This window comes from Benincasa hispida, chromosome 9, assembly GCF_027475165.1.
Source record: "Benincasa hispida cultivar pf3 chromosome 9, pf3_genome.v1.1, whole genome shotgun sequence".
Classification (NCBI taxonomy): Eukaryota; Viridiplantae; Streptophyta; class Magnoliopsida; order Cucurbitales; family Cucurbitaceae; genus Benincasa; species Benincasa hispida.
Window position 1 is genome coordinate 31,554,798 of NC_143486.1, and position 144,179 is coordinate 31,698,976.

Below are 144,179 nucleotides of genomic sequence, written 5' to 3' on the forward strand. Positions count from 1 at the left end.
ATTTTGCCTCTATAATTACATCTTCCTCCTTAAGTACCACTGATCCCTCTAATGAACAATACAACATAGTCCTACTATGTGTGAACACCTCTCGGGCCATGAGAAAGTGTGTGACGCCACATCATTCAAGCCCGAAATCAGCCTTTAAGCGTGCTTCCACGCGCCTCTTTCTTCTTCTCTCACTGTAAAGCCACTAAAAGGAAAACCACCTTCCCATTCCCCTTCTTGTCTGTCGTTTTTCTTATATCTAAAAAGAAAACGAAAGGAGGAAAATGAAATTAAGGAAAAGCAAAGAAAAACCTATACAACCAATAACAATACACCTTCACTCTCTAATCTCACCTCATTTCTCTCTCTAGGATGCTTCTTTTCTGATTCTTGGTTGCCTTGAGGAAGGAGTGAATTCCATCTTGTGAAGCTGAGTTCCCGCTCCCAAATCAGACGAATCCTCAAAATGGTAGGTTTGAGTCAGCATTCTAGCCACTTGAACCCATGCAAATCAAAGGATCGCCCTCAATGGCAAGAGTTCCCAACTCACTCAGGATTGAGGTCATGTTACCTATGGTCATCCTAGTGAAGTGAAGTCTCAGTTATGAACGGTGTTATATAACGAGACGTTAACATTTCGTGGAAAGGTCTTATACAAACTCTTTGTATAGGACACCCCCGCTCGCATGTCCTCTACACGAATGATCAGGATCAGACCATCTGGTGACAAGCCACAACACTTGTGACCATTCCACAAAGTGGGCCGCATGAGTATCGTTACCAGGATAAGGTTTCCCTTATATATGCATATACTGCAGACCATTTTGGTTATCACTCAAGACATGATCCACTTGTATGTCACCATATACATGCTTAAGTTACATACAGATAACCAGGGATATTAAATTTATTAGTTTGTGGTAAAATCTAAATGTGCAAAGTCAAGTAGTGAAGTAAATATCATTTATATTATACATCACAAGTGTTCGTACAAAGTTGTTTACAAACTACTGATGCATAATTTTTTGAAGTGAAAGTATGAATGATATGCGATGGTGAAATTGCATTGAGTACTCAAGTTTCCTCAGTGGAATCCAAGTGTAAACTCCACTGAGTTTCCTGGTATGTTCAGGGTCGAACTCATGAATTTGGGAAAACAGATTGTGATGGTAATTTTTATGAAAACTTTGCGGTAGCTGGTAACTTAATTAATTATGGGTTTGTTGTTGATTGCGTTAATGAAAAATAAACAAGTGCGGCGGATTTGAGAAAAATCAGTTGTGTGATAGATACACTGAGTATGCGGATGAACGAGTTGAGAAGGTCTTTAGCTAGCGTTATGTGGAAATGCGTCAGACTATGCGATCATGCTACAACCATGCACAGCAAGCCATTTTCCAATGCAAATGCGGTGCTCATAAATCTAGGACACATGTGTTGAATGCAAAAATGTCTATAGAACTTATTCCTAAGTCTCTACTCTTTTCCTATGCGATGATGCAAAATGCATAAAAGCAAGGTGACCGCATACAATCATATCCTATCTCTAGGATGCATGCGATGCGCTAATAGCAAACAATGCTTATTCCTAAGCTCTTATCTCTTGATTATGCGCTCTAATCTGACTCTCTCGAGCCTAGATTCTAATCTGACATTCCTAAGCCTAGATCGTGTCTTTAGACTATCCTCCCGAGTACCTCTAATGGACGAATGAAGCATACATAATACAAGATAATCGCATAGAATGAAGATTCCCTAGTTGTGCTAGCTAAATGCTTCTCAACCCATTCAACTGATTTAGCTACTCATGCGTAAATAACAGAGAGTGAACAGATATAGAGAAGTAGATTCCATTTCGATAAAAGAGTGGAGTACAAAATAACAATGGAAGTTAAAGGTAGAGAGCCTGGTAGTAATTCCTTGCTGACCGAGGCTTTTACATTGTAAATCTCTATTTGGTTCTAAAGATGTTCCTGCTTCTGCAGATGTCGGCCCTCTCTCTGTCCTTGAAGCTTTCGGTGCTCTCCCAAGCTTATTGGAACGATCTGTCGACACAACCTCCTCTCTTGCGTCCGCTTTAAAATGAAAGGAAACTATGAACAAGGACATGCAAACCGAACGTATGAAATTTCGAACTGCTGAACCTCTTTTCTGAAGGATGCCTTTGGTATTTATAGAACATCCAGGATGAACGGTGACTTCTCTCTCATGATTGCACAGATGGGATGGCTTTAATTCCCTTGACTGATGCACCGAATATTTGTCACTAAAAAGCTGAATGTACTTGTATCGTTAGTGGCTGTCAACTTAATTCGGATTTGACTGTCATCAGCTTTCTGTCCCATCACGATTAATTAGCCTTTCACCCAGATGCGCCCACCATGTTGCACCGACCAAGTTGCGACAATCCTTCTCGATCAAATGTTTGCGAACACGATCACCGCAAATCCTTGCGGTGATGCTGCGCTCAACCAATGGTTTCCTATGATCACAATTTCCACCTTGCGTCATCGCATATTCTGCATAAAAATACGAAAATCAACTATTCTAATACGATGAACGCATGCGACCGCAATATTATGAATCTGATTCTTTTTGGACGCAATTTAACATGTTTTATCAATGCAAGCCAGCATTGTTTAAGAACTTAACACTATGATAACGTGCATTTCTGTCCATTGTCACACCCTCAAATTTAAACAATGCTTGTCCTCAAGCATAAGCTAAAGACTTCCTTTAACAAGTCAACCGCAATGTTCTTTTCTTAAATTTCTCAAGGATACTTCGTTCAAATCCTATATACTAAAATTTCCTTAAGTCCTATTCAATTCTCTTCTTAAAATATTTCTAAGACCTAGGGATTGCAAGCTTAACCTTCAAAAGGACTTTACTAATTTCCGGAACATCGCATGATTTATTTCAAAAAGAAATTTTTTTTCACCGGGGTATCAAATGATTTTATCGTTGCATATTTCTTGTCATTGTTATTTTTTTTCTAACCTTGCGCTGATCCAAGTGCCTTGCCTTTGTTTTGGCTTGCTCCTACGTGTGTCATGCGGACATCCAACTACGGGCAATGCGCTCTTCCTCAGACTAAACTCATACCTACTTGGCAGCGGAGTTGCGGTCATATATTTATGCGTTGACCTTAGTGACTTACTTTCGTTTTGGCTTGCCCCCACGTGTGTCATGCGGACATCCAACTACGGGTAAGTGCCTTTCACAACTGAACTCTTATCAACATAGGTTTCTCATTGCGTTGACAATGGAGTTGTTATTCTAAAAAAAAAAAAATCTTTTTTTTTTCAAAATAGCAAGGTCGAAAATAAATACCTCACCCCAAATTTAAAATACGCCAATGTCCTCATTGCCAGAAGATTGAAAGAAGTCATGCGATGTTCTTAGAAAGCTTCGTAAAGAGAGTTTGAAAGAAAGCTAGCAAACCCCTAATTTCTAGAAATATTTCATGAGGTGACTATCTTAAAGTTAAGTTGACGCTAGTATATATGAAAGACATAGAAGCATATTTTTCATCATTGAAATCATACTTGGAAAAGAAATAGCATGCGGCGTCTTACTAAATTTATCTATGTCAAATGATTGCGGTAATCAAAGAGGATGCGGTGATAAAACTTTTTAAACTAACATGTGATGCGATAACGCAAAATTTGAAATAAAGATAAGGAAGAATACACCCCCAAATTTGCGTTGTCGCCCGCATTGTGTATTGATGCATCCATCTTTGCGGCGATCTATCTTCTTTGGATTACGGTGACGGAGTGAGATAATTTACTGCATCTTGTAACATTTCCGTAATCCCGTGCCTTAATCGTTGCAAGAAAAACAGAGAGAGGGTCAAATTATTTTAAACAAAACAAAATTCATTATCGCAATCTCCCATTTTTTTATTATTATTTTTTTTATTTTTAGAAGTAATAATAAGTAAAATGTAGATAGATAAATGATGATTAAAGTGACGAAGGAATGAGAGTTCAAGAACCAAACAAAGGGTATTTCGGGTTTTTCAGCTTCATGGAGGTCCTTTCTGGCTGGAAATCACCTCCGCAATATGCCTTAACTCGCTGTCCATTAATCTTAAATGTACGGCTTCCATCTTCAGTGATCAGCTCCACCGCACCATGTTGGAATATTTCTTTAATGATGAAGGGTCTGGACTAGCGTGATTTTAATTTTCCCGGGAAGAGCCGTAGACGTGAGTTGAAGAGTAAGACCTTTTGCCCGACTTGGAGGTTCTTACCGCATATGTGTTTATTGTGTCAGCGCTTAGTGTGCTCCTTGTAGATCTTTGCGTTCTCATATGCTTAATCCTCCATTCTTCTAACTCGACCAGTTGCATTTTTCGCGCTTCTCTTGCTTTCTTCAAATCAAAGTTTAGCTTCTTTACCGCCCACAATGCCTTATATTCTAGATCCAAAGGCAAATGACACGCATTACCAAATACCAACGCATATAGGGACATATCTATTGGTGTTTTAAATGCAGTCCGGTATGCCCACAATGCATCGTCGAGCTTCGTTGACCAATCTTTTCGTGAAGGCCTTACTACCTTCTCGAGTATCAGCTTAATTTCTCAATTGGACACCTCGGCCTGACCATTCGTTTGTGGATGGTATATGGTGGCCACTTTGTGAAGAATGTTGTATTTGCGCAGCAACTCCTTAACAGTATGATTGACAAAGTGTGACTCCTCATCACTTATGATGGCACGGGGAGTGCCAAAACGAGTGAAAATGTTCTTCTTTAGGAATTGAGATACTACCGCCGCATCGCTTGCGGCGCATGCCACTGCCTCTACCCACTCTGATACATAATTGACGACTAATAAAATATAATGCTTACCATTCGAGGGATGGAATGGTCCCATGAAACTAATCCCCCATACGTCGAACAATTCAAGCTCCAAGATGGTGTAATGACATTGCATGTTTCCATGAAATGTTACCTGTGCGCTGGCACCGATCACACTTCATTACATAGTCAGCTGCATCCTTAAACAATGTAGGCCAAAAGAATCACTCTGTAAAACCTTGGCTGCGGTGCACTGTCCTCCGAAGTGCCCACCATATGGTGAGGCGTGACATTGCGATAATATGCGTTGTTGAGCAGAATTTGGTACGCATAATCGCAAAATCTGGTTTGCCTCTTTTTTATACAGATTCGGCTCATCCCAATAATAATGTCTGCATTCATATTTGAGCTTCCTCTATTGGTGGTAGGTGTAGTCTTCAGACCAGATAATTGGCTATGTTTGCATACCAGGAAAATTCTTCAATATGGAATAGCTACTCATCCGGGAACACCGCACTCACCTCAGACTCATTGCGGTCAACCTCAGGATTTTTCAATCTAGACAAGTGATCCGCAACTTAGTTCTCCATCCTCTTTCGATCAATTATTTTTATATCAAATTCTTGAAGGAGGAAAACCTATCTGATCAACCTTGGCTTTGCGTCCTTCTTTGTCATTAAGTACTTTATTACCGAATGATCAGTATGGATGAGTACCTTTGTCCTCAGCAGATATGCTCGAATTTTTTCCAACGTAAAAATTACCGCCAGAAGCTCTTTCTTTGTGGTGGTATAATTTGTTTGAGTAGGATTTAATGTTTTACTCGCATATGCGATGGGGTGCAAGATTGTTTTTCTCTTTTGTGCCAAAGCTACTCTCATCGCATACCCGCTTGCATCGCACATTATTTCAAAGGGTAGTGTCCAATCAGGTGCAATTAGTACGAGTGCGGTAATCAACGCATTCTTTAAAACTCGAAATGCGTTGAGGCAGTTGTTATCAAAATGAAATTTTCTATCAGCCTCTAATAACGCACTCAATGGTCGTGCTATTTTCGAAAAATCTTTGACAAAGCGTCTGTAGAATCCGGCGTGCCCCAAGAAGCTTCGTACAGTCTTCACACTTGTTGGAGGTGGAAGTTTTTCAATTGCTTCGATTTTTTCCTTGTTCACCTCCAACCCATTTCGGGAAACCTTGTGCCCCAACACTATGCCCTCCTTCACCATGAAATGACATTTTTCCCAGTTAAGCACCAGATTCGTCTCTTCGCATCTCTTCGGTATCTTCTCCAATTTGGTTAGACAGACTTCATAGGTGTTCCCATAAATAGAGAACTAGTCCATAAAGATTTCAACAGAGTCCTCGAGATAGTTTGAAAAAATGGTCATCATGCACCTTTGGAACGTGCTTGGCGCATTGCAGAGGTCGAATGGCTTGCGACGAAAAGCAAAGGTCCCATACGGGCAGGTGAATGTGATCTTGTCTTGGTCTTCTGGAGTTATCATAATCTGGTTGTACCCGGCATAACCATCCAAAAAGCAATAAAAGTCATTTCCAGCTAGACGATCTAGCATTTCATTAATGAACGCCAGAGGGAAATGATCTTTCTTTGTGGCCGCGTTCAGCTTGTGGTAATCCATGCAAATGCGCCACCCAGTGACGGTTCTTTGTGGTACTAATTCATTGTTTTCATTTGGGACTATCGTCATGCCACCCTTTTTTGGCACACACTGCACGGGGCTAACCCACGTGCTATCTACTATAGAATAGATAATGCCCGCATCTAGCCATTTAATGATCTTCTTCTTGACGACCTCTTTCATCACAAGGTTAAATTTGCGTTGATGTTTGATTGTTGCTTTGTGGTCCTCTTCAAGACGAATGCGGTGCATATAGTACGCTGGGCTAATTCCTCTTATGTCGGTGAGCATCCAGCCAATTACTCGCACATGTTTCCTTAGAATGCTCATCAATGCATTCTCCTGGTCTTCGTTCAGCTTAGAGGAAATAATAACAGGCAACTTCTCATTCTGCCCCAAAAATGCATACTTTAAATGATTTGGTAGGGTCTTTAATTCCAGTGTTGGTGGTTCTACTAGCGATGGTTGCATTGTTTTTCTTTCTTCTATTTCTGTTGGCTTTTCTTCTTGATTTGCGATCATATTCTCTTCCTTGCTTGTTTTTGTCATGATCACATTACAGGCAGCAACGGATGTGCTGACATCCTCTTCTTCATTCTCTTCATCAAACTTTTCTTCTTCAATCAAATTTTGGTTGTCATCTGAGTCATGCAGGTCTTCTTCATCCGGAAACTTCATGGCACGAATTATGTTAAACCTGAGCTTTTGTCCGTTGATGCTCAAGGTGATTTCCCCTTTATGCACACTAATCTGAGCACGACCTGTTGATAAAAATGGTCGCCCTAGAATGATGGGCACATCTTTGTTGGCCTTGTAATCCAAAATGATGAAGTCGGCTGGTAGGATAAATTTGTCAATGGTTATCAGCACATCCTTCACCTTTCCCTCTAGATGCATCAGAGATCTATCGGCCAGTTGGAGAGTCACCATTGTGGACACCAATTGCCTCACATTCAGCTGCCTAAAGACTGATAGAGGCATCAAATTTATGTTGGTTCCTAGGTCACACAAGGCTTGCCCGATGTACAGTTCTCCTATGGAGCAAGGAATAGTAAAGCTCCCAGGATCGCTCATCTTTGGTGGAATGATTGATTTTAAACTTTGAGTTAGTACCACCGTGACAAACTTACCAGCTCCCATCTTCTTAGTTACCATATTCTTCAGAAACTTTGCGTAGGCAGGCATCTCCTCAATCGCTTCACTGAAAGAAATATTAATATGTAATTACTTTAACATAGACAGAAAGCGTTGGTACTGTACCTCTTCGTTCTTTTTCTTCCTTAGTCTCTGTGGGAAATGGGGTAACTGCACTTTCACGGTTCCCGTCTCAGTTGGCTTTGAGGTCGACGCAACCTCAGGTTTTACTACTTCTTTTTCTCCTTCATTTTCTTGTGTCACTGCAATTTCAAGTTCAGCCGCAATGAGAGCTGTCCGACTAAGCTCCTTCTTTTTTCCCTTCACAGTCTTCCCACTTTGCAATGTCATAACCTGACATTGCTCTTTACCTGATCCCCCCGGGTTGCGTGGAAGTTCTGTTGAACTCGGTAGAGCCCCTTGTGGTTTATTTTTCAGCTCACTCGCAATCTGGCCCATCTGTAATTCTAGATTGCGGATGGGCATAGCCTGACTTTGAAGCACAATTTCGTTTTTCTCTATGTATTGCTTCAATAGGCTTTCCAAGGAAGAGGATTGCGGTAGTTGTGAGCTACTTGCTTGATTGTTTGTCTGACTGTTGTTGCGTGGGAAGAATCCTAGTGGTCCTTCTTTCTGCGCCAAGGGTTGAAAATTCTGTTGTTGATTCTTCCAAGCAAAATTGGGGTGATTTCTCCACCCGGGATTGTAGGTATTCAAAAAGGGATTATTTTTTACAAAGTAAACGGATTGTGGATTTTGCGAGCAATCTTCCATCACGTGTCCATCGCCACAAGTCGCACACCTTGCGGTGTTTTGACTGATTGCGTTGATTTGTCCATTCTGCGGTGTTAGACTACTGATCGCAATTCCCTGGATTAAGTTCATCATTGCAGTCATCTGATTTTGTAGTGAAGCAATAGCGCCATTACTTGCGTCATTGTCTTTCATTCTCAATCTCTGGTCACTCTCTCTCCAATCTTCGTGGTTCTTAGAGATGCGATCCAAGATATTCTTCGCCTCGTTATATGTTTTATCAAGCAGACCACCAGCAGCTACCACATTGGTAGCAGTCTGCAAAGCGGGATTCAAACCATGATAAAAAATTTCCATTTGAAGGCAGTCTAGTACACGTGGACAGTCCCTAACCAACCTTTTAAACCTCGCCCAAGTATCGCTGAGCGATTCGTCCATGTCTTGTTCAAAATTTGTAATGAGTTTCCTTCATCTGGCATTCTTAGTAGGTGGAAAGTATTTCTTCATAAACTTCTTCATGACCTGTTCCCAAGAATTGATCTCTCCTAGCTCGAGAGAATATGCCCATTTCCTAGCCTGATCACAGAGAAAAAATGGGAACAAAGTTCGTCGAACTTCTTTGGCAGAGATGTTCGGGAACACAAAAGTATTGGAGATTTTAATAAAGCTTTGGAGGTGGGCATGCGGGTCCTCGCCACGCCTTCCTCCGAATTGTTCTGCAGTCTGGATCATCTGCAGCATCATCGGTTTCATTTCGAATCGGCTTCTGTCGAAGGCAGGTCTCATGATTCCTGGAGAGAAATCATAGAGGTTTGGCGATGCATAGTCCCTAATGGGTCTATTGCGATCGTTTACCAGCAAGATTGGATTCACCATGACATTGTTATCATTTGGTACTCCGTTTCCAGGCTGCTCCACCATCTCTTCTTTATCTGATTATGGTTGCTGTTGGCAGTCTCTCAGTCTCTGTCTAAATGTTCTCTCAATCTCCGGGTCGTAATTCACCAAAGATTGAGAGTCTGCAAAGAAATTAAAAAATTACCGTTAGCACACTATTTTTCTGAAGTCCCCGGCAACGGCGCCAAAAACTTGATGCTTAATTTTATAAAGTGAAAGTATGGATGATATGCGATGGTGAAATTGTGTTGAGCACTTAAGTTTCCTCAGCGGAATCCAAGTGTAAACTCCACTGAGTTTCCTGGTAAGTCCAGGGTCGAACTCAGAGACTTAGGAAAACAGACTGCGATGGTAATTTTTATGAAAACTTTGTGGTAACCGGTAACTCAATTAATTGTGGGTTTGTTGTTGATTGCGTTAATGAAAAATAAACAAATGCGGCAGATTTGAGAAAAGTCAGTTGTGTGATAGATGCACTGAGTATGCCGATGAATGGGTTGAGAAGATCTTTAGCTAGCGTTACGTGGGAATGTGTCAGACTATGCAATCATGCTACAACCATGCACAACAAGTCATTTTCCAATGCAAATGCGGTGCTCCTAAATCTAGGACGCATGTGTTGAATGCAAAAGTGTCCATAGAGCTTATTTCTAAGTCTCTACTTTATTCCTATGCGATGATGCAAAATGCATAAAGGCAAGGTGACCGCATACAATCATATCCTATCTCTAGGATTTATGCGATGTGTTAATAGCAAACAATGCTTATTCCTAAGCTCCTATCTCTTGATTATGCACTCTAATCTGACTCTCCCAAGCCTAGATTCTAACTTGACCTTCTCAAGCCTAGATCCTGTTCTTAGACTACCCTCTCGAGTACTTCTAATGGACGAATGAAGCATACATAATACAAGATAATCGCATAGAATGAAGATTCCCAAGCCTAGTTGTGCTGGATACGAGACTTTAGGGCACAAACCCACAGAAACGGGACCTCCGCCATAACTTGGCATCCTTTGCTAGGTGCATCATCGCTATAGTGATCTTCGACTCTTCCGTCGACGTGTTCATAGCCTTGAAGTACTGTTCCATGTCAAAGATAAAATTTTCCAGCGTCATTGCATCGCGAGCCACACAGAAGGGCTTAGGCTGGGTACTTTTACCCTATTGAATTGGGTTGCACCCCCGACTGGGGCTTAATTTCCCACCGCTTTCATGGTGAGGTTAATTCTTGCACTAATTTTCGCAATCTATGCCCGTATGACATTGATGGCTCGAAAGTCCTTGGACATTTCAGTCACCATCTGAATGATCGCTCTCTGCGAGCTGTCTAGTTTTTTGACACGCTCTTCTATCGGGGCAACAGAGCCCGACGAACCATCTCCATGCTCAAGAGGCCCACCCATCATAGTTTTTGCCTCTAAAGTCTCAACCCTTGTCAACAATTCCCTGATGGGCATCCCGTCTAAATGGCCAGCCACCGCGTCAATTTCATCGGCCTTATCGACGACTTCATGTAACCGATTCTCTAGGAACCGAACCTGATCAGGGACTTCTATTAAATAGAACATTTTCTCTTCAAACTCAACCAATCGGTCAACATGGGACTTGCCCAACTACTTCGTAGCAGACATGATCACAGCTTCTTAGCTCTACGAGTTGACTTGGCTCTGATACCAACTGTCATAATCGCACTTTCCAAAGCTTCACTTAGCGAAAACGATTTTAGAAAATGGATTTGGAGAAAAGGTTTTGCAAACAGTTTGATTGTAAGAATAGAGAAGAGAACGATTATAGTAGGCTAGAAAACAATAAGCAACAACAACAACTTTATAACATACTACTCTGGGTATGGGGAAGTGATGGTTAATCTTATCCCCATATAGTGCATTCTAAACAAAAACACATACGCTACCCTTGCATATGGAAATGGGCAAGCGGTTACTCACTAAGAAAAGTACATATAAGCCTAAATAACTAGCAAAAGGAAATACATAGGATGAAAACATAGTAAAAAGAGATGGAGGTGGTCATGCGGCCATGGGCAACACGCCCTGGACAAGCATGACTGTGACACTGAACACCCAATTTTTAGCCTTTCCTCGGAAGGAGTGAAGGAAATATTCTTATGTGAGGAAGTGACTTTCACGCTCTCAAACCCACGTGTCGTTGAGGATATCACTCCATGCTTATCAGCCATGTATTTAATGTGGAGAAGAACTTCAAAAAGAGTTCTTTGCTGACTAAGATTGCTTCTATGGATGAAGAAGGAAGACTAATACGAGCCGACAAGAATCCAAAATGTTTTTTCTTCACTTTAATACAAGCTTCCAACATATCCATTCTGGATAAAGTCTTATTGGCCACTTCCAAGAAACTCCCACATTGATCACCAATGTGTTTAAAGGATTCATAGGACCATCTATCAATGGGTAAATTTCTAATCTTGATCCATCCCCCATAAAAGGATACCTATTGGTCTCTATAAAATGACTCATGGCTTCATGGTTGAAATTTCACTAAGAAAGAACCAACCTTGTACCAATCTTTGATATTGCATAATATCTCACCTTGCTCCTTGTTTTCGACAGCTAAAATGGCTTGTTTGGTTGAAGAGGGCTAGCCAAAATTGGAAACTTCCTGATGTAGAGCCCAAAGAATCTCATGCCAATTATTATAGAAATGTTGTCTCGTGATAATGAGCACTTTTGCAGGGTAGAAATCAACCAACTTGCATGAGGGAGGGGGAGGGGAAGGGAGGATGTAAGTGGAGCAACTTCTGAAGAGTAAGGATGGACTTTTTGCTGGTCAAAAGGGTATTTGATTTTGTAGAAAGTATCTTTATATGATTTGTTGTTGAACTAGAGATGGGTTGGTGATCATTAGTGGGTAAGGTTTATGGTGTGTTGAGCAATTGAAAGAACCCTTTCCAACCAATTTTGTTGGCTTCGCTTTGTAAAATAATCTTGCTAAGCCATCTGTTGATTTTGAGTTTTGTGATTTCAGCAAAATGACCTTTTTGATTAAAGATTTTTTATACCTATAAATCATATTCATCCAAACGAGACTTGATGAAAAACTTTTGGTTCAAGAAGCTTCAATCAACGAAGAAAAAGTTGAGTGTAACCATGAGAGAGATTCTTTCTTAAGAGAGAGAGTGAAAGATTTGTCCCTCGATGATTCGGTGATCCTAACTCTGTGAGAGATTTCTAGAGAAAGATTTTTTTGATCAATGGCGAAGGAGGAAAGTGAAGGGAGAGGATGTCGCTCCATCTTCTTGACAAGCCTAATTGGTCGAAGAAGGAAAAGTGGAGGTGGAGAAGGGGGTTGGCAAGGGGGAAAGAGGGATGAGGAGAGATGAGAGAGAGGAGAGCATTTTCCCTTTTGGACCATTTTTCTCCACTCTTTAATTTATGCAATTTAGAATTAACAACAAAACTAAGTAAATTGCATCAATTAATCTCTACTCTTTAATTTATGTAATTTAGTTAGTTTTGTTGTTAATTCTTTTCATTGGTTTCAATTTCTTAGTATTAAATTTCTTAAAAAATGTTTTAATTTTTTTGAAGCAACTATTCACCCCTTTTTGAAATACGATTCCACATTTTATATTGATTGTTTTTATAGCTTCAATTAGCTTTGGTAGATATTGCAAAAAATCATGTAGAGATCACTAGTCTTTTTATTTTAGTTGCAAATGTGGTAAATTTTATTAGAGCATCAACAAAATGTCGAGTCATGTTAAGAAAGAAGTATAGTGCTTGCACTTTTTAAACTGAATAATGATGAATTATCAAATGAAAGAGAACTAAATCAGGAAACAATGATTAAGCATCCCAGAGATACACAATAGAGATCACATTACAACATTTTAGTGAGGTGTATTTCAATGTTCTCATCAATTTGTGATGTAATTAAGACAATCATATATGGTGGATCAAATTCTGAATAAAAAACATGAAACAAAGGTTCTAATAAATTCAATTAAGTCATTTGACTTCATTTTCCATATGTATCTTGTGAAAATTTTCTTGGAAATCACAAATGATTTGTCTCAAGCACTACAGAGAAAATTGTAAATGCAATAAATTTAGTCAAGATTTATAAAGTAAGATTACAATCAACGAGAGAAACAGGTCGGAATTTATTGTTGGGTGAAGTTTTAGGTTTTTGTAATAAGCATAATATTCTAATGCTTAAAGTGAATGATGTATTTTTTGTTTGAGGAAGGCAAAGGCGAAAATCTCAAGAACTTATAAATATGCATCATTCTTGTGTTAGGTTTTTATTTTTTATTTTTACATTGCAACTTCAAGAGTTGAATAATCATTTCAAGTATTGAATTGCATCTTTGTGTGGTATATCTCAAACTGAGCAACTTGTTTGCCACTTTTGACGAACAAAGACTCATTTACCTTGCACAACTTTATCCTAGAGATTTTTCAACTACTGAATTCATAATTCTTGAAGAGCAGCTTCAAAATTACATCGTTAATGTGTGTTCAAATAATATGTTTGTTGAATTAATAAGTATTCGTGGTCTTTCCTAGAAAATGGTGATGACAACTAAAGATAAAATCTACCCATTAGTTTATCGATTGCTCACCTTAGCATTGATCTTACTTGTTGTAACAACTATCGTAGGGAAGACATTTTTTTGCTATGAGTACTATAAAGACTCAATTGCATAATTGAATGGAAGATCGATGGATGAATGATCGTCTTGTAATATATATCGAGAAAGATTTATTTGTTAACATAGATAATAAAATTAGTGTGCATCGATTTCAAAATATAAAATTTTGTAGAAGATAATTATAATATACGAAAGTCAATTAATTTATGAACTACTCATTTATAAATTATTTTTACTAAACTCTAAAGCCAAGCCAGCAAAAATTCCTGCATCTGCAAGAGCCCTTTGAACATCTAATTTTGGCCTATTGGGCTTATTTGGCTATAATCAAAACCTCACGGTAAAGGTTGACCCCCACGAAATTTCATGTGAATTAGAACACAAAACCCCAATATAAAAATTTGACCTCTTTCTCTCTGGAATGGCACTGTGTTAAGAAATAAATAAAGCTCGGATTGCGATTAATATCCATTTTGATATTCCATTCCAACTATTATTGAAGTATTGGAAAGCAACAAAACTCTTCTATTTTTGATCCAATTCAACATCATCATCATCATCCTTCGCACATCTTTGTCTCTCCCTCTCGTACATAACTAAGAGGAAGTCTACCTTGTCTTTGAAAATTTCCCCCTTTCCTCTTCCACCTCCACCCCTCTTGAGAAATTCGTCTTAATTCATCTGGGTTTTGCTCAGAATCGTTCTTTGGGACGCCATGAATATCTTCTCGAAGAAACCCACCGCCAAAGGTCGTCCCCAATTGCTGTCATTTGTTTTTGCTTCATCGATTTCCTTCATTCTGTGTTTTATTCTTGAAATTGAACTGGGTTTTGTTTGTTTCGTTTGTTTTGTGTTGTTCATTATGTCATTGGCTTCTTTTGATTTCAGAAGCTCTTCGGGAGAGTAAAAGGGAAATGACACGCTCTACGAGAGGTATCTTATTGATGTTTCTTAATGGTTCTTAATTAGGAAGGAAGGAAGTCATTTGGTTTCAAAGTCATGATTGCCTTTTTGTCTCTAGTAATTAAACATGTTAATGTTTCTTATTATATTTGTATATCTTACAATTCGTTCATATGCTCATGATGATGTTTCTTTTGAACTGAATGGAGCAAAGAAGCATGGAATTTATGATTGTATATTGCACTAGCGTGGAACTAATTACCCCCAACCACTTCCCTCAAAGAGAGAATGGGAAGAATATTTGGGCTTGAACTTGGTGTCTACTCTACATGCTACAACAATGCTGTGGCTTTTGAATTGGGATAAGATGGTACCAATGTTTTGGGATTACTTTTTGCAATGGTCTTTAGAATAGAATGATATGCGTGGTTATGTTTCTTTTCTTGACATCTTTTGAAATTAAGAATGCCATCTTCTTAAATAATTCATTACTTTTGAACTTAGAGCTGAATTATATAGTTGTACAACCTATAGAACAAATCTTGTTTAACTAATGTCGTCAGAACTTACCTATTCTGATTGTATCCATAAGTTATTAAGCCAGGAAGGGTGGTTGTTTCAGGTTGCAATTAGGATATTCGATATTTGCAAGAATCACATTCAAATTATAAAATGAGATAATTAAAAAAGGACAGTGTCCTTGAGTTAGAGCCACTCTCTTGTTATTAAGCCGAGAACATTGATTAATTTGGATTGGAATCCTTTTCTGTGGTTAGTGATTGGAGTCCATTTTTTGTAAGCTTGTTTTTTTGTATACCTTGGTACATTCTTTCAGTTCTTTTTAGAGAAAGCGCAATTTATTATCCAAAAAATAGGTAATAATAATAAGAAGAAGAATTCTTTGTTCCAAACTTTGTTGTCCCCAGTTTGTGAGCCCTTAAAGCACAAGGTTTACAGGAGCTACACATTTGTGGCTAGTTATCCTTCCTAATTGCTTTGGACGCCTGAACATCAATAATAGATTGCCCTAGAAAGATCAAAGAGTTTGATGAAGAGATATCTTGAAGTGTATCTACTTGAAGAATTATAATTGCAAACTCTAGTATCCTCATGTGGAATTAATGAGTAAGAACAAATTTGGTATAGACTTTTGGGCATTTGACTAGTTCCTTCTGATTTGGTTGTCTTCTAAAGAGCAAGTTCCAGCTTTTATTCTCCTTCCATGAACTGATTTTCCTTTGCTATTAACAATGTTGTTGAACCTTGCAAAAGAGATAAAATGTATCCCAAAAAAACAGAGAGACCAAAAGAGTGTAATTCTTCATCCAAACATCTTTCCAAAATTAATGCCCTTACCATTTTGATCCATAAACATCCAGAAACAGAGAGATCTTGCAAGAGGAAGAAATGTTAACTCTTTCTGTGCTACCTTTTCTGTTTAATTCCTTTTACTATTTTTTTAAAGTGTCGATTTTTAGGTCTTTTTGTTTTCTATTCATTCTATAATAATTGATTTTTCTTTTATTTGTGATATCACTAAGTGGTCTCATCTTTTTGCCTCTTTTTCTTACCTCTCTTTTCTCAGGTATAGAGAAGGAAATTGGGGCATTGCAATTAGAAGTACGTGAAGAGCTTCTAAAGATGGTTTCTATCTAAATATTCTGTGTGTTAACTCTGATTTGATTTATTATCTCATCAGGAAAAGAAGCTTGTTGCAGAGATAAAGAGAACTGCCAAAACAGGAAATGAGGTACAGCAGTTCATATTTTGGACCAGATCTTGTCAGTTCGAGCCCTAGGGACACTTGATTCCTTTTGAAAAAATCTACTTCTGGGATCCAGAGCATTAATTATTTTTATCATCATCTATTCAATTCTTCAGGCAGCAACAAAGATTCTTGCTCGGCAGTTAGTTAGGCTCCGACAACAAATAGCAAACTTACAAGGAAGTCGAGCTCAAATGAGAGGCATAGCAACTCATACACAGGTGAAGCCAAGTGCCTAATTCCTTTCTTCTTACTTGGTTGAGTATTTTTGCAATCAGATGTATGGTTTTCTCTCTAGGTTTCATAAATAATATATTATTAATAGCACCTACCCACATTTTACAGGCGATGCATGCTCAGACTTCCGTTGCTGCTGGCATGAAGAGTGCCAGTAAAGCAATGTCTGCTATGAATAAGGTAAGTAAATATGGATATTGATCAACTCTTAGATACGCTCGAATTGCTGTGATTAACAGGCAGAATAGCAACCATGTTTTCATAGCATATCACCTTTAGGCTAGTGGCAGTAAAAAGGTGTTGCTTGGGTGGAGCAAGTCTAACATAAATAAGTACATGAAAATAAATTATATATAGTAGTAATTTGGAAAATAAAATATGGGCATATGATGTCTAAATCAGATGGTTTAACAAATTGTTTCTGGATTAATAATACTCCAAAAATTTAGCAGGGCCATATTTGATGTCCAATCTAAAGCTTGCTGGGATGCCAAATGTTCATTAAAAAAAAAAAAAAAAACATTAGTTTAAGTGCCTTCTCTATGACATCATCATGTACCAAGAAGAGGATATCTGATGGTGAGGCTACCTTAGAGAAACTTTACCCGTGAAGAGTGTCTCTTCTGTTGGTTTCAATTATTTTATACTCTTAATCACGTGTCCGGTATACTTTTCGAAAAAAAAGAAACTGTTATATTATATATCCACCCATTGAGCTTAAAGTTTTATTTTATTTTATTATTATTTTTTAAAGTTTTATATATAATTTTTACCATGATCATCTGTAGCAAATGAATCCCGTGAAGCAAGCCAAGGTCATTAGAGAATTTCAGAAGCAGTCTGCACAGATGGATATGACTGTAAGATCCTGCTATTATTACCTACATTTTTCCATATATATGTACAGAAAGAAAAGCTCTTGAATTTGCCATCTTTGTTTATTTGTGCTTTCCACATAGTACAATAACCTGTAACATCTTATCCTCGCTGTTATACTTTTACTTTTATTTTTCTTTCTCCTTTCACTGTTAGCTGAAATGAGCATAGCTGACGATATTTTTGTCACATCCGAAGTCCAAGGATAGTAATGAATGAAATGATAAAATAATAGCACGACAATCTCACCTGTGTGAAGGGGATAAATTTTTACTCAATAGTCATAGTTCACAAGAAACAATGTCATACTTCTAATGCAATTAGAACCCATGTTATCAATATTTTGAATTCTGTGACTAGTCTGCTCTTCTTTCCTAGTATTATCCTTGAATTTATCATTACCATGGCATACTGCAATTTAGAAAGCTATATGTTGATGACTTGATGCTAATGGAAATGCCAAGCTCTGAAGTTTGTAGAAATGTTGATAAAAATATTGATCAAATGTAGAAATAGACTTGATAGTATAGGAAAAACAACAAAAACCACAAAATACTTATATTAATGTTGTAAATGATCACTCTTGGTATTTATATTATATTCACTTGGTCGACAATTTTGTTGATGTTGCAAATAAAGAAAGATATTGTCCATTCAGTATCAATATCAAAACATATAAATTTATATAGATATGAATTAAAATGCAATAGACATCTTACTTCGTAACCATAATCTTTTATATATATATATAAAAAGAAAAAAAAAATTCTTTCTGTCATTGCCGTTTGATGTTTCAATATTTCTGGATGCTTATGGTCTCACGTTGGTGGCAGACGGAGATGATTTCAGATGCTATAGATGATGCCCTGGATGATGACGAGGCAGAAGAAGAAACTGAAGATCTAACAAATCAGGTAAGCTCCTCTAGTTGCCACCATTTATTTCCTCCAACTGGGGTAGAGCTGGAGATGTAGTAGAAAGTTTGCTTAAAATTGTTTCTTCTAATAGCCACTAATACAAAGTACATAATTCAAAACTCTGGCCTTTACCTATTGCTTTGTGTTTGTTTGAATTTAGTTTAAAGTCATAAGCCTGAGTTTAAGGGGTCCAAATGTGTACTACTGTTAACATTTCTCCATGAAATTAATGTGAATCATGTGATCCTTGCTGTGCTATTAGGACTCTAATCTCCATATGGATTTCAGATTTGATATGACTAATGATTTGCTCAGTTAAGAACCAAATGCATAATCACTTCTTCTCATATGACCTTACTGGAACAAATTCTGTTTTATAGATTGTAAACTCTGTCCTTGAGTTCTAAAAATGACCATTCCTTCCCCTTTCTGCACAGGTACTCGATGAAATCGGCGTTGATGTTGCCTCACAGGTATGTTAATATTGGTTTTTACATCTTTTTGAAGTCTTCTTGTCAAATGGATTGCATATATTAAAACTGATTGGATCATATGTGTATTTGGTTCAGCTTTCAACAGCTCCAAAAGGAAGAATTGCATCAAAGAATACTGAGGGTGTCAGTAGGTATGTAGTACTTCCCAATACATAAATAAAATAAAAAAATTATTGGTTATACTTTGAAATAGTACAATGTTTTGATCCTCATATAAATTACTTGTGAAATTTTCACATTATTTAAATATAATGTCACATCCTAGACCTCCTTTACTGCATCTACAAGTAACTTGCTATGTTGGACTTCTTTTTTTGTTAACATTTATAATATATCTAGCAGGCTTCCATGCAAAGACCATTTAAAAGACTGGATCCAATTGAATTAATTTTAAAAGACAAGGGTTTTGAATGTAACTTAGCATAATTATTTCTATGGAAAAGATGGTATTATTTCTTTAATGGCTGGTATAATTATGTATGTTCACATTTATTGGTGGAATAAGTATCTGATTTTAGATGCTCATAAGTTGACCATCTTTTATTTTTCTTCTTTCAAATAATGAACTATTTTGCTGCTAACATTTTGCAGTTCGGGTATCGACGAGCTAGAAAAGCGATTGGCTGCTCTTCGGAATCCTTGAGTATATGATAAATTCCCTTGATTTCAATTGAGATATACATGATTTCGACTCGGATCATCTATGTACATGGAAGCTCTCTCTCTCTCTCTTCTTCACAATTGAGCATGCATGTTTATTGCCCTATTGAGATAATGCGATCTTATTACCCATTTATGCTTCGTAATTCAAATTGAAGGAAAAGGGAAATTGCAATTTGGGTAATATGCCAAATACCACTTGTATATGAAATCTCACTCTCTCTCTCTCTCATCTTCACAATGATGAAGAATGTTTATCATCTGCCTGAGATAATGAGGTCTTATTATAACCATTTGCTTGAAGACTTCAACTTATTGAAATCATTATTCAAATTGAAGGAAAGGGAAGAACTATGCCCTTTTGTGGAATGCTGAGTATCAGTTAAGCTATAAATTTAGTTTTTGAGCTTTGGGTATTGTGCGGTCCTACCTTTTTTTTAGCTAAAAAGCATTGAGTGGTTCGAACATATAATTTTTGGTTGAGAGTATGCCTTAACTAGTTGAGCAATGTTTATATTGACATGCATTTGATGTAAATTTTGGCTTAATCGACACAATATGATTGGGCAAATTTGCACTAATAGCATTTTGTTGATTTATTTTGACAAAAACTAAATAGAAACACAATCCTAAGATAATCCAAAGCTAAAACTGAGATATATAATGGCTTAAGTTTAGGGATTAAATTTCTAATTTAGTGCAACTGCCCCATTGGAACAAGTCCATGAAGAAGCAGTATAGAGACTTGTATCTTTCCATCTAAGTTTTAGTGTCCCGCCTTCCCCTTGCACAAGACTAAACCCTTGGTTATTAGAATTTATGTTCAACATCAACCAAGCTTGAGCCATGGAGTTTGCACTCATTGGAACTTCAATTAAACATTTTCTTAGTTCACTTCTCCATTCCCTAAACTTCTCCTCTCCACTTCTTGAAGACCCTCCAATTGCCAATATGTTATTGATCTCCCTATACAAAATGCTGTGCTCCACTTGATTTCTATTACTGTCATCACTTCTTAGACAAGCTCCAAGAGAGTCAAAAATGGCAGAGTAGTAATGTAGAGAGCTAACAAAACGATCTAGAAATGCTCCTCCATAGCACATATCTTGCTCCACAAATGTGAAAACTTTAGGCCCCGCTTGCTGAATTAGTCCAATGGTTTTCCAATCAGCTCCGATAGTGTCATAAAGACAGTGTCGAACCCAATTCACAACTACTGTCTCACCGCGTCGGAGTTTCAACATTGATACATCGATCTTTCCTACCTTTGCCGCAATGGGGTTGTACTCGAAAGATAGTCCAAGCTGTTGAGCAACATCGGAGAGTTGCTTCCCTGTGTCGAATAGGAGCTCCATGGTAGTGCCCACAGCAGTGATCCTCACATGGCGACAGCGACTGTTATCCATCCTCATGGAAAGAGCTTGTAGAAGTTGAGGCCATTGCAAGCCTTGCATGATGTCAAGGTCAATGATGTGAATTAGGTCACATTGTGGGAGTGCTTCAAGTATGGTTTGGTTTGAGGCCAAATGAGCAAACTTGATGAATGGTGAAACATTGTAGAAAAGTTGGAAGGAGTTGTTTATGCTTTTGTAGTTGAGTAAAGGAGAGCAAATCCCCAATATGGAGTTTACGACTCTACTAGCCATGGCGGCTGCGAAGTATGTGACCACACGCTCTGCACTCGACTGACCGTAAGGTGACGCCATTTGAGTGAGCTCGAGAAGCATCCGGTGTGCCTCCACGAGATTGTTGACAGAGATCACAACACCGCATTCAAAGAGGAGGCTGATCAAAGTTAATCCATGATCATCAACATCTTTACGTCTTCCACTTCCTACATAAACTTCATCGCCATTCACTGTGTCATCAGTGCTGGATTCTTGTAAGTCATTGACATGGTCGACCAAGTACGCAAACTCGTTGCATTGCAAGCTGAAGGCTTGGTTATGGAGGATAGGAGTGATGGAGGTTGAAGAAGAAGGGAGATCATAGTCCCAAGGTTCATGGGGATGAGGTGGTTGAAGAAGACATCCATTAACGACCTCCGGTCGGCCGAGCTTCATCGGAGAAGGGAAAGACTGAGGGGGAGGAGAGAAGAAGAAAATATATGGTGGGAGGTTGGTGAGGAAAGAGCATGGGAGCTGTTTTAATGGCGGACAGAAGAGCTTGGTTTTCTGTTTTTTTTAGTTTTTTTTAATCTTGTAATCTGAAGTATCAAGAAAATGGCCGGCAGAAACCGAGCCATAGAGAAAAAGTCAAGTGCTAAAAGCCAAAATCTATGACATATACGTATACTTGTTGGGGGAGATAAGAGTGCAATTGAAATACCACTATTATTTCATTTTGGCTCCTAATTTATTAGAAGTTACAATATTATTCTTATCCTTTCATAAAGGTTTCAAATTTATCCTTAAAATAGAAATCATGAAAATGTTGGATGAAAATTGGCACTTGGAACAGTGTGACATTGATGTAAAAGAAAATAACACCACACTTATAATGTCTCAAGCTTTGGATTTAGATAAGGATTTGGAATCTAGATTAAGCATCTAATGGCCTCGGCATTTCCCTGCGTTGGAATAGAAATGGAGTTCCTATGATTGAGTCACCGAAAAGGAGGGTGCACCTTATTGCTTTATGTAGTAGTTTTCAATTTTTTAAGCCTTTTTTAATCATACTTTCACATCCGCGGGATCTCTCTCATTTAGATGTCATCTCATTGCATTCATGTCTACCTCCTAAACTCAAGGTGAATTCCACAGTGGAAGTAGGATCATCCCAATTTTTAGATTTATACAAAATCAATTTTATAGAACAACCAATTATGCCTTTTAATAAAATTATAGCATGCTTTGAAAAGGAAAAAAGAATTAGGGTTAGAAATTACATTACCCTTGAAGAACTAAAACCTTCTTCATGAAATCCCTTTCCAAAACGATTACGATCAATCATGATCACGAACACTCAATGAAGACATCACCAAGCGGAGCCTTCTGTATTCTCTTTTGGGTAGAGAACCTTCAGGAGAGTGTGAGATTTGAGTTTTGGGAGAGGGTGGGAAAAAAATGAGAGAAGAAGAAGATTTCAGTGAAAATTATAGAGAGTGATTTCCTTCTGTAAAACTTCTCGTAGAAGATGAAGGTCTCATGAACCAACCCTCCACTCACCACGTTAGATCAAAAAAGAATTAAGGGGAAGGAAGTTATTTCCCTCCCTTTAATTTTAAAATTAAAATTAAATTAAAAAATAATTTTAATTTAAATATATATATATAATAACTAATTTGTTATATATATAACTATATGTTTTATCATATATAATACATAACATATAGTTTTTATATTATATCAAATACAATATAACTTATAGTTTTTAATTCTCTCATTAATGCATGATATTTAATATAAATCATTTTTATACTAAATATAATCATATGAATTTCATCCATATAATTAGTATTTGAATCATGTTTAAATATTTATTTCCTCTCGAATAAACTTTATATTATAATGTATCAAATACATTATATTAATTTAATTATATCACATATAATTAATTCCCTCGTTGAACAATTCAAATTAATCCAAAATTGATTCTCATTAATCTTTCTCATTTAGATGTGATCTCATTTCATTCATGTCTCCCTCCTAAACTCAAAGTGTAAAAAAATTCATTCATGAAGGAACGGTGAATTTCATAGCGGAAGCGGGGTCGTCCCTATTTTTAGATTTACACATAATCAAAATTTTACAAAACAACCAATTATGCATAATAAAATTATAGCATGCTTTGAAGAGGAAAAGAATTAGGGTTAAAAATTACATTACCCTAGAAGAACTAAAACCTTCTTCACGAAATACCTCTCCAAAACGATCACGATCAATCACGATCACGAACACCCAATGAGGACACCACCAAGTGGAGCCTTCTGTATTCTTTTTTGGGTGGAGAATCCTTAAGAGTGTGTGGGTTCTAAGTTTTGGGAGAGGGTGGAAAAAAAAATTAGAGAGGAAAAAGATCTCACTGCAAATTACATAGAGTGATTTCCTCCTATAAAACTTCTCATAGAAGATGAAGGTCTCATGAACCAACCCCCACTCACCAAACTTATAGTTTTTATATTGTATCAAATACAATATAACTTATAATTTTTAATTCTCTCATTAATGCATGGTATTTAATATAAATCATATTTATATTAAATATAATTATATGAATCCTATTCATACAATTAGTATTTGAATCATATTTAAATATTTATTTCATTTCAAATAAATTTTATATTATAATGTATCAAATACATTATGTTAATTATATCACATAGACAATAAATTTAATTATATCACATATAATTAATTCGCTCAATTAATTTGAACAATTCAAATTAATCCAAAATTAATTCTCATAATCTTTGTTAGCTACAGAATGAACCTTATGAACCTGTAGATTGAAGCTTCAATGGTACTTGAATAATTAATTAAACTCCTTATGAATAATTTAATTAAAGAAGTTTAATTAATTATTCAGCATCTATTAACTGTCAGTCACTCCACTAAAGACCAATAGCTGCATTCTTCACACTACAGATATATTTATGTGTCCATTGGATATAACCAGTCAATAGTGCGATGACCCTTCACAAATTGCTCGTACGTACAACTGGACCAAAATTACCGTTTTGCCCCTGTAGTTATATCTAGCTTCTTAAGTACCATTGATCTCTCTAATGAACAATAAGTCATAGTTGAACTATGACAAAACCCCTCTCGGTCCAAGAGAGGGTGTGACGTCGTTGGATTTTATGTCCTAAAACTCGTGGTATGTAAACAATGGAACTTATTCTGAAAATTCAATAAAGGTGTTATTGAATAGATTTATTGCTTGAATAGAAATCCAATAAACCTGAAAGTTCCTTGACTATTGGATGAGTACTTGAACTTTATGTGGAGACATAAAGGTGGATCAAGTTCGAGTAAATAGTTAAAATGATCTATAGTATATGAATAAGGTTGGGTACCTTATTCTGGTAACACTATTGGATGTGACCTGCTCTGTAGTTGTTACAAGGAGTTGTAAAGTGCTACAAACGAAGTGATCCTAATTCGTTCATGTTGGACATGAGGAATGGAGTTTTCCTTGTTCAAAAGGGTTTGTATAAGATCGGACCACGAAATGAGTCACTCTTACTTTATAACGTTGTTTACTATTTAAGATTGGCTATTTCAAAGCGATGACCTAGGTAACTTGACCTTAATCCTGAGCTAACTATGAACTCCTGTTTATTTAGATTACCTTTAGATTTTCAAAGGTGAGGGTTGGCTCAACAACACCATCTCAATAAGACTCTCATTTCAGGGGTAAGACCGGATAGATAGCTAGGGATATAGGGTGCAAGAGGGAATTCACTCTTACCCACTTTTAGGGATAGTAGAGAGGTTGTTCCCTTAAGTCCTGATTCTGGATCTTGAACAAAGGATTCTGCCCTCTCATTGGCCTGAGAGGAACTCGGTTTTGTTGATTGGATCACAAAACAATTGTTCATTAGGGGATCAGTGGGGACTTAAGGAACAAGAGGTAATTTGAGTACTTATCGATCCTGTTTAATCATGTTTCTGTTTATGCCAAAATTAATGAATTAGAGTGCTTATTGATCTTGTTCGCTTCCGCTACGTACTTCTTCCAGTCCAACAATTAGTAAAAGAGCATCATATAAGCATTCAATTCGGTTTAATTTTGGTTTGGTGGGTGTTTTATATGAAAACATGAAATTGTTGTACTGATATGGTTTTCTGAGTTTTGACTTTTAATTTCTCTTTAATTTCTCGTTTAAATTTGTAATTGGCTCTTGTTTGATGAGCTTATATGTCTTCCCAAGAGTTTGTAATTTATTTGGAGTCATTAGAGTTGAAATTAGGCAGTAATTCAAAGAAACAAGCGAAGAGGTCGAGTTGCAGATTCCAGAAAATCAACCTCTGTTCATATCGTCGTTGAGCTTCAGTAGCTAAGCGATCGTTTAGTTTCATGCGTTAGACGATGTGAAGAAAAGATAAACGATCGTGTAGCTTCGGGCGTTGATTGTTTAGGTGTTGTCACTAGACGATCTTTTACCTCGAGAGCTAATCGATGCGTTGTATTGCTATACGATGGCACTACACGATCGTGTAGCTTCGAGTGGGAGCTAAGTGATGCGGTGAAGAGCTATATGATGACACTGAGTAATCGCTTACCACAATCATTTACCTTTGATCGGGAGCTAAGCGATGCGTTGAGTCGCTATGCGATAGCACTAAGCGATCGTTTACCTCTATGCGGCAACTAAGCGATGCGTTGAAATGCTAAGCGATAGCATTAAGCGATCATTTACCTATGCGTGGTAGCTGGGCGACGTGTCGAGAGCTAAGCGATAGCACTAAGCAATCGCTTACCTTGCACGTGTGCTAAACCGATCAAGATGCGGCGCTAAACGATGGAGTTGAGCGATCGTGTAGTAAATTGTTCGTGCTAACCAATGGAGCTACGCGATAGTGTTGGACACTAAGTGATCGTGTAACGTCCTTCGGCACTAGACGATGACACTATACGATAGAAGGAAAATATTACACGATCATGTAGTTTTGTTTAGCGATATGCATTGGTTGCTAAACGATCATACAAACACTAAACGATCAGGCAAAACACATGACGATGGTTGTCAATGTTAAACGATCAGCCTTAGCGAGACATTGAGCGAGAGCAAGAGTAGCTGGTTCGACCGGTTCTCTTGAGGTCTGGTCCAATTCAGCCTCAAATGGTTTGTTGCTGGTCCAGTTCAGATGGTTCGGGTCCGGTTCAAGCAGTTTTGGAGTGGTTCGAGCGGTGTTGAAGCTGTTTTTGTAATAGCTAGGCTTTTGTTTGCTTGTTTTTGCTAAAACTAAAACCATATCAGTCTGTGTTTAATTATTTATGCATTGGAAGTATGTTATAATTAAATAAATCTTGTATGTGCATACAGTATGTCATTTAGATTTAAAATCCCACCGTACGAAGCATGCAACATGCATTGAAAGTATGTTATAATTTGTTATAATATATAGTATGCATGTTAGGGTTTCTTGTATTTAATGTATGTGTTATATTAGATATTGAATGCATGTATGTTGTGGATGTTTAGCATGTCTAAAGTTTTATAAACTGTTATAAAATTGGGTTAGACATTTAAAATCCATAACGAAGAATAGTTGCATGCTCACGTAGGTTACCACTTATTTTAATTAGTTAAAATAGGTCGTTAAACTTGTAAAACTAGGGTTAGAAACTCAACCGGTATATAATCCTGTCAAAGGCTGGGGATATTTAAGTTGACGGTCTACGAAACACCTCCTGCTTGGGGATTATAGCCGAATAATTGAGCGTTAGTAATCAGTTTTATGAGTATTCGTGAGTGATGTGAGGTAATAAAAGGGTTTATCACCTAGACATCGTAGGTTTAAGTCCATTTATAAGTGTTATACTTGGATAAATCACATAGACTTAGAGTTTTTTTTATTAGCCAGAAAAGAACCTAAGTATTAATTTACCTAAAAATTAAAACACTTCAGTGGTAGTCAATAACTTCTATATGATAGAGTTATTAGAAAAATTCAGCGGGAGATTAATAACATACATGATATGTTATTTTTAGCTCTCGCGTCCTTAAGAGTTCACAGTCTGGATGTAAGCAGTACTTCGTGTCACCCTAGAAGTGACCTCCCTTCGGAAAGTATTTTTTAGCTTAAATTTAGACTCTGGTGATTAAAGGGATGTTGTTCGAACAGAAATCCAATGTAGGATTTCAACTGCCACGTCTCCACATAGTTCACACCGTGAGATTCATATGATGCTTCGTGTCACCCTGAAAGTGACCTCCATTCGGAAAGTGGATGTATGCGTTAATATCAAGCTGAACGGGAGAAGTAGTTCATAGTAAGTGGGTGAAGGAAATGTGTCAACATATCTTACGGTCTCCTCCATTAGTCTGAACCGTGAGATTCCTATGTTGTGCTTGCTGTTGTTTTTAGGCGGCGCTAGCTAGTTGTTAACCGCGGCGATCCTTTCGGAGGGTTGTAACATAGGATTCGGAACAACCCAGACTTCAGTAAAATGAATAGGGTCTTATAGTTCTATCTTGGGCATTGTCTTCTAGTTCGGAGGCATACTCATACCATTCCGTAAGATCTGAAAATAGCAGGTCTACACTTGCAGAATTATTAAGTGTTAATAAATTCTTACCAAAAGCGGTACCTAAATGACAATCAGAATATGAGTTATTTTGGAGGTAGTATTTAGTCAAGAATTTCTTGATGTAGTATCGTTGCAAAAGAATAATCCTGGGTACATTATTAAAATTGCTAAAACTTGATTGGATTTAAAATTTCAAAATGACGAGTTCAATAATACAAGTGTTGGCGTCGGATAAACTCATCGGGGATAATTATTTGAATTGAAAATCAAATTTGAACACGATACTTGTGATAGACAATTTACGGTTTGTCTTAACTGAGGATTGTCCTCCCATTCCTAGCTCTAACACAAACCGAAATGTTCGAGATATCTATGACAGATGGGCCAGGGCTAATGATAAAGCCCGTGCTTATATCCTCGCTAGCTTATCTGATGTGTTGGTAAAGAAGATATGAGTACTGGCAAAGAGATTATGAAATCTCTGTGAGGGATGTTTGGACAACCGTTATTCACCTTCAGGCATGATGCCATCAAGTACATTTACAACAGTCATATGAAAGAGGGGACTAATGTTCGTGAACTTATCTTAGACATGATGGTCCACTTTAATGTGGCAGAAGTAAACGGTGCTGTCATGGATGAGAAAAGTCAAGTTGGTTTTATTCTAGAATCTCTTTCGAAGAGTTTTTGCAATTTTGTGCGAAAGCATTGATGAATAAAATTGAGTACAACTTAACTACTCTGTTGAATGAGCTACAGGCTTATCAGAAAATGTTGAGTACAAAAGGTCTGGAGTCAGAAGTAAATATTACTACTACCGAGAAGAGAGGAATGTCCTCCAAGCCTGATGTTGTCTCCTCTTCGAAGAGTAAGAGTATTCTTGTGAAGACGAGCACAGGGAAAGGGAAGAAGAAACCTGCCGGAAAGAAATGCTAAGATAACGTTGTAGATAAAGGGAAATGTTTCCACTGCAACGAAGAAGGGCACTGGAGGAGACACTACCATTAGTATCTTGCTGAGAAAATAGAGTAGAGAAAAGGTAACCAGGCTAACTTGTCCCTGGGATCGTTTGCTCAGCTCATCCAGTGGGAGAAGTTGTTGCTTGATGTTACATGATTTTGTAAATCTTGTAAAGAACAAATTATATATTTTTGTGATAAATGAATGTTCATTTTCAAAAATTATGTTTGTTCTAGCAACCTCTGTTAAAAATCAAACTATTAAAAGCCATTTGCAAATATTTAGATATTTGAACGGCTAAATCAAAGTATAGAAAGTTTAAAGATTTATAGATCTGACTGTTAACAAAGAGTTATTAAGACAGGTCAGATGCATCTTGCTCAAAGAGTTGAGAGTACCTCAATGTAGTGGGAGGAAAGTGTGCTTCCTGGCCATTATTGAAATTAAGATGCCCCATATAATTTATTCAAAAGCCTATTACATACTAAATAAAGTTTACAATGATTCTCTCAGATAAAGTGTTTGAGAATTACCTAATAGGATTAGGAATACCAGATAACCTAGGGCAAGTGGGAGAAATATCGGGTATGGGATACCGAATGATAAAAGATGGGTATGGGATACCCTAGTTTATTGTATTTCTCTATAAAACTCAGAAACTCAGTCTTATATATCGGATATATAAGTTACCACTGGAGTTTTAGTCCAAGTGAAAGTTTGTTAGGTTTTATGTCCTAAAACTCGTGGTATGTAAACAATGAAACTTATTCTGAAAATTCAATAAAGGTGTTAATGAATAGATGTATTGCTTGAATAAAAATCCAATAAACCTAAAAGTCCCTTAACTATTGGATGAGTACTTGAACTTTATGTGGAGACATAAAGGTGGATCAGGTTCAAGTAAATAGTAAAAAATGATCTATAGTATATGAATAAGGTTGGATACCTTATTCTAGTAACATTATTGGATGCGGCCTGCTCTGTAGTTATTACAAGGAGTTGTAAAGTGCTACAAACGAAGTGATCCTAATTCGTTCATGTTGAACATGAGGAATGGGGGTGTCCTTGTTCAAAAGGGTTTGTACAAGATCGGACCACGAAATGAGTCACTCTTACTTTATAACATTGTTTACTATTTAAGACTGACTATTTCAAAGCAGTGACCTAGGTAACTTGACCTTAATCCTGAGCTAACTATGAACTCCTGTTTATTTGGATTACTCTTAGATTTTCATAGGTGAGGGTTGACTCAACAGCGCTAGCTCAATTAGACTCCCATTTCAGGGGTAAGACCGGATAAATAACTAGAAACATAGGGTGCAAGAGGGAATTCACTTCTACCTGCTTTTAGGGATATTAGAGATGTTGTTCCCTTAAATGCTAATTCTGGGTCTTGAACAAGGGATCCCACACTCTCATTGGCCTAAGAGGGACTCGGTTTTATTGATTGGATCACAAAACAATTGTTCATTAGGGGATCAGTGGGGACTTAAAGAACAAGAGGTAATTTCGGGGGTAAAACAGAGATTTGACCCAGCCGTTATTATAAACAACCTGTGAAAGGTTGACTTACTACTCATGGTTATATCGAGTGGACATAATATATCTACAATGGGGGAGTTCAACTATGGGCTTTAGTGGAGTGGCCCATTAGTTAACGAATGGGGGTTAGATCGGTCTAATGAGTTTAGCCGACTAATCTTGGATCGTTGGAGCCCATGATCTGTAGATTCACGAGGTCCCTCTACTAGCTCGAAAATGGATTAATTTTAGAGTAACGTGATAAGTTCATTTGAAATGTTCAAAATAGAATCAAACAAAATTGAAGAATATATATTTAAATATGATTTAAATATATGAAGATGAATTTGTATAAAATTAATTTAATATTGGATATTAAATTAATTAGAATTATTTAAATTTTTTAAATAATTATTTATTAATTTTATTAGAAAATTAATTTATGAAATTAATTTGTAAAATTAATAAATTTTGATTTTAGAAAAAAAAATATGATTTTAAAATCAATTTTGGATTTTGGAAATAGAAAAACACAAAAAGAAAAAATGGGTTTTTCCATCTTCATCTTCAACTTGCTCACAATGAAACCTACTTCTTCAATCTTCATTTACTCCAAACATGAGCTGCATCCCATGTAGCAAATCTTTTTACATGATAGTCTACAATATATTGAAGAGATTGGAGTGAAGATAGGATGATGCAACCGAATGAATTTTAGCTGAAAAATTCGATTGAAGAAGGTGTTCTTCAATTGGTTGATGCAGTGAGCTTTCTCTAAATTCCCTTTGATTCCGGCTTATTTTGAGTTCCACAACTCAATCTAGAACACCAAGAGAATAGTAGGGAAGATCTTGTGGTGGTCTGCACAAAGATTTGGAGGATTTAGCAGCTGGAAATAAAGATTTCAATGGTTCGGCAAATTTATGTTCTTGAAACCCATTATACTCTGTTTAAGCATGTTTTTGTTTATGCCAAAATTAATGAATTAGAGTGCTTATCGATCCTGTTCGCTTCCGCTGCATGCTGCTGCTAGTCCAACAGACGTCACATTGATCAAGCCCGAGAATCAATTTTTAATGGAGCAATTTATCTACTTACCCTAACATTAAGGAATTAGTGAATTCCATCTTGTGTTCCCAACTCTCCAATCAGACGAATCCCCGAAATGGTAGGCTTATTAAGTCGGCAATCTGGTCATTTTCACCCATACAAATCAAATGACCGCCTTCATAGATAGAAGTTCACAACTCACTCAAGATTTAGGTTATGTCACCTATGGTCATCTTGGTGAAATGTACATCTCTATTATTAATGGTATTATATAATGTGACTAGTCATTTTGTGGTCCGGTCTTATACAAACTCCTTTGTATATAATACCCCCGCTAACATGTCGCTACATGAATGATTAGGATAAGATCATTTGTAGCATTTTACAACAATTGTAACATCTACAAAACAGGTCATATTCGTAGTCTCACCAGGATAAGGTATCTAACCTTATCCATCTACTACAGACTATTTAGGTTATCACTTCAACATGATCTACCTGTATGTCTCTACCTACATGTTTAAACTACAGATGATAACCTTGGATGTTAGTTTATTGGTTTTGTGTGAGTTAATACGACTAAATGATAAATAAAATATATCATATTTTATTAAATAAATAAATTGTTTGTCATTACAATTACAAACTACTTGACCCATGAGATTTAGGGCATCAACCCCTACAATTCCATGTTACAATTTCCACTCATAGTTCTAATGGATTTATACTTCAAAAAGATAGTTTCGAAACGTTCATGAAAGGCGAAAGATTTTTTCTTTTTCTTTTTCTTTTTTTAAAAAAATAAAAGTTAACATGAAAAGCCAAAGTTAATTGTAACTTTTGAAAGAATATGAACATTTTAAAATAAAGTCAAAGGCTTTATCATCAATTACCCTAATACTGGGTTATTTTCAAATATAGGAAAATGAGTTAACTTATTTACAAATATAGCAAAATGTCATTGTTTATCACTGTTTATCACTAATAGACAGTAACATTTTGTTATGTTTAAAAAAAAATTTCAACAGTTTTGTCATTTAAAATAATTATTTTGCTGGACATATCTTTCACTCTTAATCACTGGGTAATCGTTTTAAATGACAAAACTATCGAAAATATTTTCAAATGTAACAATATGTTACTGTCCATCAACAATAGACAGATACACATCTATCAATCTATCACTGATAGATAATGATATTTTGTTATATTTATAAATAAGTTAGTTCATTTTCTTATATTTGAAAACAACCCTTTTCTTTTAGCAATTGTGATCACAATTAATTTTCTTAAAACCTTCCTTTCGATCTTCTTTTGTATATTTATTTCATCATATTAATGAAATAGTTTATGTTTCTTTAAAAGAAAAAAAAAAATTGAACGATGGAAATATCATCAAATCAATAATCAAAATGTCAATGTTTTAACAAAAAGAAGAAATAACAAAATAAGAGAGTGGATTCCAGCGAACGAACAAACAACTTTGAACTGAAGTAAAACAAAAGTGGTAATTCAAACCTTACATGGAAAGTTCACTCTCATATAAAACTGAGCGGATGAAATGTGGTTAGAGGTAAAATGTCATTCGAACCCAAAGCCAATTGGTTCTCCCTGAAATGCATTGAGACGCAACAGTTGACTAGATATCTAGGGATAAAGCACTATTTCGGTGCGGATTGCGAGAGTGTTACCAGATCGATGCACACTCTAAATACAAGATATGATCTCAAAGTAACAAGGATCATGGTCGGTCACGTTATTATAATTCAAAATTCAAAATCTCAATGAAAAAAGATAAAAACTTTAGATTTAACTCTAAAAAAGAAACTCTTTTCAACCAAAAAAAAAAAAATCTAAAAAAAGAAACTTGATTAAAACTGAACATTAAATATAATTAAAAGAAAATTTTCATAACTCAACTTCTATAATTTTTTGTTTGTTATAAATAGTGGTTGGAGAGATTAGTCAATCCAACCATAGTTTAATTTATCAGGACAAACCATTAAGATTTTAATTCTCATTCTCACACGTTAAACTTAAAATGATGATGATAATAATAATAATCACAATAATGATTTTATTTATTTATTTTTAGTTTAACAATTGCGGGAATGAAAAATTGAATCATTAATCTTTAAGAAATAATTATATTTTATCTGGCGGATTATGCTCTAATTGGTATAATAACAGTGATGTGATGTTAGAGATGAGAGATAATAAGAATAATATTAGAGTTTTTTTATACAAAGAAAAAAAGAGAATTTGATTAATAGTTTCAACATACCTTTAGTTCCCAACTTTTGTAACATTTTGCTTCTTCATTTTGTAAGGATTTAGTCCTATTATTAAGATGCGTTAAACTAATAATTAAATCTCTTGAGTTAAAAAAAAAAAAAGAAAAAAAGAAAAAAAAGAAAAAAGAAATAGGACATATAATTTATAAAGAGAAATTTTCACAGATAGAAAAAATGTCAAACTATTTACAGAAATAACAAAAAAAAAAATACGGACAGCAACTGATAGACTTCTATCAACCTAGGGGTAAAATAAGTAACCAATTTTTTTTGGAAGTATTAAACAAGGAACGAACATATATACGAATAGAATAATCGTCTTATAACAAATGTGTGATCACTAAAATCGATCAAATTGAAAAATATTGTCGTACCGAACAAAAAATTTAGTTTTCACTAAATTTCAGTTCAATTTGGTTTAAAATAATAAGAAAACCAAACGATTTGGTTCGGTCTTAGATTTAAAAATTGAATTTAAAACCGAACCAAATCGTGTGTATGTATATATATATATATATGAACCTAAATTTTAGGGTTTTGTTCGGCTGACATTTGCAAATTATGTTGCAATTTCTTCTCTAGTTATCATGCTCTCCTTCTTGATCTCCCTTCGAACTCCTTCATTCTCCCACCAATCGATCTTTCTTTGGCCTCCCTCGATTTCCCTTTTCTTTGCTTACCTCCTTCGATCTCCCTCATGCCTTTATCTCTCTCTTGTCAACCTCCCTCTGTGATCAAGAAAACTGACTCAAATACATTTAAAAACGCCTCTTATTCAAGATTAACCTCCACAACTATAATAGGTTCGGGTTGGGAAGATGATCAAAGATCAAGAAGAGAGGATAATTTGTTCCTATCTTCAAGATTTCAAACTCTGCACAATCTAATTGATTAAATTAGATTGAAAGTTCTAAACATGTATTCTAAACACAAAAATACAAAAAAAACATAAAAGCTTGAGACAGATTTAACTCTATGAGAAATTCATTCAAATTCAACTTATATTTCAAATGTAAAAAATACAATAGTATTTATACTAAATAAAAGATAACAATTTCACCTGTATAGTCTATATGGGAAAATTGCACTATTGACTTATTTTGGAGGCCCAAAATAACAAATGCTCCACTTTTTAAAACTCATTCCTAATTGACCTTTTGCTGACATCATGCATGTATGAAATATTAATTTTCCCTTTTTTCAAATTCTTTTCTTTTCTTCTTCTCCCTCTTCTTCCCCGACGAGTGACTTCTTTTTCTTCTTTTTTTCTTCCTCTTCTTCCTCTTCTTCCCCGACGACCAACTTCTTTTTTTCCTCTCTCTTTTCTTCTTTTCTTCCTCTTCCTCTCCTTCGGCGAGCAACTTTGTGAAACTTTTTTTTCTTTTTTTTTGTTCACCTTCCTTCTTCGTCTTCTCCGGCGCGACCACTTCGGAAAAAAATCACACATCAACTCCAACTGTGAGAGGAGAGTGATCTATGAGTTAGGAAAGGTACAAAGAGAGCGAGAGAGGAGAGTGATTTGTAGGTGAGGAAAGGAAGAGAGAGCAAGAAAGAGATGAGAGTGATTTGTAAGTGAGGAAAGGAAGCGATAGCAAAACGAGATAGATTTTTCGCGTGTAGAAAAGGAACAAAGAGCAAAAGAGCGAGAGAGATGAGAGTGCTTTGTAATTGAGAAAAGGAAGTGAGAGCAAGGCAAGATAGATTTTTCGTGTGTGTGAGTTTATTTTAGTAATTTCACAGGAATGTGATGTTAGCAGAAGGTATTTATCATTTAAAAAAAAAAAAAAGTCATTTGTCATCTTAGGTGACCAAATGTCTCCTGAAGCTTAAAATAAAATTCTTCATCATAGGTTGAAAACTTAGTTTGGAAGCAAAGATTTAAGGAAAATTGTCAAAAATAGTCTCTTCAAGTTTTCACTTTACAAATCTAACACGCTTTTTGAAAACTCGTTCAACTAGTTTTTCTCATTGCATCTCGGGCGCTATCGGCTACTAAAATTTAGTAAAAAAATCAACTTTTTCTAACTGTTCGATTGATTTGGACCTTCTTGGTACATCTCAAGCAGATTACTCCAAGATTCTACCAATTTTAACAAATATATTAAGTAATCTTCCCAAATCTTATACCAAATCTTATAAAGTTTCAAATTTTCTTCAAGTTCGTTTATCTTTACCAAATTTTACATCAAAATCTTACATAATTTGAAATTTCAGCCCAATTTCTAATTTATTCAACTTACTAATTATCCAAATTATTTTTTTAGATGGAACTTAATTGATTGTATTTTGATTTTTAAATATTGGGAAAGATTAAATTTTGCCAAAAAAAAAAGAAAGAGAGGTACAAAAAATATGAATCTCGATATTAATCTCACACATATTAACACCGATATTTTATACATTTGAGCTTTCTTGGTGAATTTTCGAATAAATTAACACCAAGATTCTATATTTGGGCTTTTTCGGTGAATTCTCAGACAGATTAATACTAAGATTCTATATATTTCTTATATTTTATTTTTTTTTACAAAATTTGATGTTTCTCAAATTTAAAAATCATAAATCAATCATTTGAAAACCATTTGAATAATTTGAAAATTCAATATAATTGTGAAAATAGAAATAGGAAAGATTTGAGAAGTTAAGTAAATATTTGATATAATATTTACAAAAAAATTTGAAAATATATAAGATTTGGGAAAGTTACTTAATATTTGAAAAAAAAAATAACAGAATCTCGGTGTGTAATGCGCGAGATGTATTGGGAAGGTCCAAAACAATTGATAAGTTAGAAAAAGTTAACTTTTTAGAAAAACATTCTTACGAATTTTCAAAAAGGATGCTAATTTTGAAAAGTCAAAACTTGGAAAGGTTATTTCTGACAATTTTCCAAGATTTAATCTTTCTTTAAATCTTCGAGTTCTAGCTCTTGTCATTGGTCCTCGTGGCATAATGATTGCCACATGAGGTTGACTTGGAGTGACCTCCCATTGATTTGGAGTGACCTCCCATTGATTTTCAGTATAAGCTTCATTTTAGATGGTTTGAGCTTCTTGAACTTCATTTTTATCTCGTAGAATTTTATTATCTCCTTCATTAGTTGATTCTTTATCACTTTGTCTATCTCCCTCGACCTCCATCTGTCTCTTCACTGAATTCTCTCTTTATTGCAGCAATGTCGACTCATCGACCTCCCTCCTTCTCTTTCTTTCTCTCTATGTGAGTGAACTAATTTTTCGATCTTTGAAAAATAACCAGATCTCCATTTCTTAATTAAAGAACTCAAAGAAAAAACGAGCTGAAATGACAAAACATATGCAGATTGGCCAAGTCAAACCGTGAACACCCCTTTTTCAATACAATGTGAAATCAATGAAATTTACCATTAAAAACACTTTTTAGAAAATTGTAGATAAATGCATACTTAAAAAAACCTAAAAAGTAATTTAAACTAAAAGTTTGCAAAACTCAAAACACTTGGGAGCCATTTAGGGCACCAACTTAACGGCCCCCAAGTGTTAAAACTAGGGCACCATTAAAAACACTTTTTAGAAAATTGTAGATAAATGCATTATGTACACCAAGCCTCGGCCTTGGCTTGAATGTCGGTTTGGATTTATCGATAATTTAAATTAAAAGTTTTGCAAAACTCAAAATACTTGGGGCCGTTTAGGACACCAACTAGAAGTTGATGGGGTGGGATATTATAATTACTCCGTGTTTAGGGCACAAAATATAACAGTGGTATATACAACCATATGTAACATACAATTAAGTCTAGTAAATACTATATTAAAACCTTCTTTCCTACAGTATTTACTATATGCTACAATATTTATTATTTGTAACTTATCCTCTATTTTCTTCTTTACTATAGTGTTTACCTATTTTTTACCAAAACAAAAATGGTTTACACACAAAATACAAACTATTATAATTTAAACTAAAATTGTTTGCACCCTAACATTAACTATTATAACCCATTGACTATTATAATCCACCAACTACAATAATCACTAACCATAATAACCAATTTAGTGCTTCAAATGCCCCTTATAGTACGTTGAAGTTGATCACTTGATGTTAATTTGAGCAAATTTTTTTAATTAAAAAGAATAATCATAATTTAATTGAATGACTTAATAATCATTTGGTTTTTAGTTTTTAGGTTTTAAATTTAATTATGGTTTTCGTCTTTGTTGTATACATATATACACCTTCAAATTTTTAGTTTAGATTTTTTAGAAAACAAAATAAAGAAACCAAAAAGTGAAAGAAAGGTACATATAAACTTGATTTTGAATCCAATGCAAATAAATTCGATAGGATCATTTGATAGAATTATGAGATAGATAAATGTCTAGATCAGTCTAACTATTTTAGCACAATTGAAGATTTATATATTATCGAAAAATTGTTTTAAATGTCAAATTGTTGAAAATATTTTTAAATATAACAAAATGTCACAGTCTATCAATGATAAAATGTCTATTAGTATCTAGATAGACAATAACATTTTACTATATTTGAAAATATTTAAAAACAACTTATATTATCCGTAGATAGTAATGCATTATGGATATAATGTCATTACAAAAGTTCCTAATCTTTTAGATAATAATCAAATTTTAGTTCTTAATTTCATGAAAACTCTCTTTTTTTAGTAAAAAAATTTTCAATTTATTTTTCATGTATTCAAGCGTAAAAGTTATTGTCAAATTTTGTTTAAAAAATTTTAATACTGTTAAATTCTTGTTCCATTAACTTATTTGAACAAGTCTTTTTATAAGAAAAAAAATATAGACATGTCACTCAAAAGGTTACTTTAAGACATAAAAATTCAACTTATCAATCAACAAAATTTGATTTGTTCATCAATAAAATATATTTCTTTTGCAAATGACATATTAATATGGATATTTATAAAAAAAAAAAATTAAAAAAAAAAACAATATTTAATTTAGTGGCATGTATGTTTTCTTCTTCTTCTTTTATTTTTATTGAGTCAACATTTTCTTTTTTATAACAATTTTTTAATAATTATAAAATTTTGAATGCACTAATGTTAAAATTAAGAATTTTAAAAGATGATGAACCAAATTGAGAGATATATTATAGTTAAAAGGAGAAAGATCTTAGCCAAAAGTATAATTTATTCACAAGTCGAAATTTTATTTTATATATGAATTTCTATTAATATTTAATGATATGATATGAACAATATATATATAGAAAGTCTCTTTATTATTTTAAATTTTGGTGATGTTGCTTGAAATCATCACTAATAATATGAATTGGAACTTTATATTGAAGTCATTAAGAAATAAATATTATAAAAAGAAAGGAAGGATTGATTGAGCAAAATGATACCTACTCTAGATCAAGGGAAATCATGCCAAATGGCTTTACAGAATATTTTTCCTAATTATTTAATCAACCTAAGTATGTTTTATTATTATAGATTAAAAAATACTTTTGAGAAAATTTGAGCTCTACTTATATTTTAAAATTCAATCAGATTTTTATTTCGTGTTTCTTAATTTGATCCATCAGTTGAAAATATCTTATTAACCTTTTGTATGGAGTGATTAATATAGATATGGAAAAAAATCAAAATAGTATCCATTTTAACTAAACTGTTTAGATTATTAGAATTGTATAGTTAAGTTGAGATAATTTTAACCTCAAATTTAAAAGTGTTGCAATTTTTCTCCAATAAATTTTCGTTCAAAAGATTCTAAAAAAATAGTATTATTATATGCGCTAAACAAACTATAAAACATATCTATGACACAAAATTGATAAAATTTTAAAGAGAAACAAAAATGAAGCTGAACTTTTATTAAGATTTGTGAATCTTGACATTTTTAATTAATTTTCGTTCAAAAGATTCTAAAAAAAAATAGTATTATTATATGCGCTCAATGAACTATAAAACATATCTGACACAAAATTGATAAAATTTTAAAGAGAAACAAAATTGAAGTTGAACTTTTGTTAAGATTTGTAAATCTTGACATTTTTAATGGTTAATTTATACATCAATCAAACTAAAATTTCTGCAAAACTTGTTTAGTATAAATGAAATTAGTTTGTGGAGTTTCGCTGTGAATTAGCGGAATTAAAAGATAGGTAGAAATTGCAACACTTTTTATTCCAAGTTCAATTTGATGTATTAAATATGTATAATGAAAATTGATACAACTTAACAATTTAGGGGTAAAATGGTTTTTTATACTAAAAATTGAACTCATATAAACCAAAATGGCTTCTTAAAAGAAAGTATTGCCTTATTATGTTCGGTCTTTTAACTACACATGTAATTAAAAATTTGTAGCTAATTCGAATTGAAGAATGATATAAAACGATCTATTTACAGGTAAGAGAAGTAAGTTGTACATGAGACCTTTCAAAATGTTTATTATCTTCTAGGAAAATGTTAACAAATTAGGTGAAGTGTTGTTTCGTTTTTTGTTTGTGTTGTTTCGTTTTTTTCAGAAGATACTTAATAGTAATAGATGAAGTTAGAGGCATATCTTCAATCGAAATAATGTTTATGCATGCTTAATTCTAATCAAAATTTAAAAGTTATTTTAATATTCGATTGACTAATTAACTTTTTTGTTGATATTTTTAGAAATTTATATTCTGACGCTTTTTCAATGGTGAAGTACCAACTTTGATCATAATGATAGACTTTTTGGAATATCCCTCCCCGTTTTTGCACCTTTTTCTTTCACTAACTAATTTTGTTGCATCTCTTTATCTTAAATCAAGAAAACAAAAATTAACATGATGATAAGTCAAGTCATACCCAAAAAATTAATAGATATAGCATAATGAAAAGAAAAAAAAATACAAACATAACAAAATTTAGATTCTAACTCTCGAAGTCTATCAGTGAAAGTCTATCATGAATAGATTTTGCTATATTTACAATTCTTTAAAAATGTTGTACACTTAATTATTAACTCTTAAAAGTGTTACCCATCGCAATTATCCTAATATTAGTTATGGTAGTTATTTACTATTTTAGCTCCTTTCAATCATTTTCCCAAAATTTTCATGGTATTAGATATAAAGTCAAACACCATTATTTTCCCAATTAATCTAACAATTAGCTTCCTCAAAAAATGCACGTAGAAAAAAAAATCATCAAAATGCAAAAACTACTCTTAAAACCCACATCCCAAATTCACCTGAAGAGTTGGTTAACTACTAAACACATATATTGTTTTGGGTAAACTTCAAGCTAAATACACTAAAAAGAAGCATGGGAGTTGGCCCTCCATGATGAGAATATTTACAAAAACTGATGAGAAGCATATTTTAGGTTACAGGAAACACTTTTGCAAGTACTTTCTAATTCTAAGGTATCATTTCCATCAGAAATACAAATCCAGCATCATTCTTATGCATAGGATTGAAGAAGCTCTACAACAGTGTAGTGTACATTTGTTGGCATTCTACAGATTTCAACCAATCAAACTATGCTTCTACGATTCCCGATATTTTGTAAGGTCGAATGTCAACGTTCTCGAGCAGCTGTGAAACACAAGTGCATTATTTGTTAAGACATTTTGGCCATCCTACCAGGAAACAAGATATTTAGGCTAGACAACAAATGCAACAGAATGATGGCCAAAATTTTGCATATTCGATCATTCAAATACATTTGTGCATGAAATATGTTTTATAAGCTTACCTTCTTTCGCAATCCCGGTAAACCCCTACTAAAGCTTCGGCTTTGTCATAAAAGCTATCCTTCAGTGATATAACAATACTTTGAAAACCGCTGCTTCCATCCACGTCCTGACTCATCCTAGCACCTTCACATGACTTTGAACGAATGAAACCAGCGACCTTCGCAACATTCAAGTTATCTAAGGCAGCATCCACTTCATCCAATATGAAAAAGGGCGAAGGCCTAAAACTGAAATACATTGAACAATGTGAACAGCCATCAGTTGACAGTAATTTGTGGTTCTTGATAAGTTAATTGGCTTTCCCTGGAAATATAAAAAGTGGATCCAAAATACTCTATAAAACAGAAGGTACTTGACGAGCAATGATGTAGTTTAATGAATAATAACCACCAGGCACCACCTTATCCTATTGGCTCAACCCGAGGACATTGACAAGGGAGTCAAGTTTAGTAGAAAATACATAATCAATTAGAGTAATAAACTCGTAAGTCATAAGCAATAAAAACATCCACAATGAAGACTCATAAATGTAAGATCAAGCCTCCATATCATCATACCTATGAATGGAAAAAAGTAATGCTAATGCTGCGACAGTCTTTTCTCCACCAGATAACTGTTCCATGTCACGAAACCGCTTTGTCGGTGGCATAGCAGTATACTTGATACCATGTAAAAATGGCTCATCCTCATTTTCCAAGTTCAAATATGCCGTTCCACCCAAGGGATGTGTGTTACTTTTTGTCAATTGCTTATAAATCTTATCGATATTTCCAGAAATGTGGTTGAAAGCATCCATAAACAACTCATACCTGCAGTTGTCAAGACAAACTTAGCAATAATACGAACTGCAAATAAATGCAGCAATTGAAGAATCAGAAAACTTAATGATTCAAGATTTCTCCAAGCCTTATAACCGGTCATTCAGGTAGGACCATATTGGCAACTAAATAACCAATATGTTGTTGGAGTACCACATCCAAGTATAATAACAGTATTCAGATGTCTCAATAAATAAATTGGAAAGATAAACGTTACATAATAATGAAGCAAAGACGCCCTTACATTGTATGGTCGGTGCTAACATGTAGAGAACAAACGAATATGACCATAAATAATCCAGTTGTGTTCTTGAACTCGACTGGGTTGAAAGATGACACAACACAATTGTTGATTTTATTTAGGTGAATGAAGCCAACTCAGTTATAATGGATGATTAGTTTAAGTAAGAGTGATAGTCTTTTGAACACAATACATACATACATTTCCTACTACAGTTATAGACACCTTCGGGACAAATTACAAATTCCGTTGAAGAAATGGGTCACTATAAGTCAGTAGAGTTTTATGCTTCGCGATGTAACTAATAGACACAAAGATTCAATTAAAAAATCACCTTTTTTGCTTAATAGAATTGAATTTGTCAGCCACCTCTTTCTCCTCTTTTCTAGCGGCTTCAAACTCCTCAGATATTACTCTTTCCTTTTCTTTCAAAGCTTCATATTGATCTAGTGCTTTCAAATTTGGTGCAGTTCTGTCAATTTCTGATACCAGGGCATCTATCTCACGTTTAAACTTTGTCTCAGGTTTCTCTTTATCGGATGATTTCTTATCCAGTTCATAGGATTTAATCAATTGGCTAAAATCAAAAACTGGGCCAGGAGACAAGGATTCAGTCTCCATGGGGTCTGAGATAGTGGGGAGGACTATATTTTCTAATTCACATTTTTCCACTATTTCCTGCTTCTGTGTGATCAGTTGTTCAATATTTGTCTCCTGGAAAAAAAATATGGCAGATACCCATCATGGTTAATTCAATATATACTTATATAACAAATCAAGAGTAAAGAAACACAAAAAAATCTGAATAAAAGAGCAAGCATACAATTATTATATTATATAAAACATTTCAGCAATTTTCACGTTCAAGATTTGATAATTTATGATATATTCATATGAAAAAAGAAAAGTGAAGTGAGTGGTGAAAATGCAATACATCAAGAGGTTGACGAAACTATCACCCATGACCTAATTTAAACGATGCAATAACTTATAACAAAATATTAAAAGAACATTAAAAACAGTTTTAGAACATATAGAAAGAGAGTTAACGATGTTAATGCACTCGTGTTAAATATCTAAAACTATCTTAATATTTTTCTAGTTTCATAACTTATAGAAAGGAGTTTTGTCTCTTTTTTTTTTTTTTTTTTTTTTTAGTACAAAAGAGAGTTAGGTATGATTATGCAATTATACGTGTAAAAGAGCACACTCAATACTTTTACATGTATTCCAGCAAAAGAAAAAATGCTTTTAAATGCACCCTCAAATAGTGTTAGTAGTAATTTGGTAATATTAATTTGAGTTGTCAGTTTTTAATTGGTTAAAGGTTTGGAATTAGTTGGCAATTGGTTTCCTTAGTTGCTTAATCTCTTGTATGCCAACCAACTATTTAGATATTACGACCTTTCGTTGAGTGTTAACACGCCAATCCAACACATTAATTATTGTGCTTAACAAGGATTTGAAACAATCTAGCAAGTGATAGAGAGTTGTTCGATATGTATCCGGCACATAGATCTTACACATGCCAGTGTCAATACTTCACTACTGACTACACATATCAAAATTCACTACTGACTACACATATCAAAATCTAGTGAAACGAACCTTAGAATTAATCTGACGATTCAATTTTGATATGCTAGTTGTAGCAACAGATGTTTTCTTCTTCCATTCCTGCATATCCTTCTCGCACTCTTCCAGCTTGGATTTCCACTCTGCAAAGTACAAAGAGAATCTATTACTTAACTAGGGAATAAAGAACAATGAACTATGTTCATATAAACAAACGTTCTTTTTTTGGATGAACTTCAATAGAACCTTCTAGGCTGGAATAGCTGGCAAGAAAGTAATAGAAGTATCTTCCAAGAAAAGGAGTGATATTGTAGTAGGTCTTTTTATGTAGTTCTTTTGCTTGTTTCTGGGTGTAAATGCTTCCCTATTTCATCACTATAGCTATACTACCCTCTTATCCAAGGTTTTTATTTATTTATTTATTTTGGGTAAGTCCTTTGGTTGTGGTCTCTCATGTCATACCATCAATAAATTTTTTCTTATCCAGAAAAGAACTAACAATATTTTCACATAAGAGCACTACACCCGGAAGTTATCCCAACTTCACTCTAAATAAGGGTTGAGTTGTTAACTAGAAGAACAATACAAATCAATAGACCATGTTAATGAAGTTCACCTTGTTGGTGCAACATGAGAAAAATTATATCCGACGTTCCTATACATGAAATGTTCTAATTTAAAAACTAAAATATTTGTTGCTTAAATGACAAACGTACCATTAACCTGAACCCTGAAAGCCATTGCACTTTCAGCAACTAGGAAGTAAGAAAATGTTTCTTTTTTTCTTTGTATAAAAAAAACCTCAAAGGGAAAAAAGTTCATTAAAAAAGGCAACAGCCTACTCGCGGGGGTCGAGATAATCCCCAACCAACTACTTCATATGAGGTTGTCAATCGTTATCAACAAACTAAATTACAAAAGAACTTTTTTGTGTAAAGCAATTCATCCAGAGGCCATATCATTTTAAAGTTTCTTTGTTAGTTAGATGACAAACTCAGTCCATCGTTCTTTTTCTATTGCATGGAGATATAAAACGATGGAAAGAAAAACCCTAGCAGGTGTATCTTTATCAGCAATTCACTCTTTACTACTACTTTAAGGACAAGGTCACTTCTAGCAATATCTCGATGTTCACTACATAGGTCATAGGTAATAAAGTCATTTTACATTTAATAGCAAAACGTTAGTGCACCCCCCTCACATCATCAACTTTTAGCGTACTAACTAGGGTCCCAATTTCTTTTACAACCTTACTTAAACAAGATCTATTATATAGGTTGTACAACTAGTGTCCTTCAGTTCTCAAGTCCCTTTTTTTTTTTAATTGAAATATAGGACTAGATATACATATATTATCCCACATCTCCTCGCAAGGTGTCTGAGACTGTTTTCTGGATCCGCTTGAAGACATAAATTCATCTCCAGCCACCTTTGTGTGGTAGCAGTAACTGAAAGTGGCAATCTTTTAGTTGGAGAAGTTAGAAAGATTTGGAGCTTTGTACTAGACAGGCATAAAATAGATAGAATATTTAGATCATAACATATATTATACACAGGGAGAAAAAGAAAACTACGTATTTGTCTATAGTAAAGTGAATTAAGACTTGTCGAGATTTGAGGTTTTTCTTCATTAAATTTCACTATGTTATTTTTTAAGTTACTTAAATTTATTGTTAGATTTAATTTTTAGTTTAATGTTTTAAGTTGATGTTAAATCTAAGATTTTAGTTTTTTGTTCTCAAGTTTCCTTTAAGTTTTGTGAGCTTCTATATTTAATGTTCTTTGAATTATAAGTTAATGGTGGTTTACATTTGTACCTATATAAGGGTGAACTTTCATGTAAAGTAAGCATAACACTTTTAGTACAACATTTTTTGTAACACATTTCTTGTACAACATTTTGTGTATCACCATTTTGTGTATCACAATTTTAGGTATCACCAACATTTTCTACTTCAATAAGAAGTTTATTCATCCATTGAATTTCACTCTCATTTTTCACTTTAACAAAATATTGGAACATTGATTTGCTTCCACAACATTTATTTTTGCTATCGATTTCATTTTCTCAACAAAACTAAATCATGCTTAAGGTATGTCTCTTTAGCATCTTATTTCCTTGTTTCTTTGTGAAAAAAAGTGCCAATGACTTGAATGTTTCACAAAAACAACTGCAAAACTCTCAAATTGTTTGCAACTGCTACCATTAATATGACCATTAAACTTCTTCACAAACTAGAATGATATTCAAGTTTCTTACCAATTACCAAACTTGCAACTATAAATAGAAGACTCAATTGTAAAAACCATCACAAATATTTGGCAAGATCAGTATTCCTGCAACTCACATGTCAAACTTAAAAAAATCAGATCTCAAGGTTCTAGGCTTTGATGAAAGTTTCAGTGCCCACATAGATTAGCGTTTTTTCACTGCACAAATGCTTAAAAAAAACTCTCTTCTTTTTTTTTTTAATATGAAACAGAGCAAACTCTTTAGAACCTCAATTTTCTATTCCTCTGATCGAAGGTAAAAATGAATTCAACAGTAGAGCCATATCAAAAAGAAAAAAGGAACAAATAAAAATTAGATCTTTTATAATATATGCAAGAACTGTTCTACTCCAGAGTTTAAATAGAGAAAATTTGATACAGTAGGGCCATGCTACAAATAAATTCAAAATATTCAAATAGTAGGTTTTGTTTACAATGGGCTTCATTATTTTTATTTTTATTTTTTATTTTTTTGTTAAAAATGAATAAAATAAATTTAAAAATTGACAATCATAATGAAAGTTTATTGTCCAACAAGACCTTACCAGCCAGTTCCTCCTTCAAGCGATCAATATCATTATGGGCGTTTTCTGCAGTTGATTTGGCATCAGCCTCTTTGTTTTGAATCTTTCTTAAATCATTCTCCAATGCACTCAAAGAAGACTCTAGTTCTTTAATTTGTGATTCCATGTCCCGATTCTGTTCATACTCCAACCTGAGTTACATGTCACGAACGAAATATGTGCTATAAGCAGTGAGTTGTTTCATTTTAACAAGAGAGAACATTTCATAGGGAGGTTAACGAACCATTCATTTACATACAACATTAGAACTGAGGTTCAGCTGAAAGGTTAGCTTAGTTGACCCATTATACTGCTCGATCATATATACAAAAATAACTCAACTTGATTCAAGATATTCTCTTGCAATAACTCTATTTACAAAAAGTGCAACGGCCTATCTTTCTAAGGAGAGCACATGAGCTATGTCATATTCAAGTGCAACATACTATCTTACTCGGCATTCGAGCAATTGGTTTTACAACAATATTTTTCCTAAAATAACAATGTTTTAAAATGAAAAATCATAATCCCTAGAACGATTTTGCACCTAAGAGATGAGACCCATGTCCATTATATACCCAATCACAATGTATAAGGAACAAAAACAGTGTTCATGTTACTTATTTTCTTCAGCATATAACCGCGAGAACTCTAACCATGGTAGGACAAGAGTAAAAAAGAACCTACTGGCCTTTCAATTTTGATAGCTGACTGCTCAAGCTAACGCGTTCATCAGCCATATGCTGTACCGCTTGGAGTTGGTTTTCTTCATATTCTCGTATGTTTGCCACTCCAACAGATTTGCTGAAGTCTCGATATATCCGGTCAACAATTTCATTGATCCTCCTCTCCAACTTGCTAATTTCTGTGTTTCTCTTATCAATCCCATTTTTTAACTACAATAGAAATAATATAACATTACAACTTGAATTACAAAATAGGTTGACAAGTGGTCAAAATATTACCTTCTGAAGTTCAGGACTTATTCGATCAATTTCTTCTTTTATAATTTCTCTCTCTTGCCTCAAGTTTGCAACTTTGTCTTCAATACTACGCTGCAATAACATCTCATAATCAATATCACATCCAATTCTCAGCATTATGATCATTAAAACTTCTCTTCTTTTTTTAAGAATTAGATTTTTCTATACAAGGATTCTGTTAAGAGGACAAGAAAACTTGAAAAAAACTTAGTTTTGCTGATGTCTGGAACTATATATTATTGGAACTTCTCTATGATTGTCAAACACTAGGTGATCATTTCACACAAATACTATCTCTCTCCTAGACTACTCCAACGACCTGATAGCATTTATATGTATGGTGATCTAGTAAAGAATAACATTCTCTCATCCATCACACTTGCAATGCTTTACAGAAATGATTTTTTAAGAATCTCACCATATTACAAATCTCAATGTTAACTTTATAAGCCAAATATTATAATATTTTATTTTTATCTTAGCAAAAATGGATTTTTAAGTCAAATGTTATTCTACTTAAAAGTGTAGGAACTCAGTTCTAGAATTTTTTTTTTTATTATTATTTTTTTAATAATAATAAGAAACCGAACTTTCATTGGAACCCACTTCAAGATCGCAATCACTCAACCTTTGATTTGCTATCTTGAGGTGGGTACCTACCAACACTTTCTAAGAAGGAAAATGAATGAAGGAAGGCCTCTTACTTGATGGTAGAGAGAATTTCCCATCAAGCAGCAAAAAGAAATTTACTAATTTGAATCAAACCAGTCAAGCATCTTGCCAGATACTTCATTGTTGAGTCTAATGTTCCTTCTTCTCTTTTTGGCACTACCAACCAATCACCACCCACCAATGGGCCTCCTCCTATGGGTCCATCCAACCAACCGCCATCCACTAAAAAGCCTTCGCCCCCTCAACATCCGCCTCTAACCTTAGCCCCTGCAAATAACTCAGCTTCATGCAACTCCAAAAAGCCCATCCTAGCCATATGCCCTGCTACCCAGGCTGTCATTATGGAACGAAAGCAGACCTTCCTTCTCAAGGGCACGAGACACTCAACTAAAAACGTGGATGAAGTTTCCCAATCCGAATCAGAACATTTTTCCAGCTCATATACTGATTCTGTATCTAAAAGACAAAACCCATCCTCCCCTCTATCTGCCATCCACCAGGATTTCTAAGGAGATGGCTTAGCCCCCGATCATCAAGCAGATGCAATTGAGGACTTGAAGATTTCTCACCCTCTAGAAGAAAACAACAAGTTTGACCCTTTAGATACAGAGGAAGAAGTCGATGGAACTGATTCTTTACTTCACCCGAGTCTGAAATCACGGGCACCTTGGCTTTGAGAAAATAATATTTGTACCATGACAATTCCTAACAAACCCAGAAGGGAGGCAAATCCAATGCAAAATCCACCAGATTGAAAAGGGAATTGAAAAACCTCACTTCCTCTATTAACTATAACAGGAATTCATTGCTCCCAGTCATAGATGGGTCACCTGTCCCACAATGATTTTCCTTTTGTGAAATGTTAGAGGCCTCTACTCGAGAAAGAAAAGAGCTCTTATCAAGATCTTCTCAACAAAACCAATGCCACCCTTGTCATCCTACAAGAAACCAAAAAGGCTGATAATGATCAACAGTTCATCAAATCCATTTGGAGTTCGAGGAATATAGCTTGGGCCTCCTTGGATGCCATTAACAAGGCTGGTGGTATCCTCATCCTTTGGAACAATCCTTCGACACAAGTAAATGAAGTCATAGAAGGTAATCACTCTCTCTTCACGAATTTCATGGATGGTTACACTTTATGGTTGACAGGGGTATATGACCCATCTGAAGCCAAAGAGAGAGCACATTTTTGTGAGGGGCTTTATGATCTCTCACATTTATGTGACTAGCATTGGATTATTGGAGGAGACTTCAATGTCTCGAGATGGCCATTTGAAAAATCTAGTGGCAAGCTGAGAACTGCTAGTGTGGATCTTTTCAGATTCATTGATGATTGCACTCTCATTGGCCCTCCTCTTTTGAATGGTAAATACACATGGTCCAACTTCGAAGCAACCCCTGGTATGACTTTGATTGATTGCTTTCTCATTTCTAGTCCTTGTCTTAATAAATTCAAGAGTGGCATTGTCAAGTGTCTACCGCAATCCAAGATCATTACTGTAACACCCCGAATTTAGGAGGGAAACATGAATGAACCGAGATCACATCTGAAGGATCTGAGGGATCCTGAGGATATGGAAGTATGGTCAAAAAAGGTTTAAAAGTATTGAAACTCGCTTACTATACCAACAAGGTACACCTTCCTTTTCGATGGCTCAATCATAGGAAGTTTATAGTTAAGCATGCTTAGCTTAGAGTAATTCTATGTTGGGTGACCTCCTGGAAATTTTCCTAGAAAGCATGTGAGTCAAGACAAAGCATACTGAAAGGACCCGTGTTGGTTTATGGAGACAACTTTCACTCTCAGAAGCATTCAAGACAAGTAAGGACGATATTGTCAAGTCACAGGGAATGTCGGGACCATCAGGTACCGAATCTGGATTCCCAATCCTGGTTCAAATCTTGGGCCTGGGGCGTTACAATTACCCTATTCATCTCACTCTTGGAGTGCAAAATTGGGGCCCCGGTTACTTTAAATTTGAGTAAATGTGGATGGATCGTCATTCCTTTGCTGATTTACTTAAGAGATGATGGCTTCAAAATCAGACCTCTGATTGGGCTGGACGTGGCTTTATTAAAAAATTGAAAAATCTAAAACATGTCTTGAAATTATGGAACAAAGACATTTGGTTGCACTCAAACCAAAAGGACAGACTTACTAAATGAACTCAACTGCATTGATGGCTTTGAGGAAGCACACGGCCTTGATCCATCTAGCCAACGGTGAAGGATTGCTTTAAAAGCCGAGATTATGGATCTAGGAGATCATATGGAGACAAAAATGTAAGAAAAAATGGACCAAGGATGGGGATGAAAACAGTAGATTCTTTCACAGAATGAAATCATATTGGAAGAGGAAAAACACTTATATTGAAACTTATCCAGGCAGGGTTGCAGGTTGGTTGATGACAATGACATAGAAGTGTGTTTCTTGATTTTTACCGTGAGCTCTAAACAAACAGCAAGGTGATCGTAACTCTTCCTAACATTGACAATTGGGACCCTTTACCGCAGTGCAAGCACTTGCATTGGAAGCCCCCTTTACTGAGATGGAGATATTGCATGCTATATCTAACTTGGGCAACAATGAGTCTCCTGGCCCATATGGTTATACTTCAGAATTCTTTAAAAAGCAATGGAACATCCTCAAGTGTCATATTAAAGGGGCATTCCAAGACTTTTTTGAGAAAGCCATTATCGATGCCAATCTCAACAAGACTTATATTTGCTTGATCTCCAAAAAGATTGATGCCAAGAGGGATGGGAGTTTTAGTCTTATTAGTCTTACCACATGCCTATACAAGGTCAGCTATTAGAAAAACTTGAGAAACTGCTCTCCCATACTATATCCATGAACCAATTTGCTTTTTGTCTGACGAGATGCCTCCCTAATTGCAAACAAGTTGATTGACTTATATTTTAGAACTAAGGCCGGTAGAGTTGTGATCAAGCTTGATATTGAGAAGGCTTTTAATATGGTGGATTGGGAGTTTCTTGACAATATTACGGTTGCTAAAGGTTTTGGCAATACATGGAGAAGATGGATTATGGATGTATCTCATCAACAAATTTCTCCATTGTTATCAATGGAAGACCTAGGGGCAAAATCAAAACCACTAGAGGCCTCAAGCAAGGGACCTTCTATCCTCCTTTTTATTCACATTGGTGGTTGAGTGCCTTAGTAAGATGCTAATGAAGGGGTCTAACTCTAATTTGATTGAAGGTTTTGGTGTTAAAAACCCACGTCTTCACATAAACCACTTGCAATTTGCAGATGATACAATCATTTTCTCCACTCCCAATAGGGAAAAGTTGACAAGACTAATCGAGATTATCCAGTCTTTTGAACGGATTATCTAATTAGAGTTCATAGGCATTAATTTAGATAGTAGCACGATCAAATCTTTAGCTGATGCGTTCGGCTGCAAGGTTCACTCTTGGCCCTCTACTTGTCTCAGCCATACCCTAAATGGTAAATCTCTCTTCCACATTTTGGGAGCCCATCATCAAGAAGGTTGAGAGGTGTCTTAATAATTGGAATGGTATCAAACCAAAGGTGCTCGAGTCACTTCGATCCAAGCCGCCCTAGGCAATCTACCTACTTATTTCCTCTCTCTTTTTAAGGTATCCTCCAAGGTTGCTAATCGGATCGAGAAACTATACAGAAATTTCCTTTGGACGGTCATAACGATGAAAAAGGAATTCACTTCATCAAATGGCTAAATGTTCAGCTATTTCTGAATGAGGTCTCGATTTGACTAATCTAAAGAATAAAAGTCTATTGGCCAAGTGGATTTGGAGATGCCTTATTGATGCTAAAAATGCATCCCCCTTCAACAAGGTAGATACTTTGAGCAATCAAAAGGCCCATGCATATACATCGTTAAACATATTGATCTCATTCATGGGAATATTGTCAATGTCATCGGCAACGGTGAAGCCACATCCTTCTGGAATGATATTTGGGTGGGAACTTCTCCCCTTAAGAGTGTTTTTCCTAGATTATTTGCTCTTTTCAACCAGAAGATGGCTTCCATTGCTCGTTATTGGAATCATGACTATAAATCGTGGGACCTTGGTTTGAGGCGCAATCTTAATGCAGCCAAGTTTCTTGAGTGGTCTCTTTTATCCACTTCGCTACAACCCCCTGATAGACCCTTTGTGGATGATTCATGGAGATGGAACCTTGAAAAGTTCATTTCACTACCAAATCTCTCACCCAACACCTTGTCGCTGCTCTTAATAAAAATATTTGGAGGTTCTATCCCACCCCCCCACCCCCCCCCCCAAAAAAAAAAAAGAAGCCTGGTCCTGTCTTTGGATGTCAGTCATGGTAGATTAATACTATTGAAAAGAGAAGAGAAAAAAAAAACACAGATTTACGTAGAAACCCTAGATCAGGGAGAAAAACCACGATAAGAGATTTTTATTCTTTTTAATTTTCTGATACACAGTACTCAACGCAGGACAGATATAAATAACCAAACTGAGAGAAACCCTAGACAGTAGACGTTAAGTAAAAGACTAAAACACCCTTAGGACTAAAACACCATTTCAACACTCCCCTCAAGTTGGGACATAAATATCAATGAGGCCCAACTTGCTAATACAAGTGTCAAACATCTATCTAGGTAACCCCTTGGTCAGGACATCCGCAATCTGTTGATTGGATGGGACATAGGAACACAAATGCTACCGTTGTCTAATTTCTCTTTGATAAAATGTCGGTCAATCTCAACATGTTTGGTTCTATCATGCTGAACAGGGTTATTAGCAATATTAATAGCAACCTTGTTGTCACAGTAGAGTCTCATTAGGTCATGACTCTCTTGATGAAGATCTACTAATACCTTCTTCAACCAAATTTCCTCACAGATACCCAAGCTCATAGCTCTGTATTTAGCTTCGGCACTACTTCTAGCCACGACACCCTGTTTCTTACTCCTCCATGCAACAAGATTTCCCCATACGAAGGTACGATACCCCGAGGTTGACTTCCTATCAGTAGCAAAACAGGCCCAGTCTGAGTCAGTGTAGGCTTCGATGCATCTTCTATCATTTTTCCTGAACATCAAGCCTTTTCCAGGTGTTGACTTTAAATATCTCAGAATCTGAGTAATGGCTTCCATGTGTCTCACATACGGGGCTTGCATAAACTGGCTTACCAAACTCACTACATATGAAATATCAGGTTTGGTGTGTGAGAGATATATCAGCTTCCCTATAAGTCGTTGATATCTTTCCTTGTTCACTGGGACGTCATCTATTGAATTTACCAGAATACTGTTAATCTCAACTAGAGTATCTGCAGGTTTACATCCAGTCATCCCAATCTCTTGTAATAGGTCTAATGTATATTTTCTCTGAGACACCGAGATCCCTTCCTTTGATCTTGCTACCTCCATGCCTAGGAAATATCTCAAAGTACCAAGATCTTTAGTCTCAAACTCTTCTGCCATCTTCTGTTTCAACTTGTCAATTTCTACAGAATCATTCCCTGACAGAATAATATCGTCAACATATACAATTAACACAGCTACTTTTCCTGGTGCTGATTTCTTAGTGAACAGGGTGTGATCAGAGTGACCCTGAATGTACCCCTGGGTTTTGACAAAGGTAGTGAAGTGATCGAACCAGGCTCTAGGGGACTGTTTCAGACCATACAAAAATTTCTTTAACTTGCAAACCTGACTCCCAAACTGTGCTTCAAACCCTGAAGGAGGAGTCATATAAACTTCTTCTTCCAACTCACCATTTAGAAACGCATTTTTTACGTCTAACTGATGTAGAGACCAGTCTAAGTTCACAGCAACAGAGAGGAGAACCCGAATAGTGTTGAGTTTTGCCACCGGCGAGAAGGTTTCTGAGTAAACCACCCCATACGTTTGAGTGAATCCTTTCGCAACTAATCTGGCCTTATATCTGTTGAGAGTCCCATCAGACTTGTATTTGACTGTGAACACCCATTTGCACTCTACTGTTTTGTGACCTCTGGGAAGAGCAACTAGATCTCATGTTTTGTTGGTCTTGAGGGCTCGCATCTCTTCCATGACTGCGGTTCACCATTCAGGAATTTCCAGAGCCTTGTACACATTTCCCAGAATTGTCACGGTGTCCAGACTAGTGGTGAAGGCCTTGAATCTCATTGACAAGCTACTGTAAGATAAGAAGCTTTTCATAGAATGCTTGGTGCAGGACCTCGTTCCCTTTCGTAGAGCAATTGGTAAGTCCGGGGTAGCATCAATCTCACTGGTCTTGTCACCCTTTTCCTTTGTATTCATCTGCTGCACATTTTCAGTCTCCCGAACATCATCAGGGAAAAATTCATTACTCTCATCCTCCCTAATTTTGTCAGAGTTCGCTGCATCGCCAATGTTCACTGCATTACTTTCAACAGAATTATTATTATCAAGAGTATGGTTACCTTGAGCTGGCTCTGGTTCTGACTCTTGAACACCTTCCGGCGGAGCAACAAGGGGAACTATTTCGAGGACTACTTCCTTTCGTAAATTCTTCCGATAGTAGGTTATCCAAGGAACTTGTTTTGTAGGAAGGATAGGATTGTCAGGAATGGGTGGGCCAGGATTATAAGTGTCAGGAATGGGTTCAAGAAACAAGTCTATGGGAATGGAATAAGTGGACAACGTGTTAGCCTCTTCACTCAAAGTCTCCCCCTGAAGAGGACTAACGGGAAAGAAAGGTTTATCTTCTTGAAAGGTGGCAACCATGGTGATAAAGTACTTTCAAGAAGACGGCTGATAACATTTGTAGCCCCGTTGATGGAGTGGATACCCAACAAAGACACATTTTTGGGCCCTAGGAGCGAACTTACTTTGGGTATTATGATTATGGACAAAAACCATACACCCAAACACCCGAAGAGGAACATCAGGGAAAAGACGGGTAAAAGAGAAGGACTCTTTGAAATGGGCTAAGAGAGTCTGGAACTTGAGAACTCGGGAAGGCATTCGATTTATGAGATGGGATGCAATGAGTACAGCATCTCCCCATAGGTACGAGGGTAGGGACACAGGGATCATGAGTGCCCGAGCAACCTCAATAAGGTGACGGTTTTTTCGTTCGGCCACCCCATTTTGTTGTGGTGTATAGGCACAAGAGTTCTGGTGGATGATACCTTTAGAGTTTTAAACTCACGAAGGGATTGATTAACGAACTCACGGCCATTGTCATTTCGAAGGATAGCAATTTTGGCATTGAACTGGGTTTCGACAGTGGTGTAAAATTTCTGAAAGACTGTAGTCACTTCGGACTTATCCATAAGAAGGAACACCCATGTAAGACGAGTGTGATCATCTATGAAGGTGACGAACCACCGTTTACCCAACACGGTTGTGATATTAGATGGGCCCCACACGTCACTATGTATCAAGTGGAAAGGTTGGGAAGGTTTGTAAGGCTGGGAAGTAAAAAACACCCGAGGTTGTTTTGCACGAATACACACATCGCAAGATAAAGATGAAATATTAACATTACAAAACAAATGTGGAAACAGATACTTCATATAATGAAAATTTGGATGTCCAAGACGAAAATGCCATAACAAGAAATCAGTTTCAGAAAGTGCCACTCATAGCACTGGTTCTGCTAGTGCCACTCATAGCACTAGTTCTATCCTCTTCTAACCTGACTTCTGAGCATACTTCCATCAGAGACGATATTGGTCTCTGTCCCAAAATCCGACTTCGGACACCATCAAATTGAGGGTTTAAGCTAGCCAGAAAATCATACACCCAGTCCGCCTCCTCAATCTTTGAGTACTAAACCCCGTCGATAAGACAATTCCACACGACTTCGCGGCACAAATCCATTTCTTGCTACAGCAGGGACAATTTATTGAAATAAGACGTTACGTCAAGAGTCCCTTGTTTGCACTTGTGAACATGTTTCCTCAAGGTATAAAGACGCGAGGCATTTTTCCTCTTCGAATAGAGCTTCTGGACAGCTTCCCAAATATCCCGAGCGGAGGCTGAGTACAGAAGTGGCTTCCCAATCTGGGGTTCCATGCTGTTTATCAAAATTGAGCGAAGAAGAGAATCCTCTACTTTCCATATATGTTTCTGGGGATCACCGGGGTTCGGTCTTGGTATTTCTCCAGTTAGATACCCGAACTTGTGACGTCCCTCAAGGACCATTCTCACCGATTGGGACCAAGAGAAGTAATTTTGGCCGTTAAGTTTCTCACCAATAGAAATCCCTGCAGAGTTTCCCACAAAACCAAACATAATATTTGCTACAGGTAAAGTAGAGTAAGCATTTACCAGTGTTTCTGAGCATAAAGAGAAGTCCAAATGTGGCTGTGGATGAAAACCAGTTGCAGGACTTGTCGTGGATCTAAGAGCCGATATTTGCTGCTGTAAGTTTGCTAACTGTTGTTCAAAGCCGACGATTCCACCAAAATTTGCCATAGGTTGGTTTTGCCCATAAATCCCTGAAAAAGTGGCTTCATTTTGGCTAGAGGAAGAACCAAAAGAAGGGCTGGGAATGGGCTGAACATACTGGTTCGGCTGAACCGGGTTCGGTTGGACCAACTGGACCGACTGAGAAGGTTGGGTCATCCACGCAGCAGAGGAACGATCTGGTATGGGTGCTAGGGCTGGCGGCTGACTCAAAAACAGAGGCTGAAGGTCGGCGGCTGAAGATCGGCAGTCACGAGCAGAGGTGAAGTCGGGCTGTGCGAAAACGCCCGTGGCTGGCGGCTTTCCCTGCATCGGCTAAATCTGAGGAAGAATCGTGCGTGGGAGATCGGCTAGGTCGCGCTGAATCTGAGGAAGAATTGCACGTGGGAGATCGGTTGGGTCGCGGATGGCGAGGCTTCGATCGATCGCTGTGTAGGAGAGAGACGCCGGCAACGCTGGAGCTAGGGTCTGTGCGTCGATCGGATCTGTGGGCTTGGTCGGTCGGGTCTGCTGAGGGAGTCCACCGGCTGGAGTTCGGATCTGACATGGATCGGATGAGTTGAGGCAGCGCAGCGTGAAAATAATGCTCAACGGCTTCTCGTATGGCTGTGGCAACTCCAGCGTTCATGGATCCTCCCATTCCAACGGAGGTTGCTGTCAGAGTCTCTGGTTTGTTCTCATCGATGACGGCCATGATTTCGTCGCCATGCTCTGATACCATATTGAAAAGAGAAGAGAAGAAAAAACACAGATTTACGTGGAAACCTAGATCAGAGAAAAAAACCACGATAAGAGAATTTTATTCTTTTTAATTTTCTAATACACAGACTCAACGCAGGACAGGTATAAATAACCAAACTGAGAGAAACCCTAGACAGTAGACGCTAAGTAAAAGACTAAAACGCCCTTAAGGTTAAAACACCATTTCAACAAATATGACCGACGTTCTTATCAAAAAGGCTCCTTGGACTGTGTCTGCCCTGAGCTAGTGTTCTTTGTCATCATTGCGGTGAAACCATTATACACATTCTAGTTTTTTATGACTTTGCCCAATCTTTTTGGATGAGAAACTTGACATACTTCAACTATCAAGTGGTTTTTCCTAATGACCCCCTCATCCTCTGGAATATGCTTGTTATTGGCCATTCATTTAAGGAGGAGAAAACGATTATGCAGACTTTCATCATCAAAGCCTACTTTTGGCTCATCTGGATTGAATAGAATCATCGTAGCTTTGAAACTAGAGAACAAAATTCACTCAATTTTTTTTATAAACTTTTGTAGACAACACTTTCTTGGTGTAAACTTCCTTTTTTGTGGTTACAATCTTACATCTCTTATATCTCAATGAAATAGCATTTGCGTATTCTCTCACGGCACTTGTTGGTCCTTTTGTAATTTCATACCATCAATGAAACTACGATTGAAAAAAATGATAATGAAGAGTTAAAAATAAATAATAAAATAATAATTAAAAATAATTTTTAAAAAATCATTAAGAAAATTAAAAGAGTCTAATGTTCATATATAAAAAACACGTGAATAATATAGCAATAAAGGAAAATATTTAAATAAAATAGGAAATTATTTTAAATGACAAAACTGCTAAAAATATTTACAAATAATAGCAAAATATCACAGTCTATCTGTGATAAACAGCGATAGACTACTATCTGTGTCTGTCTGTCAGATAGACACAGATCGTAGTCTATTGCTGTCTATTGCGGTCAGATAGACTGTGATATTTTGCTATTATTTGTAAATATTTTGGTTCATTTTCCTATATTTGAAAACAACCCAAATAAAATAAAAAGCAGACAAACAAGCAGTACAGAGAAGGTAATCGGAAAAATAAATCCAAGCTAATTAAGATAAACATCCAATAAAGAAAATCCAGCAAAGGTCTTTGACAGAGATCACCAAGAAGTTGACTTTAGACATGCTGATTCAAATTTGTCAAACCAAGAAAGAGTCTAATGTTCCTAAAAAACCAAATCCTCGAATGATTTTGTTAAATAAGTTTGAATGTTTTCAGAGTAACCACATAGAAAGCCTTCTGAATTTGTACCATTACCAACCAGGACCGGAAAGTTGAAAATTTGTGATCTAGCATTAGGGGGAGTATGCAAATATCTGGATGTACATTTGGAGTTCTATTAAAGATTAAATTCCTTTTCAAAAAAAATTCAAGATCAAATTCCTAGCTTTCACTCCATTATTTCTGCGTATAACTTTAATTGCACGCACATATCTCATGCAATTCACATATGTAGGATATTTCAATTCCTTGTCAGTTTCTGTTTCCATGTTTGTCACAGTTAATTGCCCTTTTTTCTTTTTTTTTACAGGAAACAGAAATTTCATTGTAAGTATTGACAAAAGAGCTATACAGAAAGCAAAGAGAGACATGAAAGGGGAGGTTAGCCAAACCCAAAGAGAGATACTTTGACACTGTGAGGGTGCCAAGTCTGTTAGAGAGATTAAAAAGGGCATATTGCCCATCCACGTGGAAGCGCAATATATAATAAAAATATTTTGCGAGTAATCACCTTCTCAATCTCTGCATACTGAATCTTTTTCTCAAGTCCACTAATCCTCCCAGACGCTTCAGACTCCTTTAGTTGCATCTCTCTGATTGATCCAAGTTCATCCAGCTCTAATTCATACTGCTCTTTCTTTTTCTTAAGCCCTAAAATACAGCAACAATAAATGGTAAAGTTCCAGAAAATATTAATCAGTGAATGGATTGAGTACCTTCAATCTTTTTATCGTCCCATTTGTTTGACCTTGCTTCCATGCCACCACTAATACCCCCAGTCATTGTTCCAGATTTCGTAAGCAGAATACCATCCACGGTTACGACTAGTTCAAGCATAAAGAAAGTAGCCATAAGATACACCTGATGGAGCTATACAAAAATAATTTTAAACTGACTAAACGTACCTTTATGTCTTTCTCCACTCCAACTTAGAGCCTTGGCTTCATCAAGATTCTCACAAACTAGAGTATTCCCCACAGCAAATATAATTGCCTTCTCCAATGTCGAATCAAAAGTGTGATTGTTAAGGGTACAAATAGCCTTCCCGGCCCCAATTCAAAATCACAAGGGTGATTGTTAAGCATACAAATTCATAGATCTTCTTGCCCATTACCCACTAGTATTTTAGAACTACATGAGTACAATGCAAAGTGAAAATCAAACATCAGATAATGGATCTCCATTTCTTAAAAATAAAAAATTTAAACCACACATTCAAAGTTATTTCAAGAGAAAATCCCATTTTTAACCCCTAAAGTTTCTAACCCATACACTTAGCATAGTGAATCATATTTAGGAGATTATTACCCTCCGTTTATCACCCTTTTTTCCTTTGATTATCCCTTCCAATCTGTTATAATTAAAAGAAGGCTGAAATTCCAAAAGAATTTAGCATGGTTTGAACACAAAAGTTATACGATACACGCTATCACAAAAAGAAACAAAAGAAGAAATCTTATCTTCAAAGGTCCTTTAGTTCCATTCTGTCCAGATCAGCCATAGGAGTGCCCTAACCACACAATTCCATAAAACATTTGCCATGTCTTTAAGTCTCCAACTCGAGAAGAAACTTCGACCAACCAATCATCTACCCATGTTCTTTAAAATGATAGATCACCATTTGTACGGATATGGACAGTGAAGGAAAAGGTCATCTAACATTTCTTTCTCCTTGTACCACAAACAAGCAGCCAAGAGGGACAAAGACCACCTAGGGTCTTTTGAATTTGGGTATGGGTATTCAAACTTTTATAGGTCAGTGACCATATAAACAACTTCACCCTTTTTGGATACTTGAAGTTCCAAATTAGGTCCATGAAAGGAGCATCCACACGAACAGGCTTTTGACCTAAATTTAAAAAAGAAATAGACTTCATTGAGAAAGTGCCTATTTTTTTATAACCGAAGACCCATTTCTTTTCCTTCACTTAGCTGGACGAAGACAGCCTTTTGGAAAGAGCTAACAAGTTTCCTATCTCCCTGTCAAAAGTACCTCTTCTAATGCCCAAATCCCAACTTCGATCCTCCATATTCCAGCAATCTGCAATGGTGGCTCCTTTTGTAGACAAAAGAATGAGAATATCCAAGTAACTGACAATTACGTTATCAATAGATCTTGTCCACCAAGGCCCAAGCCAAGACATTAAACCTAACAATCTCTCACAACTCCCTCCACAGATCTCTCAACCTCTTTAAATAAACCTATAATTCCTCCCCAACCTCCTCCAAACAACGATGAAAACAAGTCTGCCAAAGAATTCTACCCTTCCCCAAGGATACAATTAAACCCCTCCATCATAGCCCTGCAGCCCCTATTCCACACCAAAGAAACTCCAAAAGCCTCCAAGGTCTTCCAATGCACCTCTGCAAAGGGAACACCACTAAGGTTTTACACCCTGATCTGAAGTATGAACTTTTTCCTTTCTCATGCTAGATCTACTTTGCAAAGAACTTTACCTTATTGGAAATCTTAACCTTCCAAAGCAAGGAAAATGCGGTGATAGGGAGAGTGAGAGGATACATAGAAGATATATATGTTTTTTCTTAAAGGAAACGTGTGCCATCAAGGCAACGCAATCTTCTCTCATTTGCTTTTAAATCTGGCCAAATAAGTCTACAGATTACATACTAAATAAAAACTGAAGTCAAAACTGATGCCATAAATAAAAACCAAGTCACAACTCTCACTGATCCACCTGACCTCACAATGATTGAGGCCGATCACAGATAGAATCATATAGCCACCAATCACTCTTAACTCAAAATTATGCCACCAGGATGCTGGCAGTTGTGGACTCGTATTTCCAAACTGGTGGAAGCTTCTTTGTTTTCTTACAGTAATGAGCAAGCGCCTGTGAATTCTGTTCTCCACAAGAATCAATCTGAACTTCGAGTCCTTGTCCTTCCTGTTCCTCTCCAGATGCTTACGGATGGAAACTGCTTTCTTGATTAAGTCATAGAGCTCCTCTGGAATCTCTGGTGCCAGTCCATGGGCCTTAAGAATATGCAAGATTTTTCTTGCAGTATCACTTTTGACCTGGGCAATCCCGTGAGAATCACGAACAATCCCACCAATTTGAGAAGGGGTCAAACCCTTCTTTGCATTTGCAGATATTATCTTCAACATCTGTAGAAGAGATCTTGAGCCAACTTGGCAGCGTCCTCTTGTAGGGCAATGCAGAGGCTGAAATACCCTTACCACGACTGTGCATATGGCCCATGGTTGTCTCTCTTTGCCCTGCTTCTCGAGTTCGATGAGAGTTGCTCTACCGCGACGCCGATGAATACATAGAAGATAGAAGAAAGGGCTAGAAGAAAGACCCTGGGGAGGGCAAAGCATCGAGATATGAAGGTCCCTCCTCCAATCAACATGGAAGTTTTTAAAGCAGAACTCCAAAATAATATAATACTCGCCCAAAAGCGGAAAAATGAGGCCACAGACTGCAAACACATATCTGAACCGTGGTACAAATGGAGGAAAAAGAAGCGGAGGGGTTTGAAGTTAAAATTTTATGAAATGAGTTTGAAGTTAATTCTCCCCCGATAGTTAAAATTAAACTATGTACCAAGGTAAAGATTATTTTCTCATTTAAGTATTATATAACAACATATATGTTTAACTTAATACATAGCTATGTACCCTCTAAACATAAATCAGACAGAACATGGATGAAGGCTATAAAATAGGAAAGAAAAAAGTGTTTCTCCTTTAGTGTCCAAGTAATAGAATCATAGAAGGATATCGGATAACATCATACACCAGCTTCACACTTTTACTTAAATCACGTAGTCTTTCAATGATAGGCTTTACGCGAACAGACTGAAGAGGTATGAATGTCTGAGGAGGAAGCCTTTGTTCTTTCAAATACTGCAGGACAGCCACGAAAGTATTGCATTTATATAAAGTACACCAAACCCTTAGGATCAAAACTGATAAAATTACATCAAATTTGATAACAGTAACAGACATGTTAAGCACAAAAAATTGAAAAGCATTGAGATCATGGATAAATTATCATCTAAGCTAGAAACATAATAAGAGGAAGAAAAGGAATACCAAAATTTTCCAAGGACATGTTGAGGATTTTCATTCTATTCGTGAAAACTTCTCAATCAGAACTTTTCTATATCCTTCCTGCTATGACATGATCAGCATTTTGTATTTAACTTTTTTTTACTATGAAAAACTGAACTTTCTTAAAATAAATAAAAGAATCTGTAGATTTGTGTTTAGTATATATTTGTCTTAATTATTATTTTAATTATGATTTGTTGTAATTTCCTTTTTAATTAATTTCCTTAGTTGGAATTCCTCTTGTATTATAATGACCCATTATTGGGTCCTTTTGAATAATAAGAAAAACCAATATTCTCCAAAAACTTCATGGTATCAGAGCCAAAATAAAACCCTAACCCTAGTCCAGCCACCGCTGCCGCTGTTGTCGTCGCCTCAGATCTCCGCCTCCATCGCTACACAAACCCTAGCAACTGTCATCAGATCTGCCACCACCTCCACAAAACCCGCCATCATCAGGTCACAGTTGTTGCTGCTGCACATCCTAGCCGTTGTCGTCGACCATACCAGAGTCGTCTGTCCACGAGCTCCTAGATCCGCATACCTAATTTGTCTCAGAACCCACCGTCATCGTTTTTTTTTCAGCTTCGATTTGTCTCGATCCCACATCGACAATCCATCATAGACAACCAAGAAGCCTACGATCCGTGAAATCAAATCAGCCATTTGTGGGTTGGTCCTTGCCCAGATATGATCTCACGTTCTCTGTGGGTTCTTTGCTCCTCAAATCATCGTATGAGGACTCAATTTGCTCACTCCACTTTTGTTGTTTAGAGATTCAATGGTTTCTTTGTTGTATGTTGTTTAGAGATCTCACGTCAGATGACCAGATTCAATCAATATCATGTTCATATCAAGGTAGTGAAGGTTTTTCTTCACACATTCGGTTCAAGACCAATTCAAGTTCAACCAAATCGGTTTGGTTCATCTAAGGTCGGTTCAGTTCAGTCAAGCCTTTGTTTGGTTCATTTAAGCCCCACTTGAAATTCCAAGAAAGAAAGAAAAAACCAAAGATTTTTCAAGATTTTGCAAGAATTAACTATTTTTTAGCAAAGATTTCCAAGAAACAAACCAACAGTTAGTATAGGCAAGAAAATCAATTTTACTCCAAAAACAATGTTGGAATTCTGACTCAAGTGATTCAGAAGAAGAATTCCGACATACTACTTTTGCTCATGCCCGATTTTCTCAAAGAACCTATCATTATCCATATTGGAAATTTGATTCTAGTGATTCTAGTGATTCTGATGATGTTTCTAAGACAGTCTGGGATGGAATAAGAAAGCAACAATAGCGAAAAAGAATTCAACGATCCAATCAAACCCATTTTTCAAGAAATCGACGTAAATATTAGGAGTTAGATGAATTAAAGAATCGTCAAGAATCATCAATAAGGGATGTTTACAACCCAAGAAAAACGTTCAAGACTCGAAATTACTCTTTCGGTTATGAAACACGACCAAAAAAGGTTGATTCAAGAAAATCAATGGATGAGTCCTATACCTACTACGAGATTGAAACATCTCCAAAAATCCAACAAAATGACTACTGCGATCCCGTAGCATTGGATGAAATAAAAAATAAATAAATAAATAAAACAAAAAAATAAACAAACAAACAAACAAAACAAATACAACGTTCATAGGGAAAAAGACTCAACATATTGATCAATTATCAATTCATTTGCAAGAGTTCAAGAATAGATTGATTTCATGTACGGAAGAAAAAACAAAAGAGTCACGATTGGAAATTTTCAAATAGAAGATCTTAAAGATAAATTTGAGAAAAATCTTGTTGAGACCCATATAGTTGACGGAGGTGATTGGGACAAAAATCACGTGAACGAAGTAGAAAATTAAAAAAAAATATAAGAATTTGAAAATGTTGATTCGGAAGTAGTCTCGAGTGAAGAAGAAAAATCCAACGAAGAAGATGGAAAAGAGGTATCGAACATCAAAACTCTAAACATCGAGGCAGAAATCAAAAAAATGACCAAGAACGACACACGATTGCATTGAGAATCATTTACCATAACGTCAAAGAACTTGAAGCAAAAGATGAAGAAAATGTGATTCTTGAAAGGTTCTCTTCGAAAGCTAATTCTTTTGTAATTGGTCATATAATTACGGTTTTGAATGAGCTTGATGGAAATTTCTTTTTTGGGTTTATAGCCAATGGAGAAGTTCATCTTTTGGTGGCAATATCGGATTTTTTGTCTCAGATTTATCTTTTAATCAGAATAATTTTGTTAAAAATGTAAGAGGTTGGTTTGGTCATATGCCATTGAACGCATTTATTTTACTTCTTGATCGTTTCATTCTTTCATTTTAGAACTTGAGGACAAGTTTTCTTTTTGATGGGGTAGAATGATGTAAGAAGAATACAGGTTAATTAGGTAATTAGCAATATTTTAGTTTAATTCCCTTTTTACCCCACTTGTAATAGAACTCCATAAATAGGAACATTCCCCTCTTGTATGAAACACGTTATCATTCTAATAAAAGATTCACAATCTTGATTCTCGAAAGGTTACTCCTTGAGGCTACTTAGGCTACATCAACTCCAGTCCAAGCCATCAAAGGTAAAGTGGGGACTAAAACCTTTCTTGTAGAATCCAACAATCTTTTCAATAATCTCATCTTCTCTAAGGAGGATTTACCCCTTTGTTGTTTTCCAACATAGTAATGACATTTTTCTTTTTACGAGCTGAAGTCCATCTATAGAAAAAGAAGGAATTCTCATCCCCTTCTTGAAGCCACTGTAACTTACTTTTTGGAGCAAGTACGTTGCTCTCTATACATAACCTCAGCTAAATCAACCTGACACACTTCCCTTTCCTTTCTATTTTCTTTCGAGAAAACATCTCCCTCTTCTAAGGTATCAAGCCTCTCTAACTTCAGTTAGGGTCTTCTCTTGGCGGCTAACATTGCCAAAAACCTCCTTGTTCCAAGTTTTCAAGATATCCTTCCGGCCTTTCAATTTTTCCATGAAAGCATAATTGGTCACCATTCAACCTTTCAAACCACCCCACCAATTCTCCAAATTCTTGTTAAAAGAGTTATGATCCAGCCACATATTTTCAAATCTGAAAGAAGTGGGCCCCATGACTGAGCACCCACGCGTAACAAGATGGGGAAGTGATCTAAAGTAATCCGAGGAAGCCTATCAACAATAACATTTCGAAAGAACTCCATTCAAGGCTTAGACAGCAGGAATCTATCATCTTGGAGGCAATAAAACAATCACCCAATCTAGACCAAGAGAAAGAACCATTTCTCATAGGAGTATCAAGGAGGTTCATCTCTCCAATTAAGGAATTAAAGAATTTCATGCTTTTATGATTCTGCCACCTGTACTTTTCTCCAAGACCCATTTTTGACAACATTAAAGTCACCACCAACAGAAAAAAAAGCTATTATAGCGCCCATGTAGATCAGAGAGCTCCTTCTAGAACTTGTTTCTTTTTCTATAAGAGCAAGCTCATAAACTCCTGTTATCCACCCATCAATGTCAAGAAAAGAATTGAAATGAATGGAAATGGAAAATTGACCTTGTATGGACTTGATCACCTAAATAGAATCTTCTTTGTCAATCATGCCCAGCTTGTTGCACAGATAACTTATTCTTGTTCCGTTTACTGTTTTAGTAAGTAGATCTCCCAATTGATCACCAGCCTTCACATATCCTATAGATATCAACCCTTCTTGTATTTTCTCGCGAATAAAATGACAATCCAATTCAATATGTTTAGTTCGTTCATGAAACACGGGATTGGATGCAATATGAAGAGCTGCTTGATTATCACACCATAATTTAGCTGGCACAATAACATTTAAGCCCATCTCAGACAAAAGGTGATATATCCACACTATTTCACACACAGATTGTGCCATCGCTCTATATTCTGACTCAGCACTCGAACAGGAAACTACATTTTGTTTCTTACTTTTCCACGACACCAAGTTCCCTCCTACAAAAACACAATATCCAGAAGTTGATCTCCTATCTTCTCGAGATCTAGCTCAATCAGCATCTGAAAAACATTCAACTCTTGTATGACCATGATCTCTATATAAGATCCCACGTCCAGGTGTAGATTTTAGGTAACATAGGATTTGTTCAACTGCAGCCCAATGATCCACAGTAGGAGAAGCCATAAACTGGCTAACAATACTCACAAAATAAGTAATGTCAGGTCGTGTCACTGTTAAATAGTTCAACTTCTCAACTAACCTCCTATATCTCTCAAGATCTTTAAACACTTCTCCTTCCTTTGTAGGTTGCAAATTTGGTATCATCGGAGTACTACATGGTTTGACTCCTAGTTTACCTGTCTCAGATAATAAATCAAGTACGTATTTTCGTTGATATAGGTAAATACCTTTCTTGCTTCTCATCACTTCAATACCCAAAAAAAGTAATATCATTTCCAATGATAACGATATCATCAACATATACAACAAGCAAAGTAATACCATTGTCAGATCGTCGATAGAATACAGAATGATCAGACGTGCTCTTCTTCATACCAAAACATTCGAGTGTTTGACTAAACTTACCAAACCATGCATGAGGACTTTGTTTTAGTCCATACAAGGATTTTTGAAGCCGACATACCTTATTAGTCTCCCCCTGAACAACAAACCCAGGTGGTTGCTCCGTATAGACTTCCTCTTGAAGATCACCATGTAGAAAAGCATTCTTAATGTCAAGTTGAGCAAAGGCCAATTGTAAGTAGCAGCCATCGAGATAAACAATCGAATGGAAGTTAATTTAGCAACAGGAGAAAATGTGTTAGAATAATCAATCCCATAAATCTGAGCATAACCTTTGACAACCAAACGAGCTTTCAACCGAGCCACTATCCCAGCAGGATTAACCTTGATAGCAAACACCCATTTACACCCAATAGCCTTCTTTCCATCCGGACGTGAAACTAGATCCCAAGTACCATTATCATTCAAAGCAGTCATCTCCTCAATCATTGCACTACGCCACCCAGGATGAGATAACGCTTCATTGACAGATTTAGGGATAAAGGTGGAATCAAGCAATGTAAGAAAAGAATAAATGGGAGAAGATAACTGGTTATACGAAACAAACGAAGAAATAGGATAAGTACAAGTGCGTTTACTTTTCGAAGGGTAAAGGGAAGATCATCACTCGGTCCCGAATTAGATGTCGAAGAAGCCAGTGGCGGAGGACATGGATCTTAGGACGACTGGAATAGACTCGAATAACTGGGGGATCAAAAGGAAAAGATACAGAGGAATGTGAAGGAGAAGAAGTAACCTCGTAGATAAAAAGATCGTCATCCTCCCTCGGACACAGACTCAACGGTGATGGACTAAAGGGTATATCTTCGAAGAATGTAACATCTGGAGATACAAGATACCTGTTCAGAGTAGGACAATAACAACAATAACCCTTTTGAACACGTGAATAGCCTAAGAAAATGCATTTCAAAGATTTTGGATCTAATTTAGTACGATTTGGACGAATATCCCGAACAAAACAAACACAACCAAAGATCTTAGGAGCAACGGGAAACAAAGATTTTGTAGGAAAAAGTACGATAAGGAATCTCTCCATTTAGGAGAGAGGAAGGCATTCTATTAATCAAGAAGCAAGCAGTAGACACAACATCAGCCCAAAAAATCTTTGGAACATGCATTTGGAAGGATAAGGCATGGGTTGTTTCAAGGAGGTGTCTGTTCTTTCTTTCAGCAATCCCATTTTGAGATGGAGTGTCTGTACAAGAAGATTGGTGAATAATGCCATGACCACACAAGTAAGATCCAAGTACGTGAGAGAAATATTCACCAACATTGTCAGTTTGCAAGGTTTTCATAGAGACATTAAATTGATTTTGAATCTCAGCATGAAAAGCACAAAAATGAGACAATAACTCAGAATGATTTTTCATTAAATATAACCAAGTTACACGAGAATAATCATCAACAAAGGTAACAAAGTAACAAAAACTTGTTTGAGACACGACAGGATAAGGACCCCAAATATCGGAATGAACTAACTCAAAAGGAGCACTAGCTCGTTTATGAACCCTAGGACTAGAACTAAGATGATGAAATTATGAAAACTGACACGAATCACAATTCAAAGACGATAAGGAACGAAATTCTGGATGAAATTCTGTTGATCCTTTGGTTTCAATCTTGGATATATATATTCGCCTTTATTTTCAAGTACACATCTTTTGTACTATATCTTAATGATTAATAAAGGTCGTTTCCTTTTCAAAAAAAAAAATTCTTCAACACAAATAATGACGGATGACCCAAACAACAATGAACATCAAACGGGGATATTACTCCAGGACAAGCCACAGCTCTCGGTATCTGATTGTCAAAGACGTAAAGACCCCCCGACTCATGTCCTCTACCAATAATCTTCTTCGTCATACGATCATGAAACAAGCAATAACCAGGAAAAAACGAGACAAAGCAATTAAGGCCACGAGTAAGTTGGCTAATAGAAATTAAATTAAAGGACAAATGAGGCAAATGTAAGAAAGAGGACAAAGAGAGTGATAGAGTGAGAGAAATGGTGTCGGATCCAAGGACAGGGGAGATTGATCCATCTACCAAGGTGACAGACGGAGATGAGACGGGAGACAGAGGCATAGAAAATAGGTTACAATTACCTGTCATATGGGCGGTGGCCCCAGAGTATACAACCCATTTGGTAGATGATGTAAGAAGACATTTCGTATTACCTGTCTCGGCAATGGTGGCAACAGGATTAGATGAAGAAGATGCCTGCAATGATTCATGGAAAACTTGAAATTTAGCAAAGTCGTCAGCAGAGATGGTAACAGATTTTTCAGCCATATCGCTGGTGGAAGCTATTTGAGCATGCTGAGATCGTTGATTCTTATCCAACAATTTTCGACAATCACATTTCATATGTCCTGGCTTACAAAAATAGTGACATACGATTTCCGACGAATCAGATTTCTGATTATCATAACTAGGTTTTTGAAAGTAGTTAGCTGTCCCTGAAGTGCCACGGAAGGTATTATTATTCTTACTTATAAGGACACTGTTCGGTTGAGAAACATACGAACTTAACTAAGAACTCTCAATACAAAGAACACGACTGAAGGCTTCTTCTAATGATGGAATTTCAGAGTCAGAAAGAATCTGTGTTTTAGCCATTCCAAACTCAAGGGAAAGTCCATTCAAAAATATCATAACAGTCATCTTTTCTCGCTGAGCTTGTTGAACTTTGACATCGAGACTATATGGCAACAATAAGGCAAGTTCAGCAGCTGTTTTCTTAAGTCTCATAAAATAACTTGTAACAAATTCTACTTTCTGTTCCACTCGAAAGAATTGCATATAGACATCAAACATTCTATAAACATGTTCTTTTCCAGAGTACAGAAATTCTAAGAATTCTAAGAGTTCTTTCACAAAATCACAATGATCTACCAAACCAACAACCTCACTCTCAATAGAATTCTTAATTTGAAGATAAAGTCGAGCGTCATCATGAAGCCAAGCCTTTTTCTTTTCATCTTTCAGTGGTTCCTCCATCACATGATCATCCATATTTGTACTAAACAAGTAAAACTGAATCGTTCGACGCCAATCATAGTAATTTGATCCATTTAATTTGTGTTTAGTTATCTTCGATGCCAAGGGAATTACATTAGAGACGACCATATGCTTCACTTCATCCATTATGAGCTAACAAGTAATTTGTAGACCTCACAAGTAGAAAGAACAAACCAAAATCGAAATCAAAGACAAACAAAAGAGCAAAACTACTCCAAGCTGAACAAAACAGCAACAAAACCTAAACACAAACAGGTATTTTATCCAAATAACTCACAACCAAGCAGATTTCGATGAAAACAAACACACAGAGTGATCAGAAATGACGAGCCGAGAAGAACCCAACTGGTTGAAAGTGGAGACGAAGCTCCACGCGTTCCCACGTGCCAGCGCATGGCAACGGAAGACTACTATTTTGGCGGCGTGTGAGTTCCATGCGCAGCTGTTTCCAGTGACGAACGGCTACAGACTTGATCGGATGGTGGCAGCGCTTCTCCTGGGATGGGTGGTGAGACAAACAGCCACTCAAAACTTGATGACTCAACTCAAACCCTAACCTTGTGAGAAGCGTAAACCCTAGCATAGCCGTCGAACAAATATTCTAAACCCTAGATGTCTTTGATACCATGTACTCAGACGTTTAGAGAGAATGATAATTCTTATTCACTTAATCAGACTAAAGATACATATATATAGGTAATTAAGAAACCCTAGTCTAGGAGATATGAAATTACAATCAAGGATACCTAATTAAATTTACAATATAAATACATGTTAATAAATACATATCATAACACTTTTCACATAATCAGAATTCCCCCAAACAAATCAATGGCACTCGCAACCACCTACCCAATTCGATGACTACTCCAAATGGACTAAACAATTTTCCTATCTATGTCACTACGTTTTGTTTCCTGGAGAATGACCACATCTGGATTAAATTTGCTAGCAGATCTTTGACCAGATCTCTTTTGAGGTAAGCATTAAAACCCCAAACATTCCACGAAAGCACTAACATAGAGAAACCGCCAAGCCCTGATCTCTAATACTTCTACTTGCTATAGGGTTTTTTTCCCAACTACTTCGTAAAGAGTTTACTTCTCTATTCAACTTCTTGTTTAGGCCCCCGTTGTTCTTTTGTACATTACCGGGCATATTGGAGAATATCAGTTAATTTAGGCTTTTAGCTAATTGTACCTATATTAATATTCTATTGTTAGTTAGTCTTCGTAACCTCCCAGTGCTTTGTGCATAAATACAACACCTGTATACTGAAACAAAATATCAGTGGATAAATTCAATTGGTAAATTTCGACAATATTATCTCTCTTATTTGAACCACTGGATAAATAATATTATCTTTCCCTTTTTAGAATGCTAGTCAACTTTTTTTTTTTTGAACAAGAGACAATTTTTCATTGATGAAATTCAATGAAAAGATACTAATACTCGATAGATACAAAACTCCACCGAGGAGAGCGAAACGTAAAGAATAGACAAAACATCAAGCAAAACATAATTGGAACAATTCTATAACTAAAAATCACATCAAGAATGTACAAATTCAAACTAATAAAGGAATGGAACCTACCAGTTGAGATCAATGCCCTGAACAGAGTAGCAAGAAAAGGATGTAGTAAGAAAGCACCAAAGAGAGGCATTAAGGCGAACTACAGCAAGGACGACTGAGCTAGAACAATACTTTTCTTAAAAAATTCTCAGATTTCTTTCCAACCACAATCCTGACAGCAAGGCTTTCACAGCATTTATCCAAATAAGGTGTGACCATACTAAAAAAGGTCCCTCACGCAGCTGAAGTTATTTTCAACACTTGAGTCAAAAACCCAAGATAATCTGAATAAATTAAGAAGCTTGCACCAGCATGTAAATGAGAAAGGGCAAGTTAAAAAAAAATATAGTTGTAGCTTTCCACATTCAAATGACATAGAAATCAAATTGATGGCCGAAGGCAAGAATTAGCTAATTTTTTCTAAAGAACACCAGCTGTGTTGAGGCTCGGCTGTGAAACTCTCAAAGAACTACATCGCAAAGTCCTCTTTGCAACGATCCCAAAACTTGATGAAGAATTCGGCTGTAAAGCCATCAGGACTGGGGGCTTTGTTTTACCCAAAGTGTGCACTGCTTTCCAACTTTGTTGCCAAGTAACGATAAAAATAACCAGAAATGGCATTCCTTTCTTTTAACTACTGCAGCTTGCATTTTTGTATTAAAATCCGTTTTTCAACTATATAAGTCCTTAAATTCTCCTTTGGCAAAATAAAGAGCTTGTAGTTCCTTGGAGTAATCTTCAGAAATTAAGAACTGATCCAATAAAGAGTGAACACAGTGCAGCCCTCTGATCTTGACCAAGAAAAATCACCATTAGATAAGGGAAGCTCCACCAAGCTTAGATTGTCAATTACTTTGTTGAACTGGAGCATACTTCTTGAGACTACCAATTGGGATTCTTTCATGCATCCAACAAATAACATTAAAGTCTCCTCCAATACACCAAGAACCACAGCAAAGAATGGATAAAGAATGAATTTCAGTCCACAACAAGGATCTTTCTTGGTAATCAATTGGCCCATAAACATTGGTAACCCAAAAACTAGTATTGGACAGAAGAAAAATGAATTGAGAGAGAAAATGAACCTTTATGATCTTCAATTAGTCAGTTAATAGAACATTGAAAAGTTAATGGGGACTTCTTGTAGAAAAATATGGAGGATGGTTCCCTTGGTCAAGTGGGAGGCTGTTTTGAAGCTAATTGAGGTCGAGAGTTTCGCATCAGGAACTTATGATTAGGTAATGAGGTTCTGGCAAAATGGTTATGGAAATCTCTTTACAGAGTCTAATACTCTGTAGTGGAAGATTATTGTGAGCAAGTATGGATACCCTTTTGAATGAGTTTCAAGTAGTAGGCTTAAGGTTTCTAGCAAAAACCTCAAGGGTTCGTTTGGATTGACTAAAAAAAAAGTGTTTTTCAAAAAAGTCATTTTTTTTAACTCTTTGGATAAAAAAAAAAATGTTTAAAATACACTTTAAAAGTGTTTTAAAAGCTAATTTGAGTGGTTGACAAATATTTCAATTTTTCTAAAATGACTACTTTCAAAATTAAACACTTGAAAAGTTAAACCAAACACACCTTAAATCTGTTTTTCTTCTAGTTTTCCCTTATTCTCCTAGTTTGTTAAGTGTTCTATTGGGGACCGTTCGAATACCTATCTTTGAAAAGATTTGTGGGTTGGAGAGAGACCCCTATGTGCCTTGTTTCCAAATCTTTATCATTTTTCTGATAAGAGGATGCATTCAGTAACCACTGTTTTGCCCTCTTTTAATAACTCCTTGTCTTTCCTGGGTTTGTAGCCAACCACTGTTTTGCCCCATTTTAATAACTCCTTGCTTTTCCTGGGTTTGCAACCACTATTGTGCCATCTTTTAATAACTCCTTGCTTTTCCTTGGCTTGCAACCACTATTTTGCCTCTTTTAATAACTCCTTTTCCTGAGTTTCCACCACTCCCTCACTTACTGAGATGCCGTTGAGGTTGTTCATCTCCTTCCTATTATTCGTGACCAAATGACTTGTCATGGGAGAAGGGATTCAAGGCTTTGGTTTCGGAAGCCTTATGAAACTTCCTTTCTTTTTTCCATATCCTTTGCGCCAGGAGCCTTTCCATTCTCCTCCCTATGGAAAGTTAAAATTCCTATTCTTTGGCTTACATGTTTCGCATGGGAAAGTGAACACTCAAGAACCCTCCAAAGCCTCCTCTTTTGTACTGCAACTGCAATGGTGTGTTCTTTACACTAGGCAAGAGTAGGACCTCAACCATCAACGAAATTGCCTTTATGTATGCTTCCTTTGGTGTCAATTTTTCATAATCTTTGAGGTTGTTATGGCATGTAGCAATGGATGTTGTTCCATGATTGAGAAGGTGCTCCTGAACCCTCCTTTTTGTGACAAAGGAAGAGTCTTGTCCTGAGCTTGTTTTCTTGTCATTTCGAGGGCATTTGGCTTGAGAAGAATAGCATGATCTTTATAAAGGTTGAGTGGTAAAGAGCTCTGGGACGACTACATTTAACTCATTTGTGGGCATCCATTATTCTTATACCTATCAGCTTGACATTATTCTTTCAGTTGAAATTCGTTCCTAAGAACGGTTTTGGGTTTTCTTAGTTGGTGGGCTTGGAAAACGCAATTTCTAATCAAATGAAACTAAAGAGAGCTCAATGGACATGCTTCAAATGATAAACCACTGAACTAAAGAGAGCCCAATGGACATGACAAGCGATTTGTAATGATGTAGCTTAAGACATAAAAGGAAAACTCTCTCCAAGAATCAGATCAAAGCTTTTATTATCAGTCAAAAGTTATCAATATATGAAGACAATCTTTACGACTTTACTTGAACAGGATCTATTCTATAGGTTGTACATCTGTGTCCTTGGGTTCTATGAAGACAATCCTTCTATTTACAGAGGATTAGAAAGCAAAGTAATCCTAATCCTAATCAATCAAAGAAACTAATTCTAATCCTAATAAACCAAGAAAACTAATCCTAATCCTAATCCTAATCAATCAAGGAAACTAATCCTAAACCAAATCAAGTACAGATTTGACCAAGATATCCTAATTTACCCTAGGCATACTACATCATGTAAGCTTCCAGTTGTCAAAACAACTTGACAGCCATTAGCGTCACAATGTAATATAATTTTAAACGTAAATTTATGTGGCAAAACAACTAGAAAAAGCACACGGTAAAGAGTGGAGGACCAAGAAACTACAAGTAAACATTAGAAACCCTAACAAACTATATTAGAGAGGCCAAATAATAGGGCTAATGACACCAAGAAATTGGACGAGACCAAAAGTGAGAGCAAAAAACCATTATTCCACCTCTTTCGGCCGTCAAAACAAACTAATAGTCATCTGACAAAAGAAGCCTGTGTGTACCACATATGGAAAAACATTAAAAAGGAAATGCTCACCAAAATGTTTACTTGGGTTTTATGGGAGTGTGTGCTGTTCTTTGGGTTCTACAGAGAGAACAGAATAACAAGATGTTAGGGGACTAGAGAGGAATTCTTTTGAGGTTTGGTCACTTGATAGATATCATTGGTATACAGTTTCAAAGACCTTTTGTAACTCTTCTGTAGGCTCTATTTTCTATAGCTATCCCTCATTTAGAGGATTTCCTCCCTCTCTTTTGTGGGTCTGGTTTTTGTAGGTCCTTGTATTCTTTCATTTTTATCCCAATAAAAGTCATCGTTTCTATTAAAAGAACAAAGAGTTTACTGACCTAGACAAATAAAAGGGTTACTAAGTTTATACTGGGGGCAAAAAAGAGGAGTGGGGCTGGAATATGTACCTTTATACATTCTTTTCCTGTATGTTCATCCTGAACAACCACGGCATCCATAAATTTACCCATTGCAACAGTAACAGCCAGGTTGTACTTCTTCTGTATTGGACGACAAAGATCAGTCATGCGACCATGAACTCCTTGAAACAGCCGTTTCAAAGTTTCGACAGCTTGAGATAATTTAGCATCTCTTTCATTTTCATGTCTATCAGCCTTCAGTTCACGCAGTTGGTTTTCAATTTCTCCAATTTTTGACTTTAGGTTTTCATATTTATTCCTGGATCAAGTTAAAAATTAATTATAGCATAAGATTTTTTTGCGTGACATTCAGCTACACTCCTCTAACTAAAATATGTATGTAACAAGTGACAACCTTCAAAGCATGCAATATTTTTAAAAAAAAAAAAAAAAAAAAAAGGAAACAGGACCCTTCAAAGCATGCAATAGAAAGCAATACAATTAACCAGTGACCAGAGCTTGAGAATACTTTAACAGACATCATCATCAGTATAAAATAAATAACTAAAAATACTTAACCTGACATCTCGATGCTTATCTTTCATAGTATGCAAATCCTTTTTCAGATCTGCAAGGTCATCCTTATGTCTAGCTGAACTATCAAGAATCTTCCTCAGTCTTGTTTGCATCTGCTCCTCTTGTGACTCCAATTCATTTTCCCTATTATGTAATTGTTGAAGGTTTTCTTCCAAATTCTTCTGAGCTTCAATATCAGCATGTTGTTGCCTATCCAATACCTCCTTTTCATCTCTTAGTTTTGCAGTTTTCATCCCAGCCTCCTCCTTGCTGCAACATCAAGAGACTAGTTACCAACTACAATAAAAACTAAGGGGAAGGCAAATGTGTGATATCAGGAAAACCAAAGGTCAGTTTTAAAGAAAATATGTCGAACATCAATATAATACCGTCTCTAGATTTTTTTTATGAGAAACCAAGATTTTTTTTTTTAACAAGATACAAAATTTTTCATTAAAGAAATGAAAAAAGATAAATGCTCGAAGCCACAAACTTCACAAGGAAGTGAAAAAGAAAAAATGAAAAAATAAACAATCAATCACTCAAAATAAATTAATAAGGATATATAAAGGCATTCCAACAAAAGTCCTTAGAGAGAACACCCTGTGGATGACTTTGAACCGATGTGAATTTGTTAGGCCCAAAGAGATGCTTGCTTTGAAACGTTCTCCAATTTCTTTCCATCCACAATTTGGATACTGAATAAGGAGAGCAGCTGGCTTTCTGGATAGCAGTTCGGATGTTATAATCAGTCAAGTCCTCACATAGTTTCACTCTTTTGTTTTGAAAATCTGTTTAAGACCATGTAATATCAAACAATAAATCTCATTCTTTGAGGAGCATTTAGAAGGCAGGTTCAGAATCAAAAGTATGGGAAAATGCTTGTGGGCTTATTTGAGGGGGTTCTAAAACTTGTGAATCACAAATGTTTGTGTTTGGAGTGCAGGGTTTGGAAACCTGCTCTGCAACCTGTGTTTGGGGACAGGTAAGAGGTAACTAATGCCTAAGTTGATTTTCAATGATTGTTTTCTGAACTGTATAACCTCTAGTGAGTGTACCATAGAGATCAATTTTTATGATACTATTAAATGAAACATTTAAATTTGTTTCTTTCAAAATTAAATTTGTATTAGCTACTTTTTTTGTACCCCTAATCTAATTCCTTCACTTTGTTGATTTCCAAGAAAATTGCGTAGGAATGTCAATAATTTGGTTTTCTAGAACAAATTTAGCTTTTACTAACAAAATAGGAAAGTTTGAATTTTAGTTTTATAAATAATAATAATAATAATAATAATAATAATAACAAATTAATTTTAAAAAAATCTAGTTTTTCTTTTAATTACTGATTTATCTCTTTTTTTAGGCTAAACTGTAAAAAAAATGTCCTTGAACTTTGTACTTTGTGTCAAAAGTACCCTTAAACTTTCAAAGGTTTTAAAATACCCTTAAACTTCTAAAAAGAGTTCAAAAATACCCTTAAACTTTCAAAAAGAATTCAAAAATACCTTTACCCGTTAGTTTTAGATGGAAAACATTAGTGTTTTGTTTCAAAAATACCCTTAAACTTAAAGAAAAGTTCAAAAACTCTTACTATTAATATATGAACAAAAATCGTTAATACCTCTTTGCAAAAATATGTCTATACTTTCAAAAGTTGCATTAGTACCCCTACCTTAAAATTTATAAATTTAAAAAAAAAAAAAAAAAAATTAAATGCTCTAACCATTTATCTACACCTCATTACCTCCCTCTTCCATTTCATCTCTCTCTTACCTCAATATATGATCTAACACTTCTCTATTTCCTCTCCCTCTTTCTCTACTTCTTGTTAACTGTTGTTTTAACCTCTGTTTATCTCATTAAAAAAAATACACCTTTCAATTAAGGTACATAGATTATTAAAAAATATAAAAATAAATAAATAAAAAGAAGGAAGTACCAAGAGGGCCTTGAACTTAAGTATTTTAAATAACAAAGTTGCATATAGTAGTTGAATCTGCACTCCACCTTTGAAGATTTCTATAAGAATGGTAAGCTTAATGCGTGTATAAAAGAAAACTTCATCTATGTTATTCAAAAGAAGAAAATAGCAGTCAAGGTTAGTGATTACAGGCCAATTAGTTGCTGGCTGAAAGACTAAAATTGGTTATGCCTAGCATTCTAGCTTCTTCCCAAAGTGCCTTCATTGAAGGAAGACAAATTTTGGACCCCATTCTTATTGCTAACGAAGCAGTGGAGGAATATAGAGTGAAAAAGAAGAAGGGGTGGATTCTCAAGCTTGACTTGGAAAAGGCTTTCGACCGTGTTGATTGGGAATTTCTAGAAAAGGTGTTGAGAAGCAAAAACTTTGGTCAGAAATGGATAGATTGGATTATGGGCTGCGTTAAAAATCCAATGTTTTCAGTCTTCATCAATGGTAGACCAAGGGGAAGGGTGGCTGCCACAAGAGGTATTAGGCAAGGTGATCTCCTCTCACCTTTCCTTTTCCTTCTTGTTAGAGAAGTTTTAAGTGCTTTGGTGAAAAGCTTATTCAAGCCAGTCTTTATGAAGGTTTTGTGGTTGGCAAAGACAAAATTCAGATTTCCATCCTCCAATTTACAGATGATACTCTATTATTTTGTAAATATGACAGCACCATGCTTGCAAAACTTAAGCAAACAGTGGAGTTTTTTTATTGTGTTCGTGGCAGAAAGTAAATTGGGATAAATCAGCCCTTTATGGTATAAATGTGGACGAAAATGAGTTGATTTCCACAGCTGCTTCGTTGAATTGTAAGGCTGATCACCTTCCCTTCCTATACCTTGGGCTGCCTTTAGGTGGGTACCCGAAAAAATTGTCCTTTTGGCAACCGGTTTTGGACAATTTTCAAGCTAAATTGGACAAATGGAAACGTTTCAACCTATCAAGAGGAGGTAGAGTCACTTTATGCAAATCAGTATTGTCTAACCTCCCAGCTCATTTTATGTCCATCTTCCAATTGCCTGATGGAGTTGCATCAAAATTGAAGAGGATTACAAGGAATTTCTTTTGGGAAGGACACAATGGCAGCAAGTTAAATCAGCTGGTGAAGTGGGCTTCGGTGCAAAAACCTATGACAGATGGAGGCCTCGGTCTTGGTGGATTCAAAATTATGAATTTAGCACTCCTTGCTAAATGGGGCTAGAGATATTTTAAAGAGGAATGCTCTCTTTGGGGCCAAGTTATCAAAAGCATTCATGGTTCGGATTCTTTTAATTGGCACACGGCAGGTAAAGGGGGCAGAAGTTTGAGAAGCCCGTGGATCAGTATTTCGAAGTCTTGGCTAAAAGTTGAGTCGTTGGCCACTTTTAAACTTGGAAATGGCAGCAGGATTGCATTTTGGTTCGTCCCTTGGGAAGGAGTGGCTCCTTTCAGTACCTTATTTCCAAGTCTCTTCAGAATCACCTTGTTTCCAAATGGTTCGGTTGCTGACCATTGGGACAGCATATTGGCCGCTTGGTCAGTCACCTTTCTTCGTTTGCTTAAAGATGAGGAGATGATTTCTTTTCAAGAGTTGCTTGGGGTTCTTGCAACAAGAAGAGTTTCAGAGGATTTTGATAAAAGGGAGTGGTCCATTTCAGCCTCGAGTCTCTTCACGGTCAATTTCCTTAAATTACACCTTTCCCCATCCTCCCCTTTGGACAATTCTCTTTTCTCGGCCTTGTGGAAGGCTTGTAGCCCCCGAAGGATTAATATTCTAGTCTAGATAATGCTTTTTGGACAGCTGAATGTAGCTACGGTTTTGCAAAGGAAGTTGGCATCCAGCTATATTTCCCCCTCGATCTGCCCTTTGTGCCTTCATTCTTTTGAAGACTCCCTCCACCTTTTCTTTGCGTGTTCCTATTCAGCTTAGTGTTGGGAAAAGTTGCTGTCCTTCTTCAACATTTCTTGGGTTATGAGCAATGATTTTAAGGGAAACTTGCTGCAGCTTTTAGTTGGAACAAATCTCCACAAATCCAGCCGTATATTATGGCTTAATGCGGTCAAAGCTCTTTTGGCAGACCTTTGGTTTGAAAGAAATCAAAGGGTGTTTCATGATAAGGCTCTTGGTTGCCAAGATCGCTTCGAATCCGCCCGACGGCTTGCCTCTTCTTGGTGTATCCTCTCCAAGCATTTTAATAGCTACAGTTTATCATAATTCAATCTCAACTGGAGAGTGTTTGTCTCCCTTCCAAGTGGTGGTTTTTAGCTTCTTCAGTAGTCTGCGGTTTTCTTTGATTTTTCAGACTGTATTGTTCTGTTTTTTCCCGTGTTCGGCCATTTTGGGGGAGTGTAATGTTTTGTTCTATTCTTATTTTTTTAGTTTAGTTTTAGTTTGTTTTTGGATGTGATGAGGGTGCTAAGGGGGTGTCAACCTAGTTGAGACGTTTAGGTACGCTTGCTGATCCGTTTGGTCTTCGGTTGTTATTCTGCTCATTGTATAAACCTCTTGTACTTTGGGCCTTAGCTCACTTTTCTCATATTTTAATGAATTGTTTCCTTTTCAAAAAAAAGGGGGGGGGGGGGGGGGGGGGCGGATTTTGATTTAGAAAATTTGAGAGACTTTGTGGGATCTTATGCTTTAACTTGAAGTTTTGGTTTATATTTTATTGTGAGAGTGGGGGGAGGAGAAAAAAAGGATAACTATATAATTTGTTTTAAAATTGGTGTTTCAAACTCAAGAAAGCTTGAAACAAATAATTGATTTTTGTAAGGCTAAGAGTATTAATGCAATTTTCGAAAGTTCAAGGATACTTTTTAGTATTAACTGTTGTGTTCATATACTAATAGTGAGGTATTTCGAAGTTTTTTTTAATTTAATAGTATTTTTTAAACAAAAAACTAATGGTTACATCCAAAACACAGTGGGAGCATTTTTTAACCCTTTTTTTTTAAGTTTAAGGGTATTTTTTAAACTTTTAAAAGTTCAAGGATATTTTTGACACAAAGTACAAAGTTTAGGAGTATTTTATATAAGGGCTAAGTTTGAAATTTAATTTATTAACAAATTTAGTTTTTCTTTAAATTCCTAATTTATCCTCTCTTTTTTTCCATTAAACGAATTTTACCCATGAGGTTTGCATTTAATAGCATTCTTAGTTCATCCGTTAATTTTTCCGTTAATTACTAATGAAAAGTTGACGTGACACCTATTTTTATTAAAAAAATATATTTTCTCTAATTTAATTTATCAAATTAAAAAATGTTTTTTATTTTTTAAAATTTTTCTATCTTTCTTCTCTCTTGCTCACCCCCTTCTTTCTCCTCTCCTCCTATTTTCTTCCTTAAACATCACTAACAACCGCTGCCATTGGAGACGGTCTCCTTCCTCTCTTTACATTTTACTTTTCTTCTTCTTTATTCTCCTTCCCTTTTTCTTCTCTTTTTCCCCTGCTCATTTCTCCCCTTCTTTCCTCCATTCCTAGTAAAAGAAAATCATATCAGAGATCCACGACCACCACGAACAAACAACAAAGTCCCTTCGTTTTCTCCTTTTGCTTGAGTTCAATAACAGAACCCACCACCAACACAATCGACGACACACTTCAGCGTTGGAGCTCCTAGCTCCTAGAATGAGGTAGTTTGTTTCCACTTTTCTTTTTTTTATTTTTTTTGGTGAAAATGAAGGGGAAGGAAGGGGATATCAAAAGGAAGGAGGCAGATTAGAGGAATAAAGGGAGAAAGAGGGAAGAAGAAAAAAAAACTTCCGCAGACTCGCAGTGGGTGACAAGCGGAGAAGAGAATCCAATGACTCACAACCAACACGATCGATGTAACACTTCAGTGGTTGGAGCTACGGAACGAGAGAGTTTGTTCCTGCTTTTTTAAGTGAAAATGAGGAAGGAAGAAGAAGGGAAGAGGGGGGACGAAGAAGTTAGAAGGAAAAAAAACAAAAACTAATCACTGGGGATTGATAGTGGGTGCGACGATGAGCAGCAAGGGTCAAAGTATATCCAGCGATCCACGACTAACACAATCAATGCCATGCTTCAGCGATGAAGCTCCTTGAACAAGGGAGTTCGCTTTTTTGTTGTGAAAATGAAGAAGGGGAAAGGAACGAGAGGGGAAGGAAAAAAGGAATGAAGGAAGAATTAGGGGAAAAAGTTATATATATGTACATGTACCATGCATAAGAAACCATGTTCCCACACAAGCATCAAGGACATCAAGTACAATCTATAGAAGCACAATTTTTAAAGAATATTCTCAAGTGAAGGCCCAAATCTAGTGAGTAATGAAAATCTTTGATGTAAAGAAACGATATTGACATAGATGCATTTTCTATCAAATAATAAATAAATGAAGACTTACATTCGACAATATTCCCTCAGCTCTTGGTCATCTAACTGCAGTTTTTCACCACTGTCTCGGCCTTTTTCATGTAAATCATCAAGCTTTGCATTGAGATCCTGTATGCCCTTTTGTAATTCCTTTACATACTGCGCATGCTTTCTCCTTTGTTCTATTTTCTTATCAAGATCTTTTCGACTTCTCTTGATTTTTGAATTTATTCGTGATGTTTCTTCTTTCAATTTCAGAAGCTCGGGTTGCTGCAAAGCATGGCAATAAAAGAAAATTAATAAATAAATAATTTTTTTAAAAAAAATGTTTGTTGAATAACCCTAGCACACATGTTATTTAAAAAATTAATGATCAAAGACAAAAAAAAAAAAAAAAATTCTTAACAGTGTTAAGCATTAAGCAATAAAAAGGGTTCACAACTGCAACAGAAATGTAATTTAAATAAAAATTATTTATTTTATTTAAATCATTTTTGCTCTTGTTTAAGTACACATCTCTTGTACTTTCTTTTTATGCATTAATAAAAAGTATGGTTTCCTTTTTTAAAAAAAATGTAATTTATACTGTCCTGCACACCAATTCCTTAGAAGTAAAGCTATAAACATCCAACTTACATTTTTGAGATGATTAATGTTTAAATAAATGTCTTGAAATGAATTCAACAAAAGAAGGCTGGCATACTTACATTCTTATCGAGCTTATTACTTCTGTCTGCAATTCTCTTCTCGCAGTTACTAATTTCCTTCAAAAACTTAGCTTGTTCTTTCCTCTTCTTCAAAGCTTCGTGTTCAAAACCATCAATTTGTTGCATGACATCATCACGATTTCTCCTTTCAGCTTCAAGTTCCTCATTAAGTTTTACGAAGTCCTTTTCTATTACAAATAATTGCCACAAGAAGTAATCTTTCTTCAAAGATCTCTGCAGACAGAAAAAAGATAAAGAAGAATGGAAAGAAAAAAATTAAAAATTTTAATTATTTAAAGAACGTTCCACAAACTCCTAAAACTGTATAAAGATACTATACAAGAGAATAAGCAAGACGTTATCTCAATGCAAGGGGAAAAAGTATTTAGCTGGACAGACATTGAGTATGTGAACACTTGACACTTGTTCAATGTACGAATTATTTAGCATGCTCAACGTATTGAGAACCTCAGGTTGCATACCAGTTGATCTTGCAAACGGAGGTGTTTTTCCGCTTCTTCCTTTTGCTCTTTCTTCTGCTTTCTTTCCATCACAATAGTCTTCTTCTTCTGATACGCAAGTGCTGAATTTTCTTCAGCTTTGGCTTTCTGCTCTTCATACTCCTCATATTCTCTCTTAAGATCATCAGATCCAGAGATCTGCTCAAGAAGTCCAGTAAGTTCTTTGGGATTCTTGGATGCAATGGACTCTACATCGCCCTAAATGAAAAAGTATGTTAACAAGGAATGCAGCAAATGTAAGGCTAACAAAAATGAAGACTCAAAAGTTGTTGAGCCTGTGAACAGAACAGGAGCTCGTGGGCTTTCTTAAATGCAACATTTTGCAATTCATGTAGCACATAGATTGAAACATGCAACTATTCTTTTAACGCATCTTTTGCGACCTTGAATATCAATATCTGATACAAGAAATTGATATTACAAGGTTATTGGCCAGCCTTGTTTCATGTAGCACATGGAATGAAACGTGTCTGGCTTTAAAAAGTCCACTTCCCGCCCAAACGTAAGAACTTTTGTAATTATCCATTAGGTCTCATCTTGCTTGATTGGAACCCTTTTCTTTAGGTTAGCTCCTTCTAGGGTTGGTTTCTTTTGTGTGCCCTTGCACTCTTTCATATTTTGACTGCAGATTGATTTTATCCACACACAAAAATAATTTAAAAGAAATTAATCTTGGCCTTCTTTTCAAATTTTCATCTTCAAATTTGTAAAAAAAAAATTGTTTGCTAACTCATTTTCCCTAACTCTTTAATGTAATGTTCCAAGCCAATTTTAATTTGTACTAGATTGTACTATTTTCATAAATTCTTTTATATTTGTAAATGTATGGTAACTTGCGCGCATCTAAATTATTCTCACATGACAAGTGTTCTAATCCACTACATTTGGTTGTCAAGGCAACTCGTAGCCCGTTGGATATTAAATCCTAGTTAGGTGGCTACCATGACTTGAACACATTCCCTCTAAATTATTTATCATTTACGTGGCCTTGGTTGGCCTGAAAACATGCAGCAAATCTTGGTTGGCCCTAGCCTCTCGCCTAAAGATCAGATTCTTTGGTCGAATGCGGTTAAAGCGTTAATTTCAGAAATTTGGTTTGAACGTAATCAGAGATTTTTTTCTCGATAAACCTTTGGATTGGACGAAACGTATTGGATCTACTCGTTTATCTCGTTTATTAGCTTCTTCATAGAGCTCCCAATCAAAGTATCTTTGCTGATTATTCTATTCAATACATTAGTCTAAATTGGAACGCTTTTATTTCTTCATTGTAATCATGTACTCTTGGCATGAGACTGTTTTGTATTGGGATATGATGAGAGTGCTATGGTTGTGTCAACTTAGTTGAGATAACCAGGTGCATCTACTGATCCTAGGATTTTGTGTTTTAACATTTAATTGTATCTTTAATCTTTATTACTTGATGTCTATATGTACTTTGTGCATTAGACTTTTTTCATTATATCAATGAAAAGCTTCGTTTTCATTTCAAAAACATTTACGTGGCATTTATCGACTCTAATTGACTGTGGCTAACCCATGGTTGTTATTTTTAGAATTTTTGTTTCCATGGTCTGGTAGAGAACCATATAACTGCCGGCATCTTAAATATGCCTTTATCTAACGGGCTGTAGTTGATGATCTCAGGTTAATTGCTAAGTTCAATATTTTCAGTTGCCACATAGATATGGAAGAGACTAAAATAATAAAATAATGAACTTTTAGCCTTGTTCAGATAACTCAGGAAACCGATTGATCTATAAACAATCTTTTCCAAAATTAGGATATATATATATATTAATTAAGCTATTTTTTCATGAACAGAACTGTGAGACGAAAAACAATTAACTAAAATTACTATGAACCCCCGCGATTATAGGTTTTGAGAAAATATATTGCACAAGTATATCAAAGTTTGGGGTAAACCTTTTTATAATTAAAAAAAAAAAAAAAAAAAAAAAAAAAAAAAAAAACACGAGAAACAAAGGTTGCAGAGTAAACCTGAAAAACAAGGAAATTCCGAGCCTTGACAAGTATTCCAAGTGACCTCAGCTTCGAATTATACTCATCCCAGGAGACACTCTTTCCATCAATTCGATACTCGCTACCGCCTGCGTTTGTGATCGTTCTGGTAAATTGCAGCTCCGACCCATTTCCCATCTGATAAACAAGCCGAACGAACGCCCTCCGTCCCTTCTGTTCCTTCTCCCTGTCATCGTAAGCGTAGATTAGGTCCTTCAACTGTGCCCCACGTAGTTGCCCAGTCCGTACACCAAGCACGAAACTTATGGCATCCATGAGGTTCGACTTCCCAGCTCCATTGGGGCCAATTATGGCAGTGAAATCATAAAAAGGACCGATTGTCTGATGACCCTTGTAGGATTTGAAATTCTCTAGCTCCAAACGGAGGATCTTGCCGGACGAAATCAGGGACGGCATGGTGTGCAAGGCCTTACATGTAGAAGGGGAACAAACTCAGAAAGAAAAGTACAGCTAAGTAGAAGCAATATTCACAGGAACTAGGGAAATTGCGAGTAGCTAAACAATCAAGAAAGAAGAATTTTCAAAAGGGTAAAAGAAGAGTTACCTGAAGACGCGAACTAGGGCTTCAATTAAGGGAGTAGAAGTAAGGAGCAGTTCAACAAAAATCAGGCGTGGAGAAAGTATCTTCAGTGGAAAACAGAATCCCTTCCATGGAAGTGAGAAATTGAGGAAGTGGGGAAGAAAGATCGGGAATGTAGAGGAGAGAAATCCGCGGAAATTGGCGGGAGAAGGTGTTTGGTAGAGATTTTATTTAGGCGTTGAGATAGAAAAATGTCTTTCTTCCACCCGCTCGCCCAATTCAATTCCCTAAAAGAATATTATTGTATGTTTTCTATTTTTTTTCTTTTTTTTAATGCAAGTTAGACCACATGAAATCAAATATCTTATCTCAAATTAATAATATATAGATAGTTGAGTTATGTTCATGTTGGTCGTGAATAATATTATTATCAATATTTTTTGTCTTAGCAATGTCAACTGGGCAAAACAAGCATAATTTAGTCATATACATGTACCCTCTCTTAAGGTCAGGGTTTGATTGTTGAAACCTTGTCGTTTGTTTGGTAAGGATTCAAGATTCTCATAAAATGTGCATCTAGATTATAATGTTTACTTTGTGGTAATATAAGATGTCCAAGCATTTAAAGATGCAAAGAGTTCGATGTCATCCTAAACACGAGGATTTTAGATTCTTATGTTGTGGAAATCTTTTTTTTTTATGTTTTTACCCTTCGTATTTTCTTATATATATGGCACTCCTATTTTATATGCATTATATTATTAAAATAAATATCTTCAACCATATATATTAGGGGTGAAAATTAATTTAGTTTTTTCGATTTTTTTAATCAACCTAGAATCAAATCAATGTTAAATAAAGAACAAACTCAATTTATTGAATTTATTTGATTCGGTTTATTATCGATTTGATAACAAACTGAACAACTTACCTCGAATTTGATAATAAAAATTAAGATCAGTTGAATTATTCTAATGTTAGTTGTGAGTATTATCAATGTCAACATTTTTTTTTAGCGATATCATTTAGACAAAATAAGCACAATTTAGTCATAATTGGCATATACCATCTTTAAAGTTAAAGTTTGAATCTCCAACACTCGATTGTTGTACTTTAAACAATCGTTTATTTTGTGGGAATCAAAAATTCACACGAAACGGACATCTAGATTATAACAGATGTTTTGCAGTAATATAAGATGTCTCAGCATCTAGAGATGCGAGAGTTTTAGATGTCATCCTAAAACATGATTTATTTTTTTTTATATTCTCATGTTGTCGACATCTTTTTTTTCTTTTACCTTTTTACTATTCATATTTCCTTATATATATATATATATATATAGCATTCTTTTTCATATGCATTTTATAATTAAAATAAATATTGTAAATTGATAAATATCATAAAAGGCATTATTTTGATATATATTTCAGTACTTTTCTTTATGAAAAATAGAACTCTGCATGCTATTGAAACCCTTAAAACGACTTAATTGGATAAAAGGAGCAATCACGTATCTTCGAACCATCTAAAGTTAGTTTTTACTGTTTTAGACTAATTTTATAAGTTATTACAGAGGTTCTTAATTGTTTTGTAGAAAAGTGTAGAGATGCACTCGCATCCAAAAAAATATAATTTTCCAGATCATCGGCAGTCGTTAGTGGTTGCTTCTTTTTCGGTCCACAGTCATTCTTCAATGCCAAAATTGATGGGAGGACGTTGAGAGCTTGATTTGGTCTCCCCTTAACCACCTTCACCTATATAAAAGAAGTGGAAGCTTCCTTCTTCAAACGTCGACGAAATCAATTAACCCTTAGAAAAATTCTCAACAAATGCTGTCATAAAACCTTCAAAAATGAGAGTTCCTCTGAAGAATCATGGTTTTAGGTCATCTCTACACCATGAGAATGTATGTAGAGAGAGGATTAACCCTTGAAAGAGGTGGAATCCGAAGTAGTGAGATTTCACTTCAAGAAGTATTGTTCTTTATTTTCATTTCATTGCATTTTTTTTATTTACTACTTTCAAGAATTGAGTAACTCATGACTTTTGAATTAATGAAATTCATCCATTCAATTTCTAAGAGATTTAGTCACGTAACCTTAAAGCCTTGGGGCTTGAGTCTATGCCAACTCATCATGTTGCTTTGACCTTTACATTTCTTTTGTTGAGTTTAATGTTACCTTGTTAAGTTAATTCAACATGTTAGTAAAGTCATAATATTTAGAAGGTTAAGATAAAAACTGATATCACAAAGGAATATGAGCTAAAACCCCAGAGGTAGAATTATCATGTAACATTGGAAATGAGGTACACCACAAGAATTAGAAATTACACGAAATGATTTAAATTTAGTTAACCATAGAGATATATAATTAGCTAATTAGGCTCTTAAAGGAACCTGAGAACAATACTAAATATAAGAAGTTTTATATCTATGTTGGGTCACTATTGACGTGATGCGGTCGTATAGCTTGAGGTATGAAATCTGTTGGTTGAAATTTGACTATAATCCTGCTTCCATTTTTTGTTTGTTACGATTTCATGCACAGTACCCAAAACCACTTCCGTTTACACTTGTTAGCAACGATTTACTTTGCTTGTATTGTTTAAGAAAAAAAATAGTTGCATCCATCTTTTGGGATGTGATACTTGGAATACTTTCAAGTCTATTACTTGTTAACATTGTATGTTTTCATTAAACCAATCTTATTTATATTTTTACCATACATGCACATTTGGTCGATCATCACATCAACCATATATATTATGGCTAAAAGTCGATTCATTTTTGTCATTTTTAGAAAACCAAGAACCAAACCATTTGTTTTTTTTAAAAAAAAAAAAAAAAAGAAAGTATCCAAAACCGATGTCCAACAAAGAATTAAACCAATAGATTGGATTTTATTTGGTTCAATTTATTGTTGGTATGATAATAAATCGAACATCTTATCTCGAAATTAAACATCCTAACTCTAATTTGATAACAAAATTTTAGGTCATATGAGTTATTCTCATGTTCATCGTGAATAATATTATTGTTAACAATTTTTTTTTTGTCTTAGAAATGACATTTAGATCAAATAAGCATAATTTAGTCATAACTAACATGTATTATATCTCATCAGGTCGAGGTTTGAATTTATCATACTTGATTGATGACCTCTAAACAGTCATTTATTTGGTAGCAATCCAAGATTCTCATGGAATGTGCATCTAGATTGTAGTGTTTATTTTGCGAAGATGTTTGAGCATATAGAGATGCAAGAATTTAGGATGTCATCATGAAACATGGATTTTTTTAGATTATCGTGTCATGGTCATCTTCTTTTTACCTTTATACCCTTCATATTTTCTTATATAACTCTTATTCACGTGAATTTTATAATTAAAATAAATATCGTCTATAATAGGGGTGAAAGCTGACCAGCTTTTTAGCCACCTAATCAACCAAACATGTATATGTGATGAAAATATAGATGAGAATGGTCTTAGTGTAAGCATACATTGTTGATAAGTAATTAACGTGAGAGTATTCCAAGTATCACATCTCAAAAGACTATTTATACAATTCATTTTTTTTTCTTTAAAAAAAAGGTTTTCGATATAAACCAAGTGGGAACCAATAAAATGAGTGAGCTCGAGCAATATGCATATTATTAAAATAAATAGAAGATGAAGGCATAGATTTATAATCAAGTTTCAACCAAGAGGTGCCTTGAACTATGTGACCGCATCATACCTAGACAATGACCTAATATGGACAAAAAACTCCTTCCATTAGATCATGTGTCTAAGTTCCTTTAGAAGTTTTAAGTAGCTAATGTCTACATTTCTACCGTTAGCTAGATCTTATATTAATTTCATACAATTTCTTCATCCTATGGTATCCTTTATTTCTAAGGCTACACGCCAGTTTTATCTATAGGCTCTTAGTCTCATATTCTTTGTGAAATAAGTTTATATCTTAACCTTTTTAGCATCAAGACTCAATTAGCATATTAAATTATATGAGCAGTTTAATGTACAAGTATTGGGAATGTCCTGAAATTTGCAGTTCATAATATATGAAACATATTCTATTTTTTCAATAAAGTATTATTGGAATTGCATTCTATTATAAAATCCAATAAACGAACACATGGCTATAGTATGAATACTTTAACTTTATGTAGAGAGAAACGAGTTATAATGTATAGCCTAAAAGGTCTATAAGTATATCGATGAGATTGGATACTTTATCCTGGGATACTCTAGATGCGGCCCATTTTGTATACTGATACGAACGATGTGATCCGGAGATAGTTCATTTGGAGACATGCGAGTGGAGGCATCATATGCAAAAGATTGGACCATGAAATAGTCACTTTTATTTATAACGTTTATGGTTAAAACTGACTATTTCAATTCGATAACCTAGGGTAATTCGATCTTAATCCTGAGCTAATTATGAACTCCTATTTATTGAGGATTATTCTTTGATCTGCATAGCCTCCCATTTTGGGGATAAAATTGGATAGGTAGCTAGGGACATAGTTATGCATAATAAAATTCACTCCTACCCAATTTAGGGTTAACATATAGGTTGTTCTCTCAAGTATTGATTATTGGTCTTGAACAAAGAGTTTATGCCCTCTCATAATAGAGAGGGACATGGTTTATTAGTTGGACTATAAACCAATTATTTGATAAAGGATCAGTGGTGACTTAAGGAGCAAGATGTGTTTACAGGGGTAAAATAGTAATTTTAATCTAGCTGTAAATATGAACGACCTGTGAAGGATCAACTTACTAATAATGGTTAAATCAAGTGGACAGAAATACATGTGAGGAGAGTGCAACTATTGAACTATATTGGTATATCTCGGTAGCTTACGAATATTGATTAATTCGGATTAAAGATTTTAACCGATTAATCTCAAATTGAAGCTCATGATCCGTAGGTCCATAAGGTCCCTCTAACTCGTAAAAGATTAAACCTTGGATTAAAATATTGAGTGGATTTGAAATGTTCAAATTCATTTTTAGAGTTTGAATAATTATATTCGATATGATTAATGTTTAAATTTATTAAAATTAAACGTATTTTGAGAGTTTAATATATTTAAATGGTGGTTTAAATATTGATTACATGAATAGGATTCATATTTGAATTAAGTTTTCTAATAATTTAATATTTGATATTAAATTATTTAAAATTAAATAAATTTCAATTTTAAAATTCAATTTCAGAAATTGGATTTATGTTTTATTTAATGTAATCAAATTTTTGTTAAAAAAATTAAATGAAATAAAATTTAAATTGAAAATTGGTTTGAAGGTAGGTTTATCCTAAAATCACTCTTCATAGTGTATTTTTCCACAAAATAACACTTAGTCCACTTCAATAATATTATTTGAAGTGTCATTGAACTGATTATTGAAGTGCTTGCATGTTAAATTTGATTAAAAGGTTGAAGTTCAATGAGATTGATGGCATGCAATCAGATTTTTGAGAAAATTCTGCAGATAGTTATTTTTCTCTCAAACCTTCTCTAATTTTCCTTCCAATTCAAAGTTCCACCACTCAAATCCAAGGCTAAGAATAGTAGAGAAGATTCTTCTGGTAGTCTACTGAAGATTTGAATATCAAATTTGTGGAGATTAGCAAGGAAATGAAAGAATTCTATAAAGGTTATAAATTCTGAAAACCTCTTTGTATATTCTTGTGTGTTAGCATGCTTATGACTCAAATTAAGTGTAATTAGAGTGTTTAATAATTCGATTAGCTTCCATTTTATGCATGTTTGCTCTATTAACAAGATAACAATAAACTCAATAAATAAAATGCAAAGGTCATGACTGGTGGAGTTAGCATGCAATTAGCGGAAGCAAACAGAATCATTAAGCACTCTAATTCATCAATTTTAGCAACTAAGAAAGCATGTTCATAACAGAAAATAGGGTTTTGAGAAGTTACCTTTGAAGACTTTCTTCAATTCATGAAATTCAGCTCCAATCTCCTCAGTAACAAGGTATGGACCACCAATTGATCTTCCATCTATTATCTTGGACCTTAGATTGAAATGTGGGATTTAAAATGAGTAGGAATTTAAGGAATTTTGGAGAGAGAAAGAATGCATTTTCTAGGTTTGTTGAAGAACTTCTTCAAACCAGCCAGCATTCAGAAATACAAGAGCCCCATGTGAGCTCAATCTTGTTCAGTTTTGTGCAAGTTATTCATCAACTCGTCTGCATAGAAAAATGACAGCACCTATTTGCAAGATTAAGTGGATTTTGAGTGTTCAAGTTTGAAAAAACCCACTATTGGATTTTTCTAATTAAAAAGGAATTTCAATTGAAATTTCAAACTTTCTTTTCATTTTGAAAACTAATTTTCAAAATTAATTTCAATATTAATTCTATAATTAATACGAAAATTTATTAATTTTATACAAAATTAATTTTTAATATTAATGAAACAATTTAATTAATTACATTAATTTAATATCAAATATTAAATTAATTAAACATTAATTCCTCAATCATGAATCTCTATTTATGTAATATTTAAATCAAATTTAAATATTATCCTATTATCCAATTCTCCAATCTCGTTTAATTCGATAATTAAACGTTTAATTATATCATATATAATTAACGATTTTCTCAATTCGAATCTGAATGTTTCAAATTCTCTCATCACGCTATCTTAAGGTTTAATCTATTTGTGAGCTAGTAGGGGATCTAAATGGACCTACAAATCATGGGCTTCAACGATCCGAGATTAACCGGTTAAACTCTTTAACCCAAATTAACTAATATTCGTTAACTACCGAGTCACTCCACTAAAGCTCGATAGATGCACTCTCCTTACTGTAGATATATTTGTGTGTTGGGTTTTATGTCATAAAACTCACAGTTTGTAAAAGTTAAACATTCTATAGTCAATAAACTTATTATTCTATAAATTGCATACGTAAAAGTCTAAATCCAATAAACTAAGATCCATGACTATTAGATGAATACTTGAACTTTATGTAGAGACATAGAGATGGATCAAGTTCGAGTAAATAACCAAAACGGTCTATAGTACATGATTAAGGTTGGGTACCTTATTCTGGTAACACTATTGGATGCGACATACTCTATAGTTGTTACAAGCTGTTGTAAAGATACTACAAATGAAGTGATCCAGATTCATTCATGTACCGACATAAGGAGTTGAGGTGTCCTATGTAATGAGTTTGCATAACATCAGACCAAGGAATAGGTCACTCTTACTTTATAAACGTTGTTTACTATTTAAGACTGACTATTTCGCTTAGATGACCTGGGTAGCTCGATCTTAATCCTGAGCTAATTATGAACTTCTATTTATACAGGATTATCCTTAGATTTGCATATGTGAAGGTTGACTCAACAGTGATGGCTTAATAAGCTTCTTATTTCAGGGGTAAGACTGGGTAGATAGCTGGGAACGTAGGGTGTAAGACGGAACTCACGCCTACCCAATTTAGGGATAGGAGAAAGGTTGTTCTCTTAAGTACTGAATTAAGGTCTTGAATAAGGGGCCTCACCCTCTTACTAGCTCGAGAGGGATCTGGTTTAGTGATTGGATCATAAACCAATTGTTCATTAGAGGATCGGTTGGAACTTAAGGAACAAGACATAATATCGAGGGTAAAACAACACATTGACCCAATCGGTATTACGAACAACCTGTGAAGGGTCGACTAACTAGTTATGGTTAAATCATGTGGACACAAATATATCTATAGTGAGAAGAGTGCGACTATCAACCTATGGTGGTGTGACTTGATAGTTAATGAATACTGATTAATTTGATGTAAAAAGTTTTAGCCAATTAATCTTAATCGTTGGAGCTCGTGATCTGTAGGTTCATAAGGTTCCTCTACTAACTCATAAAACATGAACACCTTGAATTATTAAATTGAGTGAATTTGGAACGATATCAATTTGAAATGTTCAAATAGAATTTCAAATTGAAATTAAGGTTTGAATTTGGATAAGTTCAAATTCAAATTAGGATTTGTATAATTATATTTCATATAATTATTTAACATTTAATTTTTGAAATTAAACGAAATTGGAGAGTTTATAATATTTAAATATTGATTTCATGAATAAGATTCACGTTTAACATTGGATGTGTGATTAATTTAATATTTGTTATTAAATTAAATATATTTAATTAATTAAAAATAAATTAAATTCCAATTTTTAAATTCAATTTAAAGAAATTGGATTTTGATATTTTGGATTTGATTAATTGTGAATTAATTAAATCATTTTTGATTAATTTTTTGAATTAATTGAATTATGAAATCAAGAATTGAAATTGGAAGATGAACTAAGTGAGTTTTTCCCACTTTCTTCCAAGTAAGAGGTGTTCTTCGTACAAACACACACAAATCGCACAATGTTATGGGAGTAGCTGCTGACTATGAAATGCTTGCATGCTACAAAAGAATAAAAGCTCTCTGAATTGAAGAGACGTGATGGAATTTGGCTGAAGAAAATGGTTTTATGAAGTTCATCTTCATCTCACTCTCAAACCCAAATTTTTCCTTCACAAACTCACTCAAATTCGAGTTCCGCCACTCAAATTCAAGGCTGAGAATAGTAGAGAAGATCTCTTGGTGGTTCACTATCAATTTGGAGTTGAAAACACGTGAATAGCAGCTTGGATTTGGGAGAAATCATCAAAGGTATTTTCTTCTAAAAACCCTCTTTTGAATTTATGAAATAACATGCTTAGAATTCAAATTAAATGTAATTAGAGTGCTTATTGATTCTATTTGCTTCAGTTGCATGCTTGTTTATTCAATCATTGTGTCCACTCGATATAACCATAATCAGCAAGTCAACCCTTCATAGGTTGTTTGTAATAACGATTGAGTCAAAAGTTGTTTTATCCCCAATATTACATCTTGTTTCTTAAGTCCCACTGATTCTCTAATGAACAATTGGGTTGTGATCCAATCACTAAACCAAGTCATTCTTGGGTCAATGAGAGAGTGGAGCCCCTTGTTTAAGACTTGGAGTTAGCACTTAAGGGAACAACCTCTCTATTATCCTTAAAAGCGGATAGGAGTGAATTCCATCTTGCACCCTATGTCCCCAGCTATCTACCCGATCTTACTCCTGAAATAGAAGGCTTATTGAGCCGACATTGTTATGTTAATCCTCACCTATGCAAATATAAGGATAATCTCAAATAAACGGGAGTTTATAGTTAGCTCAGGATTAAGGTCAAGTTACCTAGGTCATTACTTTTAAATAATCAATCTTAAACAATAAACAACGTTATAAAGTAAGAGTGACTTAGTTCTTGGTTCGATATTACACAAACTCTTTGCATAGGACGCCCCACTCTCGTGTCTCCACATGAATGAATCAGGATCACTTCGTTTGTAACACTTTACAATAATTGTAACATCTAGAAAGTGGACCACACCCGATAGTGTCCATATAATAAGGTATCCAGTCTTATTTGTATACTATAGACCATTCTGGCTATTTACTCAAACTTTGTCTATTCTTATGTCTCCACATAAATTCAAGTACTCATGTAATAGCCATGGATTTTAATTTATTGGATTTGGGTTATTTCTAAAACGAAATGAGCAATTCATGCCTTCAATAATAGCTTTATTGAATTAAACTTCAATAGCTTCTATATCGATTAACACAATATGTTTATTGTTTACAAACCACAGGTTTTATGACATAAAACCCAACAATGACAACATGATGCATTGGCATAAACTCACCCCATAAATCCTCGTGGTATCCATGTGATTAAATCCCTTAGAAACTTAGCCCATAATTAGATAAGAATTAATAGATTTCATTAAATCCAATGTTTGGTTACAATGTAGGAAAATTAAGAAATGATAAGGAAAATAAAAGAAAGACAATGAAGAACCAGAAGAACAAATCTATAAAGAAAAAAAAACTGGAAATAAAGTACTCGAATGGAGGCAACAAACTAAGGTACTCTCTAGGATGGATTTGATCCTTTTTAAGGTGAATCCCACTCTACAAAATGTTCTCGTGGGTAGGGTTGACCTAAAGAAGCCTACTCTTCAGAGGAACTTTTATTCATGAAAAGTTTAGGTTCATTTGCGTAGGCTTTCTTTAAATGAGTGATTATTGATGATCCAATAGCCTTCGTCCATTTATATAGACCAAGGTGATTGAGGGATGACTGAAAATGGTGTCTTGAGTATTTACCAAGCATTTTTGGTGTTGAATAACAATTTAGATTGAGATAATAACAACCATGAACGATTAGGCACGAATCTAGAAAATTTGGATTTTTATGCGAGTGCATCAAGAAAAATTTTTGCAAAACAGTAAAAAACCTCAATAAAAGCTTATAAAACTAGTCCAGAACAGTGAAACCACAATAAAATTCATGGACAAGAAACTTATGTATACTTACTGTTGATGTCAAATGTTGGACAAGAAAAAACACACATAATCTCCATGTGACACCAACGGTAAAATTGTAATTTGAAGACAAAACAAAGAGAAATGACTCTGATGCTAAAGTCAGAGATAGAAGTATAGAATAAAGAAGAAGTCAAAAGTTTAAGTTTTAGACTAAAATTTGGATCCCAGATCCCGTTCTAGTTTCAGTTACTTCATATGGAGCCATAATGATGTATTTATACATAGAATAGGCTTACGTATTTCTTAAGTAAACAAATCCAAACACATGTTGGAAATAAATTTGGGAATTAGGGTTAGTAAAAAAAACCATAAATGAAAATAACAGAGATTTGACAGCTTGAGATTGAAAGAAGTAAGACTGACAACATATGTGGTTAAAAAAGATTTGTTCACATAAATATATACAAACTATTCTATCAATGAAATTTATGGAAAATTTAAGTATTGTATTGAAATGAAACTTCAAATTTCAAGGATTAAAAAAAAACATTTTAAAAATTTTAGGGACATAATTGGGTTAAGTTCAAGAATAATGTAGTTTTTGAAAATAACGACAAAAATAGGGTTTGGAGATTTTTTTTTTTTTTTTTTATTTTTTAAAATAAAGTGGTTGAAGAAATAAATTTTAGAAATAAGGTTAAAGACCAACCTATTGACAAAAATACGGTGAGTTTGGTTGTGATAAAAACCGTGTACTCGATACACGATTTTCATTAATCATGTCACGCGACCAACGTGGTTGCCAAGTGGCTGCCATGAGTCTAAGGTCCACGAGTTATTTATTTATTTACAATTTTCTTTCTTACGTGACCCCATCTCTTTCTTTGGTGAAAGGATTGGAATAAAAAATAAAGGAGGAAAAAATGTGGAATATGGAATATGAAAATTATAATTAATTAAAGAAAAATGAAGAGTTAATTATATGAAGAGGCAGCGGTAGACATTGGAATATGAAAATAAAGAGGTCGACGGTTGTAAAAATTGGAATATGAAAATTTTAATGAATTAAATAAGGAAAACAAAAGGGTCAATTTTGAGGAGATTTTTTAAGAAGAAAGAGAAAGAGAAGAAGAAAGAAAATAAGAAGAAGAAAGAGAAAGAGAAGAAGAACCAAAAGAAAGAGAAGAATAATAAGAAAGAGAAAGAGAATAAGAAAGAGAAGAATAAGAAAAAATATAGGCTTTTTACATTTATTGATAATGGAGTTTTCTCCATTTATGCACTATGGAGGTCGGAGTCATGCTCGAAGGCGGAGGCAACGGTCAAGGTCGAAGTCGTGATCAAATGCAGAGGACGGTATGTTGTCAGAAATAGAGGGCTTAGGAGAAGGTTATACCTGTAAAAGGAGACAGATTTTGGGGAAATTTTTGAGGAGTGGAGGAATTCATGGACCATGTCCACAATTTCCTTCATGTACACATGTATCCCTATCTAGCAAAATTTGAAGCCACGCGGAGTTTAAATCGTAGATCGGATATACGATTTAAGATAAATCGTGTATCGTATACACGTATTCTTATATTTGTGCATCGGGTCCATGATTTTCCGATCATATTTTTGTTGATATTTTCCCCTCAACTCTATTCTCACTACAAGAAATTCGACTTTTTCCAATAGAAAGTTTTGGGAAAAGCCAAAGAAACTATCGAGAAAATCTTTCCCGAAGAAAATTTAACCGTCGACAAAGTCGTTGGGAAAGCCCTGTCGGGAGAACCTTTCCCGACCCAAAAAATTTTTAATCGTAAAAAAAAAAAGATTTTGCGACCAAACAAGAATGGAGGATTTCTCCCGACGCCAAAAGGAACTATCAACAAAAGGTCTTTCTCCCGATGGTGAAAATAGATTTTCACTGTTGGGAGAAGTAGCTTCTGCTGACGGTTTTTTTTTTTTTTTTTTTTTTTTTTTTTTGTCGTTGGGAGAGGGTTACTTATATCGATGCTTAGTTAACGATTTGACCATCGGAAAATATTGGTTTTTTCAACGGTTGCCTATTTTAGGGTCGGGAGAAACCTTTTGTCGATGGTCACCAATTTTAGCGTCAGGAAAAAATTTTAAAAAAATCATGAAATTACACTTTTTCCTGACGCTTGTACCATTGAGATTATATATTTAGGCGTCAGGAATATATATATATATATTTACTAAATATTTAACTTTTTTTTAAACGAATATCATGCCTGTTTGAATCTTACAAAAACTCAAATAAACTAAAATAAAAGTTGATAAAATTAACTAAATGTCTACAACATTAAATAATATCCACAAAATATTTTTGAATATTGTAAAGTTATCAAATAAACAACTACTAATAAGATTGTCTTAAACGTTACATAATCTCCGCAAATTCTTAACCCCCAAAATACATTACATAATATCCACAAAATATAAACCACAAAGTACCTATAAAATAAAATTCTACAACCAAACTTAGCTTGTCGGGAGATGTATCTTCAATATAAATCTCAAGATACCTACAAAATACAAGTTGAAATAATTTCAATGCTAAATATACCATATGACATATACCAATCTCAAAATGAATGTAAAACTTAAAGCCAACTTAAGAACATTAACAAATTGAAATAAATCAACTCATATTTACCCATTTCAATCTCAAACTCAATATATAACTTAAAGCCCAACTTAAACTAAACATAATTATACATTTACCCCTATACCAACTTTAAACCCAACAAAAGAACATTGACAAATATAAATGATCTTTATGCAATCTCCTCCTCACTCACTTTAACCTCAAACTTAATATAGCATGTTCTCATCTCAATGTCAATATAAAACTTAAAAATAACTTTACATTTACCCTTACACCAACTTTAAATCCAACACAAGAACATTAATAATTTTGACATATACTCATTTCAAGCTCAATATAAAACTTAAAACTTAACATAATTTCACAAACTCAATTTGACATATACTTATCTCAAGCTCAATATAAAACTTAAAACATAACATAAGAACATTAGCAAATTGAAAAAAAAAAAGTACACATTTACACAATATTTACACATTTTAATCTCAAACTCAATATGGAACTTAAATCTCAACTTTAACTAAAACATAACTTTACATTTATCCCTACACCAACTTTAAATCCAACATAATAACATTAACAAATTCAAAAGTACTCAATACAATCTAACCCTCCTCCCCCAATCCACAAACTCAATATAGCATATACCCATCTCAAAATTAATCTCAAGCTCAATATATGACTTAAAACTCAATGTAAGAACATAAAAAAACTCAATATACCATACACTAACTATACTTTTTTTAATTCCAATTTATACTACACTTCCGTTTTTTTATCACGTTTCTCTGAATGTTTGCTAAGCATGAAAAAAGTTTAACAAGTTCACCCTGCATAAGATATTTCCTCCATTCATGAAAACTAAAGGAGGTCGACGTTCCACTTTTCCATCATATTCTTTGCTCCTACGCCAACAGTGATTCTCTGGAAGGTAACGTTGATGCCCTATAAAACATCGTTTTAACCTTAATGATGACGTATCCTATTTACAAATAGGGCATATTTGGTAACCATTGGTACTCCATCCTGATAGGTCACCATACACAAGAAAATCATTAATAGTCCACAACAAACTCGCGTGCAGTTTAAAGTATTCGCTGTTAACACAATCATAGTGTCACACCTTCATTTCATAACTCTTTTAACTCTTCAATCAATGACTATAAATAAATATCAATTTATTTTACAGGAGATTTCGGCCCGGGTATAAGAAAGGAGACAAAGAAGTTTGTTTATTTCATGTACTTCCAAGGTGGCAAATTGTAAGGAATAAGCAATACAAGCCACATATTATACAAAGTACTCATATTTTCGAATGGATTAAAGCCATCTGAAGCTAGTCCTAAATGAACGTTTCGTGGGTTTAAAGCAAACTGAGGAAACTCGCGATCGAAATGCTTCCATCCTTCAGTATTAGCTGGATGTCACAACACTCCATTTGTTTCAACGCGTTTATCTTTATCCCACATCATCTCAAATGCACAATGTTTAGATACAAATAATCGCTTTAATTTCGGTATTAAAGAAAAATGCCATAAATTTGATGTGGGATCTTTTTGCCTTTTCCATCGTCAATATTGTACCGAGACTCACCACATACTAGACACAACAACTAATTAACGAATTCTTTCCAATATAGAATGCAATCGTATTTGCAAACATAAATAGACTTATAACCTAGTCCTAAGTTACACAACTTTTTTTTTAGCTTCATAAATTGAACTAGATATAGATGCTCTAATGGGAAATGCCTCTTTTAACAATTCGAGCAATAGATCCAACGACTTGTTCGTCCAACCGTTAAAAACCTTAATATATATCAACTTCACCAAAAACATCAATGGATATAATTTTGTACAACCAGGGTACAACTGATTACGTGTTTCATTTATTAAGTCTTCAAATAAGTTTGAATTGTTTTCTCTTTTTTGGGCATTGATATGCATCTCATTCTCATTATTTTCTTCATTTATATCGGTAATTGGACACTATGTGTCATTTATAATATTCAACATTTCATCTTCTTCATTCACAATATTTATCTCTGTCTTACTTAATCCATCATCATGTGTCGATCGAGATGTGTGACTCTCATATCCCATAGATAAGTCGACTGGGTTTCCATGTTATATCCATTGATGATATGATGAAGATATTCCATTGATGATTAAATGTCGTTCAACTCCATCTATTGGCTCCCACATTGCATTCATACATTTTTTTGCATGGATATCTTGTTTTTCCCAAGTTATTAACATGATGTTTTGCCACTTCAAGAGATTGAGCTACTCCTTCGGCATACTCGGTGGATAACTTGTCTCTAATCTTAATCTACTCTTCATCCAGTCTTAAGAATATATTTTTTGACGCAACACGAACGTAATATACACAATAAGTTAAAACCTGTATGACTTAGTCAATTAATTGAGTTATTTTCTTTAAGAACAATATTAGGCAGTGGAGAGACAGATGAGTAATTAAAACTTATAGTTTTGATTCATTAAGTTTCATTCAATTTTTGATGGAAGAGTTGTTCTTCTTTACAACTCTTAGAGTTGTAATTGATTATTTTTAATTAAAAGAAATTTATAAATTTTTATCTTCCTTGAAATATTTTCAAAAAGAATTTGTTTTTCAATATATTAGGACAAAAGGAAGTGGACCTATTATTCTACAATTCTAAATATACATATAATTCAACCAAATATTAATTCCAAACTATTTAACAACGATATTTAACCACAAAATAACACTAACATACAAAACAAACCAATTAACTCAACATAGAAAAAAACAATTAACTTAACATCCAGAGCAAACCATTGAACTCAACATCTAAAACAAACATATTAAATCAACATACAAAAACAAACCAATTAACTCAACATCAAAAGTAAACCAACTTAATCAACATACACAATAAACCAATTTAATCTAAAACTTATCTCAAATTTCAACTTCATATTGAGACATACAAATATGAAATTCAAAATAATATCTAAATCTATCCTTTATCTAAAATTAGTTTCAAGCATATACTAAGATTCATACGAATATGCAATCTAATCTTAAAACCTATCTAACATTCCAACTTAATACTAAGAACTACAAAAAATATGAAAACTCGAAACTAATCTCAAGCTAACTTGTTTATCATTCACCACCCAAAAATAAGTCCAAATCCCTAAAATTAGTAAACAAACCACCTTAAATTCATCCAAATCATTTTATATTTCTAAAATAAACAATTTAGACAAGTAAAACATACACAAAATCACATCCACGGTTGAAACTAGGTAGAGGAATATAAAATAAAATAAAAAAGTTATATAAACTAACACGTGGAATTCGTCCAAACAAACATTGCTCTCATTGTGTCGAGAAACCAATCTCATGGTATTTTTGGGTTTGATTGAATTTTAACCTCAATTTTTGTAAATTGAAATTTGAATATTTTTAGAGGTATTCAACTGCTTTAGATTTTCTTTTGGTAGGTTGATTTTTTTAGAGTAAAAAATAAGCCAAAAAAGTTGAATGTTGTGGGTTTTTTTTAATTAAAACAAACCCATAAATAGGAAATTGAAGGACTGCATTTCTGCCAAGGGTGAAGACGAAGGTTGTAATGACCCTAGTTTCCTACTACATTTCAGGACGTTATTTTATGCATGCATAGACTTAACCGTACAATTTCTTTTTATATCATTAAACAAAAGAGCCAAATTTTATTCAATAAGCTCAAATGAGCAAATATATGAAAACATAATTAAGTAATAATAAATAAACTAAAACAAAATAAAATAAAATAATTTACCATTCGGGGTACCCCTAAACCCTACTTTAAAAATGAAAGAAATTAAATAGTCAAATAATAAAATTGATGTATTTTACATGAAAGTGTAAGACGCCTAACTTCTAGACCAGATTTCAAAAACATGATACTGGGTGCAGAATGGCCAGGACATGGATTTCTCTTGTCATGCGCCATTCTGTCATTACCCTTATCTGAAAAATAGGGAAAGAAAAGGGTGAGCATAAAGATATACTTAGTAAGCAGCCCACTACTGGGCCCACTCAGTGATCTGTTAGTCTTGGACCCAAAATGCACAAGGACATCATAAATATAGGCATAGACATAGGCATAAGGGGTGAACCCGAAGGCAAGCTTTCATAAGTAGTGACACAAAGGTTATGGGCATAAATACAAGTGGTGATCACAAAAAGGACATCGTACATAAACATAGGGTGTGGGCCCAAAGGCTCACACATGCAATGTGCATAGCCCAATGGTACATTAACAACCACTAAAATCTCATATAGACATAAGCATACAAACATTCAGTACAATCTCAGACATAAACATGCAATCAAGGCCATGAGTCGACATCAAACTTTAACACCGCTACTCATACATCAACTTTATCACACAGTACTCATACATCAACATTAGCACCCTATTCCTAGCTTACTCATGCATCACACCTTATCACAGTGTTCAGTTTACTCTTACATCCAATTTATATAGTATTCTAATACGTCAACTACAACTACCCATATCAGATTCCATCACAGATTACTCGTAAATGACATAAAAATTGTCAGCAGACTTAACAAGATCTTAGGGCAACCGCAGTAAACCACTTACCTCAGGATAACGAACTATCCCAAAACGAGACCTTACTCCGCTCGCAAACTTTCTTCACCGTTACACATTCCTGAAACCAATTGCAAAATCCATAGGTGAACATTAGCTTAGGCCCAAGAATCCCCAAATGGGTTGCGAACAAAAAAAACTGAACTTACCCCAACAGACCACTCGGTCGGACTGCCGTGAACCGACTGCTACCAACACCGACGACAACAGGCGGACAGAGAACGGCGCTTGGAAGAGAAGAATCTGGCGCGACTGGAAGACCCACGATCGAGCGGTGGCTTGGATAACGGCGAAGACAATCGCGCTGGAAGACTCACGATCGACGGCGGCGCAGTTGACAACAGCGAGGAGGCGCGGGTCATTGGAGGTCGAGCTTCGCAGCGGCGCGAACCAAGGCTTTGGCTAGACAGCGTGCGGTCAACGACGAAGAAGAAGGAAAAAAACGATCAGCTGGAGACCCACGGTCGACGGCAGCACGGATATGCACAGAGAAGGGGGGCGTGCGGCTGGAAGAGGAAGAAGAAGAAGAAGAAGAAAAGAAAAAAGAAATCCCTTTTTTTTCTTCGCACGCAGCCCGATGACCTCAATCTTTATAACCCTACTTCCTTCTTCCTTTTCCTAAATTAACCAACTTTTTTTTAAAAAAAACTTTGGGGCGTCACACTCTTCCCCCCTTTAATAAACTTTCATCCTCAAAAGTTCTAATCCTGGAAGAGATCTGGATGCAGTGCCCTCATCTTGTCTTCTCGCTCCCAAATTGCTTCCTCAAATTGATGATTCTGCCACAGAACCTTCACTAGTGGAACCTCCTTGCTACGCAAAAATTTCACCACCATGGCCACAATTTGCGCGGGCTTCTCCTCGTATCTCAAGTTTTCATTCAGTTGCAAGGGCTCAAAGTACACCACATGAGACGGGTCCGTTAAATACTTCCTCAGCATGGAAACATGAAATACATTATGGACCACGGAGAGAGACAGTGGCAAGGCCAACCGGTAAGCCATAGAGCCGACTCGCTCCAAGATCTCGAATGGCCCTACAAAATGCGGACTTAGCTTACCCTTCTTCCCGAATCTCAGGACACCCTTCATCGGCACCACTTTCAGAAACACCTTGTCACCTACTTCGAACTTCAGATCTTTACGCCTAACATCCGCGTAACTTTTCTGTCTACTTTGCGCCGCTAGCATTATAGCCCTGATCTTTTACATGGCTTCATTCGTCAATTCCACTAACTCAGTTCCCACCAGTTTCCTCTCCCCAAACTCACCTCAACAAACAGAAGACCTGCAATCTCTGCCATAAAGAGCTTCAAACGGCGACATGCCAATGGTAGCCTGATAGCTATTGTTATAAGCAAACTCTGCCAAATGTAAGTGGGAGTCCCAACCCCCTAAGAATTCCAACGCTCAAGCGTGCAACATGTCCTCCAATGTCTGATTTAAATGTTTTGTTTGCCCATCAGTTTGGGGGTGAAACGTTGTATTGAAGTTCAACCGCGACCTTAAAGCTGCCTAGAGGCTCTTCCAAAAACTGGAGGTGAAACAAGGGTCTTTGTCGGACACAATTGACACTGGCACACCATACAACCTTACTATCTCCTTCATGTATAACTGAGCCCACTTACTCACCGCGTACGTGGGCTTTCCTGGAATAAAATGTCCCACATTGATGAGTCTGTCTATTACAACCCAAATCACTAAGAAACCCTTCGCTGTCCTGGGCAACCCCATAATAAAATCCATAGCCACGCTCTCCCATTTCCATTCTGGCACATCCAATGGTTGTAGCAAGCCTGTTATCTTCTGCCTCAGGGCCTTCACCTGCTGATAGACTAAACATATACTGACATAATAAGCTATCTCCATTTTCATATTGAGCCACCAGTAATACCGACTCACATCTTGGTACATTTTGTTACTACCTGGGTGCAACGAGAATGGAGAGTTATAAACTTCTGCCAACAGTTCCCCTTGCAAGTCATCATCTACTGAGATGCACAACCGTCCTTGATACAAAAAACCCTTGTCCACTGACACAGAAAATTCACTTGCCTGACCCGACCCTACCTTATGACATTTCTAAACCAGGTCGGGATCATCCTGTTGTGCAACTATAATCTGTTGCCTCAAGGTTGGTTGCACTGTCAACTGGGCTAGCTACGAAGTGACTTCCCCCACTACCACTGTAATCTCTGCTCATTCCAGATCTTTACACAACTAAACCTGCTTAGTGATCAAGGTGGCCGAATGAGCTACCTTTCGACTGAGGGCATCGACTACCACATTCGCCTTACCTGGGTGGTAGAGGATCTCGCAGTCATAATCCTTTGCTAACTCGAGCCACCTGCGCTGCCTCATGTTTAACTTTTTCTGGGTGAAGAAGTATTTTAGACTCTTGTGGTCGATGAACACTTGGATCTTTTCCCCATATAAGTAGTGTCTCCATATCTTCAGGGCAAACACTACTTCTGCCAATTCCAAGTCGTGGGTAGGATAGTTGCGCTCATGGTTCTTCAATGGGAGGCATAGGCAACCACCCTACCATGTTGTATAAGCACACAACCCAAACCCTTATTAGAAGCATCACTGTAGATCATGAAGTTCCTGGAGCCGTCTGGTACGGTGAGAACTAGGGCTGAAACCAAACTCTGTTTGAGGTCCTGAAAACTGTCCTCACAAGCTTTGCTCCAAACAAACGAAGCTCCCTTCATAGTTAGTTGGGTCAACGACGTGGCCATGCTGGAGAAATTCTCTACAAACCTACGATAGTATCCGCCAATCCCAGGAAACTATGCACCTCACTGACCGTTGTAGGGCGGGGCCAATTGGTAACGATTTCAATCTTAGCTGGATCCACTAAAACCTCGTCCTTCGACCCCACGTGCCCAAGGAAGGACACCTTTCATAGCTAGAACTTGCACTTAGAAAACTTTGCATACAATTTGTTTTCGCTCAGTGTGCCTAGGACCTTCCTAAGATATTCCTCATGTTCCGCCTTTGTCTTGGAGTATACCAAAATGTCATCAATAAAAACGATTACAAAGGCGTCTAGGAAGTCCTTGAACACCCAATGAATACCGTTGGAGCATTGATTAGACCAAAAGACATTACAATGAACTCGTAATGCCCGTATCTGGATCAGAATGCAGTCTTCGGAATATTACTCTCCCTTATCCTTAACTGATGGTAACCTGACCGTAGGTCAATCTTAGAAAATACGGTAGCACCCTGTAGCTGGTCAAACAAGTCATCGATTCTAGGAAGCGGGTACTTATTCTTAATGGTCACCTTATTTAACTCCCTATAGTCTATACATAAATGTAACGACCCATCATTTTTCTTCACAAATAACACTGGTGCACCCTACGAAGAAACACTGGGTCGAATGAACCCTTTATCAAACAGTTCCTGCAATTGAACCTTAATTTCTTTCAATTCTGTCGGAGCCATTTTGTATGGAGCTTTGGATATAGGAATAGTGTCTGGCTCTAGTTCAATCATAAAATCAATCCCCCTTGGTGGAGGAAATCCCAGAAGTTCTTCCAGAAACACGTCGGGATAATCCTTAACAATTGGTTCAGAGGTTAGTGCAACCTTGGTTTCCCTTGTGTCAACTACACTAGCCAAGATACTCTAGACACCTTGGTTAATCAATCTCTTGGCCTTAGCCGCTGAAATCACCTTGGGCAAAACTACTGTCCCGCCCCTTTGAACTGAAAGCTGGCTTCTCTAGGGGGGTTAAAATTCACCTCCTCACGAGAACAGTCAATACTAGCATGGTTGGCAACCAAGAAATTCATGCCCAAAATTACATCGAAATCATGCATGTCTAATATTATCAGAGTCACATCAAAGGTGCGGTTTGCTATTTCTAACTGACATGCTTTTATCTTTTCACTCGCTATCATAATTTCTTCTGACGGTGTAGACACTGACAAAACGTAGCCCAAAGGTTCCAAAACTAACATGGTATGCTTTACGAACAACGAAGAAACGAAAGAGTGAGACGGGCCAGAGTCAAACAATGTCATGGCATAGTGCCCCGATATTGGGAGCATACCTATCACCACTATTCCTGAGTGCTTAGCTTCCCGACAACTGGTGGCATATACCCAACCTTGCTATTGCTGTTGAACTACCCTGATGCGAACTCGGGGGCTGACCCCCCACACTTCCAGAACCACTACTAGGGCATTAGTATGCCCTATGCCCTATCTGCTTACATCTGAAATAAGTTCCTGTGCCAATCAGACAACGTCCTCAATGGCGTTTCCCACATGACTTGTACACCAGCCTTTCCCTCCAAACTTCTTCTGAAGTAGTAGCCTATCGTTGGGCATGCCCTACTGACCTGCTTATACTCTGGACCTTCTATGGAGTCCTGGAGCCTTCTGCTCAACTTTCCTCTTTTGGCCGGTGGCCGGTTCCTCCGTCAGGGACTTCAGGAATTCTATCCCTGAAGGACAACCCACGCATGCTGCCGCTCGAAAGGCTGCGGCGTAGGTGGGCGGCTCCAGAGCTTGCATAATGCCTCGCACCCCGTCTCGGAGTCCTTGCACAAACCTTTCAACCCTTCTTGCTTCGGTAGACACCAGGTCAGAGGCAAAATAAGACAATTTGTCAAACTCGTCTTCATACTCTTCTACTATCATGGTTCCCTACTTCAAGTTCATGAACTCAGCCTGCTTGTTGTACCTCACATGAGCAGAGAAGTACTTCTCGTAAAACCGCTCCTTGAACTGATCCCACGTGGCTTGGCCTCCACCGACATCTATCATTCTCTCAGTCGAGTGCCACCAACGCTTGACATTGTTAATGATAACGAAAGTGGCACACTACAACTTCTGCTCCTCTTGACACCTCATGTACTAGAAAATCCCCTCAATAGTGGACAACCACAATTCTACATTTGTGGGGTCTTTCAGGGACCCGTTAAACGTCGGGGGATCATACTTCTTGAAATCTTACAGGTATCCAGCTTCCAACGAAGGGCCTGCCATGGTCCGACTCGTGGCCCTATCCTGATTCTAAACTGGTGGTAACAGGATTGACGAGGATGGCACCTACTGTGACTGTACGTGCTGGGCGATCTGCTCGGCCACCATGCCCCTTAGTTGTCCCACCACGGCTTGCGTGACGACGTTCCCAATAACTGCAGCCATAGCAGTATATTCTACTGGAATTTATGAGGACGACGGTCTTGGTGGGGGCACAGTCGAAGCTCGATGACTGCTTCTTGGTATAACCCTCTGCCAGTTGAGCCAGAGGGGTTACGAGGTGGTGGGTCCCGCACCTCTTGGCTCTGCACCTCGGGTTCTTGCAGATCGGGGTCCCGCTCCTCAACTACTTTTCTACCTCGACTGCCCCTTCCTCTAATTCGTGGTGCCATACCTGGTGACCACACGTAGCACTTTAATACACACTAGCAGGGTAAATCATCAAATGACAACACACAAGTAGGATTTCATATATATATATATATATATATATATATATATATTTCCATAAAGGTTTTAAAACAACATACTTGACAATGATGAAAGATCCATTTGTGGCCATACGGAACAGATTAGACTCACGATTAAGTCAGTCTACATAACTTAAAACTTAGGCTCTGATACCAACTGTAATGACCCTAGTTTCCTATTACATTCCAGGACTCTACTTCATGCATGCATAGACTTAACCGTACAATTTCTTTTAAACCATTAAATAAAATAGTCAAATTTTATTTAATAATGCTCAAATGAGCAAAGATATGAAAACATAATTAAGTAATAGTAAATAAACTAAACTAAACTAAACTAAACTAAAATAAAATAATTTGCCTCGGGGTACCCCTGAACCTTACTTTAAAAATGAAGGAAATTAAATAGTCAAATAACAAAATTGATGTATTTTGCATGAAAATGTAAGACGCCTAACTCCTAGACCATATTTCAAAAACATGATACTAGGTGTGGAAGCAGTAAATCATCCTAATGGGCAGGTCACGGATCTTTCTTGTCATGCGCCAGTCTATCATTACCCTTACCTAAAAAATAGGGAAAGAAAAGAGTGAGTATAAAGATATACTCAGTAAGCAGCCTACTACTGGGTCCACTCAATGATCTGTTAGTCTATCCATTTGACCCAAAATGCACAAGGGCATCATAAACATAGGCATAGGCATAAGAGGCGAACCCGAAGACACACTTTCATAAGTAGTGACACAAAGGTCACAGGTATAAATACAAGTGGTGATCCAAAAAAGGACACCGTACATAAGCATAGGGTGTGGGCCCAAAGGCTCACACATGCGATGTGCATAGCCTAAGGGTACACTAACAACCACTAAAATCTCATATAGACATAAGCATACAAACATTCAGTACAATCTTAGACATAAGCATGCAATCAAGGCCACGAGTCAGCATCAAACTTTAACACCTCTATCCATACATCAACTTTATTACAAATTACTCATACATCAACATTAGCACCCTATTCTTAGCCTACTCATGCATCAAACCTTATCACAGTGTTCAGTCTACTTTTACATCCAATTTACACAATATTCTCATACGTCAACTACAACTACCCATATCAGATTCCATCACAGTTTACTCGTAAATGACATAAAAATTATCAGCAGGCTTAACAAGATCTTAGGGCAACCGCCATAAACCACTTACCTCAGGATAACAAACTGTCCCAAAACGAGACCTTACTCCACTTGCAAACTTCCTTCACCGTCACACATTCCTGAAACCAATTGCAAAATCCATAGGTGAACGTTAGCTTAGGCCCAAGAATCCCCAAATGACAATGGGCTGCCAATAAAAAAATCGAATTTACCCTAACAGACCGCTCGGTCGGATTGCCGCGAACCGACTGCTACCAGCACCGACGACAAAAGGCGGATAGAGAACGATGCTTGGATGAGAAGAACCCGACGCGGCTGGAACGCTTGCGCAGCTGGAAGACCCACGATCGAGCGGTGGCTTGGCTGACGGTGAGGACGATTGCGCTGGAAGACCCACGATCGACGGCGACACAGTTGACAATAGGGAGGAGACGTGGGTCGTCGGAGGTCGAGCTTCGTAGCGGCGCGAACCAAGGCTTCGCTAGGCGGCGCACGATCGACAACGGAGAAGAAGGAAAACAACGATCGGCGAAGAGGCGCGCGGCTGGAGACCCATGGTCGACGGAGGTGCGGAGATGCATAGAGAAGGGGGCGTGCGGTTGAAGGAGAAAGAAGAAGAAGAAAAAAAAAAGAAAACAGAAATCCCTTTTTTTTCTTTGCATGCAACCCGAGGACCCCAATCTTTATAACCGTACTTCCTTCTTCCTTTTCCTAAATTAACCAACTATTTTTTTTCTTTTTTTCTTTTTATATATATATTTTTAAAAAAATTTGGGGCATCACAAAGGTGTAGTTGCGTAGGTATTTATCAATTCCAAAGCAAATAAGTGGAGACAAAAGATTAAGTTGAATACCATGATAGCAATTAGAGCAATGCAGTTGAATGTGATTTTTGTGAAACAAACGTGAAGCAACATAAACTAACCAGAGGCAGTAGCGAGCTTTAACCGACAGCAGACGGTCTGGAGCATCGTGAACCACTGACGGCAGCGAGCATGAACTGATAGTAGAGGAAAAGTATTTTCGCTGAGAACCATTAGTCGTGAACCACAAGTCAGAATCACACATCGAAACCACATGCAGACTAGTTGTGAACCACTGACGGAAAAGTCGAGAATCGTTTTTGATGGGTTTCGTGGGTTTTGGCAGAAGAGAGGGGGGAAAGTTTTTTATGGTTTAGGCGGCAACTGTCAAGAGATCCTTAAGAACATTTTGTCATTTTTTAAACTCCCGACGACTCTCATTTGTCATTGGGAGAAGGAATTTCTCCTTACCTTTAGACCTTAGCATCGAGAGAGGCCAAATTTTTTTTCCTACTATTTTTTATCTCGAAGACTTAGAAACGATGTTGGGAATACCTTATTTTTTTCGACACTTAAACCATCGTTAGGAAAAACTAATTTTTCTTGACATCCAAAAAATCGTCAAAAAAACCAAATTTTTCCGACCATTTTTTTTGGCGTCGAGAAAAATTTCGTTGGGAAAAATCAAATTTCTTATAATGTCTTATCATTATTTATTACAATAATATTATTCAAAGAAAAAATCAACATAATTGAAACCAACCCTATAATTCAAAAAGAGTTTTTTAGAGTTCAAAATATCATTTTTGACCTTGTACTTTAGGACTTATTGAATCTTACTCGTTCTATTTTCAAATATCTAATTGTAGTCATTGTACTTTTAATAAATATGAAATTTAGTCATCTAAAGTTATATTTTTTCTTCAAGTTAGTTTAATAATAATAATAATAATAATAATAATAATTTTAATGCAATAAAATATACTATACAACTATATTTCTTGAATTTGTCGTATAAAGACCAATAGATAACAAAAAGTTTTTGAAAAAATAACAAATAATTAAAGTCCCATGGTGGCCATTTAATTTTTGGTTTTTTGTTTTTGAAAATTAAGTCCATAAACACTACTTTTTCCTCCAAATTTCTTTATTGTTACCTACTTTTTTTTTTTTTTTTTTTCCAAATGCTTAAAAAACTAAGCCCAATTTTAAAAACTAAGACCCCTTTTGGTAATCGTTTAGTTTTTTATTTTTGCTTTTGAAAATTAAGCCTATATAATCCACATTTCTTACAATGACTTCCATATTTGTCAAATATAATGTTTGAATTCTTAACCAAATTCCAAATTCCAAAAACAATTTTTTGAAAGCTAATTTTTTTAGTTCTCAAAATTTGGATCGATTTTTTAAATCATCGGTGAAAAATAGATAACAAAAAAGAAAATTTGGAGGTGAAAGTAGTGTTCATAGACTTGATTTTGAAAAACAAAATGGTTACTAAACTAAGTCTAAGAGTTTAATTCTTAGCCAAATTCCAAAAAACAAAAACAAGTTTTTACTTTTTTAGCCATTTTATTATTTGTTTTTGTTTTTGAAAACTTAGCATATGGACATTACTTCCACCTCAAAATTTCATAATTTGTTATATACTTTTCATCAATGGTTTGAAATCTTGAGGTGAAATTTTCAAAATTAAAAGCAAAAAACCAAATGGTTACCAAATCGGGCCTTGTTTTCTGTTTTTATTTTTAAAATTAAACCTATTTCATCCACAATTCTTACAATGATTTGCATCTTTCTTAGATACCATAGTTGAATTCTTAACCAAATTCCAAAAATAAAAACAACTTTTTTGAAGCTATTTTTTTTAGTTCTCAAATTTTGGCTTGGTTTTTTAAACCATTGATGAAAAGTATATAACAAATTATGAAATTTTGAGGTGAAATTTTCAAAATTAAAAACAAAAAACCAAATGGTTACCAAACCGGGCCTTGTTTTCTGTTTTTGTTTTTGGAAATTAAACATATTTCATACACAATTCTTACAATGATTTGCATCTTTCTTAAGTATCACAGTTGAATTCTTAACCAAATTCCAAAAATAAAAACAACATTTTTGAAGCTATTTTTTTAGTTCTCAAATTTTGGCTTGGTTTTTAAGAATTGTGGATGAAATATGTTTAATTTTCAAAAACAAAAATAAAAACAAGGCCTGATTTGGTAACCATTTGATTTTTTGTTTTTATTTTTAAAATTTCACCTCAAAATTTCATAATTTGTTATATACTTTTCATCAGTAGTTTAAAAAATAAAGCCAAAATTTGAGAACAAAAAAAATAGCTCAAAAAAAGTTGTTTCTATTTTTGGAATTTGGTTAAGAATTCAACCATGGTACCTAAGAAAGATGCAAATCATTGTAAGAATTGTAGATGAGATAAGTTTAATTTTCAAAAACAAAAACAAAAAAGAAGGTCTGGTTTGGTAACCATTTGATTTTTTGTTTTTATTTTTGAAAATTTAGTCTACTTCATCCATGCTTCCTATCATGATTTGCATGTTTTTAAGTACGACGATTGAATTCTTAGCCAAATTCAAAAAATAAAAATAATTTTTTGAAAGTTATTTTTCTTGGTTCCCAAAATTTTGCTTGTTTTTTAAATTATTGGTGAAAAATAGATAACAAAAAAAATTTAGAAGTAGAAGTAATATGTATAAATTTAAATTTTTAAAAATAAAAATAGAAAATAAAATAGTTACGACGGATCCAAATGATTATTAAATGGGGTTTAATTTGCGCAAATTAGAAAAAATGCAAGAAAAAAAGGAGTTTTTTGAGGGGAAGTTCGTCGGTTTGCCTCTTCCCGCCTTTCGTCTGTCCAGAACTTCCCGTTCAGGCTCAGCTCCTCCTCCAAGGCAAGGCATCCGCCATAGCCATCCAGCAGTCAAGCTTCTGAACTCTACCTTTCCTTTCCAGTAGAATACTATAGAGACTGTAGCAAAGCATACAAAGACGGATGTGTGGAAGAGCCCGTTGTACTCTTCGAGCCGATGACATCCCCAGGGCCTGCCACCGCACCGGCGGCCGCGTCCGCACCCTCAACATGGACCGGTAACATCATTCACTTCTTTCGTATTTCGTTCTGCTAGACTGTATTTGAGTGTTCTGTCTCTATTCCATGTCTAGTGTCAATGGGAAGGTACTGAACTTACCGGGTTTGATGCTTTATTTATTTATTGTTATTTTTATTTAGTTTTCGTCCGCTGTTCAATGCCTCCCCGGGCTCGGATTTGCCGGTTGTTCGTCGAGACGATGAATCTGGTGACGGAGGGGTCGTCCTCCAATGCATGAAATGGGGGCTGATTCCTAGTTTTACTGAGAAATTCGAGAAACCTAATTACTTCAAGATGGTGAGTTTTCGTCTTTTGGCCTTTACCTGGACGTTGTGTAGAAATTTATTTTGAAATGATGGTTGCTGTTTTTGTTACCTGTGATTATGTAGGCTGTTGTGATTTTCGACTAAAGAGTTGATACTATCGTTCAAAATATTAACGACCTCACTCAAAAAAGATCTATTCTGTAGGTTTTACAATGTATCGTTGAGTTCTAAAATATTGTTCAAAACACTATCTACTTTGTGTGTGTGTATATATTAAGCTTTAGGTAAGCAATGATCTAATTGATATACAAAATTCACAAGAGCAAGGATCAGAAAGGATCAATAGAGTTGCATACATTGTCGGATTGCTTTATCTTCATGTGTTTTGTTACAATACTAGTACCATTTGCTCTTGCAAGTCCTAATAACACGTTGCTCTGTAGATTTGATGTAGTTGATTTAGTAGCAATTTTGTAGTTTTTTTTTTCCCTTTAAGTAATTCTTGACTTTTGCTTTAGAAAACAGTAGTTAACTAATGGTCTTTGTTTTTTGCACCTAACAAGGGAGGCTTTTTGTATCAAAAGTATCAAAAGGCTCCCCTGTGTTGTGGAAATTTTTTTTGGCCAATTGGGAACCCTTGTAATCCTTTGGCTTAAGATCTCTCTCCCCTCTTGTTATTTTAATCATCAATGAAATTTTTTTGTTGTTGTTCTTTTTTTTGTTGTTTTGTTTTTTGTTTTTTGAAAAAAAAAAGTCTTGTTCTTTGCAGTCATTGTAGCTTTGTCATGTCTGTATTACTATCCTTGTCCCTGGAGAATATCCATATGCACTATCATTGTTAGTTTCCCAATCTTGTTTGACCCAATGAGCAAGTTTCCCATACTTCTTATTGTTATTCTATATTTAAGTGGAGGCCCTTCCTTCCGTCTTGATAGTATAGATTGTGAGACCTATTTCTTCATAATTCAGTTCAGTTCAGTTTTGTTTTGTTTTGTTTTTGTTTTGTTTTGTTTTTATTTTATTTTTGTTTTTTTTCCTTTTCTTTTTTGAAATCCTTCAAATTTCAGTTAAGGCTGGAAATTCTATTTATTGAATATGAGACGAGGCTAAAGTGGCATTGGGTTTAGGAGCTAACAATGTCCTTGGGCCAAATGAAGTTATGGGGGAATTTGTGAAAAAGGCTTGAAATCATCAAAGGGGATATCTTAAAAGGCATTTGAAGAACTTTTTGAAAATAACAATATTACCTCTTATGTAAATGAGATGGACCTTCGCTTGATTTGTAAAGAGAAGTGGAGCTCAAAGGTTTTTGACTATCAACTCATTAGCACGCGCCTTTATAAATGGTAGCCAAGGTGAAGGTCCATGCCAAAAGATTGAAAAGAGTGCTTCACCATGCCATAGCTCAGAATCCTTCAACATAATTCATATATGATAGACAAATTTTAGACTCTATTTTGCGTGATCACAAGTTGGTGGATGAATATTAAACCAAGAAGTTGAGAGGATGGGTCATAAAATGGATCAGGACATTCTTCTTGAAGTGCTTTGTAGGAAAGGGTTTGGCATTAGTGTATTGTTTGGATTCCAGGTTTCCAAAAAGTTTGCACCCACCCCAAGGCCCATACTTTGGAAACAACAAGATTTTTCTTTATTAAGCTCACCCGGAGATTCGAATATGGAACCTTTGGGTAGTTGTTACTCAAGAGATCATGGGCCTTAACAATAGGGCCGCACCCAATGCGCTAATTTGAGGGTGTATCTATCTTAAAGACATCCTTTTAATATTTGTGAAAGTCAAGCTAAGATCAAAGTCTCAAGAAGTTTAAGGTAAGGTTATCCCCCTGCTCCTTTTCTTTTTAACTTTCTTGACAAAGAGATTGGTGAAGAGAGCCTCCAAGGCTCCATGCGAGGCAGACCATATTCATATAAATCATCTTTAGTTCATTGATGTCACGCTTCATTTTTCCATTGACGAGTCAACAAGCTCAACAACTTTTTTGAAGTGGACAAGTTGTTTGAGATACCTTTGGGCCTTAAATTAAAGTTTGCTAAGACCTTTATTGTTGCCTTACCAAGGCCCTTTAGGGTTGCCAAATCTGAATGCTTCTTGATCTAGTAGTACTGGTTTGAAGTTTTGAATGGGTGGAGCTTAACTCAAGTTCAGGAAAAATCTTTTTGATCTTGAAGTGGAGGAATGGGCCTCCCTAGCAAGCCTCCTTGCTCAATTGTGCTCCTAGAAATTAGTAAGATGCTAAAATTTGGACCCTCAAAGGAAGAGACGCCTTTATCATTAGATTGTTGGTGCCAAATCTTTCCGTTAAAAATTCTTTCCTCAACCACTCCTTTGTGGTTTAGTATGCTAAAGTGCCCAAAAAAGTGAAAGGATCTGTTGTGGTTCTTTGCTCTTGGAAGGCCAAATATGTGTTGCAAAATCCCAAAAAAAAAAAAAAAAATGAAGTCTAATTCCATCTATTCCCAACTTGATGTGTGATGTGCAGCAAGTTAGCCGAGGATCACCCATGTTTTCTCCATCTGCCCATGTGGTAGCTTTGTGTTGACACAATCTCTTTGTTATGTGATGTAACACACCAAGAGTTCAAGAGAAATAGACTGAATATTATTAAATGAAGGGGTTGGAAGCCTATATATACACAAAGAGATGACTGGCTAAACTAGTAACTTGGTTCAATGACCTGGACAGCCCGTTATACTCATAACTAACTTTACAACTAATGTTTACAAATAAAATTCCAGCATTAAAAATATATTAAAGGTGTAATATTCTAATTCTCTACATCATTATGGCTCTTGCCATGAATTGTTTTGTGAAATTGTTATAATTTTTGTTTCTTCTTGGTGCATTCTTTCTATTACTGTTTGTAATTATGATTTGTTGCAAATCTTTTTTTCAATTGGAGTACTTTTTGTAATCTCATGGCATGGTAGGGATATCTCTATCTTCCCTTTTATCTGGCTTTTGTTCTTTTATGAATGAAAAGTTTTGTTTCCATTAAAAGAAAAACCCTATATAAGTGCTTGATGTGGTGATTTTGGCATAGTGGTGGGTTTTTTTTTTTTTTTTTTTTTTTTTTTTTTTTTTTTTTTTTAAAAAAAAAATTATTATTATTATTATTTTAAATATATAAAAATTAAAAAAAAAACTTTTGACATGCATTTATGCTCAACCATTGTGAAAAGTAATCTCTGTTTAAGCCAAGGGTTTACAAAATTAACATTTCCTATCAGCACGTTCAAAGCAGGGACAATAAGAAGAATATTTGACTTCGAAGGCTATTAAAAGGCCTTTGATGTGATATCCTTGTATTGTTGTTCAACACCATTGGAATATTTAGAGTGTTTAAAATTCTAATCTTATTGGCAGAGGCCATCGATATGAGAGAAATAGGAGGGGTTTTGAGATGAGTAGAGAGTTTTTGGGAGTTTCAGTCAATAAGGCAATAAAATAGAACAAGTAGAACATCCGATATAAATAGGATCTATAAATCTAACAACAATATCTTAAGAATATAAAATATGCCCCCCCATCCCCCAATAAGCTGTTGGTGGTGGCAGATAGGGTAAACAAGGGCTGCACACATGAAAGGTATAAATCTGCCGAGTATGAAATGCGGGTGAGGCTTGACAATGCATGCACACAGACTATGGGTGGGCCTTCAGAATGAGCTTGTGAGTGTGTGCATAGGTGATGGTGTGTGATGTGAGTGTTTCGGGCTCCTTCAAGGTTTGCCCGGATTTGAGTGGTGGCTGTAGTAGTTGGGGCAAGCTAGAGAGCATGCATGCATGTGCTCAAAGGAACTAGCCGGTGCAGGTTGGGGCAAAGTTCCAACGTGTGTTTAAGATATGTGTGTGCTAATTATTGAACTTAAAAAACTCGAGTGATAGAGAACAAAGTTGGGGTAGTGGGGGCCAACGTGTGTTTAAGGTATGTGTGCGCTAATGGGGCATAGACACATGTGGGTGAGGCTTGCGCTGTGAGCATGGAGGCTATAGTTGGGCTGTGGGCATGCACCTGTGGGTGTGCATATAGGTGATGGCACACAAGATGTTTGCTTTGTTCTCCTTTGAGGTTTGCATGGATTTGAGAGGTGGCATGATCATGTAAAATCCGTATTGGTTTTCTTGCTCTCGTTTCTTCATTTCAACGTTCCTTCCCTAAAAATTGCCTCCATTTCTCCTCATCCATTGCCTTCTCCCCTTTTTAGCCATCTCTGATTGTTCTAAGGGTTCTTATGCACCTTTGCACCTTATGATTCATGCTTTTGACTTCTGCCTACACTACAAGGAAGTTTTGGAACTTGAAGACAGAGATTGTAATTATTTGATACTTAATGATTTTGGTAAGTATTCTAATTGAGGAGGATGTGTGGTTATAGTATTATTTTGTCTTTAGTTTGTGGCTAAGGACGGACACCTTACCAAAATCCATGCTTCTCGGGTTTGTTTTAGGAATTTGTTTTATTTAAGATGAATATTTTATGATAAATAAACTATGAACACTAGCCAATCTGTGTTTACCTTATTATCTAGTATCTGTAATGTGCAGTTCAATGCTCGCTCAGAGTCCATACGTGAAAAGGCTTCTTTTCGCCGCCTAGTTCCTAAAAGAAGGTGCCTTGTGGCAGTGGAAGGGTATGTTTCTGGAGAACCTGGAACTTTTATATTTATATGAATGTCTGTGTGTTCATCATCTGTCTTTACTCTTGCACAAACACCCTTATAACCTCAGTTCTATGGTAGGTTCTATGAGTGGAAAAAGGACGGATCAAAAAAGCAGCCCTATTATATCCATTTTAAGGATGGGCGGCCACTTGTTCTTGCTGCTTTATATGACTGTTGGGAAAACCCAGAAGGTATGGTTCTTTTATGATCAAGCAAAAGATAACTTTGCCCTAATACTTTGTTTTCACTGTATCAATGATTTTTTTTGTTTCCTCAAAAAAAAAAAGTTTTTAATTTCTTGTACTAGTTTTAGTCTGCATATCCTTTTTTTTTGAACTTCTGGCTGGATATTGACACTAATTTATTTTAGTTTTCTTCACTATCTGGTAATTCAGATATCTGGATTTGATACCTGATATCATTGACCAGATATTGAATGTACTTTACTTCCTAGAAGACCTATAATGTTCTTGATCGATTGATGGATTGATTCATTATTGTTTTTGCAGGTGAATTACTTTACACTTTTACCATTCTTACAACTTCAGCATCTCCAGCTTTGTTGTGGTTGCACGGTCAGTCATCTTTTCTTATTGCTGTTTTAGCTCACGTTTACAGCTGGATTTCAACATCGATAAGACGTGATGGAACTTATTGTCAATCTCTGATGTGGTTGCAATAATTTCTATTTGCTAATTGAAAAGATTATAGTATTAATTCCAAATTGTACAGGGGTGAAATTAAGCTGAGGGGTGGTTTGAGGATTATAAAAAATTCCTACTAGCCTTGATAAAAAACAGAAGAGTGTTAGGACGTATGTGATAGATTTAAGTATCCTCTGAGAAGCAATCATTAGAAGTACATCTATTTCTATATTTCCAAACATCCCATAAAATAGTAGCCATTTTATTTCTCTGTAAGCTTGTGACATCATATGAAAGGAAGATGAATTTGACAAATAAAATACTAGGAGCCGCTTACTTGAAGTTAGTGTCAAATGATATACCAAAAACTCTCCCAAATTCTTGGGTAAAGGGGCAATATATGAATAAATATTCTATGTTCTCTCCTTTTTGAAAATGTCACACATATAGGCTAAGCCACGCTTCTTTGGAGCATATAATTTGTTTAGGTAAGAAACGGATGTCCATTGATATTAAAAGAAGTGAATACGATATCCACCCAATCAAGCCAAGACTTTTAAAAATTATTCCCGATTGGCACTAATCGATAAAATAATAAATTATAGATGAGGGAGAATTTGATTATTTAGTGGCTGATGAGTGATCTGTTTAGATAGGATGCCTGTAATTTTGGGTGACAAAGAACGGATGGATATGTGGTTGAATGATTCTTCATCGTCCAAGTATGATACTGTCCTTAAACCATATGAGGCTCCTGATTTGGTAAGAACTTTTTGAAAGGAAAACAGTGACTTATGTTAATAATTAATTAATGTTTAAAATGTAAATGTTAGGTATGGTACCCTGTAACTCCATCCATGGGCAAGCCTTCATTTGATGGGCCAGACTGCATCAAGGAGGTATCTCATCTCTCCTGTTTTTTTGACTTGATTTGTAGCTTTTCTATCCTAGTCAAAGTCAAAAAAGTCATAGCATGTTGCTGGATAAAATTTGAGTTACATTACTCTCGTAGATTCAGTGATGATTTAGTTCCTTCCTCCAATAACAATTTATCTGCGATCTATTTTTGTTTATTCACGTTTCTCGCCTCCAGTGGAACACTTCAGCAAGTTTGTTTGTTTGTTCTTCTAAATTTTATTTTGTTTTCTGGTTTATCATGATTGATGATCGTATATATTATCTGTATAGAAATGTACTTTCGTGGTTATTGAAGTAGTAGATATAATACATAGATCAAAGCTCATTTTAGTGCTTCTTTTCGGGCTTTTGCAAGAAATTATTTGTGCAATGATGTGATTTCTTCTTGTTCTTGATATTAGATAAAATATTAGTGCGCCAAAGTGATGATTGAGTTTGTTGATAGGGAATGTTCCTGCCCTGTTGTGAATGTGACGAATGTTGTATAGTTGATACATGAATGGAATTCGTTTGAGAGACAATCTTTGGGCCAAAAACAAAAAGTTCTACAGAATGGTCAAATAGCATTATTTTGTCTTCAATTCTGTTTTGGAATAAGATGAAAATGACTGGAGTTTATATTATTCGTATACCAATCTGTTTGTTTAGACTTTGAACCTGTCTTCTTCTTCTGGTGAAGTGACACTTGAAATTTGCTTTATCAATAATGAAAATAACTAGGATCTCACTTTGAAGTTTTCACTGTAGGTTTACAAATTCACAATGATGATGTGGAATGGGTATTAAAACTTTGGCCTTAAGGTCATCAATATTTTTTGTCATTATCGGACCAAAATATGGAACAATTATGTTCATTTTCTACATTTAGAGTTTAATATATAGGCATATATTAAAGACAGAATTTTAATGCTTGCACTCTTCTTTGTCTGGTGTGCAAGTTTGACTTTTCTGTTGCATTTTCTCTTCCACCCTTTTATATATAGGCATAAATGAAACTCCTAAACTAAAAATAGTAAAATTACACCTAAGGATAAAGACTAATAAGCTCGTACATTTACACATACTAGAACATCTTTAGCTACTGAGCTGTGCTGAAATTGGTCACCTATATCATTTATTAGAAAGAAACTGGCAATTTATTTAACGAGCTTTCATATCTGTCAAATGAACACGACAGTCTCAAATATCTTCTGTTTTTTTTCTTTTTCTTTTCTTTTATCTTTTGGGAAATTTGAATAGTAACTTCATCTTCTAAAATATTTTCAAGCATATATTTTTGTAGAAGTTATTATGATTTTAGTTTTCTTTAAAAATATTTGTGAACGTAGCATTTATCAATATGCTTCTATTTCAAGTGATAGTCATAGTCCTCGTTGATTTACAAGAACGGTTAACCTCGTATAGATCAACAAGTAACATTGTTATGTCTTCTTGTGTAGATACAGCTAAAGAATGATGGAAGCAACCTCATCTCCAAATTTTTCTATGCAAAAGAAATTAAAAAGGAACATTCAGACTCACAAGAGAAAACTTCCTGTAACACATATGTGAAGCCTGAGGCATCGCCAAGTCTAGAAGAACACAAAACAGATGTAAATCTTAGAGCTTCATCCGAAGAATCAAAGGATTGTCTTGCAAAGTGTTCATCTGAGACTGCACCAACATGTCAAATAAAACGGGACCGTGAAGACATCTCATCCGTGTCGAAAAGCGGCGTGGATGACTACAGCAAGGTAGGCAGCAGTCCAAAGAAAAGGAAGAAAGGAAACCTGAAGGCTGGTAATGACAACCAATCAACCCTCTTTTCGTACTTTGGGAGGAAATAGATAGGCCTTACGACCCAAAACGAAAAATATTGTCCAGACAGGTATTTGTTAGTCTGCCACTTCTCATGTTTATATATATGTCGTTTAGTCTTTATCTTGCTGTGTTAGATGCTACTGAGGTACGTGGAAGGTCTTTTTTTTTTTTTGTTGAACATTTTGATTGTGTTAAATGCAGTGTTTTCTTGTTGTATGAAGGCAGGCTAATGTAGCTTATAAGGGAAAATTTGATTATGGTCGATCCTTCCGCTGTCCACTAAACTGAACTCTTTCTTATAGGTTTGTAACAGTTTTCCTCTTGCAAAAAAGCATTATGTTATGGTTCATTTGTTACTGGTTTTGCATACTTTTATGTAGGGAAATTACCTTTTTAGTCTCTAATGGTTGGCCGTTGGTTTCAGTTTCTTTCCTTAGCTTAAAAGTTTCAATTTCGTCCATATAGTTATTATCATCATTAGATGGAAAGTGCTTTTTTACCTGTCCGTGGCCGGGCATGTACAATTATTCCGTCATATCTAGTCACTTTCTACCATGTTAGAAAGAAAGAAATCATGAATATATCTTACATATTTTGAGAATCTTAATAAAAAAGTTAAAATGTCATTATGTGATTGTAATTTGAGATTCATTTCATTTTAATCTGAACTTTCTAGGGGACGGGTGAGTATCAAATATTGAAAAATGAGAAATTTTCACAAATAGAAAAAAATGTCAAACTATTTACAAAAATAATGAAAAAAGAAAAAATATTGAGACATTATAAACTTCTATTAGTGCTTATCACACAGTATCAATGGTAGATTTTTCTATCAATTTCTATCATTGATAGACAAGTTCAATCGACCTTTATTAGTTTCTATCAAAGAAGATTAAATTTTGCTAATTTGTATAAATAATTTTTCTTATCTTTTGAAAATCTTCCTTGAAAAATTGACTCGATTGACTCAAACCAATCGAACTAAAGTTGATTAGTTGGGGCCAATTTTGCACATAACAAAATTGCTTGTCGATCGGGTAGGGAGCATAGTGCAGGCTCAAATAGACCACTTTCTGATTGTAAAAACTGAGTACTTTTGTATCTGAAACCACTTTCATCTTCCATCGGTGCATGTATTTGTGATCGGTTTTGGTTTTCTTAACAAAACAATGTGAAGTTGTAAGACTGCCCTAAGAACTGTGTTGAAATATCTCGAAACTGTCTCACCAGACCTCGAAAAGTTTCTGCGTACCACTCGATTCTTGACATCGTGTGCAAGAATGTGTAGGAATATCACAACCATCTCTTCGACGTCCATACATCTTGTTGGTTCCAAACAACCAGTCGATCGTAGCATATTACATAGAATTATAAAGGTACGTCTATCCATTCGGGTGGTTTCACGACATGCCAAGTCGCTCTCGTCAATTAGGCGAAAGAAGGTCAACTGCCTAATGCAGTGCCTAGCTTATGTCGGTTGTCTCTCTATCCTTCGATAGTTGTTCAATAACGTGGTTAGTGTTATGAACAACTGTATTTGAGAATGCGAAATAATTCTCATGATCGAAAAGAGGTCTTCAACAGTATCCATCTTTATAAGGAAAGGGATACACAAGTTGTTCCTGAAAGGGTAAGGTATGTGGCGAATTATGTTTCATGATTAAGAAAGAATAGCAAACGATGTCAAGCGTCGGTATTGGGCATATTGGGTTATAGTTTAGATTTATGATGTTATTTCCCAATGTACCTATAATAATCTAAAAATACATGTTTTCAAGGGCTTAGTGGGTTTTTTTTTTTCCTAAGGATAGGGTTGAGGGTATTTTAGTTAAGTTTTTCTAAGGGCCTAGTGGGTTTTTTTTTTTTTTTTTTTTTTTTTTTTAAAGGGAACCAATTTGTACCTTCTAAAAACTTGTCATACTCCTAGTTCCTAGGACAACAAATTTTTACCGAAAGATGTGTTAAAACGATGTATATAGAAAAAAATATGCATTTTTCCATACTTTCAAAACTTGGTGAACCGATTGTATGAATATTGGTGTGCAATATTTTTTTAATTTTTATGCCACCGATTAGAAACTATATTTTTTAAAAATTAAACATTGGTTATAATATTAATACCATCGTTTCATTACAATTACATAATTTTAAAAAAAAAATCAATTTTGATTGTGAAACGATAGTAAGACATACTAAAATTAATCTTGAAACTAGCTTGATAATAACACACCAAAATGTATAGAATATGATCTTATTTCGGCTGAAAAAAAGAAAAAATTGAAATGAACGTATTATTAGATAAAAAAAATTACATAATAGTACTATTTCACCCATAATTCATCAAAAATTTGAGAAGTATCAGAGGAGATCCTCATTGTTTTTCACCCATTGAAATGAACGTATTATTAGATAAATAAAATTACATAACAGTACTATTTCACCCATAATTCATCAAAAATTTGAGAAGTATCAGAGGAGGTAAAAAAAACAATGAGCGAGATCCTCATTGTTTTTCACCCATTGAAATGAACTTATTATTAGATAAAAAAAATTACATAATAGTACTATTTCACCCATAATTCATAAAAAATTTGAGAAGTATCAGATTAAAAAATATAATGTCGCCAACCATTAATAAAAAAAATTTGTGAACTAGTATTTCAAAAAAAATGTGACCAACAATTAACAAATAACATATTTCCATAAAAAAAAAAGTCCTAAAAAAAGAGATACTCTGAACCTCAAAATAATAAACCTCTTCAAACTAAATAGGAATAATTTGTACAATTAGTTTGGACCTCACAAGAAACACAAAATAATGATAGTTAGATTAGGAATAAAATAAAATAAATTGAACTAAGAAGTAACCAACAAAAAAAATAAAATAAAAAATAAATTGAACTATAACCAACAAAAGCATACCTTTTTTAGTGGAGAAAGACCGTGGAAATATGAAACGTGGAAAAAGACAGTGGAAATATAAAACGTATGAGTGGGAAGTCATCTATAAATAGAAGAGGGAGAAAGTAGTGGTTGTTGGAGAGAGTTGGGTGCATTTATTAAAGAGTGAAATTAATTTAACCTCATTAATTAAAGAGTGAAATTAATTTGAGTGTTAGTTGAAAGTAAGTAGCAGCCACGTTGGTAGTAAAGCAAAGTAAATACAAATAGTAAAGTCAAGTAAATAGAAATAACATATTTCCATAAAAAAAAAAAAACAATGAGGATTTCGCTCATGAGGATCTTCATGAGCGAAATCCTCCTCATGAGCGAGATCCTCATTTCTAGCGAGATTTCCTTTTAGAGCGAGATCCTCATCACAAAATTAGCGAGATTCGGCCCACATTTCTAGCGAGATTTTCTTCTAGAGCGAGATCCTCATCACAAAATTAGCGAGATTCAACCCATATTTCTAGCGGGATTTCCTTCTAGAGCGAGATCCTCATCACAAAATTAGCGAGATTCGGCCCACATTTCTAGCGAGATTTTCTTCTAGAGCGAGATCCTCATCATAAAATTAGCGAGATTTACTTCTAGAGCGAGATCCTCATCACAAAATTAGCGAGATTCAGCTCACATTTCTAGCGAGATTTCCTTCTAGAGCGAGATCCTCATCATAAAATTAGCGAGATTTACTTCTAGAGCGAGATCCTCATCACAAAATTAGCGAGATTTAGCTCACATTTCTAGCGAGATTTCCTTCTAGAGCGAGATCCTCATCACAAAATTAGTGAGATTCAACCCGCGAGATTTCCTTCTAGAGCGAGATCCTCATCACAAAATTAGCGAGATTCAGCCCACATTTCTAGCGAGATTTTCTTCTAGAGCGAGATCCTCATCATAAAATTAGCGAGATTTCCTTCTAGAGTGAGATCCTCATCACAAAATTAGCGAGATTTCACTTGTGCAGGGTTGAAATTTCGACTTATGTACAATCCTTTATACATATTGTTTCCAAGTTTTTCTTTGTTTGTCGAGTTATGTATGTCGAAACTTCAACCCATGACAACCCTAATATACATATTGTTTCCAAGTTTTTCTTTGTTTGTCGAGTTCTCAACGTTCGACCTCTACTATCCAATCCTCAACCCTCGACTTCTAGCAAAACAACAATATTTCTCTAATATAAAAGGTCTAATATTTCTCTAATATAATAAGTTTTGAAAACAACCATATTAATATAAAAAGTCATAGTTTTGAGGGGATAAAAAATGAGAGTTTTGAGTGGGTAAAAAAGGGGATTTTAATAACCTATAGGTTTTCTTTATGGGCTTAACAAACATGGGTAATAAATACCCACCCAACTCAATTCAACTCATACCCATTTATCAAACACCCCTTAAATTTCTTCATTTCTCCCCCGCTGTTACTCCTTTCTTGTCTTTTCACAACTCTTCTTCAAATTTTCTCCTTTCTTCGTTTTCCCTTTTTCTCTTTCATTACTTCTTTCTTTTCTTAAACCTTCCACATTTTTTTTCCTGTTCAAATCGTGAGTCACAAAATCAACTGTTGACAGATTGGTGGTTGGTGTCAATTTTTTAAAAAACGATGTCGACAAAGGCGGATTTATGAAAGGATTAGAGGCACGTGGCCCCTCACGTCGTGTCATTATATATATATATATGTATATATATATTAAATATAAAATATTTATTTATAAATGACATATATATTATGGTGTGTCCCTCCCGAGACAGAAAAAGGCTTGGGGCAATTGCAACTTTAATAATAATAATAATAAAAAAATAAAATTGGGTGTGTGTTCTTAAGTTTTGTTTTTTTTTTGCAAACATGTCAAAAAACTTTCGCCTGAAAATTTGATTGCTTTCTGATTTCTATGTGATTATTATGTGATTGCGATCAGATTTCTATGTGATTGTTATGTGATTGCTATCTGATTTCTATGTGTTTGTCACACCTGCAATTACAAAAAAGTTGAAGTCATGACTTTGGTTTCTTAAAATGTATTTGCCATACAATACAATTTTTCAAAAGGCTTTGCTCTAGTTGTGGTGGTGAGTCTTTAGAAACCTGGGGACTAGAGATATCCACAAGGCGGAGCAGGGATGGGGAAGCCTTCCCCATCTCCGTTCCCACCCTCCTATTCCGTTCCTTGTCTCTGCGAATTTCTTTGCGAGGAACGGGGTGGGGATTCCCCGTGGGGAAAAATTCTCCGCCTTTATTTTTCTCTAACATTTTTTAAAATTTCAATTAAATATTTTTTTTTACAATTCTTTAAACATTTTCAATGGAATTTTCATTTAATTAAAATATTATCAATTTTACTAATTAAAACAATAATACACATGCAATTTAAAAAATATAATTAAAATGTTAAAATCTCATAATTTGTAAAAATTAAAATTCAACATTTAGAGCATAGTAACTTAAATATTACAAACATATAAAGAATTAAAGTAATAAAAATCTTGAACTTAAATAATTAAAACATCCATAATTATCTTAATAAAGTCTACAATATTAATATGAATATATATATAAAATGTCGGGGCGGGACGGGGAATCCTAGAATACACGGGGAATGGGGGAGGGAGTGAGGAATTTTTTTTCCCCATTTATAATCTGGGGCCGGGGCGGGTCTCCGCGGGCCCCGATTCCACATATTTTTTGGACATCTTAACTGGGGACTGGAGTTTGAGACGATTAAGAGGCACTTGTTTTTTCTTTTTTTAAAACCAATTTTTGTTGCTTAAAATTTCACATATATTTGTATAATAGCTTAAAAGACTTCATTCCATTTTTTTCCACATATGTCCATGTTTGTTTACAAATTTTTAAAATTTTAGGCTTGTTTGTAAACTATTTGATTATTGATTTTTAGTTTTTGAAAATTAAGGCATATAAACACCATTTTCACATATTATTTTTTTGCTTTGTTATTTTCTTTACTATTATTTTAAGATTACATTCAAGTCATTACAAGTTTAACTCTTAGTTTTTAAAATCCTGTCTAATAAATATCTAAACTTTCAATTTAGAATCTAAAAATCTTATAAAATATTAAAAATACTTAAAAACTAATTGTTGTATTAGATAACAAATTATTTTTATTTCTAATTAAATCTCATAATTTCAATTTTGTAGCCAATAGTTACATTTTTTATTAGTTTTATAAAAATTATTTAGTACTACATATTAGTTGTCAATGATCTAGTTTATATCTTTTAAAGTTTAAGAACTATATATGACACAAATTTTGATGTTAATGGGCAAGAATTTTAATGTTATATAAAGTTGTGTTCTGTAACATGAAATTTTGGATCTACCACTTTCCATAGGTCACTCAGTTATGATCGTTTTGGCGATATTATATTATTTGAATATTATATCGATGTATCTAAAATTATATTTATATGAACTTGTGCCTCCCATTACATAAAATCTTGGATCCGCCACTGGATGTCGACTAACTAAAGATCACCTAAAGTACTTTCTGTTGGAGTTGATGCACTAAATCTCGTGGATCCTATAGTTTGTAATTGTAATATACAAACATTTTATTTATTTAATAAAATATGAGATGTTTTATTTGACATTTAGTAGCATTAACCCACAAACCAATAAACTAACATCCAAGGATATCTTTTGTAGCTTAAACATGTATGTAGAGACATACAAGTGGATCATGTTTAAATAATAACCTAAATGGTCTGTAGTAGATGGATAAGGCTAGATACCTTATCTTGGTGACACTACGAATACGACCCGTTCTGTAGATGTTACAATTGTTGTAAAGTGCCACAAATGATCTGATCCTGATAATTCATGTGGAGACATGTGAGCGAGGGTATTCTATACAAAGTGGTTTGTATAAGACCAGACCATGAAATGACTAGTCTCATTATATAACACCGTTCATAATAGAGACTTACATTTCATGAGGATGACCATAGGTGACATGACCTGAATCCTGAGTGAGTTGTGAGCTCCTACCTACGAAGGCGGTCCTTTGATTTGTATGGGTGAGAGTAGCCAGATTGTCGACTCAATAAACCTACCATTTTGGGGATCCGTCTGATTGGGGAATTGGGAACACAACTACACAAGACGAAATTCTCTTGTTCCCTAACATCTAGTAGAGTAGATAAATTGCTCCCTTAAGGGCTGATTTCGGGGCTTGAATAATGTGGCGCCACACCTTTGCTTGGTCCGATAAGGGTTTGGTCATAGTTGGACTATGACTTATTGTTCATTAGAGAGATTAATGGTACTTAAGAAGTTAGATGAATGTGCAAAATGATAATTTTGGCCCAACTGTACTTACAACCAATTTGTGAAGGGTCATCGTACCGTTGACTGATTATCCAATGCACACATAAATATATCTGGAGTACGAAGAGTGCAACTATCGGTTTTTAATGGAGTGACAGACAACTAATGGATGTTGAATAATTTAATTAAAGGAGTTTAATTAATTATTCAAGTACCATTGGAGCTTTAATTTACAGGTCTATAAGGCTCCTTTGTAACTCAACGGAGATTATTGAGAATCAATTTTGGATTAATTTGAATTGTTTAAATTAATTGAGAGAATTAATTATATGTGATATAATTAATTTAACTTAATTGTGTATGATATAATTAATATAATGTATTTGATACATTATAATATAAAATTTATTTGAGAGGTAATAAATATTTGAATATGGTTCAAACGTTAATTATGTGAATTATATTCATATAATCAAATTTAGTATAAATGAGATTTATATTAAATACCATGCATTAATGAGAAAATCAAAATTATAGGTTATATTGTATTTGATACAATATAAAGCTATAGGTCATGTGTATATATGATATAACATATTCTTGATCGTTAGGTGAAGTATACGATCGTGTAGGAAAATGTAAGACCTTAACACTAAATCTAAAGTGGGAGCTTAAATAGAGAAGAAAAATCCTAAGTAAGGATATTGGACCGAAGAGTGAAAAACATTAATATTAAATTATCCAAAAAGGTGACCAATGGGCCAACGCATATGGAGGGCTTAGGCATGTTAAACGCAAGAGTGCATGGAGAATGGAAGCAAGAAGACTTGAAAATTGGCTTAGGGCTTGCATACAACAAATGCAAAGGTATCTAGACACGGGTAGGAGGCATGCGTCGAGTGGGCATGCCAAGTGCACAGGCCATGCGTTGATGACAAGCGCACAGGCCATGCGTCGATGCCAAGCGCACAGGCCATGCGTCAAGGCCAAGCGCGCAGCCCATGCGTCGAGTAGGTATGCCAAGCACCCTGCCTATGCGTCGAGCGGGCAAGCCGGACGCCCATCCTATGCGTCGGGCGCTGCCAAGTCTGCCGAGCATCTATGCATCGATGCCTTATGCCAAGCGCACGCCCATGCGGCGAGACACACCCACGCGCCGAGTGCGTCTATGTGGCCAAGCAAGCAAGTGCCTAGGCAGCACGCCCATGTGTCGATGGTCAGCGCCGTGCATCCATGCCAAGAAGGCCGATCAAGCATACCTAGCAAGCCATGCGTCGAGGGTGAGCGGCCACTCTATGCGTTGGTGATGGCCAACTCATGCGCTAAGTGGAAATTCAATGGAGGTAAGTTGATGCGTTAAAGACAAAGAGTAAGGCTAATTGATGGAAAGGAACTCCAAGGGAAGATGCCAATAGTATACGATAATAAGTCTTAAACAATTTAAATGGAGGAATATGTTTAAGTATTTAAGTGATTTAGGTGGCAAAAGGAGGTTCACACAAAATTCTAGCAGGAGGTGGACAAAGGAGATTTCATGCAATGGAGGTCTTATCACCCTAAGCAGGAGGTGGGTGAAAGAGATTACATGCAAAAAAGGAAATTTTGGCTGGTAAGTTAAGGTGAGAACAACTCAAGGCTAGGATGGAGTAGGCTAAGTGTTGGCAGCTCCAAAGTGAGACAAATGGGAGTTGAGTCATCACAAGGGGGTGAGTTTGGAATGGCTATAAATAGAGGGGTTGGGCGAGAAGGATTTATTCATACCATCACCAAAATCTTGTGTTGAGAGCATATTTAGAGTGTTATGTTTGAGTTATTAGGCTGCCAAGTTAATTGGAGTGCGAAGGAACAAAGGTTGTATTGGTGAAGCATTGAGCCAGCTCGGACGCACAGCCAGCCAGCGCATCCGGCACCTTGTGCGCATGCCTTGCAGCGCTGTGTCCGTCCAACAGCGTGCCTCGCTCGACGCATCCCGCGTGCTAGCCCACCCAGCAGCCTCACCGTGCGACGCATCACGCCCAATGCAGCAGCCCTACTATGCAATTCATGCCCAATGCGTCAGCCCCTGTGCGGCACAGCACGCCCACCCTGCACACAGCCAAACGCCCAGTTGCCTACCACATTCCAAATAACCTCTAAAGAGGCTAATTTTAGGATTTTGGCTAAATTGGAGTAGGATAAGCTGGTACTTTGATTAAATAATGATATTTTGGCTATTTTGACATTATTTATTGATATAACAAGTATTAATTGAGAAATTTCCATTGATATGGAGGAATTCTCAGGAAGGTATTCTCAAGGTGATTTCAGTGGAAAAACTTACTTGCAGTGAGTGGTTATTTAGTTTTATACATTGATATGTGAATATATGCATATGTAAGTGCAAAATGCATGCTGATGATGTTATGCTGCTTACCATGATATTGTCTGTGAAATTTCTATGGAAACTGAGATTATACTCGGACTACATAAGTTAGCATGCTTAAAAAAGGTACTTGGCGGAAAAATATAGTCGGCCTCGGTCGGCGGGAAATAATAGTTGATGACGACCGGTGGGAAATATAGTCAAGTTACCTAAGCATGACTAGCGGGAAAAGAATTGTCGATGTGCATATTGACGAAAAAAGTGGGTTATAGGAAAGTTTCCATAAAAAGTTGTTATGATTGGTAGTATGTACATGATATGAACATGCTAAGTATAGCATGGAACTAGAGGATGATGATTGAATGAAATTACATATGATCATGCATAAATTATACTGAAATTGTAATTATGTAATTGATTTCCCAAAAGTATGTTTTGCAAAGTGATTATTATTTTAAAAGCACCACTCACTGGGCTTAGTAGCTCATACTCTTCCAAATGTTTTCTTCTATCCCCCCCCTCCCCCAGGTAGCAAAGCGGAGTGTTCAGGAAGGAGTCTACAAACCATCAAAACATCAGGAATTGATAAATTCTCAGGGCACGGCTCGGATCATGTGATAAAGGAACATAGGAAATTGAACTATATGTATGAAACTTAGATAAATTATGGTAAACATGTTAAAATCTTTAATAGATAAGGGGGGAAATGTTAAATTAAAATGTTGTTTTGGAATACTACTGATGTACCCTCATGCTCCCTTCCAAATCTTAGGGCTAAGGCTAGGGAGGGGGTGTGACAAAAAAGGTAAGTAATTGTCTAAACGATCGTGTAGGAAAAGCTAAGTTATCGTCTAATAAATGTCAAACGCTAAACGATTGCTTAGGAAAAGGTAGACGATCATTTAGTAAATAGCGCGCGTGGATGTAAGCGTTAAGCGATCACTCAGCACTATCATATAGGTAAGCGATCGTTCAGGACTATCGTATAGGCACTGGTTTTACTAAGCGATGACACATTTCAACACAATGTCCGCGCATCCAATGCTTAACACACAGTGAGCTATTTAAGTGTCTCAAAGCGATTCTTCACCTTACTCATCTGTTATGAAAACATAAGAAACGCTGGCTTATTATCTCTTAACCGTCCAATTAATAGACAAAGAATATAATCACATTATATTCATAACCTATGGATTAATATCATATATTAATCATAATATTTTTCCTCCATTAGATATAAATCATATGTATATCCAATTTCCTCCAAATTAATGTATCTCATACATAAAGTTAATTATAACATATATAATTAACTAGTTCAATTATATCATATATAATCAAACTCCCTCTTATCAATTTGAACATTTCAAACTGACCCAAAAACTGATTCTCAACTTGTATCCAAGCTACCAAGGGGATCTTATGAACCTATGACTCAAAGCTCCAACAGTACGTGAATAACTGACTAAACTCTTTAGCCACGATATCCACCATCCGTTAACTGCCAGGCATTCCACTAAAGATTGAAAGTTGAACTCTTCTTACCATAGATATATTTCTATGTCCATTGGATATAACCAATCATCAGTACGATGACCCTTCACAGATGCTCGTAAGTACGACATGCCAATTTACCGTTTTGCCCATGTAGTTACAGCTTACTCCTTAAGTACCACTGATCTCTCTAATGAACAATACAATATAGTCCTACTATGTGTGAATTGAAGGATCTCTTACCGAAGAGTTCCATGAGCGCGTTCGGATCGCTCCGGTCTCACCGTGACCAAAATACACATTATATATTCAAAACATACAGTTATGCAAACAAATCTTAATTAACGGCATGCTAAGAACAAGATATAATAAGGGAAAGAGTGCCATACCAGTTGATGACGATCTTCAATCTTCGGCACTCAACACAGCGGAATATCTCCACGCGATATACTAACGGCCAGCAGTAGCGTCAACAACAGCAACACGAACAACCACACGAACACAAACGTCGCGGGGACGACACCACCAGAAAAGAGCCCCGGGTACTCTCAGAGTGAGAACCCAAAGCGTGGTCTTTGGTGAATTTGGTAGAGGAAGGAGGAAAACCAGATCGTGTAGGTGATAAGCAAGTGGGAGGGAAAAAGCGCTATCACATAGCAAAATGCTTATCGTTTAGGAGAAGCTACACGATCCTGTAGGTTTTACTAAACGATCGTTTAGGAAATGGTATATGAACGTTTACTAAAATCGGCACACTATACGATTGTTTAGAGAAGCTATGCGATCGTGTAGGAAATAGTGTATGATCATTTAGGTGCGAGGTGGACGATTGTTCAGGCGGAGAAGAGCTATCGTATAGGCTCTCGATTCTCTTAAGTGATCGTTTTTCTTTTCACCAGCGCGAGCTCTCTTTTCTCTTTGGGCGTACTATCAAAACGAAAACTATTTTCATTTTAATTCATCGGTTATAATAATCGACGCTGCCCCACTAACCCACGTTCGAACGTGAATTTTGGATTAATTATCATATAATTAACCAACTAATTAATTAATAAATATAATCATATTATATTTTTATCCTATAGTTTAATATCACATATCCATATAGTATTTTCTCATCTACTTGATATAAATCATATTTATATCTAATTTCCTCCAAAATAATGTATCTCATACATTTAGCCAATTATATCATATATAATTAACCAGTCAAATTATATCATATATAATCGAACTTCCTCTTGTCAATTTGAACATTTCAAATTAACCCAAACTCTGGTTCTCAACTTTATCCAAGCTATCCAGGGGACCTAATGAACCTGTGGCTCGAAACTCTAATGGTCCGTGAACAGTTGACTAAACTCTTTAGCCACGAGATCCACCATTCGTTAACTGTCAGACATTCCACTAAAGACCAACAACTGAACTCTTCTTACCATAGATATATTTATGTTTCCATCGGATATAACCAATCATGAGTACGATGAACCTTCATAGATGCTCATAAGTACAGCTGAGCCAAATTACCGTTTTGCCCCTGTAGTTACATCTCACTCCTTAAGTACCACTAATTTCTCTAATGAATAATACAACATAGTTCAACTATGTATGAACACCTCTCGAGCCAAGAGAAGGTGTGTGGCGCCACATCGTTCAAGTCCTTGAATCAGCCCTTAAGAGAGCTATCTATCTACTTACCCCTGCCTCAGGGAAGAAGTGAATTCCATCTTGTGTAGCTGAGTTCCCAGCTCTCAAATCAGACGAATCCCCAAATGGTAGGTTTGAATCGGCGACCTGGCCACTTGCACCCATACAAATCAAAGAACCACCTTCAATGGCAGGAGTTCCCAGCTCACTCAGGATTGAGGTCATGTTACCTATGGTCATCCTAGTGAAGTGAAGTCTCTGTCATAAACGGTGTTATATAAATAGTTATTAACACTTCGTGGTCAGGTCTTATACAAACTCTTTGTATAGGACGCCCCCGCTTGCATGTCCCCAACACGAATGATTAGGATTAGACCATCTGTGACAAGTCACAACACTTGTGACCATTCCACAAAGCGGACCGCATCCGTAGTGTTACCAGGATAAGGTTTCCCTCCTATATTCATATACTACAGACCATTTTGGTTATCACTCAAGACATGATCCACTTGTATGTCACTACATACATGCTTGAGTCACATATAGATAATCGGGGATTTTATATTTATTGGTTTGTGGAAAAGTAAATAAAACAAGCAACTGAGCAAAAATACAAGATGTAAAGTAAATATCATATATTAACAACACAAGCATTCGTACAAACTGTTTACAAACTACAGGACACGAGACTTTAGGGCATCTACTCCAACATGAACACCTTTTGGGCCATGAGAAGGTGTGTGGCGCCACATTATTCAAGCCTTAGGATCAACCCTTAAGAGAGAAATCTATCTACTCACCTGCTTGAGGGAAAGAGTGAACTCCATCTTGTGAAGCTGAGTTCTCAGTTCTTAAATCAGATGAATCCTCAAAGTGGTAGGTTTGAGTCGGTGCTCTAGCCCCTCGCACCCATGCAAATCAAAGGACCATCCTCAATAATAGAAGTTCCCAACTCACTTAGGATTAAGGTCATGTTACCTATGGTCATCCTAATGAAGTGAAGTCTCTGTCATGAACAGAGTTATATGATGATACGTTAACACTTCGAGGTCAGGTCTTATACAAATTCTTTATATAGGATTCCCCTGCTCGCATATCCCCCACACGAATGATCAGGATCAGACCATTTGTGCCAAGTCACAACACTTGTAACTATTCCACTAAGCAGGCCACATCCATAGCGTTACCAGGATAAGGTTTCCCTCCTATATTCATATACTACAGACCATTTTGATTTTCACTTAAGACATGATCCACTTGTATGTTACTACATACATGCTTATGTTACATGAAGACAACTAGAGATATTAAGTTTATTGGTTTATGGTAAAATAAAAACATCTAATTGTGCAAAGTCAACAAGTGAAGTAAATATCATATATATTATACATCACAAGCATTCATACAAAATTGTTTACAAACTACAAGACATGAGACTTTAGGGCACAAACCCCAACATGTAATTCTTTAGTTTTGAGTCATTCGTGAGTTTTTCGGTGGATTTCTAGAGAAAACGGGGCCAAAATTGGAGGACAGTCGAAGGACTTTGCAACTTTACAGTGGCTACTATACAGTAGCATTGCAACATTGCAAACGACGAACGAAAGAGTTTTTCGTAGCGTTGCAATGCTAGGTCACAACGTTGCAACACTCCGATAAGGAAAAATTTTTCCTATTTGCGTGCGGCTCGATTCGAGTTGCAGGGTGTTCACGTCTGGTTTGCTTGGTTCGAACGGTTGAGGTCTGGTTCGGGTGCTGGGTGGTCCAGTTCGTGCAGTTCAAGGTCTGGTTGGCTTGTTTTGAACCGGTTAAGCTATTAATTTGTAATAGTTAGTTGTTTTTAAATTAATTAAATTAATATAAGTGTTATATTAATTTAATTAATTATTTAGGAGTCCAATCCCGACCCAATAATTGTTTTAAATTATGCATATGATGTATGATTTAATTTATATAATTATATGTCATAATGTATGCCATATATTAAAATTCCACCATAGGTTATGCATTATTTATGCATCATTTATATTATAAATGTTATAATATATAGTTCCATGATTTAATTTTATAGCATACTCATGCATCATATAGTATAAATGTTATAATATATATTTGCATGTATTAATAACATAGCCATGCATAATTTATATTATAAGTATTATAATATATAGTTAAATGTATGGATATACGTATGTATGTTATTGATTATTTCATTACTTTAATATTAAGTGTTATGTATGTTAAGTAATGAAATGAAATTGCATGAAACATGCCACTACTTTAAATTATTTTATAATTGTTATAATTTACCTAAATATGCTTTCACATTCAATAATTAGTTTTAATGACTTCCACAACACTAAATTTACTCGCCGCGGACAAACTTACTGGCAAAAATTACACAACATGGAAAAACACAATCAACACAATATTAATCATCGATGACCTGAGATTTGTCCTTATGGAGGATTGTTCTTTTGTTTCTGCTCAAAATGCTTCTCTTGAAACATTCATGAGACATATGAGCGTTGGGTACAGAGAAATAAGATGGTCCGATCGTATACTTGGCAAGCCTTTCTGATGTCTTGGCCAAAAAGCTTGAGCCCATGGTCACTGCCCGTGAGATCATGGAGTCCCTACGGGGGATGTTCGGACAACCGTCTGCACAACTCAGGCATGATGCTCTGAAAAACATCTTCAATGCCCGTGTGCAAGAAGGGCATCAATTAGAGAATACGTTCTCAACATGATGGTCCACTTCAACGTGGCGGAGATGAATGGGTCTGTCATTGATGAAGCTAGTCAGGTTAGCTTTATACTGAAATCTTTACCTGAAAGTTTCATGCAGTTCCGTAACAATGCTGTTATGAATAGGATTGACTACAACCTAACCACTTTACTCAATGAGCTACAGACCTTCCAATCCTTGATAAAAACTAAGGAATAGAAGGGTGAGGCAAATGTTGTTTCATCATTTAAGAAGTTCTATAGAGGTTCAACCTCCAGAAATAAGTTTGTACCTTCTTCTTCCGGCACCAAAAAAAGGAAGAAGAAGAAAGGTGGAAAGGGGAAAACTAACCAAGAAGAAAGGTGGAAAGGGGAAAACTAATCCACCAGTTTCTACCTAGAGGGGCAATAAGACCAAGACTGCAAAGGGAGTTTGTATCCATTGTAACCAGCAGGGACATTGGAAGAGGGATTGTCCCAAATACTTGACAGAAAAGAAGAAGGCCAAGCAAGATAAATGTGATTTACTTATGTTGGAGACTTTTTTAGTGGAGAATGATGATTCTGCCTGGATAATAAATTCAGGCGCCACTAACCATATTTGTTCTTCATTTCAGGGTATTAGTTCCTGACAACAACTGAATACTGGGGAGATGACGATGCGTGTTGGAATTGGGTACGTTGTCTCTGCTAGGGTAGTGGGAGAACTCTGGCTTACTTTATAGAAAAATTATATTTTGCTGTCTTTAATACTGAAATGTTTAAAATTGCGATAACTCAGACTAAAAACTTAAAATTTCTCCTAAGGAAAACATCCATCTTTGGCACCTAAGATTAGAGCACATAAATCTCAATAGGATTGAAAGATTGGTCAAGAATGGACTTCTAATTGAGTTAAAAGAAAACTATTTACTTGTATGTGAGTCATGCCTTGAAGGAAAAATGACTGAAAGATCTTTTACTGGAAAAGGTCAAAGAGCCAAAGAACCATCAGAACTTGTACATTCAGACCTCTATGGTCCGATAAATGTTAAGTCAAGAGAAGAGTTTGAATATTTCATCACTTTTACTGATAATTATTCTAGAAATGGGTATGTTTATTTAATGCAACATAAGTCTGAAGCTTTTGAAAAGTTCAAAGAGTTTAAGGCTGAAGTTGAAAATGCATTAAATAAAACCATTAAATTTTTTTGATCTGATCAAGGTGGAAAGTATTTGGATCTTATATTCCAAAACTATTTGATAGAATATGGAATAGTATCCTAAGTCTCAGCACCTGATACACCTCAGCAGAATGGTGTATCAGAAAGGAGAAATCGAACCTTGTTGGACATGGTTCGGTCTATGATGAGTTATGCTTCCTTACCTGACTCATTTTGGGGTTATGTCGTACAGACTGTAACTTACGTTTTGAACCGTGTTCTGTCCAAAAGTGTTATCGTCGTTTTGGGGTTATGTCGTACAGACTGTAACACCTTTGGAATTATGGAATGGTCGTAAAGGTAGTTTACGTCATTTTAGGTTCTAGGGATGCCCAACACATGTGCTTGAGGAAAATCTTAAGAAATTGGAATCTTGTTTAAATTTGTGCCTATTTGTAGGTTATCCTAAAGGGACGAGAAGTGGTTACTTCTACGATCCTAAGGATAATAAGGTGTGTGTGTCGACAACCGCTACCTTTCTAGAAAATGACCACATAAGGGAGTATAAACCCTACAATAAGATTGTGTTGAGCGAACTTTCCAATGAAACTATTGAACCTTCTGAATGAACTCTTAAACAAGAGTATCCATGAGCGGATACGGATATTTCCAATTTCATTGCGACAGAATAACCACATATATATTCTAACAAATAGATATGCATTGTAACACTAATTATAGACATGCTTTAACAATTAAAATACAAAAGACTGAGTAAATGTACCAGTTGAAGACAATCTTCACTCAAACTCAGTCCTAGCAAACTCCTCTACGCTCCTTATCGCCCAACAATTAGTCGCCTAACAGCACCACGATCGTCTACATGATCGACAATGCACGAACCAATAGCAACCGGGGATGACACCACCACTTGAAGCCCGCGGTATTCTCGGAGTGAGAATCCAAAGGGTGGACTTTGATGGAATTTGTAGAGGGAGGAGGAAGAGATGATCGTATAGTACGAACAAGCAAGTGGGAGATAGTAGATGACTATCGTATAGTCGGGTGCTTGTCATTTAGAGAAAGGTACAAGATCATGTTGGTTTTACTAAGCGATCTTCTAGCAAATAGTAAGCAAATTTTTAGGTCTGCTTGGTGTGCTAAGTGATCATTTAGAAAAGGTAAGCGATCATTTAGAAATCCCATGCGATCGTTCAGTACGCGGGTGTGTGATCGTTTAGGACGATGGGCGCTATCGCATAGGCTCTTAATGCTAAGCGATTGTAAAGTTTTCACACCGTGAGCGAATTTTGGAATCATTTACAAAATGAAAACAATTTTCATTTTATTCTTCAGTTACAAGAACCGAATTCGATCTTCCCACTTTCGCACGATTCCGAAGAAATTCTCGACCAATTATTTCATAACCGCCTAATTAATTAATTAATGAATATAATCATATTATATTCTTAACCTATACTTTGATATCGTATATCTACTATAGTAATTTCTCTTCTACTTGATATAAATCATATTTATATCCAATTTCCTCCAAAATAATGTAGCTCATACATTTAGTCAATTATATCATATATAATTAACCAGTTCAACTCTTGTCAAGTATAATTGAACTCTCTCCTCTCTACAGTATGTGAATAGCTGACTAAACTCTTTAGCCACGAGATCTACCATCCGTTAATTGCCAGTCATTCCACTAAAGACCAACAGTTGAACTTTTCTTACCACATATATATTTATGTATCCATTGGATATAACCAATCATGAGTACGATGACCCTTCACAGATGCTTGTAAGTACAATTAGGCCAATTTACTGTTTTGGCCCTGTAGTTACATTTCACTCCTTAAGTAACACTGATACCTCTAACGAACAATACAACATAGTCCAACTATGTGTGAACACCTCTCGGGCCAAGAGAAGGTGTGTGGCACCACATCGTTCAACCACTGGAATCAGCCTTTAAGGGAGCTATTTATTTACTTGCCCCTGCTTCGGGGAAGGAGTGAATTTCATCTTATGTAGCTAAGTTCCTAGCTCCCAAATCAGACAAAACCCTAAAGTGGTAGATTTGAGTCGGCGACCTGGCCACTCGCACCCATGCAAATTAAAGGACCACCCTCAATTGTAGGAGTTCCCAATTTACTCAGGATTGAGGTCAAGTTACCTATGGTCATCCTAGTGAAGTGAAGTCTTTGTCATGAACGGTGTTATATAACGAGACGTTAACACTTCGTGGTCTGGTCTTATACAAACTCTTTGTATGGGAAGCCCCCGCTCGCATGTCCCCTACACGAATGATCAGGATCAGACCATCTGTGACAAGTCACAACACTTGTAACCATTTCTGTATCCATAGTGATAACGGGCAGAAATGCACGTTATCATAGTGCTAAGTTCTTAAACAATGTTGGCTTGTGTTGATAAAATGTGTTATTTTGCGTCCAAAAAGCATTAAGTTATTACATTGCGGTCGCATGCGTTCATGACATAGAAATAGTGGATTTTTGTATTTTTATGCAGAATATGTGTTGACGCAAAGCAGAAATAGCGATCACAGGAAATCATTGGTCAAGGCAGCATTACCGCAAGGCTATGCGGTGATTGTGTTCGCAAAAATTTGCTCAAGAAAGATTGCTGCAACTTGGTCGGTGCAAGTTAGTGGGCGCATCTGGGTGAAAGGCATAATTAATCACGATGGGACAGAAAGCTGATGACGGTCAAATCCGAATTATGTTGACAGCAGCTAACGATAACAAGTACACTTAGATTTTCGGTGGCAAATATTCGGCACATCGGTCAGAGAATTAAAACCATCCCATCTGTGCAATCATAAGACAGAAGCCGCCTTTCACCCCAGAAGCTCTATAAATACCGAAGGCAACCTTCAGAAAAAAAGTTTGGAGAGTTAGAGAATTTTTACTTAGATAGTTTAGCCTTGTTCTTAGATTTTCTTTTGTTTTAAGGCGGAAGCGAGAGAAGGAGGTTGTGTCGACAGATCGTTCCGGTAAGCTTGGGAGAGCGCCGGAAGCTTCAAGATCAGAGAGAGGGCCAGCTTCTGCGGAAGCAGGAATATCTTTTGAACCGAATAAAGATTGCTAGTGTAAAAGCCTCGGTCAGCAAGGGATTGCTACCAGGCTCTCTACCTTTATCTTCCATTTTTATTTTGTACTCAAACTCATTTATCGAAATGGAATTTACTTTTCTATATCTGTTCACGCTCTGTTATTTACGCATGAGTAGCTAAATCTATTGAATAGGTTGAGAAGCATTTAGCTAGCACAACTGGGGATCTTCATTCTATGCGATTATGCTTCATTTGTCCATTAGAGATACTCAGGAGGGTAGTCTAAGGGCAGGATCTAGGTTTGGGAAAGTCAGGTTAGAATCTAGGCTCGAGAGAGTCAGATTAGAACACATAATTAAGAGATAGGAGCTTAGGAATAAGCACTGTTTGCTATTAACGCATCACATGCATCCTAGAGATAGGATATGATTGTGTGCGGTCACCTTGCCTTTGTGCATCTTGCATCATCGCATAGGAAAAGAGTAGAGACTTAGGAATAAGCTCTATGGACACTTTTGCATTCAACATATGCGTTTTAGACTTAGGAGCACCGCATTTGCATTGAAAAATGACTTGTTGTCATGAGTGTAGCATGATCGCATAGTCTAACGCATTCCTAAGTAACGCTAGCTAAAGACCTTGTATGTCACCACATACATGCTTAAGTTACTTAAAGATAACCAGAGATTTTAGGTTTATTGGTTTGTGGTAAAGCAAATAAAACATTTAGCTGAGTAAAATTAAGATGTGAAGTAAATATCATATATTATACATCATAAGCCTTCGTACAAACAATTTACAAAATATAGGACACGAGACTTTAGGGCATCAACCTCAGGTGCTAAGGGAGCCTCGACATAGTGAAGGGGGGGGGGGGGGTTGCGAACCTGCCTGTTCATTATATGGGTTTAATAGAAACCCTTGCTAGGATCCATTGTCTTACAAGAAGATAATGAAGGATGTTGACAAAGATGAGTGGATCAAAGTTATGGATCTCGAAATGGAGTCTATGTACTTCCATTCGGTTTGGGATCTTGTAGGTCAACCTGATGAGGTTAAACCTATAGATTGCAAGTGGATCTACAAGAGAGAACATGTTGCTAATGGGAAGGTGCAAATCTTTAAGGCTAGACTTGTGGCAAAGGGTTATACCCAAGTTGAGGAAATCAACTATGATGAAACTTTCTTACCTATTGCCATGTTGAAGTCTATCCGGATCCTCCTGTCCATTACCTCATATTATGACTATGAGATTTGACAAATAGATGTCAAGACTGTCTTTTGAATGGCAATCTCGAGGAAACCATTTATATGGAGTAGCC

General features: G+C 35.8%; 3 protein-coding genes, 1 long non-coding RNA gene and 2 pseudogenes across 6 annotated transcripts; 2 read left to right on the forward strand and 4 right to left on the reverse strand.

Annotated features, from left to right (window-relative positions):
- The first annotated feature begins 14,212 nt into the window (after positions 1-14,212).
- On the forward strand, positions 14,213-20,077 carry VPS2.3 (vacuolar protein sorting-associated protein 2.3). The gene is made up of 11 exons (XM_039040169.2): positions 14,213-14,605; positions 14,745-14,789; positions 16,345-16,379; positions 16,459-16,509; positions 16,641-16,745; positions 16,870-16,941; positions 17,550-17,621; positions 18,471-18,551; positions 18,992-19,027; positions 19,124-19,179; positions 19,640-20,077. The coding sequence occupies exons 1-11, from the start codon at positions 14,572-14,574 to the stop codon at positions 19,689-19,691; spliced, it is 639 nt and encodes a 212-aa protein (XP_038896097.1). The 5' UTR covers positions 14,213-14,571; the 3' UTR covers positions 19,692-20,077.
- A 191-nt stretch (positions 20,078-20,268) lies between these two features.
- Positions 20,269-21,904, reverse strand: LOC120084402 (protein SCARECROW pseudogene; annotated as a pseudogene). The gene has a single exon (XR_016531997.1). The product of XR_016531997.1 is annotated as a protein SCARECROW pseudogene (transcript).
- A 19,035-nt stretch (positions 21,905-40,939) lies between these two features.
- On the reverse strand, positions 40,940-86,953 carry TTN8 (Structural maintenance of chromosomes (SMC) family protein). The gene is made up of 19 exons (XM_039042258.2): positions 86,675-86,953; positions 86,089-86,538; positions 84,049-84,285; positions 83,567-83,800; positions 82,891-83,129; positions 76,582-76,848; positions 76,051-76,321; positions 62,763-62,887; positions 59,925-60,034; positions 59,736-59,843; positions 59,531-59,670; positions 47,872-47,961; positions 47,594-47,802; positions 46,889-47,058; positions 44,106-44,215; positions 42,832-43,211; positions 41,996-42,247; positions 41,438-41,665; positions 40,940-41,277 (listed from the first exon to the last, which is right to left on the reverse strand). The coding sequence occupies exons 2-19, from the start codon at positions 86,524-86,526 to the stop codon at positions 41,229-41,231; spliced, it is 3,657 nt and encodes a 1,218-aa protein (XP_038898186.1). The 5' UTR covers positions 86,527-86,538; positions 86,675-86,953; the 3' UTR covers positions 40,940-41,228.
- LOC150033737 (small ribosomal subunit protein uS15 pseudogene) lies at positions 61,651-62,393 on the reverse strand (annotated as a pseudogene).
- Positions 86,954-99,367: 12,414 nt separating the features above from the next.
- Positions 99,368-104,929, reverse strand: LOC150033738 (uncharacterized). Its single transcript, XR_016532348.1, has 3 exons — positions 104,466-104,929; positions 104,308-104,377; positions 99,368-99,582 (listed from the first exon to the last, which is right to left on the reverse strand). It is a non-coding gene; the product is annotated as an uncharacterized LOC150033738 (long non-coding RNA).
- Positions 104,930-114,519: 9,590 nt separating this feature from the next.
- LOC120085059 (embryonic stem cell-specific 5-hydroxymethylcytosine-binding protein) lies at positions 114,520-123,523 on the forward strand. 2 transcript variants are annotated; one of them, XM_039040901.2, is made up of 8 exons: positions 114,520-114,854; positions 114,997-115,153; positions 119,690-119,775; positions 119,884-119,996; positions 120,315-120,380; positions 121,102-121,211; positions 121,283-121,348; positions 122,807-123,523. In XM_039040901.2, exons 1-8 carry the CDS (start codon positions 114,760-114,762, stop codon positions 123,191-123,193), a joined length of 1,080 nt encoding a protein of 359 aa, XP_038896829.1. In that variant the 5' UTR covers positions 114,520-114,759; the 3' UTR covers positions 123,194-123,523. The 2 variants fall into 2 exon arrangements, with proteins under 2 accessions (XP_038896829.1, XP_038896830.1); XM_039040902.2 differs by having other exon boundaries at positions 114,555-114,854; positions 122,813-123,523.
- The last annotated feature ends 20,656 nt before the right edge of the window (positions 123,524-144,179 follow it).

Bases quoted from the DNA above. Each gene is read 5' to 3' on its own strand.
- LOC120085059 (XM_039040901.2), top strand. From the start codon at position 114,760: ATGTGTGGAAGAGCCCGTTGTACTCTTCGAGCCGATGACATCCCCAGG. The intron at 114,855-114,996 runs GTAACATCATTC...ATTTTTATTTAG, and splicing joins CGCACCCTCAACATGGACCG to TTTTCGTCCGCTGTTCAATG. The intron at 119,776-119,883 runs GTATGTTTCTGG...GTTCTATGGTAG, and splicing joins TGCCTTGTGGCAGTGGAAGG to GTTCTATGAGTGGAAAAAGG.
- VPS2.3 (XM_039040169.2), top strand. From the start codon at position 14,572: ATGAATATCTTCTCGAAGAAACCCACCGCCAAAG. The intron at 18,552-18,991 runs GTAAGCTCCTCT...CTTTCTGCACAG, and splicing joins CTGAAGATCTAACAAATCAG to GTACTCGATGAAATCGGCGT. The intron at 19,028-19,123 runs GTATGTTAATAT...TATTTGGTTCAG, and splicing joins GCGTTGATGTTGCCTCACAG to CTTTCAACAGCTCCAAAAGG.
- TTN8 (XM_039042258.2), bottom strand. From the start codon at position 86,526: ATGCCGTCCCTGATTTCGTCCGGCAAGATCCTCCGTTTGGAGCTAGAG. The intron at 76,849-82,890 runs GTAAGTCTTCAT...TTGATGTTGCAG, and splicing joins CTGAGGGAATATTGTCGAAT to CAAGGAGGAGGCTGGGATGA. The intron at 43,212-44,105 runs GTTCGTTTCACT...TTTTTTTTCCAG, and splicing joins ATCGTCAGATTAATTCTAAG to GAGACAAATATTGAACAACT.